Raw genomic sequence first — 144,179 nt, 5'->3', positions numbered from 1 at the left:
AGTTTCAACGTAGTGCCCTCAGTTATTCCTGATGCCGCCTATTGACAGTCAGCGTGTTTCAATTTTGTTCAACATTCATTGAAATGTAAAAGCAATCGTAAGAAGTTACAGTCACAGTTTGACGGTCACTTGACGACACCATGTTTTTGAGGCAATTTCTAAGAACAACGGCATGTGTCGTAATTGTGGTAGGTTTTTGAAACTGCTGCCGAAAGATGTCATTTACTGTCATTAGATGTCATTTACATCTAATGACATTTAATGTCATTTAGATGTCATCTTACTCTGACTCATGTTTTCCACCAAACCATCGACCTTCCTAACCATTTCGTGAACTTCAGATATCAAAATCGAAAATACTGCATCACCTATAGAGGGGGTTTGATATGGCTAAGAATAACAAATTTTGGTATAGGCTTAGCCTTTTTTGCAGCTGCGAATAAAATTTTTTATATATCGTCTAAGTAGTCCTCTATTTTGGTATGATTAATTATTCTTGAAGAAATTTCCAGCTCTTCGTACACAATTTCCTTTGCTTTTATAATACGATCTCATCGATAACCACCAGTTACATTGCATGTTATCAAGTCCAACTTAATACCATCCGTAACTGCTCGAGTAAGAAAGTTCAGCAACGGGTTAAGCACTAACTTCTCCGACATAACTAGTTCCAAACTAAAGTTAACTCCGAATTCTAAGTGCAAATCATCCAAACTGTGTCCGATGAAATTAACGTCTCAATGCAGCTGTCCAGATAACGAGCTACAAGGGTCTACAAACTTAAAAGAGTCAATGTCTGAATGGAATTCCAGACAGGAACTTATTGAACTGCCATGAAATAAATTTAACTAATGATCACAAAGGTAAGAAAATGACTTTCAAAGGAAAGACAAAAGACCCGAACGAATTAGAACTTTCACAAAATCAGCATATACAGCATTGTTTGCCATTACATCTCGAGCCGATATTATTTTTAATATTTAGTTTCTGAGTTTTTTAATTAATGCTGGGAAATCCAGGTCTTCCTTCCATGGAAAATTTCCTTCCCCCTCCCCCCGATAAACTCCTCCATGGAAAGTTCCTCCGACAAAAGCACCCCCACCAAAAAATTGCCCTCCTCCCCCCTCGAAAATATCTTTATACTTCCCAATAGCCAATACTATTTGTAGTCAATGGGCCAAGTTTATAACTTTCATCCCGTACCCCGGGGCTGTGGGGGTTCAGTTCATCCTCAAAGGACATACTAGATCTTTCGACCATACTGAAAAAAATGGCTATATTAAAATTTTGACCAGACAATTTTTGGTAAAAAAGGATGGGGGCAAGCTGCCCACTAATATTTTTCGTCACTCAAATAGGACACTAGAAACTTTAAGTTTTGATTAAATAAGCCCTCTCCTGATATTCTAGGATCGCTTGTACGATACGGACACCACTGAAAAAAAACCCAAATAAACAGGCATCCATATAAACCCCATGATTTGTAAACATTTTGAACAAACATCAAAATTTGATTCTTTTGATGTATCTATTATTATTAATATTATATTTATTACAATTTTGGCTACTATTGAGCAGTATTGCCCCTTACTTACAGTTCGTTACCTTAAACTGTTTGATATACAGACAAAACAGTACAACAAATATTGTTTTAGAATCTAGTTATTTAAAACAATTACCGATAATTTATTGTTAAATCAAAATTGAATGAGGCACTCTCAGCTTGAGAGACTGGTTATAAAATTCAGCTTTATTGAGCAAAGTAAGGATAATCACTGTCAGAGCTATCACGATTGTAATCGTAATAATCATCATAAGGTCCATCATCAGAATCATCAGATTCTGATTCAGATTCTTCATAAGGTCCATCATCAGAATCATCAGAAATGAAATATGTCCGTTTACAGGAGAATCTTAGCAAGGGTAAAGTGTCTGATAAGCTGAATTTATGTACCGGGAAGAATAATTTATCATTAACATATAAGTACCGCAGCTTTGGACAATAGTTGTTCACATTTTAGAGAGTCTTGTCAGTGACTCCTGAGCAATCCTGAAAAGAAAGCGAGAAAAAATTTCAAAAAAGAAGGCACGAACTTGGCACTTATAGACTGATGCTACATGCTGAATTAAAACAATGTCACGATAATTTTACAGCATCATCGTTAAACACAATCTAACAAAAATATTTAACATTTTTGAAGCGTCAAAAAAATATTTTAATCCAGCAAATAGCCTGTCTGAACACTGAACAAAAGAGAGCACTGACGTTACAAGTTGTTGTAGTTGGAAGTAATCACTGTTGTAGTTGCAAACAGTCGCATTTGCAGCCAAAATACTGGTAACAGTGGCCCTGAACGTCTCAAGTTAATACCCTTACCTGTTCCTAAAATATTGCAGGTATATTCTTTTGATAACTTGAATAAAGAAAATTTTTTTTAATTTAGTTCAACATAACCCTTTTTCCTAATGATAAATCTTACATATAGAATCCTAAAGGGGCCCCATAGGCCCCTTGTCCCAGGGCCTATGGGGCATGGGGTGAATAGACCTTACGACTATTTTGAAGAAAATCCCCTTTTAATATTCTATGATTTTAAAGAGGAGCATCTAAAAGGACAAGAGGAGGGGCTAGTCACTCCCCGTTGTTTTTTCAACTTCCCTCTAAACATGATTTTGAAGTTCTAACTTAATACTCTTAGCCATTCCTTACATATACCAAAGGATAATATACGCCATAAATCTTATTGTGACGAGGGGAAAAAAGAAAATGAATGATATATTTTTTTATAAAATAAATTTTAAAATAATCAGTCTTAAAAGCTAACCAAATTTATTATCGGTTTTAATCCAATTGATATGGAGTAATGTATGCACAACAAGTAGGTAATGTGTGACGATCTCTAAACGAAAGTATTTGTTTTATGAAAATGCAGTTGGGAAGAATGCCAGGCTGTCGCCAAGTAAGCCAGGTGCTGTTGTAACCTCGGTCTCCTAAGATTATAAACAAACTTCATTTAAATCAAGCGTGTGGTTTCTCAGTGTTTATATAGAAATCTACGCCCCTATTAGTTAATTAGTCGTCCATCGTTTTAAAACGGACATCTCAAAAAGAATCTCAAAAAGAATTATAGACTTCCTCAAAAAGAAATGGTAGGTTCATAGCAGACATTAATTGATTGATATAAATCTTAGTTGAAATAGGAAGCAATTTAAAATACTTAACGGAGAAAGTTTATCATGGAGCTTCATTTATGAGTGGCCAGTTTCAAGGCTGTGCTTCTATAGTCCGTGACACATTATCCCATGCAGTCTATGTTCACTGTGCAAGTCACCCCTTAAACTTAACCCTGTGTCATTTGTGCAACATACCTGTTATGAAACATTGTCAAGGAACTTTGAAAGAAGTAATTAATTTCTTTAGAATTTCACCTAAACGCTCTGCAACTTTCAAACAAATTATTAAAAAAAGTAATCCTATCACAGGGACAAAAAGAATAAGATTGAACACATGTTGCGAAACTAGATGGATCAAGCACTTAAAAGCAATCATTTTGTTTAAAGAGATGTTCATTATTATCTGTAAAGCTATGAGGGAAATTCAAGAATATCCTGATTCAGCTTCTGAATCTTCAAGCAAAGCTTATTCTTTGCTATCTGCTACTTAGAGATACAGTTTTGCTGCAGCTATGGGTACTGTCAGTAAAGTTTTTAGTCTGTCACACAATTTATCGACATTTTTGCAATCAGAAACTATAGATATCATATTTTTTCTAAAACACGCTGACGATCTTAAGACTGAAGTTAGAGACACAAGGGAGAGGAGTGAATCAATGTTTTTTCCTCTTTTTATTGAAGGGACTGAACTGTGACATGAAATCAGCATTGGAATGCACAGATCAGCTCCAATGCAAACATATAGGGATAATTATCCAACAGCGTAAAAGGATCCTGAAATGTATTACCGATTTTCTGTGTTTATCCCATTTATCAACAACTGTCTGCCACAGCTGCATCACCGAATACTTAGCCACAGAAAGTTGCTGGAGTCAATGCAATACCTACTCCCTCAGCACTGTATTTCGATAGACGAAGAAAAAACAAAGGATATATCAGATAATCTGACTAATTTTTGTATCTTGATGCAGAAAGCTATAGGGGAAGCTTGTAAGCTGAGTTACCTCTGTGGAGGAGAACCTGGATACATTCAGTAAATGTAGCACCAAAATGTTTCATAACGTGCTCAAAAGAATGTAATAAGTACATTTTCCGCACTCTACATCAATTTTTGAAGATTGGTGCAACGATTGTCGTCACTAAGGGTACGTACGAGCGTTCTTTTTCTACCGTTAGAAAAATGAATTCTTAAATCAGGAGTGCCTCAGGTCAGGAACAACTTAAGCGACTGGCCTTATTATTCATACATAGGTATGTTCTAGTAAAACCTGAAGATGTTCCGGAAAAACTAGCCTTTTGATCATAGATAAACTAAATTTTGATCAGTGTTCAAGGGAGGGGCATTTAAAAAGGACAGGAGGACTTGTAGTTCACAAATCCCTTTTCAACATACCCTGTAAATTTCAACTTAATTCCCTAGGCCGTCCCTTAGATATTGCTGATACGCCCTTTTGACATGTACGCCCTTTCCCCAAATGCATTATTATTTTACCATGAATATTTTGAACAAAAAGGCTATTTCAAAATTTTCATCAATTTGTTTTGGAGAGAGGGCAGCTAAAGAGGGCATTGGAGGGGTATCCGAGTCCTCCAACCCCTTTAAGTATTTACCTCAAAGTTTCCTGAGTTTTAACTTAACACCATCAGCTTTTCCTACGTTATTGCAGATCCGCTTTTTGATAAACTAGACGTATATAATGCCTTTTGATACCCCTCAACATTCTCCAAAGTTTCACCTCAATGCCCTTGGCTTTTTCAGATACACACAGAACCAAAACTTTCCCTTTTCTAATGATAAATTCTGCAGTTCAACAGTATATAAATTGCATAATTTACAATCCTTGCTACGACACTGTGGGGGGTATGGAATCCCTGGAGGCCTAGCTATTACATCTTTTGACCAATAGGAGCTAAATGATAGTTACAAAATTTCGACCATTGTTGGTGAGAGGAGGCACATAAAAAGGGCAAGGAGGGAGGGGTGGGTAGTAACTGAGAAATAAATCATTTTTTATCAGACGTTTTCCAATAATATTATTAAAAAAAAATGAAGGTCATGTCGTTTTAATCCCAGAATTTAATCCTTAGTGCCTGAGCGAATATTTTCAGGGAATAGAACATACAAGATAAGTATTATATTTTTAATTAGTTATAGCTAGCCCATATGCTTATACAGGTTAGCCCTTTAAATATTGTTCTTGGCTTCTAGAAAATCATTTAGCCTGTTTCTATGCATCTGCGGTTTAAATGCCTCGTGCTATCTTCTGAACTTCAACGGCTGCAGTGAATTGTTTCTGTGAGAACATTTTGCGATTTTCTGACATCCACTTTTCGTGAGCTGTTTTGCGCAAAAAAATTAACATCAATGAGAACCAAGGATTCCCATTGGTCCAAATTGATCCACCTGGTCGAAATGTGCTTAACTGGTTTTATTTTGAGCTGTGAGACAACTAGTTTCCCGATTATACTTACTTGAGATATAGTTTTTAACAGTATGATGCCGTTTGAGATATTGCATAGAATTTAGATTGAATAGAAGTTATTAAGTATATGAGATGTAATAACCCATCCTCAGAACCTTGTTCCTTATAGTACTTTAAAGAAAACTTCTCATTCTAATTAAACGGCCTTTATAAATCAGGAGTCGTTCGTAAAGAATTGAGACAAAAGTCAAAATTTAATGTAAAGAGCCAGGCATGTGAGGAGGAGGCATCCCCCTCATTTTCGGAATAATCTTTGATCGTTTTAAGTTTTAATGCTTTTCCTTACTTTCCGTTGAAAAACCTTGTTTTTAAAAAAACAGATTTTTTGTTTGTTTTTCAAACGGGAAGTCTTCCTCCCCTCCATGGAAAATTATATAAAAACAACAAATTCCTCCACATAAAGTTTCTATTGGGTAAAATTCCACCCTCGCTGAAAATTCTCGCCGGAAAATACTGTGTAATTTTTTTCCTGAATCCCTCCCTCTCCAAGTGAAAAGTTTCTTCTGCAAGAATACTCCCCCCCCCCTATGGAAAAATCTTCAGACATTTCCCACCCTGCTTAAAATTTCCTCTGAAAATCTTAACACTGAGTCACCAAAGAGAAAGTAAGAAAAAATGATCTTTCACAGGAATTTTGACGAATTCCCCTATGTAAAATTCAACCCATAAAATTTCCCTCCCAATTGAATGTCCCATACTTCTGAATAGCAAACATTATATGTACACAATGGACAAATGTCTTAACTTACAACCCTTTCCCCAGAGGCTGTGGGGAGAAGGCGTGTCATCCCGGAAAAAATGGTTAATGGACTTTTAGACTATGCTAAAAAAAATAAGGTTAACCCAAACATCGAAGATCCTTAGTGGCACTGTCCGTCAGTTAAGACAAGCCACAAGCCACCAATTACAGCAAGATTTTAGCTCTTAAAGAACTTTTATTCGCCTCTTTCACCGGCACCGAGTCGCTTAAGTGTTAAATGTATTTAATTTTATAAAAAAGTAGGCAAAGCTATGATTATCTTAGCTTTAACAGGGAACAATTCATGTTAGTTTCTGTAGCTTAAAGCTTACCACTTTCATTTCAAAACGGTTTCAACATGGAGTAGTAACAACATAAGTATGATTCATTGCATAAATGAGACCTTCAAGCAAAATTGGAGGGATAGACCAGAGGCTACTAAAAACGTGTATTCAGCTTAAAAAACGTCAGCGTATTATAGCTTAGATAATTTCAAATGTTGAATTAATTCTTCTTTCGGGAACATTTTCTTTGTAATTTGTTCTTTAGCTTGTCGAATGAAAGATCTTAAGCCGAACCGGCCAGCCATCAAAAAAAACCAACAAAGAGAAAAATATCTAAAAAAAAAAAAAAAAACAAGACTGTGGCCAGTGGAGAGAAAAGGAAAACAACAGAAAAAAAACAACGCGGATATTTCGACTGTATAAAAACAAGGCGTATTAAGCACTAAAGATACAAAAAAAAAAAAAAAAAAGATAAAACTAAAAACCAATAAAACCACCACCAAAAACAAAACAAAAATGTACAATCGGCGCAAACTGATCCACGTAGGGAAAAGATTCTAATATAGAGTTACTTCAGTGAGGACACCAGAGTAACTGAGGAAAAATAAAAAAATTGTAAATTACATTAATTATTCAGTTGCGAAATAATCCTTTTGTTAGCTATTACTGAAGCAAATCGTTTTGGTCTAACAGGTAAAATAGTCCCCTGGTGATTATTTAAAATCTTTACTCCCTTATTGACAATTGATTCACTCTTTAGAAGGTTATCATAAATTGGGTCAATATTTAAATTACCCGTGTCCCTATTTATGGAAAGGTTAGCAAACATATGTTTTTTAATTTCTATGGCTTCCCTGGCCCATTGGGTGTACCCCTTATCATTAGAAATAGCCAAGGCTTCATCAAATTTTACAAAATGGTCTGGTTGAAGCCAAATATGCTCTGCTAAAGCTGAAACGAAAGTTTCTGGAGGCTTGCTTAATTGTAGGGTTTTTTCTATTGAATTACGGTGTTCAATAAACCTTTCAACAAATTGTTGGTGAGTCCTACCAATATAGAACTTCCCACAAGAACACGGAATTTTATACACCCCACTTACTAAATTTCCCCGAGTTAAATCCTTACCAGAACTAAAAAAACTACTCATTGGCCTCAGCGATTGGAAACATGTATCAATACCAAATTTACGTAAAACCCGTGAAAGTTTCTCCCCCAAACCAGGTACATATGGTAGTGAAATGAAGCTTTTTGATACAACTAAATCTAAAGACTGAGAAACCTCAATAACCCTACTACTATGTTTGGCCCGTCTATTTTCAATTATTTTATCAATGAACTTAATTGGATAACTATTACAAAATAAAATATCCCTCAAGTATAACAATTCTGAATCCAGAAATTCCTGGGAACAGATTTTAAAGGCTCTATCCACTAGTGAAATTACAACCCCCTTTTCACCGACATAGGGTGGCAAGAATGAAAATTTAAATACCTATCATTGTGCGTAGGTTTTCTGTAAATCGAGAAAAGTAAATGGAAATCCCTTTTAATTAATAAAGTATCCAGAAAAGGTAATTTATTATTATCCTCAAATTCAACTGTAAATTTAATATTATTATCAAAACTATTTAAATGCTTACAAAAAAGGTCTAAGGAGTCCAACCCATGTTTCCAAACGCAGACCACATCATCCATGAACCTACCCCAGAAGCAAGGGGAGATTCTAAAACTGTTTATAGCGGAGGTTTCAATGGCATCTATGAATAGATTTGCCAATAAAGGAGAAGAGAAGCCCCCATAGGTAACCCAAAAATTTGTCTATAAAACTCCCCTCGAAAACCAAAATAAAAAGAAAATTCATTTACCAGCATAATTAGTTTCATAATGACATCAATATCCAAACTGGCTAACGTCACATCCTGTATTAAATCAAAGTGTTTTTCTAATTTACTTTTTAAAATATCCTCGCACCTTTTTAAATCACAATTTGAATACATGGACACAAACCAGTATTCAAATTGTGATTTAAAAAGGTGCGAGGATATTTTAAAAAGTAAATTAGAAAAACACTTTGATTTAATACAGGATGTGACGTTAGCCAGTTTGGATATTGATGTCATTATGAAACTAATTATGCTGGTAAATAATTTTCTTTATTTTGGTTTTCGAGGAGTTTTATAGACAAATTTTTGGGTTACCTATGGGGCTTCTCTTTCTCCTTTATTGGCAAATCTATTCATAGATGCCATTGAAACCTCCGCTATAAACAGTTTTAGAATCTCCCTGCTTCTGGGGTAGGTTCATGGATGATGTGGTCTGCGTTTGGAAACATGGGTTGGACTCCTTAGACCTTTTTTGTAAGCATTTAAATAGTTTTGATAATAATATTAAATTTACAGTTGAATTTGAGGATAATAATAAATTACCTTTTCTGGATATTTTATTAATTAAAAGGGATTTCCATTTACTTTTCTCGATTTACAGAAAACCTACGCACAATGATAGGTATTTAAATTTTCATTCTTGCCACCCTATGTCGGTGAAAAGGGGGTTGTAATTTCACTAGTGGATAGAGCCTTTAAAATCTGTTCCCAGGAATTTCTGGATTCAGAATTGTTATACTTGAGGGATATTTTATTTTGTAATAGTTATCCAATTAAGTTCATTGATAAAATAATTGAAAATAGACGGACCAAACATAGTAGTAGGGTTATTGAGGTTTCTCAGTCTTTAGATTTAGTTGTATCAAAAAGCTTCATTTCATTACCATATGTACCTGGTTTGGGGGAGAAACTTTCACGGGTTTTACGTAAGTTTGGTATTGATACATGTTTCCAATCGCTGAGGCCAATGGGTAGTTTTTTTATTTATTGTATGGATTTAACTATTGGAAATTTATTAAGTTTTTTGTATAAAATTAAGAGTTCTTGTGGTAAGTTATATATTTGTAGGACTCAACAACAATTTGTTGAAAGGTTTATTGAACACCGTAATTCAATAGAAAAAACCCTACAATTAAGCAAGCCTCCAGAAACTTTCGTTTCAGCTTTAGCAGAGCATATTTGGCTTCAACCAGACCATTTTGTAAAATTTGATGAAGCCTTGGCTATTTCTAATGATAAGGGGTACACCCAATGGGCCAGGGAAGCCATAGAAATTAAAAAACATATGTTTGCTAACCTTTCCATAAATAGGGACACGGGTAATTTAAATATTGACCCAATTTATGATAACCTTCTAAAGAGTGAATCAATTGTCAATAAGGGAGTAAAGATTTTAAATAATCACCAGGGGACTATTTTACCTGTTAGACCAAAACGATTTGCTTCAGTAATAGCTAACAAAAGGATTATTTCGCAACTGAATAATTAATGTGATTTACAGTTTTTTTTATTTTTCCTCATATAATAGGATTTCCTCAATTAATTAACTATATATTCGCCTTTTTTCACTACGGGTTTCTTTGTGTACAGATTTTGCATTTTTGTTTTTTTTTTTGGTGGTGGTTTTATTGGGGTTTTTTGGCTTTTGGTTTTTTTTTTGTGTCTTTCGTTATTTATAAGACGGGTTTTTATAAATGCGAAATCTACGCGGTTCTTTGTCTATTTTGTTTTCCTTTTAGATCAACTGGCCACAGTATCGTTGTTTTTTTGTTTTTTAATTGTTTCTTTTTTTTTGTTTTTTTTTTGAGATTTTTCTCTTTGTTGGTTTCTTTAGCTTGTTTTGTCATACTCCCAGGCGTGCCACCTCAGGTAATTACCCCCTCTCCCCTACATCTAACCCAGAAGATCATCCATTTTGTAATATTTAGTCCAGGACTGGCACTCCTTTAATAGTACAGGCAGCTTTAATATTTCTCCTTTATTAGTTCAGTGTCAGCACTCCTGAAGACAGCTAAAAAAAACAGAAAACCATGGTAACCCCTATTATTATTTTTAACTTTTACCAAAAAATTAGATAAAATCAAAGAAGAAACTAACTAATAAGAAATAAAAGATTAAAAGAAAAAAAATGCGATGAAAGTATTCCCCTTCTGTTCATAATCCTGAAATTTCATGGATGCAATCTAATTAAAAAAAAGAATAATGATGTACTTAAATTACATCCACACTGAGGAAACGTAATATTGTTAATTCCGGAAGAAGTTTAGATAAACCAAAGTCAGTAATGTTATCGCAACCCCTTAAATTCAGTTCTTCTATAAATTGTTGCAAAGGCTGTGCTGCAAGGTCCATAAGACCACAATCGGTAATCTGAAATAAAAACAAACACAAACTTCGAACAACATTAGATACGCCTTTACATTTAAATTATCAAAAACTAAACTGTAGACAATAAACAACAACTAAATGAATATATGAGAAAAAACTTCTTATCCTTTACATAGTAAGATAAAAGTAGATTCCTATTTAAAAAATTTCAAATATATTTCCATCTATGGTTTTGTTTTTTTCACAAGGTTGGAATTCCATCCCAAAGGACGTAAGACCAATAGAAAAGGATAACCTTTCCCTTCCGTGAAGTTAAATGTTTAATATGTAAGCTTGAAAGAATAGAAAATGTTAAACAGATATCGGGCCAATGATGATATTAAGTATTGCTTTCTTTGATAAATGTAGCTGATCAAAGAAGTACAACCAAGGTATTTATTAAAAAACTCCACGTCAAAATTGTGTCGAAAGGCACACGTCAAAAAGTCGAAAGGCCACGTCAAAAGGCAAAAATCACTTCCAATATCTAGGTTTATCTTGGATATACCGTGTCTAATTATATTTTATAAGCCAAACAAAATAGAAAATATAGTTATTTTGGTGATTCCTATGTGTAACACGGCAAAGGAATTGACTGTCACCATTAGTTTTACACCTTAGGATAACACAGCCTAGACCCAGTAGTATAGGGATTTCTCTTGACTAACACCAAGGTCATTTTTCTGGATTAAGTAGTGGAGGGTTCATCATTTTCTGTTTTTGATCCTCCCATTCATTACACAGCTTATGCTCTGTGATGAACGAGGGAATCTGTGTCTTGATTGAGAACTTTCATCATTGAGTTTTGACAACTTTCATCATTGCAGTATCTACCAGAGGAACCGTCCCCTCTAAGGAAATATTTATTAGAGGAAACACAGGACGTGGCACCTCAGGTCAAATAGTGTGACCCTTATAGCCCTCCACCCTCCACAGATTGCACACTTGTAAAGCCTGCTCTAGTTGTAATGTCAGCGCGGGAAGAACTTTCGGAATCCTTGGGACAATTCAATCAAGTTACAATTCTCTAGCGACACCGCCTATAGTGCCATATGATGGTGGTGGTAGAGCTAATAATGGTATCAAAGGGTCCAAAAAGAGATAAACGGTGATATTCTGTCTGTTTACATACACAGTTTTAACTAAGACTTAAAATTTATACTACCAGCGATGGCACAATTGCTGAGAAGTGAAGTTGTAGATAGAACATGGCTACACCTCACCTGGCGATGGACCTAAAACTTAAAATCGCGAAATAAAACAGGTCTTATAACCGAGGTTGATCAACACCTATTAGTACAAAGATTACAAAGATACAAAGATAATTAGAAAAAAAGATACAAAGATACAGAGATAATTAGAAAGTAAAAAGTAGAAAGATAATTAGAAAGATGAGTAAGGTTAAAGCCTCGTTCAAGTGCACATTTATCTCAATTGCTAGAGTAGGATGACAGTCCTTTTCTTTTTCTCTCTCTCTCTCTCCTTTTTTTTTTAGCCAAGTAATTACCTCTAAATCATTATATATACTATCTTTTAAAGGAGCAATAACATTTCATCCTCCACCCTAGAAGTGAACGTGTCATTTTTGTATCTATGACGCATGCAATATTACAAAAAGAACATAGCTAAGCATACAATACCAAGTGTACTTAGTCTATTTACCTAGGGCATTTTAGGTATTTTCATAATATCAAAAGGACAAATGAACAACCTGGACCATCCAACGTGACAAGACCAATCCAAAAAGTCAAGTTAAATGGCAATAGACTAATATCTAAAAAAATGATAGTCGCAAACGAATAAAGAAAACGTACAGCCATAATACTTCCAGCTATAATTACAGTAAATAAAAAAAAAAAGTGAAGAGAAAAGGAAAAGCTAGTTTTAATATAAGCGGCAGCAGTAACTAAAAATAATCAAAATCAAATATGAAGAAAAAACAAATATACGGAAAAAATATACGAAACAGCAAAAATTAAAAGTAATCTCAAGAAAGCGAGCATCAGAAAGTTTCAAAAATAAAGTGAAGAACAAAGAGTTATGCTGTTAGAAGACAAACCAGAACGCAAAAATCAGAACGAGTGAAAAATAAACGTGAAGAAGAAAGAAATACTACGTTAAAACCACAACAACATCGCAATCTTCGACGCCAACAAAATGTGGCGTAAGACTCAGTACAAACCGACAAAAAGACCATAAACCACGCAAATTTTGGACACAAGTCATTCGGACCTTTCTGTGTTCCTTGTGTCCCCTGGAGAGCACTCCATTTTCCGGAGGAAAAAGTAGCAAACACAGATAATTTATTGGACCTTGCTTCTTACAACGAAAATCAATATATACGAGTGTACTATATACCGAGGGGCCGGGTCCAGCTTCGAAATCAGCAATATTGTTTTTTTTTCTTAACTGGCATATTAACATTTCTGGCGACCAAGACGATCTAAAAAGGCCAGAACTTTAAAAAAGAATTTGGTTTTTCCTACAGTGGTTGTATCGAACCTATGGTGACGCCATGACATCAAGAAGTGGCTCACATTGTCTGCGGTTACAAGATAAATGACAATGAGAATAAATTTACAAGCCTGTCGCGTAGCTGTTCCGAGACCTGGCCTCAAAATCGGCAACATAGTTTTTTTTCTTCTTAAAGGTGTCAAGTTGACATTACTTGTCGCATACTTGTGATTAACAGTTTTTTGCTCTTTACGTAATTTAATTTCTTTTTATACTGAATCTTTTCAACAAATAAATTAAAAAAAAAGTTTTTTTATCTGAAAGTAAGAAACGACGTTAAAACTTAAAACGAATATAAATTATTCCGTATATGAAAGGTGTCCCCTCCTCAATGCCCCGCTCTTTACGCTAAAGTTTTTTATTGTTTTAAAAAAAACAGAGTTGTGAGAAAGTCAAACTTTTACGTAAAGAGCGAGGCGTTGAGGAGGGGACAGCCCCTTTTGCATACGGAATAATTTCTGTTCGTTTCAAGTTTTAACGTCGTTCCTTACTTTTAGTTAAAAAAACTTGTTTTTTTATTTAATTTTTGAACGTTTTATAATTAATGCGGGTTTTGATTTTGGCTCACCGTACATGAATAATTAAAACAAAATTTGCATATTAATTTTACTTTTATTTGGTTTAATGACTTTCTCGAAACTTGTTTAATTTTATTTACGAAGGTTTTATTAGTAATAAATATACGTAACTAACGAATTAACTTACGTAAGAACTTCTATATTCATATATTTTTAATACGTATATTAGGAGGTTCTTCCCCTAGTCAATACTTTGCTCTTAACGCTAAAGTTCCAATTTTGTTCTAATTCTTTAAAAATGACCTAATAATCACAAAGGTCTTTAATTAGAATAAATAGCTCTTATGAAAGTACTAAAAAATATTTGGCTTAAAGAGCGAGGTATTGACAAGGGGGTGAACCAAATTATATACGTAATATTTTCTGTTCGTTTTGAGTTTTGATGTTGCTCCTTACTTTCAGTTGAAAAACTTGTTAATTTCTGATCTTTTTTTAAAATAATGCTGCAAAATCTGGCGCCCCATTCTTAACAATGTCCCTTCCCCCATGAAAAGATCTTCCAAAATAACCCCCGATCCCCCCCACTACCAGAAAAAATCCCCCCTGAAAACGTCTGTATACTTCCCAATAACCAATACTATATGTTAACATTGGGTAAAGTTCATAACTTTCAGCCCTCCCCCTGGAGACTTCAGGGGATTAAGTCATCCCAAGAGACATAGTTATAATATTTTTGACCATGCTAAACAAAATGGCTATCTCAAAATTTTGATCAGGTGACTTTGGGAAAACAATGAGCGTGGGAGGGGGCCTAGTTGCCCTCCATTTTTTTGGTCAATTAAAAAGGGCAATAGAACTTTTAATTTCCATTCCAATGAGCCCTCCCACGATATTCTAGGACCACTGGATCGATACGATCACCCCTGAAAAAAAAAGCACGCATCGGTAATCTTTCTTCTGGCAAAAAAAAATACAAAATTCGACATTTTTGAAGATAGGAGCTTGAAACCTCTACAATGGGGTTCTCTGATACGCTGAATATGATGGTGTGATGTTCTATAACTTTAAGGTTCTATAACTTTTAGGAGGTCTTTCCCCCTTTTTTCAAAAATCAGCCAAATTTTCACAGGCACGTAACTTTTGATGGGCAGGACTAAAGTTGATGAAACTTGTTTGAAATAAGCATTAAAATCTGATTCTTTTGATGTATCTATTGGTATCAACATCCTGTTTTCTAGAGTTTCGTTTACCATTGGGCCGGGTCGCTCCTTACCTACAGTTCGTTACCACGAACTGTTTGATATTTGATTATTAAACCTAGTTCAATTTTTAACAACTTCAACTAAGATCTACTAGGCTTCAAAGTTTTGGTTTTCTTTTTTAAGGTTTTTGAGTTTTTGTAATCCCTTGTTATAAGTTATTATATATATATATATATATATATATATATATATATATATATATATATATATATATATATATATATATATATATATATATATATATATATATATATATATATATATATATATATATATATATATATATATATATATATATATATATATATATATATATATATATATATATATATAATAACATATATATAATATATATATATATATATATATATATATATATATATAATATATATATATATATATATAATATATATATATATATATATATATATATATATATATATATATATATATATATATATATATATATATATATATATATTTATCTATAAAAAATTATATATATATGATAAAAAAATATATAAATATATATATATATATATATATATATATATATATATATATATATATATATATATATAAAAAAATATATATATATATATATATATATATATATATATATATATATATACGCATTATATATAATGCATAAAGAACAAAAAACTGGTACTTGTAAAAATATTTTTACATTATGTAGTAAAGAATAGATACAATTCAAAAACAATAGAAAAGAAAACCAAAAGTCTAAAGCGTTAATGATATCATTGTTAGAAAAACATCGTTACTGAGTATCCTTTCTTGTAAGTATATATAATGTCTTTTTAAGACAGGAAAAAAAGCTGAACAAAATTTTAAGTTCAGTTGAGAATCGCTAAAGTTATTATGTAAACTGCAAAAAATATTTACGGTGCCTGAGCAATAATTTTAATGTTTTAATTGGAATTGCAAAAATGCAAGAAAGTTTTTAAATTTGTTCGTTTTTTTGTTAGATAAATCCACTCGCTACGTGATTAATTTTATATATATATATATATATATATATATATATATATATATATATATATATATATATATATATATATATATATATATATATATATATATATATATATATATATATATATATATATATATATATATATGTGAAAAGAAAGAGAAATACAAACTCCAAAACAGCCTTGTAAACTAAGCTTCTTTAAAGAACAGGATTTGAATGCAAACTTCAAAGACAAATCGGTCACTTCATTGAGACTGAGGTCCAACTCTGTCAACCCTGTAAAGAGAAAAAAAAATAAAACCACACCAACAAAGACATTCTTATACAGCATTAAGTCATACAATGTTCAAGATTCTGTCAATTATTTTTATAGCTCGAGAAAGTACGTAAATGAATTATTCAGAGCAAGTTGAAATTCCAAACAAGACAGGTTCTTACGATGATTCTTCATAGCAGATACAAAAACAGGGGGTTGTGGAAATTCATAAAAATATCCAACCCTCAAAATTGTGGAATATTTATCATTTTGACCATAGTGTCCTATATTCTTTGACAAATATTTTCTTGTAGAGTTAGCCTTTCCCACCAGATAAGGGTTATTTTGCAATATACAATAGTTGCTGAACAGAACAGAGCATGGTCTTTGCTGTAATCAGACCGAGTAAGTTTGGGACAGCCAGAGAAACGGTACCATAATGACCTCAACTCACCGGCCTACCGATTGTTCGAACGGTACTCGAAGATTTACCCGTCCTCCGAAGAGGGGTATATTTAAAACTATTCTACTAAAATACAGCTGAACAGAAATTCTAATTGGACACCCAAATTATGTAAAAAATCCTAATTGGACAGGGAAATTTTATTTCTTCAATAAAAAAGGGATGAAAAACCACTAAAGTATTCTAACATTAATGATCAGGAATATAATATTAAAACACATCGTAAAATTCATTAGAAAACATTGGAAAAAAACTACAAATATTCCAAGAATCACCAAAAAATAAAATTAAGACAGTTAAAATCCACTGAAGGTAAATTAAATATTTAAAAGATATTGCTTCCAGTAAATGGTAAATGGCATTAGCCTTTAGGGGAGTTAGGTTTATGTTTTGAGAGGGTTGAGTTGAGTCTTTAAGGGGTAGAGTTTATAATCCAATTTTATATTTATTTGAATTGCCACTTAATTTTACCGTATTTTCTATCCTTCTTTATGAATGGATTAAAAAAACTTTCAGAAAAAGTCTTTTAAAGAAAAGTAAAGAATAGGCCTATACAAAAACTAAGATCAGAAAAAATTGAAACATACAATAACAAAACTTCCAAACGACTAGAAATCACTATTAAAAAATAAATTAAACCCAAAATAGCTAGATATGAAATAAACAATCGTATCAAAAAAACATACATTAGGTACCAATATAAAAGACTAAATAAACTTGAAACAAGTATACCCGGAACTGAATATGCAAATCAAGCTTAAGACAAACAAAAATAGTTTGATATTGAAGCATAAATGAAACTCAAAACAAACAATCATAGCAAAAATAAAAATACAACAGGTACTAATATAAATGAATAAATAAATCTTAAAACGAGTTAAACTTAAATTGAATATGCAAATCAAGCTTGAAACGAACAAAAATCACTACAAAAGAGTTTGAGTTTTGCCTCCTTCTTTCAATGTAAAAGTCTAAAAACTACTGAGTAATTGCTACTTTACATTAAAGTTCTACCGGATACCAAGGGATCTGCTGGGGCAAAAACAGGGCATCAAAGGAAGCTTGCGATTAGGCAATGTATGAGACACTGGTTCGTCATCAAAGTTAGGAAGATAATTTGTAAATAAAGAGGAACAAAAACTTTAAAATTCAATAAATTTCTACGACTGGCCTTCTATAGGGCCAGAAAAAATTATCGAATTTTTTACTTTCAGTTAAAAAAACTTGTTTTTTTTTAAATTTAATTTCTGATCGTTTTTCAAATAATGCCGGTGAATCTGGCTCACACTCTATCAAATATAGCCCCCCCCCTTCAAAAAAAACTCACCCGTGGAAATTTATTCCAACGTAAAGTGTATCCCCCCCTCTCGTCAAATACCCTCCAGTCAGATCCATCATCGCTGAAAATTCTCCCCTCCCCGTGAAATAGCTTGCGGACGATTTAATGTCATCTCAAAAAACTTTTCATATCAATATCTTATTTGTCTAATCATTAAGGCTAAATAAATTCATATTTTTACAAAAAAAAAAACTGTTCGTCAATAACAATAGAAAATGCTTAAACATATCTTTTAATTATTTTTTTTGGCCATCCTAGAAAAATACAATTGTCAGCAGGGCCGTACCCAAATTTTTTTAGAGGGGGGGGGGGGTGTTTACAAATGGATTTTTTTTCGAAGGAGGGTTTTGCAAAAACAAAACTCCAAAAAACACATACAAAAAATTGTTTATATTAATTTTTGATACGTTTTTACGACCCGAACAAACATTATAGGGGGGGGGGGGACGTTTTTTTTTATTTTATTTCATTCTAAATGACCAATATATTAAAGTTACTTGATTTTTCAGATAAATACTTGATATTAAAATATGAAAGGCTCTGTCTTCTTAATTTGACGTAAAACTCGTACGCAGGGCAGATGCAAGTTAGATGCAGTAAATATAATTTTACTTACTTTTCAAATTACTAGGCGGAGGTCTGGCAACGTCGATTCCAACCTTTTGGAGTCCAGTGAATGCATCATCGGTTATATTACAGTCTTTCAGTTTAAGAGTAGTCAAATTGACTAAATTAGCAGCTATTTCTCTAAACAAGTTGTCTTCCAAAGGGCATGACTTTAAACTCAGAAATGTCAAATTTAGAAGCCGCGAGGTGATAAATTGGAGACACTCCTTGCCACAGCTATCTGTCAAACACCCAATCTAAAAGTGTATTTCTAAATGAGTCAATTGTATATCCAATGGTTCGTCAAACACTATCTGCATAGGACGATTACTTTGATAACTACCTTTCAAACCTATTTTAAGAGTTTTAAGTTGCTTTAGATACATTACAGACTCTAGCCCAAGAGAAAGATCGGTTACTAAATCATTGAAAGAGAATGTTATCAACTTTTCTAGGTGGCAACAGAGGAAATTGAGATCTTCACCAAAGATAAGATCGGAATGGATATTTAGGAGGGTTACCTCAGTTCGGTGAGAAGCAATGGCTTCAAAAAGCCTTTCTGCATCTCCTCCAAAATATTCTAGCTTCAACTATTTGAGCCTCAAATCTGGTGTTTTTAATAAACAAACTATAGACAAACTGTCTATATCCGCCACTAAGATTAAGTGAAATAATGTTGGAACAGTTTTGTTCAATTATGTGTCGCGCTAATAACATACTACCTTCGTAACAAGGTGACAGGCAAAGGTGAACTAGATTGGGCATGAGATTCGTCAATTTCATAAGTGTAGTTTCAGCATTTCGTTTAATTATTACTGATGACTGATTACCATCGAACCTTCGTACTGATGACATATCTTTCATTTCTAAATGACTGACACTTGCTAAATTTCTTAAATCACAAAATGAATCCGCTCCAGGCGGATGAAAATAACAACAGTCATCCAAACTGAGGGTTACTAAAGAAGTACAGCAGCAAAGGAAACTCTCATTTTGTCTTTCGTTTATATTACAAATTCGGAAACTTAAATGATTTACATGAGGAGAAAATAGCTTCCAACGCTCCAATATTTGTTCCCATTCGGTCTCTGAAGTCCTTCTACAAAAGGTCTAGAAACAGAAAACACACATTTGACATAATTAAAACATTTAAATTATATATAATTTCGATAAGTCAAATCTGAAGTTGTTTAGTATTCCTTCTATTTTATCACGTACCGTCACGATTTTCAGAGATGTGTCCATGAATTAATAGTAGTACAAAGGTTTAAACTAAATTATGAATTGAAAAGAATATAGCAAAACAGTAACTGTCCCCATATAAATAAAAAAAAGTTTATATATATCCTTATTATCTTGTACGTAAGCAATATAAATAGAGTACACCAAAGATGAAAAACCAAAAAACAGCGCAAGCACAATTCAAAACATCCACAGCAAAATCATAGTCAGCCATAGTAATGCTCAGGGTTGCCATCTGGACACATTATGTCAAAAGGACACCATGTGCCAGGACACAATGACATAAAAGGGCAAAAAAGTGACACGTTTTAGAAGTTGGGGACATAAAAGGGCGGAAAAGGACACATTTTTTAGATTATTAAAATGAAGTAGTACATTTATGAAGTGGATATATATTTTGATAAAAAAAAAAATCACTTATCACCAAAATAGTGCCTTTTCTGTTTGTTTTTTTCGAGGATCCAGGTTTTGCCAGAAATGTCGTAAGCAAAGGGTTTTATCCAAAGTAAGGGATTTACAAATTTATATGAGTTTCGTGCTTCACCACTAAGTCCTTTTGCATGAATGTATTTTTGTTTGCATTATATTTGATGTCAATTAGCCGCTTTGAAAGAATTTCACGAAGCACCTTTTGGTCAATAATACAACTGAAAAAAAACTTCTAATTTTCGAGATTTTAAGATGGACATATTTTAGCTAAAAATTATGTATTTTTGGATGTTTAGGGGTTACCTTCACGGACCAAAAAGTTGGCAACCCTGGTAAAGTTTACTAAAGATGCACAGTAACACTGGAAACTCAAATCCTTTTTCGTTTATTTTACACTTCTGGAACCTGAGATGTTTCTGAAATCCTACATACAAAAGAAGTTTTAGCTAAGTAACATTTTTAGACTATAGTCAGAAAAATCTGAACAATCTTAGTAAGAATCACATAGAACCACATGCCACAGCAATTTTCAAAAACACATTTCTAGCTATAATAATAACCTTAATAAAAGCTAAATTTTAAAGATATAATAATCAAAAAGAATTAATCTACATAATAAGCTGCATCCGTAGCTTCACAGAATACTTGTTCAAAGACAACTCTTTTTTTTCTTTTCTTTTTTATGTTACTGTATTTATACACATCAATGAATATCTACTTTATATCATGACACTCTACCATAGTTCTGCTCTAGGATGTATGGATGAACCTAACCAACATTATTTTAATTCAAAAATAAACGGAGCCCATTTTTCTTTTAATTAAAAATTTTAATCAATTGCTTATCAAAATCTTAAAGTTCCAAACACATCAAAGTAAAATAACCCCCCCCCATCCCGGCCCCTTTTACGTCTATTCATACCTAGAAATTACATCTCTACAAGATTTTAGGGTGGTGATATAATATCGTTAGCACCACCACCTCGAACCGTCAAGATAAACATAGAAAGCTAATTAGTTGAATTTGATAATGATATTCCTTAATAAAAATTCAAATCTGTACGATTACTTGATTTCCAAAGATAACTAAGCCTTCAAAGTTGAGCTATCTCCTTAAGCTATTTGGTATCGCAATTTTTGTTTTTTTTATTTATTATTTTTCCACTCACGTTTTATTTTTTATATTTGGTGCCTACTACCACCAAAATCTAAAGAATTGGATATAGAGATTCTTCATAAAAAATTGAATTAGTAATTTTTCCTAATTGTTTAAGACATACATGGCTGTGCAAGTTTGCACTTAAGTTCTTAACCAAATTCAAACAATAAGATTCATTTTTCACTTTCCTTGGTTCTTCAAAGGATATTTATGGCTCTATCACATATCAGGTTTTATAATTAAATACAGTCAAACCTACACCTGAGTAGAGATGGGGGTACCAGCGCGGACAGGAGTCCTTATATGGGCATAGAATACTGTCAGGAGTCCATATATGGGCATAGAGTCATTAGTGAGAATGATTGCGTAATCGGTCAATGACCTCTTTCTCCAGGTGTGTTTTTGGCACGCTCTTAGCGAATGTCAATGTTGTTATTGTTTCCGAGCCAAATGTCAAGGTCAATGTTGTTTTGAACAGAGTCATTAGGGAGAACACGTGGTTAATGGGGTCAATGTTATTGTTGTTATTCGAGGCAAAATGTCAAGGTCAATGTTGTTGTTGTTTTGAACAGAGTCATTAGAGAGAACACGTGGTTAATGGGGTCAATGTTGTTGTCGTTCGAAGCAAAGTTAATGACACTTCCTTCCTGTTCGAGGCAGATGTTATGATCCGGAAATAGTATTTGTTATTGTTATTCGAGCCAGATGTTACGAGTTCCCGGAAACAGTTAGATCACGTGTTTCCTTCTCAGCCAATCAGCGAGTCGGTTACATCCCCCTTCTCAACCAATCAGAGGGCTTGTTACATATGGTTTTCCCCATTACATAACAATTCGCCCTTGAGATTTCGTATATAACGGACATGCAATGTGACTAAATTATCAGAAAGTATTTTGACACAGTGCAAACAACCTGACAATGGATAAAACAATTAACATAATTGATGAGCTTGAGGTCTTGGCAGCCGCAATTAGCAATGTAAGTGCATTTTTATTTTCAAACAAATTTTCCTTGGGCCTCCTCCAATATATTCAGCTAAAACGTAAATATCTTCCTGTACCCCCCCTCCCTCCACCATTGTTTTACAATCCTATTCTCGCAAAAAGAAATACCATTTCAATAAATTCCTTCCCTCTATATTTCCAGCTAAATCCCCCCTCCCCCCACCATTGTTTTACAATCCCAAATTCTTGCAAAGGACATACCATTTCTATTACTTCCTTCCTTCTTTATTTCCATCTAAATCCCCCATCCCTCCACCCGTGTTTTACACTCCCAAATTCTCGCACAAAGAAATAGCATTTCGATACATTCCTTCCCTCTATTTTTCCAGCTAAATCCCCCCTCCCTCCACCATTGTTTTACAATCCCAAATTCTCGCAAAAGAAATAATTATCCTTCCCTCTATATTTCCACCTAAATCCCCCCCACCATTGTTTTACAATCCCAAATTCTCGCAAAAAGAAATACCATTTCGATAAATTCGTTCCCTCTATATTTCCAGCTAAATCACCCCCCCCCACCATTGTGTTATAAAAAAATTCTAAAAAAAAGAAAAATCAATTATTTAAATTTATTACTTCAATATTTAAAGCTAACATCAAACAATTACTTCCGTCAATTTTTAATGAAAATACCGCTCTGGTTTTGACATAGCGCGAGGCCTAAAATTAGCAGTCACCCTTTTTCCGGTTTACAAACGCGGCAGGCAAAGGGACTATTCTTCTGTCAAATTAAAACACTTTGAGGCAATTGTAATAATTTGGCGCAGACGCAATGCGCTATTTGGAGAAGAGAAACAGATTATTTTCAAATTAAGTTTAACAATATATTTAGGATATTATGTGAAAGGGGGCAATACATCGCTTCTAACAGCTTCATTGTATGTAAAAGTAAGGGGGATTCTGTATGTAGACATATACGCCCATTGACAAGAAAACTAATGTGTAAATTTATAATTTTTTCAAGCTTTCAATAAAGTTTCTTTTATATTCCCGGGCGTGAATCAAGGATTTTTGTTGTGGGTTAGCACTTTTATTGGAAATATAAAAGATAATTGCTTCGCTTTCGCTTTAATAAAAAGCATGATTAACTTTATGAGAGTGTAGACTTAATTTTCCTAAATTTAGGGGGAGTGAATATGGGTTTTGTGCTTCCTTAGTGATAAACTAAACAAAATAATGTTTAATAACTTTCTTTCTTTAAAAAGGGAGAAATTATTTTGATTTGATTTTTTCTTCTTTTCTTTTTAAGGCAAATTATGGAGAATTTGCGGACACTGCTTTGATGGGGCCTATGTCTGACGCAAATAGCGAAGAATGCGTGCCCCCTCCTGCTAAGAAGACGAGGGCCAATAATGCACCCCCTGCCATGCAATATGATCGCTGGCCAAAACCCCCCAGCTCCACACTGCCTGCCCAAGTGCAGCCTGCCAGAAAGTTAAAGAGAGAGTGGGTGAATAGCTTCAATGCCGAAGCCCCACCTACACAAGCTTTTTCAAGGGGCTCAAAAGCTACCCCGGCTGCACAAGTCACAGCTCCTGTACAAGAAATTAACGTCACCAGTCCCTTTGCCCTCCAAAATGCACTACCTGGACCTTCAAGAGCTGACCCAGCTGCATAAGAACATAGCGACGCCGCCCCGTCCACCCTCCAGCATGCACTACCTGGTCCTTCGGGCACCCAAGCCCAGACGGATTATGCAAATGTGAGTATTTTTCTTCAAACTATCTTATAGAAATTTATAAAAACAAAACTTTTATTTTCAACCCAATATAAACTTATCTCAGCGAGATATATCTAAATGTAATTTTTTGCAAAGAAACCACTCTTGCTATCGCTTCACATATAGTTTAGATACCACTGAAACTCAAAATGCTATTTTTTCTAATCTTTGCTATTTTCTCTGTTATTATCACATATATTTTAGATACCTTTGAAACTGAATGCTCTTTTTCACGTTATTTGATAGAGAGATTATCCCCTCTCTCACATATTGACGTTCTAATTTACACTGAATATTTCTATCGTGCCAATATTTTAGTGATGGGGAAAGCGAGTTAACGGTTCAATCCTGGAACTCTCGCGCGGTGGATTAAACTAATTGTGAGATAATTAAGAGTACACATACCCTTTATAACGTAATTAGATATAAACTTGTAATTTTGCATTATAAGCGAATTTTAAAAATTTTTTGGTAAATTATTTACACGGCTGGGAGCCGCAGAGCCGATGGGTCAGGGGAGTGCTGTGGGGGCACGGTTAAGAAAGTGTCGGAGGAGGCACCACGGGTCAGGGACGCGTTGGGGGAATGGCCACGGGTCTGGGAAGTGCCACGGGCTCGAGAAGCCGCGCGGGAAGTGCGTCGGACCTCGAGCCGTGCCACAGTGAGGCGTGGGGGAACTGTACAGTGCCCTGGGGCTGGTGCGTACCACAGGGGGGCACGGTTGTAACTTGCAGCGAAAAAAAAAAAAAAATTTGAACACTTTGAAAATAAACGAACAAAATTGTTGCCTTCTATGTCATATCATATATTTTATTCAGTTGTATTAACAAAATGTTATTAAGCAATAATAATCCAAATTTTAAAAACAGTAGGGCTGATTTGAACACTCTGAAAATAAGCTATTTTTCATTTATAGGTTGGTGCATTGGTCCCCTACTCACCATCGAGTGAAGAAGAGGAGGAAGGGGCAATGGACCTTCAGGACAATTCAGCCATCAGTGACTGGCACGGTATTATTAATTCCATTGATGTACCATCTAATATTGATGAGTTTTTTGATGATTTTTTTAAAGTAGATAATAGCGCAGTTGAACTGGTAGACTTGAGCCCGAATACTTTACAAATTTTAAATGATTTTACAGGGAACCCTCCAACCCCCGATACCCTAACGACTCCACTTCGAATAACTGAAGTGGAGCATTCGCCAGATATTATTGAACAGCTTGGGGGAGGGGATACAACTCTCCCAGACTTTCAGCTGTCCAATACAATATTGAATAATATAGTTGTTTTCACTGCAATGTTCGGTGACCCTTTTAATTCGCTTTTGTCTGGTAATTTTGTTTTTGACCCTGTAGAAATTGTGCATGCCTATGTAGAAAAAATTAGTGCCCTACTGAAGAACCAGATTCAATTGTGGGGAGGTAGGGATTCAATTAAGGTTTCCATTGTTTTAAAAGTTTTTTATTTGAATGAGGGAAAAAGTGATGTTTATTATCATTTTATACATTCCGAGATGCGCATAATTTATTCAAATTTGGAAAATTTTGAGGGTGCGTTCACAGATTGGGTAGATCAAATTATAACGCATCTCGAGAACTATAATGAAAATAGGAGTGGCTCAGTAGTTTTATTTATTGAAAATTTAAGTGTAAATATTTGTAAATTTAAGAAAGATTTTATTTTAAGAGGGGGGGCTAGGTCTGAGGGTATAATTTTAAATTATAATCCAGATCTAGAGGGTTGTAAAGGTGTCAAGAACATCTGTTTTGAAACAGATCAAAAGTTTTTCAGATATGCTTTCCTCATATCAGCATTCGAGCCTCTAGCTCGGCACGCTACTAAGAAGAATTTAGATCGCTGGGCTGTACAAGGGAAGGAGGGCTCCCATTTCCCAGTTGTAGATTTTTCTTGCTTAGAGGGGAAATACCCAGTAACGCTACGATCCATTGATATTTTTGAAAGGGTCAATGCCCATTTAAATATTGGCGTTACTGTGGTACAGTACGAAACAGAATTTAAAGATGGGACTCGTTCAAAAAAGAAGGGGGGGGGGGGTCTTCCCCGGACGGGGCCCGTCATTTGATTTGTTTAAAAACTGGGTTTGTTTGCTATACTCACCACCAAGTGAACCGAACACAATCGGTCATTTTAATCTGATCACTGACATTAGTAGAGGTCTGGGGGGTCGTAGGGATCTAGTGGTACGTTTCTAATGTCTAACATGCCTCTCACAAGTCCGTAGTAATATAAAACTACGGGGTCACATGAAGCACTGTAGCCGCCATGGCTATCATACAGTGGAAACGGTATCAGGGGATAGGGCAATTTTAAGATTTAAAAATTTCCAGAATACCCTTCTCCAATGCAACAAAATATCTTTGGATTGCGAAGCTAAGCTGGTGGAGGTGAGTGACCCCCAATATCCAAACCGTATCAAAGAACACCAGGCCATTGCAGTCTCCTATGCCCATGCGCAAAGAGATAATTCTAATACCATGCGGTTGTTAGAAGTAGTAGAAACATTGGATGAGCGGGAGTGCATGGACAAGGCATTGACTAAACTGATTGGCACGGCTAATGGTGCTATTTCTCGTTTGATAAATACTCATTATCCTATGGTGTTGTCTGCAGAGGCTCTTCTTGCGATTAAAAATCAAAAACTTGGTTGGGTTTGTAAGGGGGTGTTTGCAGCGGAGGGGGAGAACGGGAACAGTGGGGGGCGAGGCACAGTCAGAGACCATGACCACTTGTGGCAAGAAATATCATCTGGGGGTAGTAATTTTAGGGGAGTAGCACATCAATCGTGTAATTTAAACGTTAGCCAGCAGTTTTTTATTCCGGTTTTCATTCACAACACAAATTATGATTTAAAATTGATTTTACCGGCATTGGCACGTATCCACAGGGAGGGAGGGGGAGTAGATAGACCATGGGTAAATAATTCATTTACCTACAACATCATTCCCAAATCGGCCGAGAAGTTATTGCTTCTCGAACTGAAATGGCAGGTAGTGGATAATGAGCTTACGTGCTGGAATAAAATTAGGTTTTTAGGTTCTTTTAGTTTTTTCCCCAAATCCCTTAGTCAACTAATTCAAGTGCAGAAAAGCAACAATTTTGATAGCTTTCCCTTGCTTAAACAGCACTTTCCAGACAGTGAAATGTATGACTTATTAACCAGCAAAGGTGTATATGCAAATGATTATTACTGCTCTGGCGCTCGCTTAAGCGAGGAGAAACTACCTCCAATTGAAGCTTTTTACAATTCACTCACCAACAGTGAATGCACAGCCGAGGAGTACGAGTTTGCCAAGAAGGTGTGGTCCAAGGGGGATTGTAAAAATGGGTGGGATTATTGTAGACTGTACTTGGCCAGTGACGTTTTAACTCTGTTAGATATAGTCTGTAAGAATACAGACCAGATCTATTCAGAGTTTGGACTAAATATAGGCTATTATTTTTCTACACCCCATTTAGTGATGGATTTAATTTTAAAAATTAGCAGGGAGGAAATAGGCCTAATCACGTATGTAGATCAACACCTTTTTGTAGAGTGTTCAATGAGGGGAGGGTATGTTTTTCACAGGGACCGCGTCTTATCAACCGATCCGAGCGGAAAAAACACTGGTGTAAAGTGAAATGCAGTTTTCTTGGACATGAACTCGTTGTACTTCTTGGCAATATCCCACTACTCTTTGCCGTGTGGGAACTATCAATGGCTTGAGAATCCTTGTGAGTTCCCCGACATTAACACCGTCGAGGACAACGGACCACAAGGATGGTTCTTTGAAATTGACGGTCACATTCCGCTGGCCCTTCATGACTCAGTCAAAGATTTTGTTTTTCCCTGTATCAATCGGCCCGTGAGCAGGGACTCTCTGAGCCCCTACAATCGTTCATTGGTCGAGGATATGGGGATGCACTGGACTCCCTCTAAACAGAAACTGATTGCTTATTTGGACCCTAAGGAGAATATCGTTGTTCACCATGTGCTTTTGCACTGGATGGTGAGCAACGGTTTCAAGATCCCCAAAATACATAGGGTCCTGCAGTTCAATCAGCGACCCTACTTGAAAACGTTTATCGACACCTTTTCCGATAAACGCTCTAAGGCAAAATTCAAAGGTGGTGAAGGAAATGTATAAGCTCATTCTAAATTCAGCGTTTGGCAAAATGTGCGAAAGCGTACGTAATAGATCTCGCTGCGACGTTGTGACTGACCCTCTAGAGTGTGCAAGAATTATTGCCGACCCCAATTTTACATCATTCAGGAGCATAGATGCTGGCATGGTTCTGCTACACAGAAAAAAGTAAACCTTGGTACTTAATAAGAATATAGCAGGCGGCCTTTCAGCATTAGCAATTTCCAAACACTTCATGTTGTCCTTCTTTTACACTTTTTTCAAGTTGCCCTGGCCACGGGAGGGGGAGGTTCAATTATATTATGGGGATACCGAGTCTCTGCTGCTAAAAGTAAAAACTGAAGATTTATTGGGTGATTTGCAAAATGGGCTGCACATCAGCTCGCGGATGGATTTCACCAACTGGAATCCACCCCTCTTACCCCAAGCTGGTGAAACATCAATCCCCCAACCAACTATTAAAATTAAAATCTGAAACGGGAAGTGATTTGATATCCAGGGGGGTGTTCCCGGGTCCCAAAGCTTAGTGTGTGGAAACTCAGAGTGGGGAAGAAAAGAAGGCGTGTAAAGGGGTGCCTACACACTTTGTAAAGAGCAATTTCAACATGAACGTGTACAGAGACTATGTAGAAAGTAGCCTAGTGTCAAGAGCACAAGTGCTTGCAATTCTCTCTCTACAGTATAGAAATTATACTGTGAGAGTGGAGAAGAATGCAATGTCGTGTATATCTGACAAGGTCTATGTGCTCGAGAACGGTGTGAGTGTCCTGCCCCATGGTCACTACCGTATTTCAGATCGAGTTGAATGCGTAGACTATCGTAATCAACTTGGTCTGGATAAATTAATCTAACCAACTAACCACTCAACCTCATCTAACCCAAGCACTAACCACCACTACTAACCCGTAGCAGTGACGACAACTATTTTTCCATCGCGGCTCCCGGGGGGGTGGGGGACCCTTCCCACGGTCGGGTCCCTGGGGGGGGCCACCAATCACTCTACTGTTCAACTGTGCTAGTTCCAAATGTTGTTTTCAAGTGTTGTATAGAAAAGTGTTTTTTGTATAGAAAAGTGCTGTAGATGGACAAAGGTGTTGTACAGAAAAGTGCTGTAGATGGACAAAGATGTTGTACAAAAAGTGTTGTACAAAAAGTGTTATCATTGTTCATGTAGAACAAGTGTTTGTCGTAATAAATGTTACCATGAAATATTGTTTTTGTTGTTCTTGAATAGACGGGGAGATTATTGCTACTTATTCATTGGACACATATGATTTACAGTTAGTCATAGTCCGACTGTTGTCAACAGCATGTATCAATTTAAAACACCCTTCAGATCATTTCTGTGTGGTCCCTCAATGTCGGGGAAAACAACGCTTTTAGCTAAAATAATTCAAAATTGCGATAAAATGTTTTTGGAAAAACAGAAAAAAATCTACTATTGCTATAGTATTCGGCAAGAGTCCTATGATAAAATAAAAGCTAGTGCCACAACCATACCAATACAATTCATAAGAGGACTTGATGTTTTCAATAGTATTGAACCGAACTCGTGGTTGATTATTGATGATTTGGCTGAATCCATTGAACAGTTCTCACAGGAAATGCCGCAACTGTTCACTGTCCGATCCCACCATGAACAGATTTCCACAGCCCTAGTTCTACACAATCTTTTTCATTAAATCAAATATATGCGAACCCTTGCTTTGATATGTACTATCTATTTTATCTATCGGGTCGTGCGTGTTTATATCAAACTCCTAAAAAAAAAAAAGAAGAAATAACCCCGCACACCAAAAATTATGCTTTATTCGTACACACAGGCGACAAGCAAGCCATTCGGCTACAATTTATTGGATCTTAATCAGAGCACGCCCGAGGATCTACGTGTAGTCACCGACATTTTTGACAATGAAATTACAGTATATCTTCCGGTGAATAGTAGAAAAGGCTATTAGTCGCTATCATGACACTGAAGAAACTACACGAACAACGGCATTTATTTTCCGTTTTAAGCACTTCAAAACCCATGCTTAGGAAGGCTATACTTAAAACTGGGGTTGACAATGATTTCATTAATCTAATATCTAAACTTTGTTGAAATTTAACGTCGAGCTATTTTCAACTGCCAGATGTTTTTAGAAAACAGACAAACAAACCTCGTTCAACTTTAGTTGACTGGGCTTTTAAAAACAAGGTAAAAAAATTTAAAATAAAACGGCTCCTTCAAGCGGGCGGTAGCTTTTTCACACTTTTACTGCCAATAATTGCAGGACTTGTAAACAGTTTTCTCTAGATGGCAAAACCATATAAATTGACACCATTTGAACTTGTCCTCTCGCCCATCGAACATTTTGAAGACAATCTAAAAAAATTCATTAATGATGAGAACATTGCCGATGATAAAAAACTGCTTTTACTTCAAGATGCATTGCGACGTATGGACAAACATAGACCATATCGTGAGAGACCCACCGTCGCCGATCCCTCTAAACAAGAAGCATCTCAAGATTCTGCACGATCAAAGGAGAAGGAATTGAATTCGATTTTATTGAAAATTGGAAACCTATTGCCACTGTCGTATCGAGAACAGAGTAAAAGAGTATTATCTTATCTCATGTCGGAATCTGGTGATCAAGTTCAAGTCGAGAGCATAGGGAAACGAATTATAATTCGGGGAAAAAGTTATAATCTAGTTGATTTAATTTGTGATATGGTGACGAATCGTAAAGGACTCTTATCCTTTGACGATAATCTATACACCTTTCTAAGTGTATCAAACTTTCCCAAAAGTCTTATTGGCAATAAGCAAATTCTAAAGAAACTAAATGAACATCCAACAACAACATTTAAAGAAGAAGAAGAAGAAGAAGATACTAGCACCACTGATTTTTTTTACAACACCTGTGGTTGCTAGTCAAAAGCGAAGACGAATTGATTCACCCTCCAGTGTGCCAAAGGGGAGTGGACATTACACTACTTGTTTACGCTCAAAATGGATGAAGTTTTGAAAGGTGGCTATGAAAATATTGGCGAAGCGGGGAGTTTTTCCCCCAAAACGCATTCTAGAGCTGTGTCCGGCACCACAATGAAAAAAGCAAAAGAGTATCTAGAAAATGAACCAAGTTACACACTACATAGGGATCATAGACTTCACAGTAAACAACATCGTCAAACTAAAGCCTTTTTCCCTCTGCATATAATGCAAATGGATCTTTTAACTTTAGACACAGTTCAACAGCGTCATAATGCACCCTACAAATATATTCTAGTGGCAATCAGTATCTTTAGTCGTTATGCTTATGCCATTCCGCTGCGATCAAAGAGAGGTGTTGAAGTTGCTCGGGCCATTGAAAGTATTCTTGAACAGGATTCATATAAAAAAATTCAATCGGATCGCGGCAGTGAATTTGTTAACCCTCATGTGCAAAAGGTTCTTTTGAAATATAATAAAACACTCTATCACAGTCATAGTCCGATAAAGGCTGCATTGGCCGAACGTTTAATAAGAAAGATTTGTCTATTAATTTCAAGTTATTGTGCACTGAAAAATACATCTGCTTTTATTCACGATTTAGATAGAATCATGCAGATATACAACCATCGACCCCATCAATCTCTGTCCAACTCTCGCCCTCGGGATGTTCACTACAGTGAGAATACATTTGATGCTTTTCTAAAGCAATACTCCAATGACAATGAGAAGAAAAAGAAGAAGAAATTCAATGTTGGTGATACTGTTCGAATTAATAGAACCACCAATATTTTTGAAAAGGGAATTATTTATGGAGCACCGAACTTTTTAAAGTGTCCAAAATCCTAGACACCATACCCATAACTTATCGGCTGCGAGATAACAAAGTTGATGAAATTTTCGGTGGTTTTTATGAATATGAACTGCAAAAAGTTAGACACACTAGTGAAATTTATCTAATTGAAAAGATATTAAAGAGTCGTACTCGTAGAGGCAAGAAACACTTACTTGTTCGTTGGCTAGGATACAACTCGAATTTTGATTCTTGGGTCAGTGCTGAAGATATTAACAATGCCCAATGATTTCTATGTGACTTTCATGTCCAATGTTTCTGATCCTCTCTATAATGACTTGAATAAAACAAGTGATTTTTGGACAAAACTCTCACCCATCATTAAATTCGACGGAAAGTATGAAGTGGCTCTTGTCGACTGTATTCTCAGAAATACTTATGACATCCCTGAGAAAAGATCGTAAAAAATGAAATAAAAATCAGACCGTATGATTGGCCACCACCACCAGGTGATCAAGAACAAATTCAAAAAATCAATTGGTTGGATTATCCATATATTGAATTACCCTACGAGGAACTCACCTGTATGAATGATTTATGTCGTTCTATCAATAAAAGAATTTCCGCTCGTAAAAGGGAAGCTTTTCATTTCAACTATTCAAAAGAGGAGGGCAAGATCTATATTAGTTCACGTATTGCCAGTGAAAAGATTACTCTCAATGATAACCTAAAGGATGTTCTTGGCTTTAAGCTCAATATAATCAATGGTAAAAGTGCCGAAAACCCAAATGTCATTTTTACTGACTACCCATCTGCCTTCTCCACAGATACCTGTATATTTCTCTACGCCTCATTTGTGGAAACATCTCGGGTTGGTAATTCAAATGTCCCCCTCCTACGATTTCTTGAACGAAAAACCAATCAAGAACATATTCATCACTACAATATAAAGCATCTTCAGTATATTCCAGTAAACACTTCCTATTTGGAACTCTGTCAGTTAACATTAAGAACTGAGTTGGGTGATCCAATAGCAATTTCAAAGGGTTTGGCTGTGATTACATGTCGTTTTCGACCCATCGTTCAACAGCAAGATGTCTAATAGAAAAGTGGTATTCACTTGTCCTGATATTGACTGCTATGTTAATACTCTTGGCCCAAGACAACAGGGCAGTGGAATGGACTATTACAAGGGTCGCTCTTCAATGTCTGGCTACGGTCTTGGTAGCTGGTTTGCTTAGCTGTATCGCTCTTCACTACCACTGTCTAGAAAATATCTTGTACCGGCTGCGACATATTTTGCAGCGTCTGCACTATTCGAGTGGGGTTCTGTTTATAATTTAAAAAAAAGTGCTTCAGACGAACTGGGGTATGGTGTGTTAACCCTAGGTGAAAAATTGAAGCAAAACGTTGAATGCTTAAAAAGGCCGAGTAACAGCGTATCCTTGATCAGTCTCTCATCAGGTTAGACGCGTCGTACATACATTTTGTCAAAGAAAAGAAAGCCAATACATAGTGTAACAAGAAGCTCCAGGAAGAAAATTGTTAGATTGAAACTAGATTTCTTCTCCTAAAATGTCCTATCTACCACATAAGGATTCTCAACCTTCAATCACAGCCTCATTGAATCTATTCAATGCTGAAAATGTTGATGTCCGTGTCAAGCATGGATACTATGAACAATTCTATCCACAACAACCACTCTCCGATAATATCCACTTTCAAATTTATTCCAATGAAGACTACTTCATAGATTTATCGTCCACATTTATAGATTTACAAATGAAAGTTCGGAAATCCAATAATACAATGCCAGTTCGAGCCGATGGAATATCCTATGAAAATTGTATATTACATAATTTATTACGTCAAATTAGTGTCTACATCAATGGCACATTGGTGAGCACAAGCAACAATCTCTCAAACTATGCAAGCTATATCCAATTCATGCTGATGACACCCAAGTCATACAAGGAATTGAGAGGCGCCTCCAATGGATATGAATATATTACTAATACTGATAGTACAGATGCGCTTAAAAATGCTACAACTAGTGAATTACATCTAGTTGGAAAAATATATCATGAAATATTTAATATACCCCAATGGCTGCCGCCCAATGTTAAAGTAGATATAAAATTGACGCTTGCACCATCCAATTTCATATTGAGAAAGGAACTTGCCGCCAATCCCGATGTAAGTCTCTCCCTCACCTCGGCAATACTTCATGTACGCAAACAGCAGGTTATGAGTTCTGTTGCTTTGGCCGTGGAAAAACTGAGATCCAATGGAAATAATATTAAACTACTTGTTCCTCATACAATCACCAATCAACGTCATATTGCCATGGGGTCACGCACCTTCACCGATTCATCCTTTATCAATGGTGAAATCCCCTCGAAAATGGCTTTGGCATTTGTAAAAAGCGCCAGTGCAATAGGATCATGGACTGAATGCCCACATATATTCGAGATGTTTGGACTTTCATCTCTTTTGTGCAAAGTAAACGGTATTCCACTCTACAATCTATCTTTTGATAAATCCTATAGAATTTTGTACGAGTTGACCATGCAAACCCTAGATCATGACTCGCAACTATTTGAAAATGGTATAACCGAAGATATGTTTGCTAAAACACATGGTATCATTGTATTGGATTTGTCTGGCACACAGGATATGAGTATAGTACGTACGGGGACTGTACGTTTAGAGTGTACATTTACCGACCCATTGGCTGAGAGTATTGCCCTAATCTCACTAAATCAATATGAAACCTATTGGGAAATCACTCCCGAAGGCAGTGTTCTACTAGACTTGGCGCCATGAACACCAGTCAAATAATCAGTGTATTTAAAATGGACCCCTACTTGTCCCGGTACATATCCTATTGCCTACCCTCGGACTATCTTGAAAAAATTCAAAGTGCGAACAAAACCTTGATTATTGTTAATAGCAGTCCGTCGACTGTGCGGACGGGTCATTGGTTGTGCATCTTTCAAACAGTGATGAATATCGAATTTTTTGATCCTCTTGGTCTACCCTATACATTCTACACACCACACGTCAGCAACTATATTGAGAGTAGTAGGAAAACTATTATTCAAAATCGAAAGAGGGTGCAGGATCTAACGACTAAGAGCTGCGGCTTCCATGCGCTACTATATTTTGTGTTCCGATGTCGTGGTTATACTTAGATGCAGTTTCTCCACATTTATGGTGACAATCAACGTCTGAACGACTTTCTAGTAGAAAATATACTTACAAGTGTATTTAATATTAATTTGAGGGCCTTAAGAATAAAGTGCTTAAAAAATGTATGTGAATGTGTTTATTAATAAATTGTATATATATACAACAATCTTTTTAAGTCTTCACTTTTAGATTCCGTCATTGGTTTATAGGTAACTCTCGTGAAACACTAGTGCTGTTACATCGTTTTGCTTCTCTATCTATTGACCTTGATTGATTGCAAAGTCGGGATCATATTTGCTAAACTACAATGTAACCTCACTCTTGTCATATCTCTTTGTATAGTCAATGATACTATTTGCATTCATATTATGAAATTCACGAGTTTCAGTCTGTCTATTTGAAGTAAAATCACATAGAGTGTTTTCAAGTGGTGAATCACATTCGGTAACTGCCAAATAAAAATCGCTAGGTTTATAGTCATAGTAGGCAGTGTCTTCACAACGATGACGTAGAAGCCAAATTGTCTTGTTACCCCAACAGTTGAATCGTAGACCAGAATCCTCTTCCCAGAATAATTTAAATCCACGACGATACCTATCTCGTAGAAATAAACTAAAATCACGTTTAGGATTCTTTCCAATCAGAGCGGGGTAAGTATTCTCCCACTGATCACATTTATCAGTTTGTCTATTGGAGCATAGGTGCCCGCTAGGATGAGAATCACACACCTTCTCAAGACATGCATTACATCCTTTAATTTGTAGTGCATAACCTCTGTTCAATTTAAAGGAATTGCATAGTTTACACTTTTCATTATAGTCATCAATAATTGTACAATTCTCACATTAAGTCCAACTGCCAAGAGTGTACATGCACAATGGGCATATATAGAACATTTGGGTTTCCGATGTAAACTCTCTCACAGCTAAAACGAAACTGATCCTCTTCGCGCCATAAATTCAAAGCGTAGGAAAGGAGAGAGGAGTAGCTCTGTGACGTTGCCTCTTTCGAAGGTGGAGCCATCTACATTGGCAATGAATGTATATCCATGATATCATTCTGACGCGTTGTGATCAAGATATCAATAAATTGGGTATAAGCATTTGAATCGCATTTTAAAAGTTGAAGAGATAAGACGAGAAAATCATCATCCAAAATCAAATGTTTTTCCATAAACACTTATCTCAGTCTCTCTTTCTCAAATTTATTCATTTTTCAATCCTTTCACTCTGACTGCCAACTCTAGACTGAAAAGAAAGTTGGCTCGGGAACAACAACATTGACCTTGACATTTTGCCTCGAATAACAACAATAACATTGACCCCATTAACCACGTGTTCTCCCTAATGACTCTATTCAAAACAACATTGACCTTGGCATTTTGCCTCGGAAACAATAACAACAACATTGACATTCGCTAAGAGCGTGCCAAAAACACACCTGGAGAAAGAGGTCATTGACCGATTACGCAATCATTCTCACTAATGACTCTATGCCCATATTTGGACTCCTGTCAGTATTCTATGCCCATATAAGGAGTCCTGTCCGCGCTGGTACCCCCATCTCTACTCACCTGTTTCATTATACACATTAATAAAGTGACTCTGACAAAGTGTTGAGCGATATTTGATATCGATATATCGGACCAGATATCGAATGTCGCAAAATGATATTAAAGCTAAAATTTTTTTGAGGTCTATAGTCCCCTATTTTCCCCGCGGAAAATCCACCAGATAAGTATTATGCGAACTTTCAATATACACCTTTGATATTCTACGCAGGTTTGAATTCTTTCTTCTATAATTCATTTTATTTATCCTTATCTTGCATCTTACCATGGCTTCCATTTCGCAAGAATTCACCTTCGGCTCTCGAGTCAGATATGTATAAATGATTACTAGCTGACAAAGGAAAGTCCACGACAAACAATGTTACAATGAAAAGTTGAAATTTTGAATGTTGTCGAAGCTGAACTAGCCGATCAAACAGGGTGAATTTTCTCAGTCTGAAGAATTCTGTCTAGGAAAAGGAGCAGCTCCTTTTCCTTGACAGAATTTTCCTTGACATACAACATTTCATCCCCCTGTGACTTTTCCTTCATGGGGAAAATCCGGACGGAATTTTTGCCCCCCCCTCCACCACCTCCCCTTTCAGAGTAAAGCTATGAAGCATTGCCGAAATAATCGGGTATGAAGCATAGCTGAAATAATCACGAATAATTAATGCTAATTTTCTAGGAGTCACGTAAACGAACTTGGCTTCGCGGAAAGTGGAGCTGGTCTTGGCTGCTCATGTAGCCTGTCACTCGTTGGTGAGAACAATCGACCATCTTTCTATTATCATCAAAGACTTATTTCCTGGGCCTATTGGTGAATCGGTGAGACTAAAAAGAACTAAATGTTCCGCTCTCATTAAGAATGTGCTTGGACCTGAAACCCTGAAGGAGATAGTGGCTGACATTGGAGATCGTAAGTACTCTCTAATACTGGATGAGTCAACTGATATCTCTAGAGTCTCTAACCATCACATAGTTCATGTTTAGAGTATAAAATGTTTATTCATACATATAATACAGTGAATGTACATAAGGCGAGGACAGATACAGAATTCGAACTGACTCAAATAATCTAAATTTGTAACTTATATTCATCACAATATGCAGATACACATCCGAACATTTCACAGAACTGCTGTATTTTAATCTCTCAAGTTCCAGAAATCACAGCAAATATTCAGAATTAATTTGCTTATCAAGGAAATAGGATTTTAACTAAGAAATGAACCTTTCGACATATACTTAGAATTTTAGATATTGGTTTTAACCAAGAAAAACCTATTTCCATAGTTTACACCTTCTATAAAAACCTTATATACCCCCAGGTCATATCTTAAAACCCTCGCCCTGAAGGTTGTGGGGGAGTGTCCTCCTCAAAAACATAATTTATATCTGGAAATCAACTACGCTGAACAAAACAGCTATCTAAAAATTTTTATTGGATTTGTTTGGGGGAATGATGGGCGGGAGGTGGGGGGGGGCTATGTGCCCACCCAACACTTTAGAAAATTAAAAATGGCACAACCCCTTGAATTTAATAACGATTGAACATTTTTTTAAGTTTCGGCCACAAGACAAACATTAAAAACATTATATGCTCACAAGGCATAAATTAAAACTCGTGCCTTGAGGTTTGTGGGTGAGTGTTCTCCTCAAAAATATTTTTTCGATCTAGATATTAACAATGCGGAACAAAATGGCTATCTAAAAATTTTGATTGGCTGTGTTTGGGGAAAAGATGGGCGTGGGGGGAAGGGGGGGGATAGTTACACTCCAATCACTTCGACAATTAAAAAGGGCACTAGCTCTTTAATTTCCAAGTTACACTCCAACTAGTTACACTCCAATCACTTTTTGACTATTAAAAAGGGCACTAGCTCTTTAATTTCCAATCGAATGAGCCTGTTTTGAAGTTTCTACGACAACGCCTTCTATAAAAAAAACTTATATGCCCCAAGGGCAAAACTGAAAACCCTTGCCCTGGGGGTTGTGGGGGGTATCCTCCTCAAAAATATGTTTTCTATCTGGAAAACAACTACGCTGAACAAAATGGCTATCTCAAAATTTCGATTGGATGTGTTTGGGGGAATGGTGGGCGTGGGGGGGGGGGCTAGTTGCCTTCCAATCATTTTCGACTATTAAAAAGGGTCCTAGCACTTTAAATTTCCGATCAATTGAGCCTGTTTTGAAGTTTTTACGACAACGCCTATAAAAACCTTATGTGCCCCCAGGGCATAACTTAAAACCCTTGCCCTGAGGGTTGTGGGGGAGTGTCCTCCTCAAAAATATATTTTCTATCGGGAAATCCACTACGCTGAACAAAATGGATATCTCAAAATTTTGATTGAATGTGTTTGGGGAAATGATGGGCGTAGGGGAGGAGGGGGCGAGTTACACTCCAATCACTTTCGACTATTAAAAAGGACACTAGCTCTTTAATTTCCAATCAATTGAGCCTGTTTTGAAGTTTCTACTATAACGCCTTCTATAAAAACCTTATATGCCCCCAGGCCATAACTTACAACCCTTGCCCTGAGGGTTTTGGGGAAGTGTCCTCCTCAAAAATATATTTTCTATCTGGAAATCAACGACGCTGAACAAAATGACTATCTCAAAATTTTTATTGCATGTGTTTTGGGAAATGATGGTTGTGGGGGGGGGGGCGCTAGTTAAACTCCAATCACTTTCGACTATTAAAAAGGACACTAGCTGTTTAATTTCCAATCGAGTGAGCCTGTTTTGAAGTTTCTACGACAACGCCTTCTTTAAAAACCTTATATGCCCACAGAGCATAACATAAAACCCTTGCCCTAAAGGTTGTGGAGGAGTGTCCTCCTCAAAAATATATTTTCTATCGGGGAATCAACTACGCTGAAAAAATGGCTATCTAAAAATTTCTATTGGATGTGTTTGGGGGAATGATTGGCTTGAGGGGGGCTTGTTGCCCTCCAATCAATTTCGACTATTAAAAAGGGCACTAGCCCTTTAATTTCCAATCGAATGAGCCTTTTTTGAAGTTTCTATGACAACGCCTTCAATGAAAACCTTATATGCCTCCAGGGCATAACTTAAAACCCTTGCCCTGAGGGTTGTGGGGGAGTATCCTCCTCAAAAATATATTTTCTATCTAAAAATCAACTACGCTGAACAAAATGGCTATCTCAAAATTTTGATTGGATGGGTTTGGGGGAATGAGCGTGGGGGGGCGGGTAGTTGCCCTCCAATCATTTTCGACTATTAAAAAGGGCACTAAAACTCTCGATTTCCAATCGAATGAGCCCCCTTTGAAGCTTCTACGACGACCCGTTCCATATGAAGTGCCATTGGAGACGTATAAAACATTACTTACTTGCTTACTTTTGGCGGGAATCAGGCGTTTCCACCTCACCCGGCATCGATGATCTTGGAGACCTTCTTGGACCATGTTGAGCGATCTTCTGCCAGCTGCTCTGCAAAAGTAAGCCACTGAGTTGACCATCTGTGTCCGAACTTTCTGAATCCCCCGATAGGTTCAAGGTCTGATTTGGCTAGGTTCCACCAGTTTTTCCTCTGTCCTCCTTGGCGTCTCTTCCAGGAGCTAATAGGCTCGACTAGAAGTATTTGGTGAGGCAAGTATTCTGGCGGCTTCCGTAAAGCATGGCCCAACCATTTCAAACGGTGTTCTTTAATAGTGAGCGCAACATCTCTCTGAATATTGCACATTCGACGTAGATCCATGCTGGAGATACGGTCACGCAGCTGTATTCTGAGAATTCTTCGCAGACAAGTATACTCAAACACCTTCAGCGTATTCTCATGCTGTAGTTTTACCAACCATGTTTTGCATCCGTAAAGGAGAACGGTGCGGACTAGTGCCATGTAGATTCGAACTTTCGTTCGGACACTGACTTCGCGGGGATTCCACAAGGTTTTCTGAAGGGAGGCAAAGACTGTCTGCGCTTTCTGTATTCTCTGTTGGATATCAGCGTCGGAGGATCCGTCAATACATATTTGGGAGCCTAAGTATGTAAAACAGTTTACTTGTTCCAGCTGAGCTTGATTGACAGTTAGTGTGAATGGTCCTGTGTCGTGGTTAATAGCCATGAATTTCGTTTTCTCTGTGCTGACTTTCAAGCCAATCAGGTCTGCCCAGGCCACCACGTTGTCAAGCATGTTTTGAGCTTCTACGGGGTCTGACAGGAGGCCAACATCATCCGCATAATCGAGGTCAGTCAGTGAGAGATTCTGTCCGATCTGAACTCCTGGATAGGACGACAGTGCATTTTCAAGCACCCAATCGACGCAATAATTGAACAGAGTCGGAGAGAGGATACACCCTTGTTTTACTCCGAACTCAACCAGGAATTCTTCAGTTTTTTTACCATAGACTCGAACTCGGCTCACTGACGCGTCATAGTATGCCTTCATCAGTTCAACAAACTTCAGCGGCATTCCGTCGTTCTCAAGGATCTTCCAAAGTTTCTGGCGAGTGACAGAGTCGAAGGCGGCAATGAGGCCCAAGAACATCAAGATCAGGGGTAGATTGTACCTTTCAAACTGCTGGATAGTGAGGCGAAAAACGAAGATATTATCCATACAGCCTCTACCTGGCCGAAAGCCGGCTTGATTTTCTCGGGTTCTTTCCTCCCTTGCCCCTTTGAAGTGGTTCAAGAGTATAATCCCGAATATTTTGACCGCAATATCTATAAAACTTATTCCGCGGTAATTTTTGCATTCGGTTTTATCTCCATTCTTATAGAAGGGGAGAATGACTGATGTCTTCCAATCTTTTGGGAAAGAATTGGTCCTCCACACTTCTTCGAGAATTCCATGGAGCTGTTCAGAAGTGACCTCAGAGCATTTTTTGTACATTTCCGGGGGGAGGCCCTCTTCACCTGGGGCTGTGTGGTTCTTCAGGGTTTTTATCGCTTTTAGTATTTCGGCTCTGGTCGCTGTTTCAAGCTCGGGATCGTATTGTTCTCTAGAAACGGCAGGTGGGAAAGCATCAGGGGCGGATGATGGGGATGGGTTTAGGAGGATCTGAAAGTGATCCTTCCATCCTGCTAAGCGCTCCTTCTGACAACTGATGATTTTTCCTGATCTGTCTTTGACTATTTCTGAGGCAGCAGCTTTCTTACCAACGGACTCTTTCAGGATCTGGTAAAGCTTGCGGGTATCATGTGAGTGTGCTGCTTTCTCTAACGACACGGTAGCATCTTCCCACATTTGGCGGCGGTTCAGACGAACAGAGCGTTTTACCTGTCTGCGCAGCTCTTTTGTTTCTCCTTTAGGGCCGCTCATCTTTTGTCTTCGCTCACCGACTATTGACAGGGTCCTAGCGGTAATCCAGTGCTGTCGTGTGATTTTTGCTCGGCCTAGGATCTCATCAGCAGTCTCTGTCATCACTGTTTTAAAGGTCTCCCATCTCTTCTCGGGAGTTGGGTTTTCATCAGAACTGAGGGTGTCAAATCGGTTAGTCAGTTCCAAATTAAGGACCTGCCGAACTTCTTTATCTTGGAGCTTACCGATGTCGAATCCGGCCTTGGGTTTGTTTTTCCTCCGAGTTGCAAGACGTAGCAAAATTTTTGCAGTAACAAGCCTGTGGTCAGACCCAGACTGCGAGCCTGTGTCCGTGCCGTTGTAAGAGTGTGAGTCCTGTACAGAGTTTCTCCAGTGCTGCCGCACGAGAATGAAGTCAACTTGGGCCTTAGTTACACCATCATTTGAATGCCTAGTTAAAAAGGGGCTAGGCTTGTGCTGAAATATGGTATTGGTGACAACAAGGTGGTTCATCAAGGCGTAGTTTAACAACCTTTGCCCATTCTCGCATCTGTGACCTTGTCCAAATTTTCCCAGGACTTGTCTTGTGGTTTGGTCAGAGGGACCAACTCTTGCGTTGAAGTCTCCAGCGACAATCAAGTAATCACGTGCGGCAACAGAAGAAGACGGCTGCTGTAGCTCGCCGTAGAAATCATCCTTGGTCGTTTCAGCAGCGTCACGGGTGGGGGCATAGGTAGAAATTATCGACACATTTGCGGGGTTTCCTTTTAGTCTGATTCTGGCAAGTCTACAGGGGACTGGTTCCCATTCTAGGAGAGCATTTCTGGTTCTTTGGTTCATGATGAAACCAACTCCGTGGAGTCCCGAATTATCCTCTACTCCGGAGTAGAAAAAATAGAATTGACGTAGCGCTTCAGGAGCTGTAATAACTATGGAGCCAGAACCTGAAATTCTGGTCTCGGATATGCAAAGTATGTCTATGTTGTACTTCTCCATCTCATGGACAAGAAAAACTTGCTTGGCTTCTTGTTTGACGGATCTTACATTCCAGCATCCCACATTTATTCTAGATTTTGCCTGTTTAATGACTGTAGTGGGTTTTCCTAGATTTATGGCATGAAAAGGATTTTTCGACTTCGCCGTCATATTCGAGGTCGCGTCGCCTGCCGGGGACGCCGTAGTATGGTTGGCTTGTTTACTTCTCGACACCCGCGCCAATACAGGGGCCGCGTCGCTTGCCGGGGACGCCGTAGCCGTTACAACTTTTCTTCTAGGTCTCAGAACCATCGATGTTTCTTGGGAATAGAGTTGACCGCAAGGTCCCCAGTCTTGCGGGTCACCCGGAGCGCGTTGGCCACCAAATCACTCGGCGTGGAGCTCAGTGGTGTTTACACCCTTCCACCGCTTTGAGGTGCGCTGACGGATTTCCACTGCTGCCCAGGGACGGAAGATCGTTACCTTACTATAGGTAACGCTACAGCGTTGCCTCTGATACGGTGCTACGGATATTACTGAGTCATTTGAAAGTTTAATTTGATAATGCTTTTTCGCTAGGTCGTTTCCACCCGTCAATTAGATTGTTGTGCCGTTTTAGATTGATTGTGCATTATATTTGTGTATATTGTAGTTTCTTTATGTTTCTTTTTTCCTAGCACTCAGCTTGTGTTTTCTCGTTTTGTAGCGGGTTACAAATAAATTATTATTGTTATTATCTGGAACTGTTCACTAAAATAGAGCAATTTTAGGGGTTTCACCAAGTCACTTGAGACTTTGTCTATGAGATCTTTGGACTTAAAGCCCAAACCATACCTTTAAAAAAAGGTTTTTGCCTACAAAGTTTGTTTTTAAAATTTAATATGACTTGTTTCCGACAGAACTTAATACTGTTCTCGCCATCCTGTCTTGCTTTCCCAAATGCTTTCATTGTTTGTTTGTTTTTTGTCTTAGGCTAATAATTCAATATTTATTTGAAATTAAAGTTTTTAAAACATTTCTTCTAGATATCTAGTACGGGATGAGTGAAGAAAGCTTGTATTCCACAAGAAGGCTTTATCGTGCCCAACCAAAGTTTCATATTCAAGATAGAAGGCTTGAGAGTAATTTTAGTAATCTTAATATCTACCAATGGCTTGTTAACTTAGAACGGCATGGAAGTTACCGAACAGTGTTTCTTTGTGAAGAGATGCCCCTGTCTCTCTCACCTCAATGTCCCTACTGTGAATCCTCCACCAAGAATGGATTGCATAGCCTCCAAAGCATGTGTTTAAATGTCTTAGCCAACTCTGAAAGTTTTTCTGCCGCTGCAATGCCATTTTCTTTGTATAATCGTTTGATACAAGTGGCTCACCGTTTGAATCACCGTTTGAAGAGTTTGAATCTTTTTCTCTGGTGTATGCCCTGTCATATCATTATTCTCAATGTGCTGTCTCTGTGAAAAGAGAGGAATTTGCCCAAAGATTATTCTATTCTTTTATGGAGCTTATTTTGCAAAAGGAAGAATGTACTCTCCTGACATTAGATCTAAGAGGTGTAGTTATTTCTTGTCCCATTCAGCTTAAAAAAAATTTTGAGCTCTTGAATTTAGCACAAAAATTGGATAGTAAACCTTTGCGACAAATTTTCTTAGATATAGAAATAAATTATCCAGATAAATTTTCATCTTCCCTTTTGGATCAGCTGTCTAAAATTCTGATGGACAATCCAGGGATCAATCCCAAAAGTAAGAGTACACTCCAGGTGCATTTGAGTCACCTTTCATTCACCTTGCATTCAGCCTTATCTTACAGGAGTCAGCCTTATCTTACAGGGGATAACAGTGTACAAAAAAAGGTGATTAGTCTTTCTGCAAGCAAATTAGAAAGCTTGGCGACCATCTTGACATCAGCTCATTTCACAGAAATATTGAATGAGCTCAAAATTCCCAAATATCAAAATCTTGTAGCTCTTCAGTTTAGCAACGTTGGTTTACCTTTGAAAAACGGCACAATGCCTATTGACTTGTTAGCTCAGTGTGTTTGTGAACTACCAAAACTAAGATCTCTTAGTATTTTTGAAATTCCGCTCACAGGGTGTTTACAATCTTTGCTATCCAATTTAAAGTGCGGATTATTAGAACTACGTTTACCATGCTGTGTTCTCAACCCAGCCGATTTGGTTTACCTTATGGGATCAATCCATGCCAAATCTTTGATACTTCTTGACATTAGGGAGAGAATTGCCAAACAGTGCCTGGTCCAGCCCTGTACAGTGTCTATTGAAGATTGTCTATGTACATTGTCTGGAACTTATGCAAACTCCACGATGTGTCTGTTGCCTGTTATCCGTGAACTTTGTTTATGGCAATCGTTAAAGGTTCTTTGTTTATCGTTAAGAGTCGAAAATTTAGTTGAGCATTACAATGGCAGCTTTTCTACTTTTGAAATTTTTTTATGAATGTGTATTTGTTATTTTATGGCTTCTATATGAATAAATTACTCTTTGTACCATTTATGATCGTCTCCCGATGTAGAACCTAACAAAATACAAAACTCAAGACATAAATTAGCTTGGTCTATACCAGTGGTTTCTGACTGGTTATGCGCCTTGCCTCGCCACGGCATATTTTATACAAATGAAAACACCTTTCGTATAATTCATGACGTCATTGTAATACTGTCATGTACCTTTTTGCTCTTTAAATGCATATGGATTTGACGTCATTAACACAAAAAATGCTTTCTTCTCAAAATTAAGGTTCTACAGCATAGTCAGCTGAAGTTGGAAATTTTGGAATTCATTGAGAATAAAACATGCATTCGTATGTATGGAGATATTGACTCCATACTGAAATTTTCATCATGTATTGACAAATTTACTTGGATAAATTACGTGCTGTTTATTCAGCAAACTCGGGTAATTTTTATAAAAATCTATTTTATAAAAATATAGATTTTGTTTTATATCCAGTCAGTGACTCTAATTCAGGAAAATTTCAGGGTACGTTGCGAAATGTATTTTTATAAATTTAAAGAGGAAGGGGAATGTTTTTTTTATTTTTGTAATAAACATACTAAAAATGTTGATTTTCTAGTTATGGGGACAGGGTTAGTTTTTGTTTTTAGAATTCTTTTTCAATGAAAATATAAAATAATGTGCTTTTCAATGAAACACCAACAATATTATATCTTTTGAAATCCTGGGAGAGGAGGGATTTTCCAACCCCATAATTTTTGCCCCCTAAATCCTCTAATAAAATTTTAGTTGGCACTAATATTATGGTATTGACAGTTCTTTTAATGGGTTTTTCACCTCTGGATGAATTGAAATGTAATTTAATATTGTTTCTTTTTAGATAGGTTCAGAGGACCATAAAAGTTTTGTCTTGATGTCTTTGGTACTTAACAGTTAATAGTTGGTACTTAATTGGATATGTGCAGACAATTTCAAGTTGAAAATATCGTCGAAGTCCTATATGTTGGAACGTTTCAAATTTGAATTTGGAACGCAGGGAAATATCACTTTCGGCTTTATGTACTAGAAAAAGAGTAAAAGATACCTATCCAAAGTAGTAAAAGATGCGCTTTTTTTGGCTATTCGATTGTTTAGTGGTGTTTTCATGTATTTTTTGCTTTCAAAATGGGAAATATTTGTTCACAACATATGGTAACTATGGTGTTATGTTCCAACATGGGAGCGTTGGGTGTTAATGTTGTCATTGGAACCGGAAAACATGTAAAATACATATCTTTTGTTATATTTAATAAGATTTGGTATGAAGGATAAATAAAAAATTAGGCTTGGAATTTCTCGTAACATAGTTACAAGCGAGTTCTGATGCTCTCTGCTCTCTAGCCCCCACATATTTATTTTGTATACTTGGTATCAACAACATCCCCTCAAGCAATTTCATGTACAGTGACTGTGGCAAGAAATCTCGTGCGAGTGAAGCTGTGTGTGAAGATTGTGACTGGTGAAGAAATTATCAAAGAAGAATTAGTGGATTGCTGCTTTTTAATTACAGACAATAGATTTTTGACTACATATGTTCACACCAGCAACTACCTAGGGGTATTGTTGGCTGTTACTCACTCTTCTCACGGTATAGATGGATTATGTAAGGATATCCGTTAGAAAAAGCTAGCACCCATGCTCTGTTTTCAAATCGAATTTGTTTTCCTTGGATATAAATTTTGCAGTTGTGACGACCAAAGAAAGGTACCATTTGCTCCTACACGGAAAATTCTTTTGACAGAACGTCCCATTTTACCAAAGTTTAGTGTTCATTGCATCAACAATTGGCCTCACTTTTGCCATTTTGTCGCTGTCCTAGAGCTCATTATTATTTGCAAAGGTCAGTTTTCTTTATATCTTCAAAAATATGTTGCGACTCCTGGCTTGATTAACTATGAGATTAAATAGGTCGTTTGACCGGGACCAGTACATTCTTTTACTAGGAAGATAATGATATCCTGATATTAGCACAATTCTTGAAAAATTGTCATGTTCTTCAAAGCTCAATGTGAAGCTGATATAATAAATCTGAGAAGCGTATTGTATTTTTTCCCGTATGATCATAGCCGAATAGTTTTGCCCTAAAACTGACAACAACAAAAAACAACCTCTAATTTGGGGTAAGCATTGGGCATAATTTGGGCATTGACTTAGTCTCCCAGTCTTAGAATTGATTCCGACAAAAGCTTTAGGGACTTTGCTATCTTTTTATATTTCAGCATATTCCTTGAGTTTTGTTCAAAGGTTTGGATTTTTTAGATGTGAATCTTGAAGACTGTCCTTGCGATACTATTGAGGCAGTTTTTCTACAATGGCTTTTTAGAACGTCATCTAAATCTACCATCCAATTTAGAGGCGAAAAAAAGTCCGGATGGAACATCCCCAGCTACATCAACTGTTGCGAAAATATGGGTGATATCAAGCTCTGTCGTCCCTGCAACACCACTTGGAAGATCAATCAAAGAGTCTGTGTTCCCTCTTCCCCTTCTTCTTCTTCACTTAGTAGCCCCACATCTGGAGAAATTACGACCATATCAGCTTCTGCTTTGTCATCAGTTAGTTTTTATGGTATTACAACAGCTTCTTTAAGAAATTAAAAACTTTTTTCATAAAATAATTTTTTCAAAGAAAAGTAAAGAACTCCATTAAACAAAAAATGAGCAAAAATAAAATAAAATAATCTACCAAGCGTGAAACTACCACAAATCAGCATCGATGAATAAATGAAACCCAAAACGAACAGAAATTACAATAATTAACCGAGTCAAATTCAAAACGAGCAGAAATTAACATAAGTTGGGCACAAAACCCCTGTGTTTTCCCAAGGCCAGAACAAAATTTGCACTTTACTGAAAAAATATATATGTTTTTACTTTTATAACTTTAATAAATCAAATAATATTAACATTTTGATTACTAAGTATCAGTATATGTATATTAAACTGACAATGCACATTCATTTGTATTTTAAACCTGAGAAAATTTGGTTGATTTTCGAAAAAATTTTCAGTAATTTTTAACAACATATACCTTGTTAAAAATCTGAACACAAATAGTACTGTTTAACTTAGTTTCATACCTCCTCTAGTTGACCTGAAATGGAAAACTTGATACCATTCGCATAAAAATCTGTTTTCTTTCTTTGATAGTTTGGATTTACCTTCACCTATTTTGATTTGGTGAAATTTTAAGAGCAGAAGTAGCCCCGAAAGTTTGAACATAATACCCTCAGTCGATCTTGGGATACTGCTGAGATGCCTTATTGGGAATTAGCATTATCACAGTGCATTTTGATTTAATCTTAAGGAAACATTTAGTTTTTAAACATAATAAGCCAATGGGAGGTTGGGCGTGGGAGGGTGGGAGTGGAAGGGGGATTAGTTGCCCTCCAATCACTTTCGACCATTAAAAAGGGCATCAGTCGAATACCCTTTTCAATCGATTACTTTCATACGAATGAGCCCTTTTTGAAGTTCCCACGACAACTCCTTCGATACGAAGTGCCCTGGTCTAAACAACAACAAAAATAATACATTAAACCCACATCGATTTTTACTATAAAAATGTCAAGCCTTCCAATCAGTTTCGACTATTAAAAGGGGCACTAGGCCTTTCGATTTTCAATCGAATTAGCCCTTTTGGAAACGACAACGCTTTCTATAAAAACCTTATATGCCCCCAGGGCATAAATTACAACCCTTACCCTAAAGTCTGTTAGGGTGGTTGTCATCCTCTAAGACCGAATTTCCAGAACTTTCAACTACGTTAAACAAAATGGCTATCTTCAAATTTCTTATTGGATGTGTTTGGGGAAATGGTGCGCGTGAGAGGGGAGGTAGTCGGTCTCCAATCACTTTTAACTATTAAAAATGGCCCTAGCCCTTTCAATTTCCAATCAAATGAGCCCTTTTGAAGTTTCTACGACCAAACTTTCAATAAAAATCTTTCATGCCCCCAGGTCATTACTTACAACCTTTGCTCTGAGTGCTGGGGGGGGGGGTGTCATTCTCAAAGACCTAATTTCCAGAACTTTCTACTACGTTGAACAAAATGGCTATCCGAAAATTTTGATTTGATGTGTTTGGAGGAATGGTGGGCGTGAGAGGGGGGTTAGTTACTCTCCAATCACTTTCGACTATTACAAAGGGCACTAGCCCTCTCAATTTTGAATTGAATGAGCCCCTTTTGAAGTTTTACAACAACTCTATCTATAAAAACCTTATCTGCCCCCAGGGCAGAACTTACAACCTTTGCCCTTGAGGCTCTGGGGGGTTTGTCATCCTTAAATACATAATGAGCCCTTTTTTAAATTTTTATAACAACTTTCTATATAAACTTTATATGCCCCCAGGGCATAACTTACAACCCTTGCACTGAGGGCTCTGAGGGGGTTATCATCCTAAAAGACCTAATTTCAAGAACGTACAACTACGTTGAACAAAGTGGACATATCAAAATTTTCATTGGATGTGTTTAGGAAAATGGTGGGCGTGAGAGGGGCGTTAGTCGCTCTCCAATCACTTTCAACTAATAAAAAAGGCACTAACCCTTTCAATTTCCAATTGAATTAGCCCTTTTGAAGTTTGTACGCTTTCAATAAAAACCTTATATGCCCCCAGGGCATAACTTAAAACCCTTGCCCTGAGGGCTGTGGGGGGAGGGGTTTTCATCCTTAAAGACCTAATTTCAAAAACTTTCAACTACGTTGAATAAAATGGCTATCTAAAATACTGATTGGATGTGTTTGGAGAAAAGATGGGCGTGAGAAGGGGGTTAGTTGCCCTCAAATTACTTTTGACTGTTAAAAGGGCACTAATCCTTTGAATTTCCAATCGAATGAGCCCTTTTTCAAGTTTCTACGACAAAGATTTCAATATCAACCTTATATGCCCCCAGGGAATAACTTAAAACCCTTGCCCTGAAGACTTTTGAGAGAGTGTCCTGCTCAAAGGTATAATTTCCTGAACTTTGAACTGCGTAGAACAAAATGGCTATCTCAAAATTTTTATTGGATGTGTTTGGGGAAATGATGGGCGTGACAGGGGTGTTAGTTGTTTTCCAATCACTTTCGTCAGTTAAAAAGGGCACTAGCCATTTCAATTTCCAAGTGAATGGCCCCTTTTTGAAGTTTCTACGACGACGCGTTCTATAAGAACCTAATATACCCCCTGGGCATAATTTACAGGCCTTGCCCTGAGGGCTGTGGGGGGGGTCGTCATACTCAAAAACTTAATTTCCAGAACTTAAAACTACGTTGAATAAAATGGCTATCTCAATGTTTTGATTAGATGTGTTTGGGGAAAAGGTGGGTGTGATAGGCGGGGTAGTTGCCCTGCAATCACTTTCGACTATTAAAAAGGGCACTAGCCCTTTGAATTTCCAATTGAATGGGCCTTTTTTGAAGTTTCTACAACAATGCATTCTATAAAAAAAAATCTTATATGCCCCCAGGGCATAACTTACAACCCTTGCCCTAAGGGCTGTGGGGGACTGTCCTCAAAAACATAATTTCTATCTGGAAATCAACTACGCTGAACAAAATGGCTATCTCGAAATTTTAATGGGATTTGTTTTGGGAAATGGTGGGCGTGGAGGGGTTGTTAGTCGCCTTCCAATCACTTTCGACTATTAAAAAGGGCACAAGCCACTCGAATTTCCAATTGAATGAGCCCTTTTCGAAGTTTCTACGACAACTTCTTCGATACGAATTGCCCCGCTCTAAATGAAAAAACTAATAAATAATACATTGTGCCAACATTGTTCTTATATGCCCCCAGGGCATAAATTAAAACCCCTGCCCTGAGGGTTGTAGGGGATTGTCCTCCTCTTTACTTAGTCCCTGTTTCTTGTCTCGTTCTCGAGTGCCCTCGTTCTTTACTTACGTAGCGCTATCGAGCTGCCGATGATTTATACAACAAATTTCTATATAAACCTTATTTGTCCCCAGTGCATTACTTACAACCTTTGCACAGAGGGCTGTGAGGGTGTGATCTTCCTAAAATACCTAATTTCCAGACCGTTTAACTACGTTGAACAAAATAGATATCTCAAAATCTGGATTGGATATGTTGTGGAAAATGTTGGGCGTGAGAGGGGCGTTAGTCACTATCCAATAACTTTCAACCATTACAAAAGGCTCTAGCGCTTTCAATTTCTAATTGAATGAGTCCTTTTGAAGTTTCTACGACAACGCTTTTAATAAAAGCTTTATGTGCCCCCAGGGCCTAACTTGCAAACCTTGCACTGAGGGCTCTGAGGGGGCTTATCATCCTAAAAGACCTAATTTCCAGAACTTTCAACTACGTTGAACAAAATAGATATCTCAAAATTTTTATTGGATGTTTGGGAAAATGGTAGGCGTGAGAGGGGCGTTAGTCGTTATCCAATCACTTTCAGCTATTAAAAAAGGCACTAGCCCTTCAATTTCCAATTGAATGAGCCCCTTTGAAGTTTCTACGACAACGCTTTCAATAAAAACCATATATGACCCCAGGGCATAACTTACAACCCTTGCCCTGAGGGCTGTGAGGGACTGTCCTCAAAAACATAATTTCTATCTGGAAATCAACTACGCTGAACAAAATGGCTATCTCAAAATGTTGATCAGATGTGTTTGGGGTAATGGTGGGTGTGAAAGGGGTGCAAGTTGCTTTCCAATCACTCTCGAATATTAAAAAGGGCACAAGCCACTCGAATTTCCAATTGAATGAGCCCTTTTCGAAGTTTCTACGACAACTTCTTCGATACGAATTGCCCTGCTCTAAATGAAAAAACTAATAAATAATACATTGTGCCAACATTGTTCTTATATGCCCCCAGGGCATAAATTAAAACCCCTGCCCTGAGGGTTGTGGGGGAGTGTCCTACTCTTTACTTAGTCCCAGTTTCTTGTCTCGTACTCGAGTGTCCCCGTTCTTTACTTAGGCAGCGCGATCGTGCTGCCTATCATTTATGCAACAACCTCCTATTTTAACCGAATATGCCCCCAGGGTATAGCTAACAGCCCTTCTACTGAGGGTTTTGAGGGGGTTATCCTCTTAAAAGACCAAATTTCAAGGACGTTCAACTACTTTGAACACAATAGACTTCTCAAAATTTTGATTGGATGTGTTTTGGAAAATAAAGGGCTTGAGAGGCGCGTTAGTCGCTATCCAATCACTTTGAACTATTAAAAAAGGAACTAGCTCTTTTAATTTCCAATTGAAAGAGCCCTTTTGAAGTTTCTACGACAACGCTTTTAATAAAAACTTTATGTGCCCCCAGGGCCTAACTTGCAAACCTTGCACTGAGGGCTCTGAGGGGGTTATCATCCTTAAAGACCTAATTTCCAGAAAGTTCAACTACGTTGAACAAAATAGATATCTCAAAATTTTGATTGGATGTGTTTGGGAAAATGGTGGGCGTGAGAGGGCGTTATTCGCTATCCAATCACTTTCAACTATTAAAAAAGGCACTAGCCCTTCAATTTCCAATTAAGCCCTTTGAAGTTTCCAAGACAACGCTTTCAATAAAAACCTTATATGCCCTCAAGACATAAAATATGCCCCTTGCCCTGAGGGCTTTGGGAGGGATGGGCTTTCACACTGAAGCACCTAGTTTCAGAGACTTCCAACTACGTTGAATAAAATTCCTATCTAAAAATTTTGATTGGATGTGCTTGGGGAGAAGGTGGGCAAGAGCGGGGGGTTAGTTGCCCTCAAATCACTTTTGACTATTAAGAAGGGTACTAGCCCTTTAAATTTCAAATCAAATGAGCGCTTTTTCAAGTTTCTAAGACAAAGATTTCAATAAAAACCTTATATGCCCCCGGGCATAACTTATAATCCTTGCCCTGAGGGTTGTGGGGGAGTGTCCTCCTCAAAAATATATTTTCTATCTGGAAATCAACTACGCTGAACAAAATGGCTATCACAAAATTTTTTTGGGTTGTGTTTGGGGGAATTTTGGGCGTGGGGGGGGGGGGCTAGGTGCCCTCCAATCACTTCCGTCTATTAAAAAGGGCACTAGCCCTTTGAGTTTCCAATCGAATGAGCTTTTTTTGAAGTTTCTACGACAAAGCCATCTCTAAAAACCTTATATGCCCCCATGGCATAACTTAAAACCTTTGCCTTGAGGACTGTGGGGGAGTGTCATCCTCAAAAACATATTTTCTATCGGGAAATCAACTATGCCGAATAAAATGGCTATCTCAAAATTTGATTGGATGTGTTTGGGAGAATGATTGGCGTGGGGGGGGGGGAGCTAGTTGCCCCCCAATCACTTTCGTCTATTAAAAAGGGCACTAGCCCTTTGAGTTTCCAATCGAATGAGCCTTTTTTGAAGTTTCTACGACAACGCCTTCTATAAAAACCTTATATGCCCCCAGGGCATAACTTAAAATCCTTGCCTTGAGGGTTGTGGGGGAGTGTCCTCCTAAAAAACATATTTTCTATATGGAAATCAACTACGCTGAACAAAATGGCTATCTCAAAATTTTGATTGGATGTGTTTGGGGGAATTATGGGCGTGGGGGGGGGGGGCTATTTGCCCTCCAATCACTTTCGAGCATTAAAAAGGCCACTAGCCCTTTGAATTTAAAATCTAATGAGACTGTTTTGAAGTTTCTACAACAACGCCTTCTATAAAAACCTTATATGCCCCCAGGGCATAACTTAAAACCCTTGCCCTGAGGGTTGTGGGGGAGTGTCCTCCCCAAAAACTTATTTTCTATTTGGAAATGAACTACGTTGAACAAACCGGCTATCTCAAAATTTTGATTGGATGTGTTTGGGGGAATGATGGTCGTGGGGGAGGGCTAGTTGCCCTCCAATCAATTTCAAATATTAAAAAGGACCCTAGAACTCTCGATTTCCAATTGAAAGGTCCCCTTTTGAAGTTCCTACAACAAATCCTTCCACATGAAGTACACTGAACTAAAAGAAAAAATAATAAATAGTAGGCCTACATTGTGCCATCATCGTTCTTATATGTCCTCAGGGCATAACTTAAAACCCTTGCCCCGAGGGTTGTGGGAGAGTGTCCTCCTCAAAAACATATTTTCTATCAGGAAATCAACTACGCTGAACAAAATGGCTATCTCAAAATTTTGATTGGATGTGTTTGGGCGAATGATGGGGGGGGGGCTAGTTGCCCTCCAATCACTTTCGACTATAAAAAGGGTACTAGCAACTCCAATTTCCAATCGAATGAGCCCTTTTTGAAGTTTCTATGACAACTCCTTCGATACGAAGTGCCCGGATATGGAGAAAAAAATAAAAATAAATGATACATTTTGGCAACATCGTTCTTTACTTAGGCAGCGCTAGCGCGCTGCCTAAGATAAGAATTGTTTGGGAGCAATCTGAAAACCAAAATATACCATCAGTTCCAGATCCATAAGACATTTTGTGCTACCAAAACACTCAACGTATTGAGAACACTTTTAACTATCCGATACAATGTGGATATTTTACTAAAAGTGCATTATAGATTTTAAAGTTGGTGAGTAATGGAGTTTTAAAAAACCAAAGCAGGATGTTTCAAACACTCACATTTGGTGGTATTTCACCGTAAAATATTGGTAAAAAAAAAATGAAATTTTAGATTTAAGAAAATTCTGAAAACTCACCCAATCCTAATTCAGGGAACAGAAAATTCGACGATGTTGCTAGTTAGCCATAGATGTCTGTACGAAGCTTAAAAAGTAGGATTTGATTGTTTCTCCTATCCTATGATTATATATATATATGTGTATATATATTCATATATATATAATTATATAATATTATATAATTATGGAAGTTCACTAGTGATATATTGTGATCGCTATAAGGTAATGGCCGGAATACATTATAAATTCAGAGGAATAGTGTGCTATTTCTAGCTTATTAGGAAAACCAAATAATAAACGTATCTTGGGTCAAAAGTGTTATTCTGTATGTAATATAGTGATGAAATCCTCACTAATTATGAGACTAAAAGCAGCTTGTTAATTGTATTTTCATAAAAAAAAATAATAATAAATAGCTAATATTCACCCTTTTTCTTTTCCTAAACCTTTGGTGAATGGACCCCATTCACCTAAGGGGTACCTCTGCTAAGGGGTACATAAGACATCAAAAAACGTTTCAGGTCAACGTTTTCAAGTTTTCCATAAGGGTTTCTTACCATAAATTGAATTTAGTCTCCATGTGATTGCGGATGTAACCTCTGTTCTCCTTTCCCTTGAACCTGGAATTCAAAATAAAATTAATTGTATCCGTTTTAAAATAATACATTTTTGATTTTCAGATAAACATGCCTATGTGAGACATTGAGAAAGGAAGACGGAAGCAAAGAGAAAAATGACTAAAGGAAAATTCAACAAGTAATGAGAATTGATTGTTGTTGTACTTTTCGTTTCCTTTCTTAGACATAGGTTTTCGGTCTATCTCAAGGGTAGCTAACCCCATGACCTTTGACATTCTTTTTTTTTCAGTGCTTTCATTTATTTGTAAATTCAGATGTTCTACCACTTAATGAACATGTTTCATTAATCTAGATTTTAGTACGCTAATTATATTTTGGCACCGATCTTGCGAGTAAATTGTATAATAAAAGCGTGGCAGAGTTTTTGAGTGATTATTTCATGTCTTTATATATATATATATATATATATATATATATATATATATATATATATATATATATATATATATATATATATATATATATATATATATATATATATATATATATATATATATATATATATATATATATATATATATATATATATATATATATATATATATATATATATATATATATATATATATATATATATATATATATATATATATATATATATATATATATATATATATATATATAAGTAGAAAGACCTTATTGACTCGTGTCACTCATACCCCTGCTGCCATCTACAATTTAGTCTAACTCTGTCACCACACCAAATAAGGACATGTAATCCCTAGGGAGAACATGTGGTTAGTCAAAGTGGGTCAATGACCTAAATTTCCAAAGGTCGACTTATTTGCCGTTGTTGTTGTTTTGGCCATGTGCATGGTCGAGGCGAATGTCATGCCATCCAGGAATCCTGGAAACAGTTAGATCACATGTTTCCTTCTCAGCCAATCAGCGAGTACTAATTTTCCTTCTGTAAAAAAGGGAGAAATTATTTATCATACTAACTTTTTTCTCTTCTTTTTTTAAGGACAATTATGAAGAATGTGCGCCGCCTCCCACTAAGAAAGCGAGAGAGGATGAGGCAAGACCATCCATTATTAAGTATGCTGGCCCGACCCCAAAACAAGTGTTGACTGCCCAAGTGCAACCATCTGTGCAGGCTGCAATGCAGCCAGGTCAAAAACTAAAGAGCAAATGGACAGCTGCTTTCTATGGACTACCTGTATCGCCTACACAAGACCGGCCGATGGTACAGCATGCTTCGCCTGGGCCTTCAGGCATTCAAATACTGCCGGAATTCGCAAATGTGGTTTTTTTTCTCAGCCTATCTTATGAAAATATATAAAAACAAAACTTTTATTCTCAACCTAATATAAACATGTCTCACAGATATTAAAATATTAACCCCTCGCCCCCCAACCGTTGTTTTGAACTTCTCTGCCCCCTCCCTCAGAGATATCTAAATATAATGTAATTTTTTTTTGCTTGCTAGTCAAAAGAAACCGCCGCTCTTTTTTTCTAATCTTTGCTATTTTCTATTCATTCCCCCACACTGTTGCTATATATTCGCCGCTATCTCATAAGCCAATATTTTTGGGTAATTTCTAGTCAATTACTGCTCACCATTTGAAACTCTATGAATGCTATTTTTTTCACAAATGAATATTCACTAGTTTTAAGAGAAGGAACTGAGAGAGATTATCTCATTTATCTATCTGTCACATATGGATCCCGTAATTTGCGCAAGGATATTTTTAAAATAGCTTTCAATCTTACAAACCCTTGCCAAGATTTTAGCGAGGGGAAACATTCTGACAATATACTGAGTTAACGGTTTACAGCATTTAATTGTGTATTTTCCTCGGGCTGAAGTTCAGTCTTGGACTGCAGAACATACGCGCGGCTTACAATAATTGTGAGCTAATGAGGAGTTCACCGAACCTGTAGAACGGAATTAGAGAGAGAGAGAGAGAGAGAGAAATAGCGACTTATGCCGTCTAACGGAATATTTCAACTTTTGGGCATTATGTAAAGGGGCTGGGAGCCACGGTGGGGGGTCGGGAAGTGCCGCTGGGCCCGAGAAGCGCTGCAGAAAGCACCGCGGGCCCCAGAAGCGCCGCGGGAAGCGCCGCGATGGCCTCTAATCCAAAAAAAAAATATCAAATTACAACTTCTATGTAATGTGTTTTAGATTGTAAATATCTTATATTAAGTTGGAAATTGGAACTTTCAGACTATCGATAGTTGTGGGGAACAGTGAATTAACCAAATGCTACTATGTGCATACTACTACTACTACTACTACTAAGCGTTGACTTTAAATAATATGTAAATAATAATCTAAATTTTAAAAACAGTAGGGGTGATTTGAACACTTTGAAAATAAGCTATTTTTCATTTATAGGTTGGACCATTGGTACCATATTCAATGTCACCGTCCTCATCAGTTGGAGGAGAGGAGGCACACGTGGAGTCCCCCAACAATTCACCATGGAGTGGTATCGTTAATGAGCAAATACCTGATAATATTGATGATTTTTTAGTTGATTATTTTAATGTAGATTATAGCGCAGTTGAGCAGGGGGACTTACCTTTGCTAAGTCCAAACACACTACAGCTTTTGGACGATTTTACAAATGAATTAACTGGGAACCCTCCTCCTCCTCCTCCTCCTCCAGCCTCCGATAACCTAACGAATCCACTTCAAACAACTGAAGTGGAGCATTCCCATACCCCAAATATTGAGCAAAGTCGTGGAGGGGGTGTTGATAATATACAAGAGGAGAGGGGGTAATGTCCAATTTACAACATTTCCAGACTTTCAGCTGTCAAATTCGATATTAAATAATATAGTTGTCTACACTGTGACTTTTGGGGACCTTTTTAATTCACTTATGGGGGGAAATTTTGTGTTTGACCCCGTAGAAATTGTGCATGAATATGTAGATAAAATTCGTGCACTGCTGTAGAACCAAATTCAATTGTGGGGGAGGGATTCAATTAATGTTTCTATTGTTTTAAAGGTGTTCTATTTAAATGAGGGGAAAAGTGAAGTTTATCACCATTATATACATTCCGAGATGCGTTTGATCTATCCGAATTTAGAAAATTTCGAGGGAGTTTTTTGTGAGTGGGTAGGTCAAATTATTGCGCATCTTGAGAACTTTAATGAAAATGGGAGCGGCTTTCTAGTTCTCTATGTTGAAAATTTAAGTAAATATTTGTAAATTTAAGAAAGATTTTATTTTAAGAGGGGGGGCTGGGTATGATAGGGCAGTAGTTTTAAAATATAATCCAGATCTAGAAGGTTGTAAAGGTGTCCAGAAGATCTGTTTTGAAACAGGTCATAAATGCTTCAAATACGCTTTCCTCATATCAGCATTCGAGCCTCTTGCACGGACGCTACCAAGACGAATTTAGACGATTGGGCTGTACATGGGAAGGACGGGTCAAACTTTCCCATTGTAGATTTCACTTGTTTAGAGGGGAAATACCCAGTAACGCTAAGATCTATTTATATTTTTGAAAGGGCTAATGCCCATTTAAATATCGAGATTATTCTGGTTCAGTATGAAACTGAATCTGAAGATGGGGTCCATTTAAAAAAGAAGGGGGTGGTCTTCCCTGTAAGAGGCCCGTCAATTGAATTAGTCAAACACTGGGTTTGGTTGTTGTATACACCACCTAGTGACCTTGCCAATTCAATTGGCCATTTTAATTTTCTTACAAGCATCAGTAGAGTTCTGGGGGAGGGTAAGAAAAAGGGGGAATGTTTCTACTGTCCAACATGCCTGTCTCGATTCCGTAGTGATATAAAACTACAGGATCATATGAAGTATTGTAGATGACATGGCTATCAGACAGTGGAAACGGTTTCAGGGGATAGGTCCATTTTACGTTTTAAAAATTTCCAAAACACACTCCTCCAGCGCAACAAAATATCTTTAGACTGTGAAGCTAAGGTGGTGGAGGTGAACGATCCACGATTTCCAAACTGAATCAAAGAACACCAGGCTATTGCAGTGTCCTATGCTCATGCGCAAAGAGACAGTTCTAACACCATGCGGTTGTTAGAAATAGTAGAAACATTGGATGAGGAGGAGTGCATGGTCAAGGCACTGACAAAACTAATTGGCACGGCTAATGGTGCTATTTATCGTTTGATAAATACCCATTATCCTATGGTGCTGTCTGCAGAGGATCGTCTTGCGATTAAAGATCAAAAAATATGTTGCGTTTGTAATGGGGAGTTTGTAGAGGGGGATAAAGGGACTAAAGGGAAAAGAGGGGCCGGTGGGAGGGGGAAAGTCAGAGATCATAATCCCTTGTGGCAGGAGATATCATCTGTGGGTAGTAATTTTAGAGGGGTAGCGCATCAATCGTGTAACTTAAATGTTAGCCAACAGTTTTTTATCTCTTTTTTTATCCATAACTCAAATTATGACTTTAAATTTATTTTACCGGAACTGGCACGTACGTACAAGAAGGGAAGGGGAGTGGACAGTCTATGGGTAAACAGTTCATTTACCTATAACATTATTCCCAAATCGGCCAAGAAGTTGTTGCTTCTCGAGCTGAAATGGCAGGTAGTAAATAATGGGCATACGAGTTGGAATAAAATCAGGTTTTTAGATTCTTTTAGTTTTTTCCCAAGGCATTGAGTCAATCGATTCAAGTGCAGAAAAGCGACAATTTTGAAAGCTTTCCCTTGCTTAAACAGCACTTTCCAGACAGTGAAATGTATGACCTATTGACTTGCAAAGGTGTATATGCATACGACTATTACTGGTCAAGCGCACGGTTAAGCGAGGTAAAACTACATCCAATTGATGCTTTTTACAGTTCACTGACCAGTAGTGAATGCAGAGCCGAGGAGTATGAGTTTGCCAAGAAGGTGTGGCTAGGCGGACTTTTAAAATCGGGTTGGATTATTTTAGACTGTACATGGCCAGTGACGTTTTAACTCTGTTGGATATAGTCTGTAAGAAAACAGACCAAATCTATTCAGAGTTCGGGTTAGATATATGCTACTATTTTTCCACACCCATTTGGTGATGGATTTGATTTTAAAAATTAGCAGGGAGGAAATAGGCCTAATCACAGATGTAGATCAGCACCTTTTTGTAGAGCGTTCAATGAGGGGGGGGGGGCTATGTTTTTCATGGGGACCGCGTCTTGTCAACCGATCCGAGCGGACAAAGCACCGGTGCAAAGTCAAATGCAGTGTTCTTGGACATGAACTCATTGTACCCCTCGGCAATGTCTCACTACTCTTTGCCGTGTGGGAACTATCAATGGCTTGAGAATCCTTGTGAGTACCCCGACATTACTACCGTCGAGGACAATGGGCCACAACGATGGTTCTTTGAAATATACGGGCACATTCCGCTGGCGCTTCACGATTCAGTCAAAGATTTTGTTTTTCCCTGTATCAATCGACCCGTCATCAGGGACTCACTGAGCCCCTACAATCGATCATTGGTTAGGGATATGGGGATGCACTGGCCTCCCTATAAGAAAAATCTGATGGCTGATTTGTACCCTAAGGAGAATATCGTTGTTCACCATGTGCTTTTGCATTGGATGGTGAGCAATGGTATCAAGATCACCAAAATACATAGGGTCCTGCAGTTCAATCAGCGACCATACTTGAAAACGTTTATCGATACTTTTGTCGATAAACGCTCTAGGGCAAACTCCAAGGTAGAGAAGGAAATGTACAAACTGATTCTAAATTCAGCGTTTGGCAAAATGTGTGAAAGCGTACGTAACAGATCTCGCTGCGACGTCGTGACTGACCCTCTAAAGTATGCACGAATTATTGCCGATCCCAATTTTACATGATTCACAAGCATAGAGGCTAGCATGGTTCTTCTAAACAGGCGAGAGCGAACTGTGATGCTGAACAAGAAATTAGTGGGCTGCAGTTCCGTCAAAAAAATGCCAAAATAACTCATTGTGCTACTCTTTTACATTCTTTGCAAGCTGCAAATGCCAAGGAAGGGGGATGCTCAGGTTTATTCTGGGGATAAAGATTCTCGGCTGTTAAAGGTAAATGGAACCGAAGATTTATTGGGTGATCTAGAAAAGGGGGAACACATCAGCTCGCGGATGGATTTCACCAACTGGAATCCATCCCTCTTTCCCCCGAGTTGGTGAAACGTCAAGCCCCCAACCAACTATTAATGTTAAAAACAGAGACGGGGAGTGATTTGATATCCAGGGGGGTGTTCCCGGGTCCCAAAGTTTATTGCGTTGAAACTCATAGTGGGGATGAAAAGCAGGCGTGTAAAGGGGTGCCTACACACTTTTTAAAGAGCAATTTCAACATGAGCGTGCACAGAGACTGTTTAGAAAGTAGCCTAGTGCCGAGAGCACAAGTGCTTGCAATTCGCTCTCTACAGTATAGAAATTATGCTGTAAGAGTGGAAAAAAAAATGCAATTTCGTGTATAATCGACAAAGTCTATGTGCTCGAGATTGATGTAATTTTCCTGCCTCATGTCCACTACCGTATTTCAGACCGAGTTGAATGCATAGACTATCAAAATCAACTTGGTCTGGATAAATTAACCTAACCCAAGCACTAACCACCCAAACCATTCATAAATTAACCACTGACCCAACCAACCCGTTCATAAATTGACCACCACCACCACTGACCCAACTAACTAACCAGGACACTCACACCATTCTCGAGCACACAGACTTTGTCGGATATACACGACATTGCATTTTTTTCCACTCTTACAGTATAATTTCTGTACTGTAGAGAGTGAATTGCAAGCACTTGTGCTCTCGGCACTAGGCTACTTTCTACACAGTCTCTGTACACGCTCATGTTGAAATTGCTCATTACAAAGTGTGTAGGCACCCCTTTACACGCCTGCTTTTCATCCCCACTATGAGTTTCAACACAATAAACTTTGGGACCCGGGAACACCCCCCTGGATATCAAATCACTACCCGTCTCTGATTTTAACATTAATAGTTGGTTGGGGGCTTGACGTTTCACCAGCTCTGGGTAGAGGGATGGATTCCAGTTGGTGAAATCCATCCGCGAGCTGATGTGTTCCCTCTTTTCTAGATCACCCAATAAATCTTCGGTCCCATTTACCTTTAACAGCAGAGAATCTTTATCCCCATATAAAACTTGAACATCCCCCTTCCGTGGCCTGTGCACCTTGAGCACATTGTAAAAAAACGACGACATGAGCTTTTTGGGAATTTCTAGTTCCGAACTGCCACTCGCAATATTCTTGTTCAGTACCACTTTTCGCTTTTTCCTGTGTAGAAGAACCATGCCAGCCTCTATGCTCGTGAACGATGTAAAATTGGGATCGGCAATAATTCGTGCACAGTCTAGAGGGTCAGTCAAGACGTCGCAGCGAGATCTATTACATACGCTTTTACACATTTCGCCAAACGCTGAATTTAGAATGAGTTTGTACATTTCCTTCTCTACCTTGGAGTTTGCCCTAGAGCGTTTATCGACAAAAGTATCGATAAACGTTTTCAAGTATGGTCGATGATTGAATTGCAGGACCCTATGCATTTTGGTGATTTTGAAACCATTGCTCACCATCCAATGCAAAAGTACATGGTGAACAACGATATTCTCCTTAGGGTCCAAATCAGCAATCAGTTTTTTCTTAGAAGGAGTCCATTGCATCCCCATATCCACGACCAACGATCGATTGCAGGGTCTCAATGAGTCCCTTCTGACGGGCCGATTGATACAGGGGAAAACCAAATTTTTCGCGGAGTCGTGAAGCACCAGCGGAATGTGCCCGTCAATTTCAAAGACCATCCTTGTGGCCCATTGTCCTCGACGGTGGTAATGTCGGGGAACTCACAAGGATTCTCAAGCTATTGATAGTTGCCACACGGCAAAGAGTAGTGAGACATTGCCGAGGGGTACAATGAGCTCATGTCCAAGAACACTGCATTTGATTTTGCACCGGTGCTTTGTCCGCTTGGATCAGTTGACAAGACACGGTCCCCATGAAAAACATACCCTCCCCTCATTGAAAGCTCTACAAGAAGGTCGTGATCTACATCGGTGATTAGGCATACTTCCTCCCTACTAATTATTGAAATCAAACCCATCACAAACTGTGGTGTGGATAATAATAGCCTATATCTTACCCACACTGTGATTAGATTTGGTGTGTTTTCTTGCAGACTTAGTCCAATAGAGCTAAAACGTCACTTGTAAAGTACAGTCTACAATAATCCCACCCATTTTTACATTTCCCCTTAGCCCAGACCTTCTTGGCAAACTCATACTCCTCGGCTGTGCATTCACTGCTGGTCAGTGAATTGTAAAAAGCTTCAATTGGAGGTAGTTTCACCTCCCTTAAGCGAGCGCCAGAACAGTAATAGTCGTATGCATATACACCTTTGCAGGTCAACAGGTCATACATTTCACTGTCTGGGAAGTGCTGTTTAAGCAAGGGAAAGCTATCAAAATTGTAGCTTTTCTGCACTTGAATCAATTGACTCAATGCCTTGGGAAAAAAACTAAAATCTAAAAACCTGATTTTATTCCAACACGTATGCCCATTATCCACTGCCTGCCATTTCAGGTCGAGAAGCAACAACTTCTAGGCAGATTTTGGAATAATGTTATAGGTAAATGAACTGTTTACCCATGGAATATCTCCTCTTCTTTCCCCTCTATGAATACTTGCCAGTGCCGCTAAAATAAATTTAAAGTCATAATTTGAGTTGTGGATAAAAACAGGGATAAAAAACTGTTGGCTAGCATTTAAGCTAGATGATTGATGTGCTACCCCTTTAAAATTACTACCCCCAGGTGATATTTTCTTCCAAAATTGATTATAATCCCTAACTTTCCCCTTCCCACCGGTCCCTTTTTTGCCGTTAGTCTCCAGTTCCTCCTCTACACACACCCCCTTACAAAACCAACAAAATGTTTTTTCTTTAATAGCGAGATGATCCTCTGCAGACAACACCATTGGATAATGGGTATTTCTCAAACGAGAAATTGCACCTTTAGCCATGCCAATTAGTTTGGTTAGTGCATTGACCATGAACTCCTCATTCAATGTTTCTACTATTTTAAACAACCGTATGGTGTTTGAACTGTCTCTTTGCGCAGGAGCATAGGACACTGCAATAGCCTGGTGTTCCTTGATTCGATTTGGAAATCGGGGATCGTTCACCTCCACCAGCTTAGCTTCACAGTCTAAAGATATTTTGTTGCACTGGAGGAGGGTGTTCTGAAAATTTTTGAAAAGTAAAATGGACCTATCCCCTGAAACCGTTTCCACTGTCTGGTAGCCATGCCCTCTACAGTGCCTCATGTGATTTTGCAGCTTTAATTCAGTACAAAATCGAGAGAGGCATGTCGGACAGTAGAAACGGGCACTCTGTTTCTTACCCTCCCCCAGAACTCGACTGATGTCTGTAATAGGATTAAAATGGACAATTGAATTGGCAAAGTCACTAGATGGTGGTGTATACAACAACCAAACCCAGTGTTTGACCAAATCAATTTACGGGCCCCTTACAGGGAAAACCAACCCTTCTTTTTAGAACGAACCCCATCTTCAAATTCAGTTTCATACTGAACCACAGTAACGTCGATATTTAAATGGGCATTAGCCCTTTCAAAAATATCAATGGATCTTAGCGTTACTGGGTATTTTCCCTCGAAACAAGTGAAATCTACAATGGGAAAATTGGACCCTTCCTTCCGATGTACAGACCAATTGTCTAAATTCGTCTTTGTAGCGTCACAATCTAGAGGCTCAAATGCTGATATGAGGAAAGCATACTTGAAACATTTTTGACCTGTTTCAAAACAAATCTTCTGGACACCTTTACAACCTTCTAGATCTGGATTATAATTTAAAACTACTGCCCTTGGCCCACCCCCTCTTAAAATAAAATCTTTCTTAAATTTACAAATATTTATACTTAAATTTTCAACATAAAGAACTACAGAGCCGCTCCCATTTTCATTAAAGTTCTAAAGCTGCGCAAAAATTTGACCTATCCACTCGCAAAAAACTCCCTCAAAAATTTATAAATTCGGATAGATCAAACGCATCTCGGAATGTATATAATGGTGATAAACCTCGCTTTTCCCCTCATTTAAATTGAATACCTTTAAAACAATAGAAACCTTAATTGAATCCCTACCCCACAGTTGAATTTGGTTCTCCAGCAGTGCACGAATTTTATCTACATAGTCATGCACAATTTCTATGGGATCAAACACAAATTTTTCTCCCATTAGTGAATTAAATGGGTCCCCAAAAGTCGCAGTGTAGACAACTATTGCATTTAATATTGTTTTGGACAGCTGAAAGTCTGGAAAAGTTGTACCCCCCTCCCCTTCTTGTATATTATCAAAACCCCCTCCCCCATTTTGTTCAATCATATTTGGGGTATGCGAATGCTCCACTTCCGTTGTTTGAAGTGGATTCGTTAGGGTATCGGGGGCTAGAGGAGGAGGAGGGTTCCCAGTTAATTCATTTGTGAAATCGTCCAAAAGATGTAGTGTGTTTGGACTTAGCAAAGGTAAGTCCCCCTGCTCAACTGCGCTATAATCTACATTAAAATAATCAACTAAAAATCATCAATATTATGAGGTGGTTGCTCATTAACGAAACCACTCCATGGTGAATTGTTGGGGGACTCCACGTGTGTGTCCTCTCCTCCAACTGATGATGATGGTGACATTTAATATGGGACCAGTGGTCGTCCAACCTATAAATGAAAAATAGCTTATTTTCAAAGTGTTCAAATCACCCCTACTGTTTTTAAAATTTGGATTATTATTTACATATTATTATTTAAAGTCAGCGCTTAGTAGTAGTAGTAGTAGTAGTATGCACATAGTAGCATTTGGTTAATTCGCCGTTCCCCACAACTATCGATATTCTGAAAGTTCCAATTTCCAACTTAATATAAGATATTTACAATCTAAAACACATTACATAGAAGTTGTAATTTTTTTTTTTATTATAGACCATCGCGGCGCTTCCAGCGGCGCTTCTAGCAGCGCTTCCCGCAGCGCGTCTTGGGCCCAGCGGCGCTTCCCGGCCTGCGCCGTGGCTCCCAGCCCCTTTACATAATGTCCAAAAGTTGAAATATTCCGTTAGACTGCATAAGTCGTTTCTCTCTCTCTCTCTCTAATTCCGTTCCACAGGTTCGGTGAACTCCTCATTAGCTCACAATTATTGTAAGCCGCGCGTATGTTCCGATTTCCAAGACTGAGCTTCAGACGAGGAAAATACGCAATTAAATGCCGGGAACCGTTAACTCAGACATTGTCAGAATGTTTCCCCTCGCTATAATCTTGGCAAGGGTTTGTAAGATTGAAAGCTATTTTAAAAAAATTCAGTGCAAATTACGGGATCCATATGTGCAATAGATAAATGGGAATAATTTCTGTTCTTCTTCTCTTAAAACTAGACAATATTCAATTGTGAAAAAAATAGCATTCACAGAGTTACAAATGGTGAACAGTAATTGACTAGAAATTACCTAAAAATATGCGCTTATGAGATAGCGGCGAAGAGAACTTGCTACAGTAGAGGGAATGCATAGAAAATAGCTAAGATTAGAAAAAGAGCGGCGGTTTCTTTTGACTAGCAAGCAAAAAAAATCACATTATATTTAGATATTTCTGAGGGAGGGGGCAGAGAAATTTAAAACAATGGTTGGTGGTGAGGGGTTAATATTTTAATATCTCTGAGATAAGTTTATATTAGGTTGAAAATAAAAGTTTTGTTTTTATATATTTCTATAAGATAGGCTGAGAAAAAATACTCACATTTGCAAATTCCGGCTGTATTTGAATGCCCGAAGGCCCAGGCGAAACATGTTGTACCATCGGCGGACCTTGTGTAGACGAGGCAGGTATTCCATAGAAAGCAGCTGTCCATTTACTCTTTAGTTTTTGACCTGGTTGCATTGTTGCCTGCACAGATGGTTGCACTTGGGCAGTCAACACTTGTTTTGGGGTCGGGCCAGCATACTTAATAATGGATGGTCTTGCCTCATCCTCTCTCGCTTTCTTAGTGGAAGGCGGCGCACATTCTTCATAATTGTCCTTAAAAAAAAGAAGAGAAAAAAGTTAGTATGGTAAATAATTTCTCCCTTTTTTACAGAAGGAAAATTAGTACCCCCATCCCCCCACTAACCATAATTTTGTCTAGAAAAGCATTGATCTCATTTCAGTAAAGCAAAACTTAAAAAAATTTCGTGAAATATACTAGTCGCATCCTTTTGAATCTGAGAAAGATGAATTACGGCTCACTGAGCCGTACAAAATTCAGCCTATAAAAGTCGGCCTAGTTTGTTTCTAAGCTGTTTGAAGAAAATCTCTTTAATACTAAACGTTGAAAATGTGAATATTTAGTCTACACTTATTTAGCCAAACATCGAAGCATTGATCTAAGCTTTGGTTCTGTTTCAGTTATCTAATAAATAAAAAAAAGGTTTTCTCTTACTGACAGTAAGGAGTGTTAATAAAATTTAAAACGAACAGAAATTAATCCGTATATGATTGGGGCTAAATAAAATTTCAAATAATGGATAATTCCCCTTTTTTTTACAAAAGGAAAATTAGTACCCCCATCCCTCCACTAACCCGAGTTTTGTCTTAAACTGTAGTTGTCATATTTCAGTAAAGGACGACGTAAAAAAATTTCGCGAAATATAATAGTCGCATCCTTTTAAATCCGAGAAAAATGAAGTATGGTTCACTGAGCCGTTTAAAATTCAGCCAATAAAAGTCAGTCTAGTTTTATTCTAATCTGTTTAAAGAAAATCTCCTTAATATTAAACGTTTAAAATGTGAATATTTAGTCTATAATTATTTAGCCAAAAATCGAAACATTGATTTAAGCTATGGTTCTTTTTCAGTTATCCAATAAATAGAAAAAAGTTTTCTCTTACTGACAGTAACGACTGCTAATAAAATTTAAACTGGACAGAAATTAATCCGTATATGATTGGGGGATAAATAAAAGTTCAAATAAGGGATAATTTTCCCTTTTTTTACAGAAGGAAAATTAGTACCCCCATCCCCCCACTAACCATAATTTTGTCTAGAAAAGCATTTATCTCATTTCAGTAAAGCAAAAAGTAAAAAATTTCATGAAATATACTAGTCGCATCCTTTTGAATCTGTGAAACCTTTGGAATCTAAACTGCTAACGCTAACGAACAGGAAGTGCTTTAAAAAAGGGTCAGAGCTAACTATAGGCCTCGCGCTGGAGCCTTGTGTCAAACCACAGTGGCATATTGCATTAAGAATTGGCATAAGTCAGTGTATGCTTTAAATCATAATAGAGAGAAACTATAATTTATCATAAAGATAATTATTTTTATTTGCGAGAATTTTGGTTGTAAAAAACAATGGGGGATGGGTTAGGTTTTGAGGGTAAAAAACATATTTTACGTTTTCTATCGAGTATATGCATAGTGATGTTTGTATTAGAGTGGGAGGGGATTTATCTGAATATACTGGAGGGTGACCAAGGAAAATAATTTTATTTTGAAAATAAAAAATGAAAATGTATTAAATCAGAACTTACAGTGTAAATTGAAGTTGCCAAGGCTTGTAACTCATCAATACTATCAATTTTAGTTGTTTGAACTGTGTCAAAATACTTTCTGATAATTTAATCATAATGCATACCCGTTTTATGTGAAATCTCAAGAGTGAATTCTTATATAACGGGGAAAATCATATGCAACCGGTACTCTGATTCACTGAGAAGGGATATGTATCTGACTCGCTAATTGGTTGAGAAGAAGACATTTAATATAAGTGTTTCCAGGATTTCTGGATGGCATAACATTCGTCTTGACCATGCACATGCCCAAAACAACAACAACAGCAAATAAATCGACCTGTGGAAATTTAGCTCAATTGACATACATCGACTAACCACGTGCTCTCCCTTGAGAGGCTATGTCCTTATTTGGTGTACTGACACGATCAATTGAGGCCTTTCTACTTATATATATATATATATATATATATATATATATATATATATATATATATATATATATATATATATATATATATATATATATATATATATATATATATATATATATATATATATATATATATATATATATATATATTAGTTATTAGAAAATCTATTAGAAAACAAAGCGACGAGTTCCAAATGTTATTTGTGTGTCTAGGGGAATAATTATTTAATATTTATGTGAAAATTTTAATCTAGAAACTACCTGCTAGGTCGGTCCCATACTTGTTTTGAAGTAGTGTCGGTTTTGTTATAAATTAAATAAAAAAAACAAGACTTTTTAAATGAAAGTAAGGAGCAACATTAAAACTTAAAACGAACAAAAATTAGTCCGTATATGAAAGGGGTTGTCCCCACCTCAACACCTGACTCTTTACGCTAAAGTTCTTTATTTTTTTAAAAATAGCGATGTGAGAAAAAGTCTGACTTAAGCGTAAAGAGCGAGGCGTTGAGGAGGGGACAGCCCCTTTCATATACGGAATAATTTCTGTTCGTTTTAAGTTTTAATGTTGCTCCTTACTTTCAGTTCTCCTGTACTTCTCCTACCCTTTTTATTAAAATTTACTTTGAAAAATTATTAGCTGGTCTAGTTTTATAAAGTACTAATATGCTAGTCTTCCTTTTTTATTTGCTTAAATTTTTTAATTAATCAAAGAAAAGAAAGCCAAGTTTAAATTTTTAACAGCAGATATAAGACTAACCAAAATGTCAAAAACTTACATGAACAAAGCTGCTAGTCTTCGTAGGCCTAAGAAGATGAAACCAATTAAAAAGGGGATAATGAATCAGCCCATTATAATCAAAATCCCTAATTTTAATAATACGCTCTTAAATCTCAAACTTATTATTGTCAAAATAACAAGGTAGTGGTATGGCAATTGTTACAAAATCAAAGATTGTAAAATTAGATAGTCAAGCACAAATTTTAAAACAAAACCTACTAAAAGCCGAAACCTACTTTCCTAGAAATCTCGGAAAAACTATTTCACTTCTCCCGTTTTATACCAGAGAACAGAGATATTCAGTTTTATTAAAGCTTACATCATTAGATATTGTGAATTTTCTTTTATCGATTAACGGGGCAGAATTTTATTTTAAAGTTCAGTAAAGGGCCTTCATAAGAAATGGTTAAAAAGGTTTTTGCCTACAAAGCTTGTTTTTAAATTTCAATATGATTTATTTCCGACAGAACTTAATACTGTTAAATCTCGCCATCCTGTCTCGCCTTCCCAAATGCTTTGATTGTTTTTTTTTTACTTAGGCTAATAATTTGATATTTATTTATCATTAAAGTTTTTAAAACATTTCTTCTAGATATCTAGTACAGGATGAGTGAAGAAAGCTTATATTCCACAAGAAGGCTTTATCGTGCCCAAGAAAACTTTCATATTCAAGATAGAAGGCTTGAGAGTAATCTTAGGCGAGATATCTACCAATGGCTTGTTAACTTAGAACGGCATGGAAGTTACCGAACAGTGTTTCTTTGTAAGGAGATGCCCATGTCTTCCTCACCTCAATGTCCCTCCTCTGAATCCTCCACCAAGAATGGATTGCATAGCCTCCAAAGCATGTGTTTAAATGTCTTAGCCAACTCCGAAAGTTTTTCTGCCGTTGCAATGTCATTTTCATTGTATAATCGTTTGATACAAGTGGCTTATGCCGAATTCCATCCATCTGTTGTTAAGAACCTTTTGAAGAGTTCACCGTTTGAATCTTTTTCTCTGGTGAATGGCCTGTCATATCATTATTCTACATCTGTTGTCTCTGTTTTTAGAGAGGAATTTGCCCAAAGATTATTCTATTCTTTTATGGAGCTTATTTTACAAAAGGAAGAATGTACTCTCCTGAAATTAGATCTAAGAGGTGTAATTATTTCATATCCCAGTCAACTTGAAAGATTTTTTGAGCTCTTAAATTTAGCATAAAAATTGGTTATTAAACCTTTGCGACAAATTTTCTTAGATGTAGAAATAAAGTTTGAACGTCTCATGGATCCGCTCTCTAAAATTCTGATGGAGAATCCAGAAATCAATCCCAAAAGTAAGAGTACGCTCCTGGTGCATTTGACTCACCTTGATATTGAAAATTATTACAGGGAAGAAAGAAAAGTGGTTAGTCTTTCTAAAAGCAAATTAGAAATCTTGGCAACCCACTTGACCTCAGCTCATTTCATAGAAATATTGAATGAGCTCAAAATTCCCAAATATCAAAATCTTGTAGCTCTCAAATTTTACAACGTTGATTCAAAACAGCACAATTTTCAAAACGGCACAAAGCCTATTGACGTTTTTATTCAGTGTATTTGTGAACTATCAAAACTAAGATCTCTTAGTGTTCTCAAAATTCCACTCATAGGGTGTTTACAATCTTTGCTATCCAATTTAAAGTGCGGATTATTAGAACTATGTTTACCATACTGTGATCTCAACCCAGCCGATTTGATTTACCTTATGGGATCAATCCATGCCAAATCTTTGATATTTCTTGATATTAGAGAGACAAGTGCCAAACAGTGCCTGGTCCAGCCCTATACAACGTCTATTGAATTCAGAGTAATAGTTTACTATTTCTACCTCATTAGGAAAACCAAATAATAAACGTATCTTTTGGTAAAAGTATTATTCTGTATGTAATATAGTAATGAAATCCTCACTAATTTTGAGACTAAAGCAGCTTGTTAATTCAAGCACTCAAGAAAAATCAATGCTTGGATGATTTAATTATTTTACACAGATTTGATAAATAATTAGAGAATTTTTAAATTGAATTTTCCAACTTAAAGCATCTTGTTAATTCAGGTACACAAAAATAAAAATTGCAGATATTTTGATTGTTTCTCCTCGCCCATAAGGTAGTGGCTGGAAACAATGTTTTTATTACATTTAAATGTATCCAAACTGAAAAAAAAGGTAAGATACCGTAAGGAAAAAATTAGATGAAATGGAATTTTGTGATAGTACCTCCTTGCATAATAGGTAGTCGTTGTGTTATTGATTCGAAAGTTTTGTAAGCAAGGATCAAATCAAATAATACTTTGATCATCTTCCTTTGTTAAAGTTAAGTTTTACTTTGTCTTATCGACTTATTTAGTCTCAATTCATTCAATTACTATCTTATCTGACCTTGGAGATATGCACAGAGAAATTATGAACTAAAGGTCTGTATCTGAAGTTTATACGTCAAGTCTTTTTTCTTGTCTTAGAAAATAAAAACCAGAATAAAACGCATTCCCCACACTTGGAAAGTTATGGAGTGGGTTTAGATGAATTTTGATGGGTTTGGGTTTAGATGTCACTAGATTTGGGTGAGATTGGTTTGGTGAAATACTTTCCTGTTTGTCTTTTTCTCTCCGTTATAATTGAAGAAGCATAAATTTACCTACCCTATCAATCGATGACAGCTACAAAATTTGTGCCTGTTATGTATCAAGGCGCAGATATTACAACGGATGATATTCATTCTTGAAATTCATTGGGTCCCACAATTAGCGAAATGCTGTCCTGATTTTTATGTAACAAAGCTCCAACACAAATACCGAAAGTAGGATTTTTTTGAGAACCAATGCTTTTGATTATTTAATTTTTTACCTTGACATTTTCAGCATTTAAAAATGCAGCTGTTGATTTTTGGGAACAAATATGTAAGTACTGGTTTTTACCAACGTATGGAAACATGCGATTAAGTGACAGGTGACTCCTGAGCAGTCAAGACTTTTAAAAAAGAATTTTGATACTTTATTTACAAACAATAAGCTATAAGAAACTGTTCGACACGTAGCCTTCAAAGAGCTTGTGGCACGGAAGTATCACGTCTTGCGCCAATAGCCAAAAAAAGAAGAAGACAAACAGAACGTACTAAAACTACCAAGCATCCAGGATTATTTGCCACATTAATCAGAAATCTAAGAGGCATTTCAATAACATTCGGATGGATTGAAGACAAAAAATTACCTCCCCCTCCTAAACGAAATCTGAAAGTGTCACCCGGATCCCCCAAACCATTCCCGAAATATATCATGTTGCTTTGCAATTTGTTTTTTTGAAAAGCGGAGGGCTGACATTCAAGCAACGACTTATCCAGGATTCTTGTTCTAGGGGAGGGGTACAAAAAACTTCAAATAACGAATAGAAAATCTGTCTATATACATTTTCGTTATGTTTTTACGAGTAGGAAAAAACTTTTGCATGGGGGGTCAAACCCCCTAGCCCCCCTAAAATTCAGTCTATGGGCGCCCATGTTAAGAACTTATTTTTTTTTTATTAAGAAATTGCTGGCATTGTAGTTCATCTGACTCTTTGTATTTGCTGCTAAGAAAACTTGTGTTGAAAGTTGAGTCTTTGTGTGTGCTGCTGCAAAAATATAATGTCTCTCATGTTTCACACAAACACACACACAAGACCAGTCTTGGCTAAACTCTGTATTTTGGCCTGTAAAACAGTCATTGTTTTGCGAACAGTCCCAAATACTTTTGAGCAAAAAAAATGCGTGAACTGTTGAGGTGCTTATTAAGCTTCTCACTAATGCTCCCCAACTAAAGAGTTGGGTTTGGGTATGATACGGCACTTATTTAGCCACCTAATGCTCCCCGAATAAATAGTTGGGTTTGAGGGGGGGCTGGTCTCCTCACATTTAGGGTAACCCCGGTGCGGTATTGAAATGAACAGAAATTAAATATAACATTTTTTCTCAAAAGAAAGTAAAGAGCAACACTAAAAGCTGAAACGAAAGAAAATCATTCTGTATAGAAAGGGGGTAGCCCTCTGCTTAAAAAACAAATTCGGAGGAGGGGTTTATATGGGAGGAGCTTTCCATGGGGGAAGGGACATTTCTATGAGGGGCGTGCTGGATTTCCCAGCATTATTTAAAAAACGATCAGAAATTAAGTAAAAAAAAAGCAAGTTTTTCAGCTGAAAGTAAGGAACGACATTAAAACTTAAGACGAACAGAAATTATTCTGTATATGAAAGGAACTGTCCCCTCCTCAATCCCTCGCTCTTTACGCTAAGTTTATTATTGTTTTAAAAAATAAAATTGTGAGACAGAGTCAAACTTCAGCATAAAGAGCGAGGCGTTGAGGAGGGGACGGTCCCTTTCATATACGGAATAATTTCTGTTCATTTTAGGTTTTAATGTCAGTCCTTACTTTCAGTTAAAAAAAACGGTTTCGTTTTAATTTAATTTTATAAGTGTAGAACTGCCTCTAAGTACAGTTCCATGCTGACTTCTCTCCCTATTTTCGCTATTATAAATATTTTTTGTAACCAGCACCAAAAAAAGAACTGGCATAAATGTACTAGAGATAATTACTGTTATTGATAATACGTTATTCAACGTATGGATACATGCACGAAAATTATCTTTTGGAATATATTTAAAATGACATGAATTCTTTTTTCTTTCGGATTTTTTTTTCAATTGTGATATCCACTTTCTTTAATCTAGTTTTTTGTGTTTTTAATCTAGTTTTTTTGCTATTTAATTTAAACTGAAAATTTTTTCAAGTTTTATGGGTATAAATCAGAGATTTGTTGATACACTTTTTGCCTTTAAGGGTTGTTTTATATTTGACAATTGTTATGTTTGTAAATGGACAAAAAAGGAAACTAATTAAAAAGAAAAACAAAAAAATAGGGAAAAAATATAATAGAAACACAAAAAACGCACGGAAGTAGATTCATAATAATAAAAAATGAAGGAAATATAACTAAAGCAAGGTTTGGACTAGCTTCTGAGTTGACAGGATAAGGAATTGCGCTATTTTGTTTCACCTTTCGTCAAGACTGTGAGTCTCTTGATTTTGTAAAAGGCTAAAATAGTACCAACAACAGAAAAAACATTTGACAACAGAAAAAAAGTCTTTTGTTTTCCATGTTGACAAGAAATTGTAAGTTCTAGAATCAAAATCGAAATGCAAGGAAAATTGGTGACTAATTGTTTTCTTTTAATTGTGGATTGTGTTTAAAAAGAGTAGCATTATAATTATTAGAATTAAGAATTGGAAGCATTAGACTTAATTAATTAACTGAAAAAGCTAACGACTGGTTAAGTTAATGTTAAAAGCTATTGCACTGGCGGAATCAGGGGGACCCCCAATGTTTTTTCTTGTGCCCTCATTCATTTATTTTGTTTTTTTCTTTTTTTTAAAATTAATTTGACAGTTATTGGCGCCCTTATCACATTGGCCCCCCCACCCCTCCCTCAAGGGTTTGCTCTAGATCCAATCCTGGGCTATTGATGTATTACATTTAAAATTACCACCAAAAACGCGTATGATTTGCTATTTCAAATCGAACTGAAAAGACACAAATTTAATACTGAAGATAAAAAGATCCACATTTTGACGCGGCTTAAGTCAGCTATTAAATAAAAAAAAAACTAGTTTATTTTAACTGAAAGTAAGGAGCGACGTTAAAACTTAAAACGAACAGAAATTATACCGTATATGAAAGGAGCTGTCCCCTCTTCAATGCTTCGCTCTTTACGCTAAAGTTTTTTATTTAAAAAAAAATAGAGTTGTGACAAAATCAAACTTTAGCGTAAAGAGTGAGGCGTTGAGAAGGGAACAGCCCCATTCATATATGGAATAATTTCTTTTCGTTTTAAGTTTTAACGTCGCTCCTTACTTTCAGTTAAAAAAAACTAGTTTTTTTAATTTAATTTTTGAACGTTTTGAATTAATGCAGGTTTTGATTTTGGCTCACCGTACATGAATAATTAAAACAAACTGCATATTAATTTTACTTTTATTTGATTAAATGGCTTTCTACAAAGTTGTTTAATTTTATTTACGAACGTTTTTATTAGTAATAAATATACGTAACTTACGAATTAACTTACGTAACGAACTTCTATATTAATATATATTTTTAATATGTATATTTTGGGGTTTGCCCCCTAGTCAATACCTCATTCTTTACGCTAAAGTTTGAATTTTGTTCAAATCCTGTAAAAATGACCCGTTAATCACAAAGGTCCTTAATTTGAACAAATAGATCTTTTGAAAGTACTAAAAAATCTTCGATGAGTGAGGTATTGACTAGGGGGCGAACCCAATCATATACTTAATAACTTCTGTTCATTTTAAGTTTTGATGCTATTCCTTATTTTCAGTTGAAAAACTTTTTTTTATTTAATTTTTGGTCTTTTTTTAAAATAATGTTGGGAAATCCGGCGCCCCCTTCACAGCAATGTCCCTTCCCCATGAAAACTTCCTTCATGGAAAGATCCTCCCACATAACTCCTGACCCTCCCCCCCCCCACTACCAGAAAAAATCTCCCCTGAAAACGTCTGTATACCTCCCAATAACCAATACTATATGCTAACATTGGGTAAAGTTCATTAGGTAAACTTTTAGCCCTCCCCCCGGGGCCCTTGCGGGATTAAGTCATCCAAAAATACATTGTTGTCATATTTTCGACCATGTTGAACAAAATGACTATCTCAAAATTTTGATTGGGTGACTTTAGGAAAAAATGAGCGTGGGTGGGGGCCTAGTTGCCCTCCATTTTTTCGTTCACTGAAAAAGAGCACTAGAACTTTTAATTTCCGTTCCAATGAGCCCTCCCACGATATTTTCCGACCACGGGGTCGATAGGATCACCCCTTGGAAAAAAAAATAAAAATAAACACGCATCCGTGATCTTTCTTCTGGCAAAAAATACAAAATTCCACATTTTGCAGATAGTAGCTTGAAACCTCTACTGTAGGGTTCTCTGATACGCTGAATCTGATGGTGTGATTTTCTTTAAGGTTCTATAGATTTTAGGGGGTCTTCCCTCTTTTTTCGAAAATCAACCAAATTTTCTCAGGCGTGTAACTTTTGATGGTAGGACTAAACTTGATGAAACTTATATATTTAAAATCAGTATTAAAATCTGATTCTTTTGATGTATCTATTGGTATCAAAATCCCGTTTTTAGAGTTTCGGTTACTATTTAGCCGGGTCAGTCCTTACTTACAGTTCGTTACCACGAACTGTATGATTATGCCCTTTCGCTTATTCTGTGAATTTGTTCTAGATGGGGTTAAGAAACCAAAACTATTTAAATTTGGTAACATGGCTTTTGATGCTCTGGCATAATAGCAAAGTTTTATTTCCACAATTTTTGGTGTACAAAAACATATTTTTAGAGCTATTGGTTTCGAAATTGGGTAAAATTCTACTTTAGTTACTTTTACCTATCTTGGAAAGGGGTGAGGTTAGGAAAATGAAACTTTCAGGGATGGGTCTACAGGCTAAAATATGTCCTGGGAAGGTATTTTGAAGTACTTATCTCCTTCTCCCTCTAGAGGATCCTGAAATTTGCCTACATGAAAGGTCGGTAAAATTCTACTTTAGCTACTTTTGGCTATCTTGGAATGGGGTTAGGTTAGAAAAATGAAATTTTCAGGGATGTGTGTACATGCTAAGGTATGTCCCGGGAAGGTATTTTGAAGTACCTACCTCCACTCCTTCTCCCTCTAGAGGTTCCTGAAATTTTGCCTACATGACAGGTATACCCATTGAAATTTTGACAAAACAACATTTTACATTAATTTTCAGTTATCAGTTTCTTTTTCTCTGGCTTTAGCTCTGAAAATACAATTTCAGTTATTTGAGCAGAATTTTAAGCCATATAAATAGTTTATTTCAAAAATTTAGGAAATGTATTTGCATATCTTTAAAACCATATAAATTGGGATTGAGCAAAGTTGTGAAGCTGAAAAAAATTTTGTTGTACTTCATTTAAGCAGAAGATCTATCTTGCAAGGTTTCACTTCTATAACTCACATATTTTTAAAGGTCATCAAAGGTCAGGACCCTCTAGAGGGAGAAGGAGTGGAGGTGGGTACTTCAAAATATCTTCCCGGGACATACTTTAGCCTGTAGAACCATCCCTGAAAGTTTCATTTTCTTAACCTAACCCCTTTCCAAGATAGCCAAAAGTAGCTAAAGTAGAATTTTACCGAAAGGTCTACATGACCTATTGAAATTTTGACAAAACAATGTTTTTCCTTCATTTTCAGTTATAAGATTCTTTTTCTCTGTCCTTAGTTCTGAAAATGCAATTCCTGTTATTTGAGTAGTATTTTAAGCCATATCAATGTTAATTTTTAAAACTTAGGAAATGTATTTGAATATCTTTAAAACTCTATAAATCAGGGTTGAGCAAAGTTATGAGGCTGAAAACAATTTTGTTGGACAATTTTGTCATTTTAAGCAGAAGATTTATTGGTAAAATTCTACTTTACCTACTTTTGACTATCTCAGAAAGGGGTTAGGTTAGGAAAAGAAACTTTCAGGGATGGGTCTACAGGCTAAAGTATGTCCCGGGAAGGTATTTTGAAGTACCTACCTCCACTCCTTCTCCCTCTAGAGGGCCCTGACCTTTGATGACCTTTAAAAATCTGTGAGTTATAGAAGTGAAACCTTGTAAAATAGATCTTCTGCTTAAATTAAGTATAACAAAATTGTTTTCAGCTTCACAACTTTGCTCAATCCCAATTTATAAGGTTTCAAAGATATGCAAATACATTTCTTAAATTCTGGAAATAAAACATTGATATGGCTTAAAATTCTGCTCAAATAACTGAAATTGCATTTTCAGAGCAAAAGCCAGAGAAAAAGAAACTGATAACAGAAAATCAAGGTAAAATGTTGTTTTGTTAAAATTTCAATAGGTATATATAGACCTGTCACGTAGGCAATTTTCCGGACTCTCTTGAGGGAGAAGGAGTGGAGATGTGTACTTCGACAAACCGTCCCATGACATTCTTTGGCCTGTAGACCTATGCCTGATAGTTTCTTTTCCCTAGCCTAAACCTAATCCTAGATAGCCAAAAGTAGCTTAAGTAGAAATTTACCGATTTATTTTACAAGTTTTCACTTTTATAACACACAGATTTTTAAAGGTCATCAAAGGTCAGGGCCCTCTAGAGGGAGAAGGAGTGGAGGTAGGTACTTCAAAATACCTTCCCGGGACATACTTTAGCCTGTAGATCTATCCCTGAAAGTTTCATTTTCCTAACCAAACTGCTTTCCAGGATAGCCAAAAGTAGCTAAAGTAGAATTTTACCCAAAATTGTATTTTAGGTAAAAACTACAGATTTGAGATTTTGTGCATTGAGAAGCTATTGGGCTAAGCTTCCAGGAATAAATCTAGGTCTTGGAATGATAGGCTATTTGAAGGTTCTAATGATGGAGGTATGATCTTTGTGTAAGATTTTGGTAAATTTTTTACCAAATCATATTATTGACTTACAAATAAAGTAAACATACCACTCAATACTTTTTTTTATGCTCTTCCCAAATATAATAATCATTTTTGTCTGAAATGAATTTTACCCCCACCCCTATATAGCCTATACAAATTCATGGTATATATTTGCACATTAGGGGGGTGGGGGTAAATTTTAAACTTACCTCCCATTTACATAAGAAATAAAATATACCCCCACCCCCCTAATGTGCAAATATATTCCCTGAATTATATAGTGGTGGGGGTCAAATTCATTTCCAACAAAAATGATTATTAGCAGATATTTGGAAAGAGTGTAAAAAAGGCATCAATTGGTATGTTTACTTTCTTAGTAACTCAATAATATGATTTGGTAAAAATTTACCAAGATTTCTTTTCTGTAGTGAATACTGGGTCTATAGCCTAATAACAAAATGAACTAGTAGGTTTACCCAATAGGTTTCCACTTGACTCCCCATTTGGGTAATGCTCATTTCTAATAGATTATTCAGATAGCTAAGAAACAAAACTTGCCTCTATTATCAGAATTGCATCCTGAATCAAAAAGTAACATTAATTTTTGCTGGAAATATACTTCACCCCTATGCCTATATATGACCATTCAGGGTATATATTTGGACATTGTAGGGGGGGGTAAAGACAAAGTTCATTTCTGATGCAAATGAATATAAAACTTTGATAAAGGATACAATTTGGACTAGAGGTATGTTTGTTTCTTAGCTATCTGATTAATCTGTTAATATAAACATTAAACCCTTCCCCTCCCCCATTTTGCTCTCTCTCCAAGTATACTGCTGAAATAATTTCATTTTATCCCCCTGTTGTCTGGTTATAGCCTAGCCAAAAGTTTTGTATTCTTTTGTTAGCAATGGTTTGTTCTTAATGTCAATTTAAAAAATATGAAGGTAAATATTTAGTAGGCTAATAAATAAATAAATAAATAAATAGGGTCTTCTCTGAGTGAATATGTTTAGCAAGTTATATAGAACTATTGGATGTGTTATTTCAACATGTTTCCAAGTATCATGCTCAATTTATCAAAAATACACACCCCCCTCTCCCCCTGTGATGATCCTGCATATAGCTCTAATGGTAAATTTGTAGCTTATAATATAATTTGACAGTAGATTAATTTTTTTTAATTAACTCATTAAAAAGACAACTAAGAAAAAAATAAACTTTTAGAATCAGAATTTCATCCTGAATCCAAACATAAAATTTATTTGTGTCAGAAGTAAGCTTTACCACCACCAACCCTCTTTCCCTACCCCTTAATGTACAACATATACCCTGAGTTGCACATATAGCTGACCCTTAATTTTCTTGGTAAATATTTATATTAACAGAGTATTCAGATATCTCTGAAACAAACTTACCTCAAGAATCAGAAATTCATCCTGAATCCAAATAGGCCTATGACATTTTTTTTTTCAAATTCAATTTTAATCTAAAGAATCCTTTCCAACTTTACCCAAGTAGGCTATGTAGCCTATATTATATATTTCCAATGCATTGACTGATTCTTGATTTTGTCACCGTTGATCCAATTTAGGGGTAAACTAGTTTTAACAAGATTGACTCTTATCACAAGTATACAAGCAATATCTAAAATAAAAGAAAAATGTAACATCTTTGAGGGTCTACAAAGGGCTTAAAATTGAATTTGCAACAGAAAATGTCATTTTCAGATTCTGGATGAAATTCTAATTCTAGAGGTAAGTTTGTTTCTTAGATATCTGAATACTCCAGTAATATAAATATTTACCATTATCTGTAGGTCAATTTTCTTAAAATTGATTTTCAATTTGTCAAAATAAGGGAAAGATTGCTTGCATATATATATATATATATATATATATATATATATATATATATATATATATATATATATATATATATATATATATATATATATATATATATATATATATATATATATATATATATATATATATATATATATATATATATATATATATATATATATATATATATATATATATATATATATATATATATATATATATATATATATATATATATATATATATATATATATACTCTTTTTTTAATCTCTGCAATTTTGTTCTCAAAATAACATTTTACTATCAAGACTAAGTAAAATAATAATTACCATTGGCAATTCAGCTACCAATGGCAATTTTTATCACCAGACAGTTTTATTTTTAAACATGTTTTTAAGTTTTTGGTTACTATGGATTATTTTCCTTTTTGGGCCCAATTGAGGGCTCAACATGTAATCTTGTCAGAAGCAATTATTGAATGATGAAATAGAATAAAAGGTGATGTATTTACTTTCATCCTAGCTAAATTTTGTTCTAACCTTCAAATTTACTGCCCTAAACTCAGCTAGATTCATGGAACAAAGTGTATTGTATTTGTTGGATACTCAAACTCCTTGAGGATACTCATAGGGTCACTTATTAAATTTCTGAAGCAAGTTTCAACAACCGTTAGGTTATCAACAAATTTCCATTGGTCAGGCAATTCCTTTGCAAGGCTGTTGATCATGACTGAAAAAAAGGGGACCTAGGAGAGTACCTTGGGGTATGCCATTGTGGACAGGGAGAGGATCGGAATAATGGTTTTGGTATTTGACAATTTGCAATCTATTTTTTAAGAAGGAGGCAACCAATTTCACTAGTAAGGGATCAATATTGAAGTTGCTGACAAGTTTCTCAATTAAAATATTGTGGTTAACAAGGTCAAATGCTTTTTGAAGGTTGATGGAAATTAAATTTAGCCAGGAATTAGGCTTTTCAAGAATTTTCCCAATGTGGTCAATAAGAGAAACGAGGTAATAGGAAGTAGAGGTTGATTTTAGGTTCCCCAATTGCTTCAAGTCAGTAAGAGGTAGGGTTTTTTCCTTTAGCCAATCTGCAAGAAATCCTTCATAAAGTTTTGAGAAAATAGGAGTAAGAGTAATAGGACGAACACCTTCAAAACCAGGCTTTCTGTTTTTCTTTTTCAAAGGGGCTATGAAACCCTGTATCCAAATTGTTGGAATTTGCCCAGACTTGGTAATCTCGTTAAACAGGGAAGACAAGGGCTTAGAAAGGAAATCACTGAAGGCACTAATAAGAGGAAAGGGGGATATCCAAAGGACAAATACTTGTCTTTCTTAGTTTTTGAATTCTTCTTTCTATCTCAAGTTATTGAGCAGTCTCAAGCTGAGGATGTTACTTGATAAAGATGCACTTCTGAAATGTAGAAATGAGCTAGCCAATTAGGATTGGAATACAGAGTTTTCAGTCTCTGCAGATATTGACTCTAAGTTTAGAGTCTTTTACCAAATAATTAAGCAATTCCTGGAAAAATGCTCTAAGAATATTAACAACAATAGAAGAAAACCTTCAAAGAAGCCTTGGATTACTCCAAGTTTATTGAGATCGATAAATAAGAAGAATAATTTGTGTGAGAAAAAGGCACGTCATCCCTGTGATATAAATAAGCGAATTTATAAGAGTTATTGTAATGCCCTAAACAGACTCCTGCAAAGAGCTAGACAAGATTATTATAAAATAGAATTTGAAAAAGCATCTGGAAATCTGTCGAAAACATGGAATGTGATAAGAAGCACTTTAGGACAATCATCTGGAGGAATCTCTCAGGAAATATTCCGTAAATATGGAACCAGTCTTGCAAATCCAGACGAAATTTGTGAAGAATTTTCTAATCATTTTTCAACAGTTGGATGGAGAGTGAAAGAGTCAATTATAATCAAACCAGCCGACCAGGCCTTTCAAAATTACCTACCTAAGAAGATGGAAATCTCTTTAAATCTACTCACAGTTCAAGAATCTGAAGTTCAAAACATTGTTTATGGTATGAAAGGTACCGCTTCTGGCTCTGATATTGTTTCAATTAGAGTAATGAAAACATTTTGGGAAGTGATTGCTCAAACTTTTGTTTCATTAATTAATCAGTGTCTAAAAGAGGGAGTGTTTCCGAGTTGTTTTAAATAAGCAAAAGTAATACCAATACATAAAGGAGGGAATACTGGTGATGTTGAAAATTATAGACCGATTTCGATGTTACCCACTATGTCTAGGATACTAGAAAAATACTTTTTGGTCAGAATTTATCAGTACCTGGAAGACCAGAAAATATTTACTCCAGCACAATTTGGATTCCGTCAAGATCGCACTACTGAGCAAGCAAACATATATTTGACTAGCATTATTAAGATGGCGTTAGATAATGGATATAAAGTGGCAACTGTATTTTTAGATATTGTAAAAGCTTTTGATACAGTCAGTCATGATATTCTGTTAATGAAGTGTGAAATCTATGGGATTAGGGGTCCAGCTCTTTCGTTTTCATGTTCTTTTTTGTCTTGTAGAAAACAATATGTTCAAATTGGTAATATGGGTTCTCATGAAAATTGTATTGAGTGTGGAGTTCCACAGGGCTTGGTACTTGGACCCTTATTATTTAAATTTTTTTTTAATGATCTTCCATAGTCTGTAAGTAAACTGGAAACAAGAATGAGTGAGATCGTCAAAAAGGATAGCGCGGCTACAGTGCCTATGTTTGCTGATGATGCCATACTTCTTTAGTGGTGATTGCAAAGTCCTGCACAATTTGGATTCCGTCAAGATCGCACTACTGAGCAAGCAAACATATATTTGACTAGCATTATTAAGATGGTGTTAGATAATGGATATAAGGTGGCAACTGTATTTTTAGATATTGTAAAAGCTTTTGATACAGTCAGTCATGATATTCTGTTAATGAAGTGTGAAATCTATGGGATTAGGGGTCCAGCTCTTTCATTTTCACGTTCTTTTTTGTCTTGTAGAAAACAATATGTTCAAATTGGTAATATGGGTTCTCATGAAAATTGTATTGAGTGTGGAGTTCCACAGGGCTTGGTACTTGGACCCTTATTAGTTTAATTTTTTTTGAATGATCTTCCATAGTCTGTAAGAATACTGGAAACAAGAATGAGTGAGATCGTCAAAAAGGATAGCGCGGCTACAGTGCCTATGTTTGCTGATGATACCGTACTTCTTTAGTGGTGATTGCAAAGTCAGAGAGATTGCTCCTAGAGAGTGTACGAGAATCGCTAAATGAGGTTTCAAGATGGCTAATTGTTAATCCTGTGCGAATTATCCAAAACAAGTCTATTAGAATATTATCAGGAAAATCAGAAAGAGAATCAGTTCAAGAAGTCTTATGGGATTTTAGGATATTGCCAGCAGCAGGTCTTCATCATTTTATATATTAGTGTTTATGTATAGATACAATATGAAGCAGCTGCCGGAGTGTTTTAATGGTTGGTTTTACAGCCAATGGATTATACAGAACCAAAATATTAGGGGTAAAAATGATTATTATACTCCAACTATAGTGTCTGCCAGGTCCACGTTTTCTTTTTTTTATAAAGGGTATAAATTTATGGAATAATTTGGATAATGATATGAAGAAACTAGACAATTTTTGTGGCAATTAAAGCAAAATTGAAAGAGAAATTTTTAAGTAAGTATGAATTCTAGTTTGGTTTGTTTTGGGGAAGATTTGATTTAATTTAAATTAAGTTGTAATTGCTTGTTGGTTTGTGAGTGCGACCCCACAGCATGAATATGGTATGTAGTTGCTGTCCCTGTAGTATTATTATTATTCTTATTCTGTATTTTTTTCTTTTCTTTTCTCTCTTTTTTTCTTTCTTTTCTTTTCTCTCTTTTTTTTCTTTCTTATTATAGTGAATTTAAATGACATTATATGTATGTATTTTTTTTTACCTGTTTCATCCCACGTCAGGCGTTTGGTTTTGGGTGAATCATATTGATTTTTGTATTTAAACTTTTTGTTAAAGTTAATTAAATAAATATAGCATAGATGGGGAAACAGTGGGTAAAGAAGGGGAAAGGCTCCTGATGGTAATTGGTTGGACAATGGTGGAAGGCTCTGGTCAATGAGAGCAAAGAATTTATTTAGATTATTGACAGTAATATCAGGGGACTCAAGTAGATTGAAGTTAAGCTCCTCAAACCTCCTGCCACACAGCCTTTTATTCTTCTGGAGAAAATACCAATTTTCTGGTTTATTAGTGAACAATTCTTCAACCTTGTTTTTGTGCCAATTTACGAATTTCTCTTTTAATTGATTTTCTTAATTTGTTTACTTCACCCATTGAAAAGCATCAATTTGGTTCTAATTAGTGTTTTTATAGTTTGGTCAATAAAGAGTTTATCACTGGACAGGCACGTACGCAGGAATTTGTTTCGGAGGGGGGGACAATTTGTATCGGGGGGGGGGGCAAATCCTTCAAACCCATTATTCTGTGAGAAAAATCAGAAAATTATGGGAAAATGAAAAAAATCGTGAGATTTCGGGGGGGGGGCCGGGCCCAGAGGCCCCCCCCCTGCGTACGTCCCTGTCACTGGAGCACTTTTTAAAGCATTTTTCTGGGAAACAAATCCGATATTTATCAATTAGGTTTTTGTGGAACATAGCCATTTTCTCATCAAGATTTTTTAAGCTATAAATATTGGACCAATCTTCAGTATTCAGCCACATACCAAAAGAAAGAAGACCAGAATTTTGAAGAGGGCGATAAGTGCCATAAGTTATTGAGAAAGAATTCTTAAAATTAAAGGAGGGAGATAAAAGAATCGAAAGATGATAACTTCCACCTAATGGAGGCAAAGCTGATGGAGGGCTATAAAAATTATACATATTAGTTAAAATAACATTAAGAGAGGTATTTCCCCGAGTCGTTAGTATTTTTATAATTTTATTTACTGTAAGTGAGGAGCAAAAAGAAAACATTTTAAGGTAGTTTTCATCGCCCACTAAAAAAAGGCCAGCAATGGGGTACTTAGAAATAACGAAATCAGCACTTGTCTGCAATTGGTGGATGAATTTACGTTTTGACTCGATATGTTTATTTGGGGAGTAATAGAAAACAGCTATTGCTATAATATTAAATGGACGAGGTCTAATACTTAACCAGAGGATTTCATCGTACTCGGATAAACTAGGGACTCAAATAACCTTTGGGTAAAGCTTACTCTTAGTAAAGAACAAAACACCGCCACCTTTTTTCCGAGTGGGTGGTCTAAAGGACAGAGTTTAATAAACTCTGAATAATTTATCATGTGCAGGAACCCTGGGTCATGGGACTGTACTTCAGTAATAGCTGTAATATCAATTAGATTTGATTCTGAAAGCTCCTCGAGTTTGGTAAGCTTTTCAAAATTAATAATTTCAGCATTAGTTACTAAAAGTTTAGGAAAAAGAAACCAATTGGGGAATCTTGACAGGGAGACTTGATGAGTTTGAGAATTTCCTGGGTGGGGTTTTAATTTAATATTATGATGTTGTGGAGAAGAAGGGTAAGAGAAGGATTTACCTTGGGGATTTGGAGGTGGAGGGACGGGCACAGATACAGACAAAGCATGATGAGGAAGGTGCAACCTGTTTCCAGTTGACGGGAAGTGAGAACAATTAGGATTAAATACCAGACAATTATTAAATGCAAAAGGTCTCAGACCTGAGTCACACTGACAGGGTGGGCACGAGGGATAAAACGAATTGTTCGGAGGTGGGGTTTCGTGGAGATAGGGTAAGAAGTAGTTCAATTGGGAGGATTTTTGGTAGGGAGGAAAGGGGGAGATGGGAAGGTAAGAAAGTGCTGAGAAATGGAAATGGGCTGGGAACTTTCTGGGAAGAGGGAGGTTGGATTTGCTTGGGCAAATGATGGATGGAGGCCAGAACCAGACAACAGTATCTTGGGCGCAAGGAGCGGATAGGGTATGCAAGCCGGTCTGTGACTGGGAGTTCCTTTGTTAATATTCATTGAGTTTGGGGACAATGCACTGTTTTGATGATGAGAATTTAAGGTGTTATTACCTCTTTTGGGATGGAATTATTTGTAGGTTGACTTCTTGAATCATTTTCATAAATTGACAAAAAACCTGTAATTAGCATTAACACATCCGTTAACTTTTTTTAAAAGTCAAAATTTTTGTAAAATCTAGTTGTAATGAGGGGGCTGCCGTGACACTGTCCGTTTGAACATATTTATTCATGCTGCATTTAGTAGTTTCGCATGATGCTTGCGTTGAACCTTTGGGAAGAACTTCAATAACTTGGCACTGGGATGGGACAAGGAAAATCGTAGGACCAACTGAACTAGGCCCAGCCTCCTGAGACTTGTTTGATTTTTTTCTTAAAAAAGAAAGCTGGTTGTGTGGAGGGTCAGGATAAGGAATAGGACTGCTTAGGTCACTTAGGATGCTAAGAATTCTTTTTCTTTCAACTGGGGAACGAGGCGTTCGAGGGAAGCCAGAGCGGGGTACGGAAAGACCCGGAGAAGAAGTAAGGTTTACCTTGGATTTAATGGAGCAGTCAAGGCACATCCAGGAGTTACTCCAATTAGTAATGTCTACCCTGGCACACTTTCGGGCCCCTGTGTGGAACCAAGAGTCACAATTGGCACATTTAATAGAGTTAGATGTAACCCATAGTCTGCATTCTGGACAATATTGTTTTTGTTTTGCCATTTGGTTCTGCAAAGGTCAACAATCACAGTAGCTTTTGAGCTTAGAGAGATATTGATAGGTTGAACTCTGACAAAGAACTGATTTCCAAACTGTATCTTCAAAGGTTGTAGTTAGATTGAATACTGCTGAAGAACTTCAGCTAAGAATATTAGCGAAAAAGCTTTATATTTAATAGAAAGGAGAAAGGACTTGTACAAGAATTATCTGAGTGATAGATCATATGGAAACAAAAGGAATGCAAAAACAGTGGAGATAGCATTAAAATATGAACTAAGGAGGTGTGAAGTGGAGGCCATGGATAAAATGGATAAAAATCTGGAAGATGTAGCTAGACGGCATAATAGTAAAATATTGTACTGACATGTTAACAAATTGAAAGGGAGTTGTCAATCCGGACTTGGCCAAGTTAAAGAGAGGGATGAGGCCACAATTAGCGATAAGGAAAATACTAAAGAGAGATGGGCCAAACATTTTCAGAATTTGCTTAAACGAGATAGAGTTGCAGGAAAAGAAATAGAGGAAAATGAAAAGTTTGTGATACCTTGGATATGAAGGAAGATTTATTTTGTGAGGAAGAATTACCGACAGCGCAAAAAGGATTAAAACATAATAAGGCTCCAGGTGGTGATAGCGTGGTAAATGAGTTTCTTAAATATGGTGACTCTGAGGTTACAAATAAGTTACTGATGATTATGAATATGATTCTCGAAAAAGGGGAAGTCCCTAAGGATTTTAGGAAAACCTTAATTAAGCCACTTTATAAGAAAGCTGATAAGAATGAGTGTGGTAATTATTGAGGCATTAGTCTGGTCTCTGTGGGTAGTAAATTACTTAGTAATATGATACTTTTTATACTGAGAGATGCTGTAGACAAAGTTTTAAGAGAAGAACAGTGTGGTTTTAGAAAAGGTAGAGGATGTGTCGACCAAATTTTCACTCTTAGGCTAATAATTGAGAAGTGTATGAGTTTTCAGACACCTTTGGTCCTTAATTTTATAGATTATGAGCAAGCATTCGATTCTGTTGATAGAGGAGCTTTAGTAAAGGTTTTATCCTTGTATGGTATACAAGACAAATATATTAAAGTGATTAGTGCTATGTACATGAATAACACTGCTGCGGTTAAGGTAGGAAGTCAGGTTAGCAGCTGGTTTTGTATTAAATCAGGAGTTAAGCAGGGTTGTGTTCTATCCCCCTTTATATGGATTATTTTGATGGACTTTGTATTAAGGAGCACAGGAAAGGCAATGGGAGACCGTGAAATCAAATGGGGAGGTAAAACTATCCTGGACTTAGATTATGCTGATGATTTAAGCATCCTAGATGAAAGTGTGAGCAAAATGAATGAAGTTTTAAAGGTATTGCGAGTTCAGGGTGCTAGAATTGGTTTGAAAATTAATTTTAAGAAGACTAAGTCACTAAGGCTAGGAATAAGTGAAGATGAAAAGGTGACGTTGGGTAATGAAAAGATTGATCAGGTGGGCAGCTTCACTTGCCTTGTTAGTATTATTAGTAAAGATGGTGGGGGCAGTGAAGATGTTAAAAGCAGAATAGCAAAGGCTCAGGGTGTTTTTTCACAGTTAAAAACAGTTTGGAAGAATAGGAAGATAAGTCTGCAAACCAAGATTAGAATATTAGAAGCTACAGTGATGACAGTAGTCCAATATGGCTCTGAAGCATGGACGCTCTGAAAAGTGGATGAAGATTTGCTAGATGTTTTCCAGAGAAATTGCTTAAGGATTGTTCTGGGTACCCGGCTGACTGACCGTATTTCAAATAATAGGCTATACGAAAAATGTGGTTCAATACCGCTCTCTAGGGCTATAATGAAAGAAAGGTTAAGGTGGCTAGGGCACGTTGTCCAGATGAAGGATGATAGATTGCTGAAGATTGTCCTTTTTGTCCAACTGTCTAGGGCAAAACAGAAAGCAGGTCGTCCTCATCTGGCGTCGGAATCGTAATAAAGAAAGATTTAAAGGAAATGGGAACTTCGTGGGAGGGTGTAAAAAGGGAGGCTTTGAATAGGTTGGGATGGAGGAGGAGTGTGCGTAGCTGTGTTGGCCCTTGGCGGCTTGGTGATGCGATGAGTTGTTAGTAGTAGTAGTAGTAATAAAGTATAAAAACTAAAAGAAAACAATGCAATTTTACTTTATATCATGAAGTAGGTTTTTATTAATCTGCTTATAATTAGGGGTATAATTTGCTATGGAGCAAGGGAGGGGGTAGTTGCCCTCCAGCTGAAACTTGGTATCTTCAAAAATCTCCTCAAAACTAAGATAGGCCTACATACCTCAAGCATTTACATGCATAAGTAGCTCACATACAAATTCACTGTCCTTATAAAATATAAAAACTAAAAGTAAACAGTGCAATTTTTGATTTATAATATGCAGTATGTTTCTACTAATCTACTTATCGTCATGGGTGTAATTTGCTATGGGGCAGGGGGAGGGCTGTCGCCTCCCCTCCCCCCAGCTAAAATTTAGTACCTTCAAAAAATCATCAGAACTGAGATAGGCCTACGTATTTCAAGCATCTGTATGAACAGATCAGTTTTCTCTATTATACCTTAGCCTTTATGCTACTACATAGCTCATTTCTCAATTGGTCATTTTTACTTGAATTAAGAAATTACCTCCAACTTTGCCGCCCCCCCCCCATCATTTTGATGGAATTACACACCTGATTATCGTGTTCCCTTCCATTGCTATTGAATTTCAAATCACTTCAACTATCATTTTAGTAAATATTAGATAGGGATTTAAGTAGTATATTGAAGAGGCCTATAAAGATAACAGATACTATAGATGTATAATTAGATTCTAAAACAGATAGAAATTATAATGAGGTTTTCAGTATGTAGTTGTGACTGCTGAGAAGGAAACACTATTATGTTCTGAAAACAATGATGTTCTGAAAGGAATGATGTACTGACACCAGCTTTTGAAACTTTTTTAAAGAACTTTGTAGCAGTCTGGATTTAGGCAACAACTTTTCTGAAGTTGCTTGAAGTTTTGCTGAAGTTGCTGAAGTTTTCTGATAGTAAAAAAAATAAAATTAGTACCTATAAATTTCTTATTTAATGCTACTCCCAAACATCATATTGCTTTTCTGACAGTGCAACTCTCTCCCCTTAATCTTCTGTGGAATTCTTGATTCACTGAAACAGACATATCCTTAGAATCAGAGTTTCATCTTGAATCCGAACATTATTTTCATATCTGTTGCAAATTTGCTTTTTCCACCTCTCTTCCTCTACTGGTCAAATATATGCACTGAACTCCTAAAATGATCCTAATGAACTCCAAAAAATCCTAAAATGCTTATTTTACTCTTTACTTTACCCCCAACCCCCTTAATATGCAAATAGGATATAGCCCAAATTATACATATCCCATGCATGATTACTTCAATTCTTAATTACATCATTCTATTGTTTAAACAGATTTAATGGCAATAATCCGAGAAACAGAAAACACCTGGGAATTATATAATTTGTACTATATGTGTATAAATTAGGGGGATTTGGGGGTAAATTCATTCACAAAATTTGCCTCTTTAGGCCCCATTTCCAGACATTTAATTTTTTGTAGTTCTTTGTGTACTGGGGTCCTCTTGACCCAAGGACAGCATATTTCTTAATACAGTAAAAAAAAAGTTTCTTGGTTCTTTTTGTACTTCGTTTTTGGATTGATCAGTTTTGTGTCTAATTTTATCTAATGTATTAATTTTTTTTAGTCATTTGGGGTCTTTTGGCTCAAGGACTTGCTGTGTCAAAGGACATGATTGTGTAATCAATTTTCTGAGATATTTTTTTAGTCTCTTTCAGGTGCTTATAACTCAAAATCACTATTACTTTCCTCAAAATCACAATTACTTTCGTCAAAATCAAGGAGTATAAACAATAAATAAACAAAATTGCAAAACACTCCAACACATCAATCAACTTACACAAAAAAACAGAACAGGGCTAGAAAAATAAGTAAATACAATGCGTGAAATAAAAATAGCAAGAAGTAAAGGAAATCTCAATATTTTATTGCATAAATATTATGGACATAAAGAATATTTTTTAAATCCATTTTAATCTTATGATCAACTTTATTGTTTGACTAGGTAGTGGTAGATTATATTTATTGTCGTTTTTTTCTCTCAGAGATTTATTTTAGTACCATTTTTAAAAATGTTGTCATACTCTTTGCTATACCCAGTATAAGTCTTTTTTCTTTTCAGACTTATTTGAGATGTTAAGATTTTTTCTTTCAAAGAAAAGATTTGATGGAGATGGTGGGAATATACTTCTGCTTCTTCTTTTGTATATTCTCCAAGGTATCCCCCTAGGGCTATCAGCTAGTATCCCCATGCTTCTTCAAAACAGACATATCAGCTATAAGGAACAAGCAAAATTCAGTTTTGTTTATTGGCCTTTCAGTTTAAAATTACTATGGGCACCATTAGTTGATTCATTGTTTTTCAAATCAGTTGGAAGAAGAAAAACATGGCTCATTCCAGCTCAGTATGTTCTTGGATTAGGGATGATGTTGTTGTCTGGCCATATTGAAAATTTGATGAATGACAGCCATGTTCATGTTGATATGCTGACCTTTGTATTTTTTGTACTTAATTTTCTGGCTGCAACCCAGGATATTGCAGTTGATGGTTGGGCAATCACTATGCTAAAAAGGTAACCATTTTCTTTATTATTGTTACCTTTATTGTTTTTGATCAACCCGAAATAAATTATAGGCCATCTGGCAACCAAAGTCCTTTTGTTAAATTTTTGGATGTTTTGATTGACATTTGCTGGCTAAGATATGAAGGCATTAACAGTCAATTTTTTCTTTAAAGCTGGTTCCAAATATACTAATTGCTACCCCTGGAAAATACTCCATCTCATTTGGGCCAAATGTAGCCCAAGGTGCATAAACAAATCCTGATTTTGTTGGTTTCTTTCATATTGACTTTATTTGGCATTATTAATTAACCAGTTGATGAGGAAAAATTGCAAGAAATATTGAAAAACCCCCATAAAATCAACAAAGTTTTGCAAATACCCAGCAAAATTGACTTTTCATTGATATTTGTGACAAGCTGAAATAATTCCTGATTAATACTTATAAGTTAGCAAGAATTAGCCCGACTTAGAGGGCAAGCCCAGGTAGACAGTAGAAAGTCTTTCTGGTCAGGGGCTTTCTGGTCCCCCCAAATTAAAATTATTGCCATCATGGTTTTAAGGTAACCTTCAATTTTGTTTTATTTATTTAGGTCTTAATTCATGTTTTCACTTTTTTATATATTTTTTATGAAGTCCCATCCCAAAGCAAGAAAACCTTGAACAATAAAGAAAACAAGGTGAGCACATATAGTGAAAAAAGAAAACACAAATATATTGATCTCCACTCATCCATCCTCAATGGAGGAAAAAGAGTAAAAATGGAGATAAAACTACACATGACAATGTTGCCTTTCTTGCTGTTATGTCAGAATGGGCCTCTTCAATTTTAGTTTTGCTTTTATTTGTCTGTATGGGTATAATATATTTTTTGTTTTATTTTTTTTGGTTACATATATATTATATGTGTGTATTTTATGATTACATGTATTTTAATGGTTATAATGTAATCTGATGGTAAAAATGTATATATCTTGCAATAATCATTACTTCTGATTTATTAATATTTTAATTTTAACTTATTAAACTTAGATCAAGAATGTATAAATTGCAGGAATTTATCTTGCATTTTCTCTTGTAAGGTTATATGCTATGACCAAACTTGTAATTAGTTTTGAACAGCCAATAAATTTCTTATTGTTTTTATAACTCTTTTACTATTCAGTTTTAACAACACAAAAAGAAACACCAAGAATTGAGTGCTTTATGTCATTTGTAACCACAAAAATAAATTGAAGGACCTAAAGTGTTTTTGAATAATGGATAATCTACTTGGCTCAGCATTTTAGTAAAATGTGGTTGAAGTACTGAGGATATTATTCTTCACCCTTTGGAACCTTAGTGCTATTCATACCTGAAAACTGGTATTTTTAGACTTCTTTTTTTCGAAAACATGAAGCATTTTGGGCATTGCCTTTTGTCACAAGAAAATTGACTAAGTGCCACAATTGAATTTGTGCCACAAGAAAATTGAATAAGTGCCACAATTGAATATGTGCCACAAGAAAATTGAATAAGTGCCACAATTGAATTTTTGATACAAAAAAATTGAATAAGTGCCATAATTGAATTTGTGCCACAAGAAAATTGAATAAGTGCCACAATTGAATTTGTGCCACAAGAAAATTTAATAACTGCCACAATTGAATTTGTGCCACAAGAAAATTTAATAAGTGCCATAATTGAATTGTTGCCACAGGAAAATTGGATAAGTGCCACAATTGAATTTGTGCCACAAGAAAATTGAATAAGTGCTACAATTGAATTTGTGCCACAAGAAAATTGAATTTGTGCCACAAGAAAATTGGATAAGTGCCACAATTGAATTTGTGCCACAAGAAAATTTAATAACTGCCACAATTGAATTTGTGCCCAAGAAAATTGAATAAGTGCCATAATTGAATTTGTGCCACAAGAAAATTTAATAATTGCCACAATTGAATTTGTGCCACAAGAAAATTGATAAAACTACACATGACAATGTTGGCTTTCTTGCTGTTATGTCAGAATGGGCCTCTTCAATTTTAGTTTTGCTTTTATTTGTCTGTATGGGTATAATATATTTTTTGTTTTATTTTTTTGGTTACATATATATTATATGTGTGTATTTTATGATTACATGTATTTTAATGGTTATAATGTAATCTGATGGTAAAAATGTATATATCTTGCAATAATCATTACTTCTGATTTATTAATATTTTAATTTTAACTTATTAAACTTAGATCAAGAATGTATAAATTGCAGGAATTTATCTTGCATTTTCTGTTGTAAGGTTATATGCTATGACCAAACTTTGTAATTAGTTTTGACCAGCCAGTAAATTTCTTATTGTTTTTATAACTCTTTTACTATTCAGTTTTAACAACACAAAAGGAAACACCAAGAATTGAGTGCTTTATGTCATTTGTAACCACCAAAATAAATTGAAGGACCCAAAGTGTTTTTGAATAATGGATAATCTACTTGGCTCAGCATTTTAGTAAAATGTGGTTGAAGTACTGAGGATATTATTCTTCACCCTTTGGAATTTTAGTGCTATTCATACCTGAAAACTGGTACTTTTAGACTTCTTTTTTTCGAAAACATGAAGTATTTTGGTCATTGCCGTTTGTCACAAGAAAATTGACTAAGTGCCACAATTGAATTTGTGCCACAAGAAAATTGAATATTTGCCACAATTGAATTTGCGCCCAAGAAAATTGAATAAGTGCCACAATTGAATTTGTGCCACAAGAAAATTGAATAAGTGCCACAATTGAATTTGTGCCACAAGAAAATTGAATAAGTGCCACAATGGAATATGTGCCACAAGAAAATTGAATAAGTGCCACAATTGAATTTTTGATACAAAAAAATTGAATAAGTGCCATAATTGAATTTGTGCCACAAGAAAATTGAATTAGTGCCACGGAAAATTGAATGTAAATTGTGCTCACAAGAAAATTGAATAAGTGCCACAATTGAATTTGCGCCACAAGAAAATTGAATAAGTGCCAAAATTGAATTTGCGCCACAAGAAAATTTAATAACTGCCACAATTGAATTTATGCCACAAGAAAATTGAATAAGTGCCATAATTGAATTTGTGCCACAAGAAAATTGAATAAGTGCCACAATTGAATTTGTGCCACAAGAAAATGAATAAGTTAAACTGATTAGTTAAATCTGACAATGTTTCTGTAAAAATGCAAACATTAGCTATCTGTTGATTTCCAAAAACAACCACACCTTTAAAGGAAAGTTTGGTGCCAAATGATTTTAGTTTTTTTTTGCTGATTCTTTGCTGGGATCTTTTTTGTTTTAATTCAGTAGTTTTAGTCTACTACAAAAAGGTTCAGAACTACATATTGATGGTTTCATTTAAGCTTAAAGCACATTTAGTAAGCATAACTAAGAATATAATATAGTGTACATATAAATAGCTTTTATAGGTAGCACACATAAAAACAAAAACTACTGCATGGGTTTTTTAGACTCTGGTTGTATATTCAGTTTAGATTTTTTGTAGTATCTAGATTTTTTTATCTTATTTTTTTGTATTTGTATTTTTTTTTTCGTGTTTGGCCTACTACAAGATACTTTTCGGAATATGAGTTTATTTACTGTACTAGAATCACCCAAATTCTGTAAAAAATACTTATTGAATCTTAAGCTACCAACCCCTAAGCCTTCTAAACGGTGAAGTGTCATGAGCGCTTTGCTTAAGACAAAATATATTTTGGACATTTGCTCATTTATAATTAAAAATAATAGTTATTAAAAAAAATTATAATTAAAAAAAAATAATATAATAGTATTACTGAAAAGCCCGCCTGCTGTTAAATAGAAGAAGAAGAATAATTATATTATCAAAAATAAAAATTTCTTGCTTAAACTAGCCTACTAGTAAATATTATCATTGCATGTTAAGCCGTCTAATTAAGACCTTGTTTTTCTTTTTTCAATTAATTTTCCTTTTTCTTGATCTAGAAAATGAACAGGTGTCAATTATACGCCAACCCTTAAAGGCAAAAGAGGGCACTAAGAAATATATGATTTACATGAAGGGAAATTGATTAGATTTTCATTGATGATCCATAAGAAAATAGAATTCACGTCATTTTAAATACATTCCAAAAGATAATTCTTTTATGAGTTTTTTCCAGTAATCTTATTTAATTAGCTTATATCCTTTTTTCTTTATAGACCTATATATCCAACCATATCCATTCAAAGAGAAGATTGGGGAAGGGAGTTGCAACACCACCACAGCCATGTTTTCTTTTTTATGTTATTTACGTTTTTTTTTTTTTTTGCAGAAATAATGTTGGATATGCATCCACTTGTAACAGTGTTGGGCAAACTGCTGGATACTTTTTTGGATATGTTCTGTTTATTGCATTAGAATCACCTGAATTCTGTAATAAATACTTAAGGAGTGAACCTCAAACTACTGGCCTGCTGACGCTCTCTTGTGAGTCTTTTTGTATAGTTCATATTTAATCACAAGACTGCCTGTCAAGTCATATGGCATTGTTTAAAATAAGATTTTTATTAATGAGAACTATGCCAAGGCGAATTTTTGAATGCCATTTGAATTACATGTAATCTTTAAGAAGAATTATTATTTGTTTTGGTCTGAAATTTGATAATGATATTAGGCTAGCAGCATGCCTTCTAATTCAATAATACCACAACTTTCAAGTAAATGTTTTTTTAAAATACTCGAAAAATGAGTAAATTTTTTTACTTATTATAATGATATTAGGCTAGCAGCATGCCTTCTAATTCAATAATACCACAACTTTCAAGTAAATGTTTTTTAAAATACTCGAAAAATGAGTAATTTTCTTTAATAATGTATATTATCAGCTGTTACTCTGTCTATGATTAAATTTATAAAAATAGGTCTTTTTGAACTGAAAGTAAGGAGTAACATTTAAAAACTTAAAACGAACAGAAATTATTCCTTATATGAACGGCCTCCCCCTCCTCAATACCTTTCTCTTTAAGCTGAAGCTTTTAGTACTTTAAACAATCTTCCTATTTTAATTAAACCGTGTGTTTCGGAACTGTTCTAACAATTTTAGATAAACAGTAAAACTTTCGCATAAAGAGCAAGGTATTGAGAAGGGGGCAGCCCCTCCATATTAGGAATAATTTCTGTACGTTCTGAGTTTTAATGTTGCTCCTTGCTTTCAGTTAAAAGAGCTTGTTTTATTTTAATTTAATTTCTGATAATTTTTCAGATAATGCCTGTAAATCTAGCTCACCTCCCCTTCCCTCATAGAAAATTCTTCCGTCGAAATTTCCTCCCACGTAATATACATTCCCCCGTAAAATTCCCTCCGGGCAATTCCATCCTCACTGAAAATCCCTTCCCCCGGGTGAAATTTCTTGCAGGTGATTCACCCTGAAAAATTCTTCTTAGCACACTTTTATTTGAAAAAGAATAAATCCAAATATGCTGATCTAGAAAAATCTGAAAAAATCAAAAAAAAAATCTTTAAAAATCAAATATACTGATCTAGAAAAATAGATGGAAAAATCTCCCCAGTGTAAAATTCCCCCTGGAAAGTTCACCCCTGGAAATTTCCATCCCCATGGAAGATTCTCCCAGTGGAAACCCACCCCAAACACAAAATCTCCCCCCTCCCCCCTGAATGTCTGTATAAATGTTTTTATACTTCCCAATAACAAATACTGTGTACAAAATTAGTAATTGATAGATTTTTAATTTAGTTTGTTTTATTTATTTATTAATGAACAAAATATTTTATTTGTTTAAAATGGTTGGATTTCGTAATATCCACCGTAATATATAGCACATGGTGGCTGGCGTTTACCCCCCCCCCCCGAAAAATGCACCCCCGCGGAAAATATCCCCCTGGGGAATACCCCCCCCCCTCCGGGTATATACCCCATTGGAAAATATGGCTTTCCAAATTTGAGAAGTTTATTTGTTTTTTTTTTATTTCCGTAGGGGAAAGGAATTTTGGTACTTGCGTGTAAATAAAAGTTCAAATAGGGATAAAATCCTTTTAACAGACAGTGATGATGATAACAGTGATAGAAATTCACAAAAATACCAGATATTTCGGTCACATATACAGTGACCGTCATCAGTAGTAAAACTTAAGATAATGTCTTCCACGGGGACTTAATCCGGTTTAAAACAAAATTTCGGACCCTTTTCAAGCACTGATTGTTCTTGTATCTTTAAAGTTCTTGATGAAAAATTAACCACACCTGGTCCTAGAATTGAGGAAGGTATTACCGCATTATTTGTTGATAGTTTCGAAAACTTTTTTAGCAGTCTTTCTCTGGAAAGGCGAAAGTCATGATTGAAGTGATTTTTTCCTGTTTGTTGAATAAAACAAAAGTCACTTACACTAACCTTTTTTTATATTAGATTTTCCAGGGAAAGTTTATCTCTGACTATTAAAGCTTTTTTTTGACTTTTATCCTTGATAATGCGATTTAAAGTCTTTAAATGTAAGCTTCGTTCAAACTTTTCTTCCTTGAAAGTGCCTAAATGTAGATTGAATTTTAGTGAAGGTGGCACAATTCTCATCTTCTTACATCGTAGAAGAAAATCCTGTTGGTTGATAACATTTGCATGTTTTTTCTGAGTGTTTAAATATTTATGCACAATTTTGGTCAAATCATCCCCATAAATATGACGTAGATAATTTCGGAGACCACACTGCCTTTCCATGACGATAAATAAAAGTTCAAATAGGGATAAAATCCTTTTAATAGACAGTGATGATGATAACAGTGATATCATCATGTGATCAGTGATGATGACATCAGTTTTACTACTGATGACGGTCACTATATATGTGACCGAAATATCTGGTATTTTTGTGAATTTTTATCACTGTTATCATCATCACTGTCTATTAAAAGGATTTTATCCCTATTTGAACTTTTATTTATCGTCATGGAAAGGCAGTGTGGTCTCCGAAATTATCTACTTGTGTATTAGTACTTGTATTATGCGCCACTCACTCAAGTTTACGCTGTGTAAAATTCGAGAACTCGCCAGTTTTTTCGTTAATCTCTTCGTTACCTTAGAAATAACTTTGGGCTATAGATTTGGATATTGGGGGGGGGGGTGGTAAAGAATAGCGGGTCTGCATGCAAAATGTGTTTGGTACAAGTATTTTGCATATTAGATAGATAGATAGAGAAGTGTATTTTAAAGCCAAATATACGGCCATGAATATAGTAAAATAACATAAATGAAAAACACAAATAACATCAACTGTGATTTAGCGATCATCATAAAACACTTAAATGAAACACTACACCATTAACCTAATAATAGTACTTAATTCTTGGAAAACGGCCATTGAAAAAAAAGAACTCTTATCACTTGCAAAAAACACTTAAATGAAACATTACCCCCCCCCCCCCTTATATGCAATTACCCCCCCCCCCCCTATATGCAAATCTATAGCCCACATTTGTTCCTAAAGTAACGAAGAAACTAACAAAAAAACTGGTGAGTTCTCGAATTTTACACAGCGTAAACTTGAGTGAGTGGCGCATAATACACAAGTACCAAAATTCCTCCCCCCTATGGAAATAAATAAATAAAACTCAAATAAAATTCTCAAATTTGAAAAGCCACATTTTCCATTGGGAAGGGTGTATTTTCCGCGGGGGGCTATTTTCCGGGGGTGTTTTCCGGGGGGGGGGGGGTAAACGCCGGCCACCATGTGTAATATAAAGTTTGTTTGTAAAAAATAACAGTATTCCTAAAATACTATCTTAATAGAAGTTAAAATATTACAATTAAGAATTAAATTGTTCAAGACAGCAAGAAGCCTAGGTTTGCTTTGATGTTTTCGTAATTTGTTCCCAGTTTGTGCGTTAAAGATTGCTTACAGTAAAATCAGGGTCGTATTCAGTTTTTTTTGCGGGGGGGGGGAATACGAAAAAAAAACTATAAGAAAACGCATAAAAAATTTGTTTATATTCATTTTTGTTACGTTTTTAAGAGTCAGAAAAACATTTTGGTGGGAGGAGGGGGGACTCAAACCCCCTAACCTGCCTGGATATGGCCTCGAGTACAATTATCTATCCTTATATTGTTAATGGGTACGCCATCTGGACAAGTAACTTATGTGCTAATTATTGAAGAATCCGGACTATTCAGAATAAAACATTTTTTTCGGGTATAGAATACAATATGATTTATTGGCTAAAATAGCACAAAAGCTATCATAAGCACGTCAGAACAATTACAATAATAAAACAGATGTTAAGGGATAAACATCAAATAAAAAATTCAATCAATTGTTAAAATGGGAATCAAAATGTGCTAAAAAAGCACAAAAACTACCATAAGCATGTCAAAACAAATACAATAATAAAACAGATGTTAGGGGATAAACGTAAAACGAAAAGTTAAATCAATTTTTAAAATGAGAAACAAAATAGGGGACAAAAGAGTTTTTGTACCCCATGGTCAACATTTGGGGACACAGGTCCAGTTGGGTATTTGGAGCCTTACGAGCATTGAGTCTTGTATTAGAAAGGATTGGGGGATTTTCTTTAAAGGGAGGGAGAAAACGTCGATGATAGGCAGAACTAATTGTGACAAAAATTCATGGTAAGGATATCACGTCTTGACTCCAATGGGGTACCTTCAAGTCTAGCTACACCATCATCGTATCTAATATAGAATGTCCCCAGTATAATTTTTACTGCTCTTTTTTGACTACCTTCAATTTTAGAACATTGGTCTTTAATCAACCCATGATGCGAGATAGGGCAAGCATATTCCAGATGTGGTCTTATATAAGAACAATACGTAATTTTAAGGTTCTGGACTGACGTAGAGAACTTTCTGAGAAGGGGGACAGGTTTAAGGAGAAAACTACCAGATTTAAATAAGTGGGAAATGTGGGAGTTCTATTTAAGGTCGTTGTCCAACTGCACACCAAGCAAATTAACCGTATTTAAATTTGGTATGCAAAGGTAATTATTGATAGGGGGTATATTTTTAAAAAAAGAGAGTAGCATGAAACTGCTTTTGAGTATGCTTAAGTTGAGTTTAACATTGTCAAGATCATTCTTCAAATTGTTAATGAGTGAGTCGAATGTAACATTCAAAGTTTGACAAAGATGTTTGACAAAGGTTCAGTAATGTCAAATCATCCGCAAATTTAAAGTCCACCTTGCTTTCTGTAAGGCAAGCAATATCAATCTGGTTTTTGTCAAGACTAATTTTTAGTTCATCTATTTTATTTGCTAGTGACCTTACATTCGCAAGAAGGATTCTGGGAAATGAGTAGGAAGGGGAGCGATGTATCATACCAGGGTTTCTTGATTTGCTATTGGATACTTGTTGTAGATTCTTGGGTTCTTTTGATGCAAATAACGGGACTGAGGAGATGGACTGATTCGGCAATTGAAATGAGAGGGACCTGGAACGTAACATGGAGTTCTTCTGAATGTGTTTGTTCTCAGGGGGTGCTGGTATGATGGAGGAGGGATGTACATTGGCTGATTTAAGACAAGCGGCATGAGATTCAAACTCATAACAGGGACTGGCTGTCTTTGCCAGCCCTGCATCAACAGATGTGTATTTTTTCGCTCCCCATTTTTTGGACTTCGCAATCCAGTCTTTGCACGTAGCTTTCTTCATCTACAGAAAGTGAGATGCAAATTAGTGCAACAATTCATGAAACAAAAGCCATGAGCAAACTTTTTACACAGAAATTCGTGAGGCAGAAGACAACACTCATCATGGCAGCTGCCTTTAAAAAAATCCACGCAAACATGAATAAACGTGCAATTCTCCGCTTTTCTGCAGCCTCCACTTATGTGAAATCTGCAAACACGTTGCTCGGAGGTATGATCCGTTGTATGAGTCTCTTCATCTGTAAAAAGGGATTGAGGATACTTTAGTTCAGTCTGAGTGGCTTGACTGGTAACAAAGCTACTGCATTGAACAGATACATCAGTACTGGGACATTTTGAGCCGGTCTTATTATCCTGGTTTACGCATTTTTCACAGATAAAAAGAAAGAATCGTCCCGAGGGCTTTCGCAGGGTAAGAACTATGTCCGCGTCAATTGCAGCGCAGGTCGCATGCATGCGGTGTAAGCATTGATGACAATCGAATGACGGGCTGTCTTTTGTCGTTCCGCCGCATATGAGACAACTCAGGTCAGAACTTGAGTGTTATTTTCTTTCCACCGTTATATTTACTACAGCATCCATAAGTCTCGGTGCTAACGTCAGGAGAAGCTGGTGATTTAGTCAACTCGTTTTTACTCGGGAAAATAGTATTCGTTTTACATTGATCGTGGTTTTTCTCGTTTTTATTTGGCTGTTTTGGACTGTTATTTTTCGACTTCAATTTCGTTAGGACACTGTTTTTTGGAGAACCTTTTTGCGCAAAATTTACGTACACAAAGGTCTTCTTCAAGTCATTTGAGTACTTAGTTTTTCCACTAAAATGAGACCATTTATTGCATGCTGCCTCTTTTGCTGGTTATTCTTTTTGAGCAGATGCCGCAATGTTCAGGATCCATATCACAAAGAAAGAACTATCTGCTATGCACAAAGAGCTCAATCCTCTAAGTTAATTAAATCTCTTAGTCCAAGTCTCTGTAGTTATTAAATCCCTGAATCCCCAGGGAATTTAAGTAGCAAAAATGTAAATACCAGGGAAATAAAATAATCCGCTTATAAATGTCTCTAGAAAAATCATGCAGGTTGAAACCTTATTTTATTAAAATGTTAATATCCAAGAATAGGGTGTTCACACAACGAACTGAAGACTTTCACCTTGTTTTGTAAATTTTAAGTAGTGATCAGTTTCATGATCACCAGTTGTTAACAATAGTATATCAATGTTTGAATTATGTTGTACCAGCATATTTCATGGATATATTTTTTACTAAATTCTCACTGTTATTTGCATCATGCTAGGAATGCCGACAAGCTAGTATATGAGAAAAGAAGTACAGCGAGGTCCTGTAATAGATGGACTGCATAAAACACCTCATTTGTTTTGCCACGTGAATGTAGCGCCTCTGGAATAGCCTCCCGGACAGAATTAGGGAATCTGAATTGATTTTTCCATTTAAGTCCTAGGTCAAAAACTTTCTCTCTAGTTGTGCTGCAGGTTGAGAGCAGGTTACTGATCAATTTCACTATTTTTGTTGCTGTTTTGATTATGTGATTTAATGAATCTATTGAGCCACGGTGCTTAGATCATTTGACCCTCCAGTAGTTACTATATGTGTTTCGGTTGTAGTAGTCCAAAAAGTGGTATGTTACATATTATAGATTTTTGCTGTTGAATGGAAAATTCAAAACATGTTTTGGATTTTTCAATCTTTATTGACGAACAATTACTTGTACAAAAAATACCTTTTATCTACTTTTATCTACTTTTCAAGTTAAGACACAGAATTTTTGTATAAAGAAAGTTCTGTAGAAAATTCCAATTTCTACATTTTAGAAAAGGAGATATAAAACGCTCATGTGGGGACTTGCCTCTCCCCTCTTCCTTAAATTTGACAAATACTTTTTAGTTAATTTTCATTTAAATATATCGTTTCCAATATTTATTGAAAAAAGAATTGAAAAAAAAAACAAAATTGCCGTGTCTAGATTTTGAAAAACAGATTTTGACCCACACACATCCCCTATTTCGGGAATTGACGCAGTGACACGTAACTTATTTTGTGCTAAAGAAGGAAGAGGATGGGATTCACCTACCTGGGGCTTGAATGCCTGCACATTTAAGTCCAATTTATGAGTCACATAATTTTTTTTATAGGGGGAGGGCTTTTAAACCAGATAACCCTTCCCCCACCCCCTGGAAACAGCCCTGCTGCAAACAACACCAAATTCTTAACATCAACAAATACAGAAGAGGTTTTTACTACAAAAAAAAGAAATAACCAACCCCACTCCTAGCTTACCAATTTAAACTCTTTTTTTTTATAGAAAGTAAAATCCTCTTATAGGCACAGGTTTTTTTTTTTTTTTTTGGAGGGGACAATAATACAAAAATATTTAATTCAGTAATTTGAACAAGGAGTAGCCAACCTAGAAATGTGAGGAAAATTAGGATTTTGGGGTAGGGATCTAGGTGCCCATTCTCCTCTCCCGTACCTCCGTGTTTTTGTTACTTACCAACGGAAATATAAACCACTTTCTAAGATGACTATTAATTTGTGTTGTTCCTGACTTTAAATTGCAGATTTCTGTTTCAAAACTACTAACCGCTTAAACTGTGTTGAACCAAACATATCTAGCCACAACTTTCTTTTTACAAAAAGTGGTAATTTTCTTACATTTGCAGCATATGAATTTGCAGTAACAATTAATAATTAATTAATATGTTTATATTAATTGTAATAATTAATAATAATAATAATAATGATTATTAAAATATCAAAAATTATTATTTAAAATATTAAAATATTAATAATAAATAATAATAGTAATAATTTGCTGTAATTTGCAGAAATAATTTGCAGTAATTAATTAATTTGCAGTAATTGCAATAATTTGTCCTTTTCCAGCTGACTAGTGGCACTTTTCTAAATAGCATAAAATGGCTTATATCTACTTCTAAGCGAAGCCCCCTGAAAAGCAAGCAAAACTCCCCCAACTGTTTAGCTGAATTTTTGATCTTTTTTCGTTGCTTATTTTTTTGAAATTATAGGAAAGCAAGGAATAGTCATGCAGGAAATTACAGAAAATCATGCAACTTGTCTAGTCGTAGAATTCGATATTGAAGCTTAATATTGGTGTTCAGAGAACTGTTTTTGGAACTGGCAATTAGCAATGTGTATATTTTTTATAGATTTGAATGACCTTGTGTCGTGAGCATGCATTTTTGAATTTTCCTACATCTCATTAACTTTTTTTTTTATTAAAATTTTTTCTTATAGATTTGAATGACCTTGTGTCATGACTATGTATTTCGAAATTTCCCTCCATCCAACCAAAATTCCCAACAAAGTTTTTTTGAATTGTAATTGACCAACGTGCATATTTTTGGTTGATTTGAACGACTGTGTGTCATGAGTTTGTATTTGGGAATTTCTATACACCCCAACATCCCAATAAAGCATCTTTGGAACTGGAAATTTCCAACGTGTATTGATCTGAATGACCTTGTGTCATGAGTGTTTTTCGAAATTCCCCAACATCCAAGCAGAATTCCCAATAAAGAATTTTTGGAACTGCAATTTTCCAACGTGTAAATTTTTTATAGATTTCAATGGCCTTGTGTCATGAACATGTGTTTCGGAATTTTCCTACATCCCAACATCCAATTAAAACTAAAAAAATTATTTTTTTTTAAATTGGAATTGTTCAACAAGTAAATTTTTTATAGATTTGAATGACCTTGTTTCATGAGTATTTCCCTACATCCAACCAAAATTCCCAACAAACTATTTTTTGAATTGGAATTGTCCAACGTGCATAATTTCGCTTGATGTGAATGATTGTTTGTCTTGAGTATATATTTTTGAATTTCCCTACATCTTTGTCTTGTAGCATAAAAACATGTTTTTAACTTAAAAAAATATTCAGAAAAATAATATGATCAGATTGCCTACAAAAGGAGATATCCCGCACTGGTTATTTGCGAAATAGCTTTGTGAGACGCTATACCTACATTTGGTCCTGAGAGATTTTGGTCTAATTGTCTCCCGAGGGAAGTTTTCCCTGAAAGCCTCCCTCATTTAAAAGAAAGTTCTACAGACACAACTCTAGGAAGAAACCTTAATTGGTTGATTGAGCTTTTGTTCGTTGTATGACTCCTCTCCAAATTCACCTAAAGAAGGATATAGCAGTTTTTGGATTGTGCGCAAACATGCACACATGTGCTTTTTATCTTTCTCTATTCTTTTTTAAAGCTTAAGGTGATTGTTGGTTTTCTCATATTTGGCTGTTTATGGAAAATTAGGTCTTATCTATACTTTCTACGGTTCTCAATAATGAATTGGCAAATTTTAAACAATTTTTAATACAAATTATTTTTGAGATTTCTTTTTGTCATAGTGTTTCTGTTCTTTAGATATATTCACTTTTCTTCACTTACTATTTCCTTTTCATTAGTGATAGGCAAGTCAAAGCAAAAAAAAAAAAATTAGAAAAATTAAATATAAAAATTGACCATCGCTCTACAAAATCATATCAAAATCAGCTCATTGATTTTAAGCTAAGGAAAATTAGTCCACAGAGCCTATTTTTCATAAAATAATTCTTCAATAACATGAGGAGGAGGAGGGATATCCGCAAGAGGAGGGATTCCATTTACTCCTCCTCTCCTGGAAGACATAAATTCATCTCTAGTAAAGAGCCCTGTAATGGGCAAAATAGTGACACTTTTTTGGAATAAGAATTCAAGATTTCCTCAACCTTCCCTTCTTAGAGTTTAGATCAAAATCCCCTTTTGAGGCATTGGACTCTCTATCCTTTCAAATTCAGCTTATCTGGTTGAAAAGGCTTGGTTTGTCTTTATAATTATGTGACTGTAATTAAGTTTTCCAAAACTCTTTTTATTTTAATTTTTTGGCCTTTGTATCTTATATTTGTAATCTTCATATTCTTCTTGTTTTTAGCGTTCTTGTTCTTTTGGGGAGTTGTATTTCTGATCACAACAACATTAGTGTGGTTATTCAAGACGGAAAATGAATCCAATGAAGAGTTAATTGAAAACGAAAAGGACCATGAAGAAGTTGAACAAGAGAGAGGTGTGAAAGAGACCTACAAACTTTTATGGCACATCATCAAACTACCCAGCGTTAAAATCTTAGCTGTTTTCCTTTTAACCTGCAAGGTAAGAGGAACTCTTTTGAAATGACTCCCTTCATGACTAAAACCTTCGGTGAATACAGTGTGAAGGGAACCTACAAACAAGAAGTATCTGATTTAGTTAGGGTAAGACATTTAGTTAGTCTGCTTTCCATTCTGTTTCAACTACGTATAGATGCCATCACCTGAGAGAATTAAAAGTTGGTCCTCAAGAAGTACATTTCTGTGAAAAGTTTTCTAAATCTCAGCAACCAACTTCTACTACTACTAATAACTTACTACAGCATCAAACCGCCTGAGAGAACCATAGTTGCGCACGCTCCTCTTCCAACCCTATCCAGTAAGAGCTTTAAATAAACGTCACAAATAGGGATAAGTCCATTTATTAAACAGTGAAAACAGACAAAAATCTGGATATTTCAACAACATATACAGCGATCGTCATCTGCAGAAATACTAATACATTAAAATTAAAACTAATATATGCTTATATATATTAGCTTATATATATGTTTATATATGCTTATCGCCTTATGCTTATATATGCTTATATAAGCATATAATATATGCTTATGTGGTCCAAATATTCAAACTTTTGTATCTGTTTTCATTGTCTAATAATCGGACTTATCCGCATTTGAATGTTTATTTGTTCCTTATAGAAAGGAAGTGTGGTCTTGGGAAAAATACATAATATTTGGTATTACGTTGAAAATAAGTAAGAGGTTTCCTTTTTACCCCCTTCCAGGTTGCTTCAAATCCTTGTTCACATCTTCTTCTTAGCCTTTCGGAGAGGATCCAGGCTTTGTTGTTGTCAGATGGATAGTTATCTTTGGCAACCCGTCATCCCTCGTTTGTAAGACAAGGCCTAGCCAGGTTCAACTACTACTACTTACAACTCATTGCAGCACCAAGCCGCCTGAGGCAAAAACGGATTCGCGCGCTCCGCCTCCACTCCATTCTGTTGAAAGCCTCCTTCTTTACACTCTCGCAGAAAGTTCCCATTTCCCTTAAATCTTTCTATACGACATTCTTCCACCCCAGCAGTGGACGACCTGCTTTCTGTTTAGCCCTAAACAGTTGGCCGAAAAAAACAATCTTTGGAAGTCTGTCACCCTTGCTATGTCATTATTGACCTAGAAGGTAGCATTGAGCCAAACATTTCGCGTAGCTTAATGTGTGATGCATGATCAGTCAAACAAGTAGCTCAAACTACCTCAGAGCTGTTCCTAGAGTTGATCGCGGTGCTTGGGCAAAAAGTAATGACGGTGGCCCCTCCTGACTGAAATATAAGCAGAAAAAGCCAAATAAAAGTAGAAATTTGGATCAAAGGGGCAAACCCAGAGTTGCGGCGTCTCCCTTCCAGTCACAGTGCCTGTGGTGGTCGTCCTGGTTGCCCCCTGTCCCTTAGAATGGCTCTGAACTACCCTTGCACGATCCCTCTGGTAACATTTAACAAGTTTTTTTGCCTTTTCAAACCGCCCTTCAAACTGTTTTTTTGTTTCATGAAACTGTAATTTAAATTGTTGAAATAGCGCTGCCTAAGTAAAGAGCAATGTGAGCACAATGTTTTTTTTTGGGGGGGGGTCTAGACCAGGGTATTTCGTATCGAAGGAATTGTCGTAAAAACTTCGAAAAGGGCTCATTCCATTGGACATTGAAAGGGCTAGTGCCCTTTTTATATGTCGAACAGGATTGGAGGGCTAGTAACCCCCCTACCACGCCCACCATTTTCCCAAACACATCCAATCAAAATTTTGAGATAGTCATTTTGTTCAAAGTAGTTGAAAGGTCCGGGAAGTATGTATTTGAGGATGACAACCCCCCCTACAACCCTCAGGGCAAGGGTTGTAAGTTATGCCACGTATGAGGTTTATATAGAAAGGGTGATCGTATAAACTTCGGAGGGGGCTTATTGGATTTCTAATGAGAAGTTGTAGGGCGCCTTTTCGAAATTCAGAGCGATGATACCCCCCCCCCCTCCCACACACCTCGTTTTTTCCCTAAATGCATCGAATTTTTTAGATAGCCATTTTGTTCAACGTAAATGAAAGGTCCAGAAATTATGCCTTTGAGGATTACAACCCCCCAGAGCCCTCAGGGCAAGGGTGCTAAGTTATGCCCTGGAGGCATATAATGTATATATAGAAAGGATGATTGTATAAACTTTGGAGGGGGTGCTCATGGGATTGACAGTCAGAGGTTCTGGTGCCCATTTTAAGATTCAGAGTGATCGAAGGGTGGATACACCCCCCCCCCCCTCCACACCTAGTATTTTCCTGAAATGCATCTGATAGAAATTTTGAGATGGCTGTTTTTTGTCGTAGAAACTTCGAAAAGAGCTCATTAGATTGGAAATTGGTAGGACTAGTGCCCTTTAAATGGTCGAAAGTGGTTGGAAGGCCACTAACCCCCTCCCACGCCCACCTTTTCCCAAACACATCCAATCATAATTTTGAGATAGCCATTTTATTCAACGTTGTTTTAACTTCTGTAAATTAGGTCTTTGAGGATGACAACCCCTTTGTTTTTCACGTTTATTTAGGTTTTTGTTCTTTGTTTTTTTTAGTTTTTTTTTTAATTAGGTCTTTGTTTTTTCACGTAATTGAAAGGGCTGTAAGTTATGCCCTGGATGCATGTGAGATTTATATAGAAAGAGTGATCGTATAAACGGATAATATTACATATAGATAAGACTACTACAGTGACTACTATTAGAAGTACGCCTAAGTGCTTGAAGGTGAAACTTTCAAGAAATTTTTACGGGGGAAGATTAACTGAATCAGAACACGTCCTCTGTCTTCAGGTTGTCATAAGGGGGTGACAGCAATGTCTTAGGATCAGTGTTGTGTGTGAAGTTGAAACTAAGTGGGGTTGTTGCGAGGGATTTTGAACTAACCAACATAAAATATTTGTGTCCTAATGCTAGTGCTTTCACTCATACTATGGCTACTGTTACTATTATTACTACTTCTATTACTATTACTGGCACTAAAGCTTAGGCTACTACAATTAATACTAGCTGCTACTACTACTACTACTGCTATTAAAAGTATGGATATTAAGGCGAAAAATTTGGCATAAATAGAAACAGTATGGAACTAAATCGAAACACACTATGCCCACACAGGTTGTCAAGCGGACGCATCAGAAATGCTTCAAACATGGTTGATGGTATTCATTCAGCTGAAACTTTCACCCATTGTTGAAGGGGATGTTGAAGAAACAAAAGGGTCTATTCACATACTGCTACTAGTGCTGCTACAGCTATCGCTACTGCGAAAGCTAAGGGTATTAAGGTGAAGCTTTTAAGGAATATTTAGGCCGATACTAAAATAAATCAAAACAAGCTATGAGTGTGTGGAATTTCAGAAAGGTGACTAAGCAATATCTGAAGAACAACTTCTATTATTAATTTAGACCTTTAAGGGTAAGATGTGGGGATTTTGATCTAGCAAGAATGCACTATATTTATAATTTTAATGCTACCACTACAGTCAATGTAACTAATGACATTAAAGATATTAAGATGAAACTTTTAGGGAACGTTTAGGAGTTTCAATTAAAGGAAAAAACTCTATGTATGCAGGTTTTCAAAATGGTATATAAGCAATATCATAGGTAGCACTACTCTATACTAGCTAGAAATATCATTGGAACTTTCAAAGGAGCTAATTCAGTTCAAAATTAAAAGTTCTGGTGCCCATTTTAAGAGTAAGAGGAGATTGGTGGGCAAGCAGCCCTTTTCTCAAGCCCATTCATTTTCCAAACGCATCCATTCAAAATTTTGAGACAGCCATTTTGTTCTGCATAGTAGAACGGTCCAGCAGCCATGTCCTTAGGGATATTAGGCATATCAACCCCCCACAATTATGTAATTAGCCCATTATTCTTTAAAGCCAAATGTTGCTTCAAAATAAATCAAAAGGCATTGTATTTATGGTTGCCAATAAGACACCTCAGCAATATATCGAGAACGGCTGGGGGTATGAAGTTGAAACCTTAGGGGATACTACTATTACTACTTCTGCTCTTACAGTTTGAATAAATAAAAAGAGTGTAAGTGTATCCAGATTGTTAAAGAGCATAGATATAATCTTTTGGGAAGGATATTAAGTTTTATTTCTCAGGTCAACTTCAGAAGCTATAAAATTAGATTAAAAGTACTATTTGTGTCAGGATTAGAAATTATTGAAAAATATTCTCCAGCATACAAACAGCAACCCATACTACGGATTCTTATAGAAAAAAAAACTGAAAAGATATAAAATATTATTTTCTCTATGAAAAAGACTATGTCAATAAAGAACAAGCAGAAATTAATTTTTTTAAAACTTTCCACAAAAAAAGTTTTTCAAAGCAAATTAAAGAGGTCCATTAAGCCAAGAGTGAGCAAAAATAAAGTCAAATAATCTTCCAGGCGCAAAACTAGCACAAATCACTCTCAATAAATAAATGAAACTCAAAACTTACAGAAATTACAAAAAATGCCGAATCAAGCTCAAAACGAGCAAAATTTTACATGATTAGAGCTGATAACCCCCATACCTTCTCAAGACCAGAACACAATTTGCGCTTTACTGAAAACGAAATGCGTTTGAAATGTTTTCCCTTTTTTACTTTCATAAATAAAAAGATATCACAACTTTATGGAATAAATATCAGTATATGTCAATTAAACAGACAATCCAGGGTCGTTTTTTTATTGCAGCAAAACCCAAACTATGTTTTCCTGTTTTTTTAAGTTTATTCCAGGTTATTACTGTTATTCCGAGTTTTTCCTGGATTAAAAATCGTTTTTTTGTGATTGTTTTTGTGGTAGTTTTGTGATAGTTATGGAAAGATTAATCAGTTAATCTTTTAAGCGTTAATAATCCCAGGTTTTTCCATCGTGATTATGGATAGTTTTTTTGTGTGGGAGAGAGAAGGATTTTTTGAAAAAACACATAATAACCAAAAAATTATCGCTATCTCCTCTAAAAAGGAAAGCTTGTCCGTAAGGGAGGTAGAGAAAACGAAATCCTTAAAACAAAAAGAACACGTTTAAATATAAAAAAAAAATTATTACTTTACTTTTCCTCCGGGAACGTCATATCAACCCCCAATAAGTAAATAAATCATTAAAAACTCATATTCTACAAAAAGCAGTTCCTTAATAATTTTTCTAAATATATGGGGGTCTCCAATCTCGCTAGTTAAACTATTCTATTCCCGTTTACCTCTAAAATGAATATAGAAAACATGAAGGGGAGAAAATGCCTCTAGGTACATAGAAGTCAACACCATGAACAGTAGATCTAATGCACAAGACATCACTGAAACAACAAGGAATATTTTCTGTTGAATATTTTTGTTTTTGCTTATTTAATTATTATTATTATTTATTTTTGATTCACACTATACAGAGATATAATACGTAAAGTAACTGAAAAATATAAATGTTTTTACTTTTATATCTTTAATAAATCAAATATTATTAACATATTGATTACTAAATATTTTTTTTTACTAAATATTAAACTGACAATGCACATTCATTTGTATTTTTTTCAGTAAAGTGCAAATATGTTTCATGCCCTTGGGAAGGCATAGGGGTTTTGAGCCCTAATCGTGTTAATTTCTGCTCGTTTTGAGTTTGACTCGGTTATTTATTGTAATACCAGTTCGTTTTGGGTTTCATTTATTTATCGATGCTGGTTTGTGATAGTCTCATGCTTGGTAGATTATTTTATTTTTGCTCATTTTTGATTTAGTGGAGTTCTTTTCTTTTTTTTGAAAAACTTATTTTGTGGAAAAAGTTTTTTTAATTAATTTCTGTTCGTTTTATATTGGCATAGTCTTTTCAGGGAAAAAGAAAATAATACTTTAAATGTTTTCGTTTTTTTTAAGACTTTATAGTTTGGCCTGATATTTGTATGCTGGAGAAAAACCTTCAGCAATTTTTTAACAACATACACCCTTTTAAAAATCTGGACACAAATAGTAGTGTTTAATTTAGTTTCATACCTTCTCTAGTTGACTTGAAATAGAAAACTTGATTCCATTCGCAAACAAATCTGTTTACTTTCTTTGAGAGCTTGGATACACTTACGCTATTTTGGTTTGATTAAATTTCTTTGAGAGCTTGGATACACTTACGCTATTTTGGTTTAATTAAATTTTAAGAGCAGAAGTAGCCCCGAAAGCTTGAACATAATACCCTCAGTCGTTCTTGGGATACTGCTGAGATGCCTTATTGGGAATTAGTATTAACACAGTGCATTTTGATTTAATCTTAGGTAACATTCAGTTTTTAAACATAATGGGCAAATGGGAGGGTGGGCGTGGGAGGGGGATTAGTTGCCCCCAATCCCTTTCGACTATTATAAAGGGCTTTAGCCCTTTCTATTTTTAATCGAATGAGCCCTTTTTGAAGTTCTTACGACAACTCCTTCAATACGAAGTGCCCTGGTCTAAAAAAATAAATAAATAATAATAATAATACATTGTACCCGCATCGATCTTTACTATAAAAATGTCAAGCCTTCCAATCACTTTCGACTGTTAAAAACAGCACTAGTCCTTTCAATTTCCAATCGAATGAGCCCTTTTGAAGTTTCTACGAGAACGCTTTGACTAAAAACCTTATATGCCCCCAGGGCATAACTTACAACCCTTGCCCTGAGGGCTGTGAGGAAGTTGTCATCCTCAAACACATAATTTCCGGACCTTTCAACTACGTTGAACAAAATGGCTATCTCAAAATTTTGATTGGATGTGTTTTGGGAAATGGTGGGCGTGAGAGGAGGGATAGTTACCCTCCAATCAATTTCTACTATTAAGAAGGGCACAAGCGCTTCTAATTTCAAATCAAACGAATTCTTTTGGAACTTTCTAAAATATCGCTATCTATAAAAACCCTATCTGTTCCAGGGGCATAACTTACAACCCTTGCCCCGAGGGCTCTGAGGGGGCTATCATCCTCAAAGATCTAATTTCTAAAACGTTTAACTATGTTGAAGACAATGGCTATCTAAAAAATTTTGATTGGATATGTTTGGGGAAAAGGTGGGCGTGAGAGAGGTGTTAGTTGCCCTCCATTCACTTTCGACTATTAAAAAGGGCACTAGCCCTTTGAATTTCCAATTGAATGAGCCCTTTTTCAAGTTTCTACAATAAAGCTTTCAATGAAAACTGTATATGCCCCAAGGGCATAACCTACAACCCTTTCTCTGACGGCAGTGGGGGGAGTGTCATCCTCAAAGATATAATTGCCAGTCCTTTCAACTACTTTGAAGAAAATGGCTATCTGAAAATTTTGATTGGATGTGTTTGAATAATTGGTGGGCGTGAAAGGGGTGTTAGTTGCCTTCCAATCACTTGTGACTATTAAAAAGGGCACTAGCCATTTCAATTTCCAATCCAATGATCCCTTTTTGAAGTTTCTACAACAACGCTTTCTATAAAAACCTTATATGACCCCAGGGCATAACTTGCAACCCTTGCCCTGATGAATGTGGGGGGGGGGGCTGTCATCCTCAAAGACCTAATTTCCATAACTTGCAACTACGTTGAACAAAATGGGTATCTCAAAATTCTGATTAGATTTGCTTGGGGAAAATGTTGGCGTTAGAGGGGGGTGAGTTTCCCTCCAATCACTTTCGACTATTAAAAAGGGGACTAGCCCTTGGAATTTCCAATCAAGTGAGCCCTTTTCAAGTTTTTACAACGAAGCTTTCTATAAAAACCTTATATTACCCCCATGGCATTACTTACAACCCTTGTCCTGAGGGCTGTGGGGGAGTTTTGTCCTCAAAAACATAATTTCCATCTGGAAATTAACTACGCTGAACAAAATGGCTATCTTAAAATTTTCATTGGACGTGTTTGGGGAAATGGTGGGCGTGGAAGGGGTGTTAGTTGCCTTGCAATCACTTTCGACTATTATAAAGGGCACTAGCCATTCCAATTTCCAATCGAATGAGCCCTTTTCCATGTTTCTACGAAAACTCCTTTGATACGAAGTGCCATGGTCTAAAGGAAAAAAAAAATACATTGTGCTAACATCGTTCTTTACTTAGGCAGCGCAATTGCGCTGCCTATGATTCAGTACGTTTTATCTTTAATTTAAGCTTTCTCTACGAAACTTTCCTGCTGAAGCTTTGATTTTATTTTCTTTTGTATGTTTCCAAAAATATGTAATGTTAAATTGGAGGGAGGGGGTGACTTTTTAAGAATTTGAAGCTAACCTTGGTGCTCTCGCAAGGAAGAGAGTAGGTGCGCTACATGAACGTATCGAGACTATCTCCCTTACACTCCCCTTACACTCTCTTACACTGCTTCCTTACCTAGAATTTATTTTTTCATATTGAAGAGTTAAATTCTTATGTTTGTTACACCCGAATTATAAATGTAATGAAACCCTGTTTTAACACAAATGGCAAATGCACAACATGTTAAATAATGGACCCAAAAAGCAGGGCTTGTCCAAGGGGTTGTAAAAACTTAAGTAGCACAGCTCAAAATATGAAGAGACAAAAAGAGGGTGGTGGGGAGGGATAGTTCCTTACTATAGACAAGGCTCGAAGTTAATAAAGTGCTTTACTATATTGAGACGAGTCAATAAATTCATTAAGGGGATTCGAGAATTTAAAGAATCACGTTGGCACGTCGGGCGGATGAAGGATGACAGATTGCCGAAGATTGTTCTTTTCGGCCAACCATCTAAGGCTAAACGGAAAGCAGGTCGTCCCCGTCTGGGGTGGGAGGACGTCATAAATATAGATTTAAAGGAAATGGGAACTTCGTGAGTGGGTGTAAAAAGGGAGGCTTTGAATAGATTGGGGTGGAGGAGGAGCGTATGTAGCTGTGTTGGCCTCAGGCGGCTTGGTGCTGCGGTTAGTTGTTAGTAGTAGTAGTAGTAGATTAGGATTGATTAGGCGGTTTCGCCATAATTTATAGAACTTGGGTAAGAGCTGCAATTAAACAACACGAAGCTAATAGAACACCTATTTTACCGGAAATCTTCGAAAAATAATCTAATTTCTTTCAGTTTGTGCTGAATATTGAGAAATTCAATTGTAATGAAACTTACATCATAAGAAAGTTGGATTTTTTTCGATGAAACAGAGTAGAATTTTCTTTTTAAGTTCAAAAAAGGCAGTTCGTAAAAATGTTCTCGAATACCAGCTTGAAAAACGCTGAAATGCCATTTCAGCGAATGTCATTGAAATGGCATTTTGTTAAAAGAAATGTCATTTGATTAACCCTGCCCCTTCTTAAGTTGCCATCCCCTTTGATTGACAGACTTACCGACACATTTTTACTATCTTTTCAGTCAAAATTCATAGAGAAATCATAAATTATCAATACCTCTTAATGATAACTAGTCCACTGGGAGAATTCACTAACAGATCCTTTGTCTTTGAGACGGGCAGCTGACGTTGAGACCCTTAAAATGACTTTTTAGGTATCATATTCTAACTTCTTCATTCATACATTTGTGTGAAATATGAGTTTCAGCGTGCAAAAAAAATTTTCAGCGTGCCTTTACCCAGCGTACTGGGTAAAGGCAAGATTGATCAGGCGGATAGCTTCTCTTGCCTAAGTTATATCATATGTAAAGATAGTGGTTGCACTGAAGATGTTAAAAGTAGAATAGCGAAAGCCCAGGGTTTTTTCCCGCTGTTGATTAAGTGTGGAAGAATAGGAAGATAAGTCTTCGAATCAAGGTTAGAATATTGAATGCAACAGCGATGACTGTGGTCAAGTTTGGTTCTGAAATGAAGGTGCTTGTTTCTAGAGGAATTGTCGAGAGGAATTGAAACATTCTAGAGGAATGTTTTCTATAGGAATTGTCTATGGGTAGTTCCGGGTACCCGCTAGACAGATTGTTTTGAAACAGTAATCTGTACGAAAAATATGGTTCCATTCCGCGTTCTAGGGCGATAATGATAAAAAGGTTGTGGTTGCTTAGAGGCGTTTTACGAATAGAAGATTATGGGCTGCCAAAGATCGTCCCTCTCACGCCATCTATCTAGGACCAAACAAAAAGAAGGATGCCCTCGAATGGGGTCAAAGGGCTTAAAGGAATTGGAAGTTTTTGGGAGGGGGCAAAGAGGAAATCTGAATAGTTTGGGGTGGAGGAAGAGGCGTAGCTGTGTTAATCTCTGGTGGTTTGGTGTTGCGATTTGTTGTTGTTATTAGTCATAGTAATAACGAAGTAATAACTAATTATAATAATTTGGCTTAATCACCTAATAAATAGATTCTTCATTGGTGGGAACATTCATAATGTCACTAACTCACTTTTTTATCATTTACTAGTACCCGTCAACACAAAAAAACATATACTCACTTTGTCCACAGAAAAGATTATATCAAAAATCTTTATCCAATGTTGAGGGTTTGGAATGCACTTCCGTTGGAAATATTGTGACTATCACGGTTCAAAAGTAGATTAGACTGCGATTTCCACACTAGATCTTGTTAGGATCCGTTTTGAGAATAATTGTTATTATATTATCTGTTTTTGTAAGGTTTAGTGCGACAAACTTTGTAAAGCTTACCGCGTTTGGTAGTAACAAATCAATAAATTTTGAATATCTACCTTTGTAAAGTTTGAATTAATTGTATTAAATAATTGAATAATTAATTGTGAATTTTATGATTAGATTGGATTTGCAGCAGCCGATGCCATTACTGGTTTGAAGCTGGTTGAAGAAGGTGTTCCGAAAGCACATCTAGCTTTGCTAGCCATTCCACTTATCCCACTGCAAATTATACTGCCTTTTGTTATTAGCAGATACACCAGTGGTCCGATGCCTATGAAGATTTTCATGAAAGCCTTTCCATATAGGTAAGTAATTCTATGGAACTTCAAATAATTATAATGATAGTTTAGAACCACTGTATAAAGATAATTAACAGTAACTTCACCGCAGACGATTTCTGGCTCTTCATTCTCGGTGCGTACAAACAGCTCCTCCCACATACTCTTTCATTAGTGGGTTATTAATGTTAGTATGTGTCAGCGGTCCAATTACCCTCGAACACGTATTTTGGCAGAAACTTTCTCAAAATGCCTTATAAACTAACTCGAGACTTCGAAACCTACTTGTAATTCCTAAAAACATCTAATAACAACATTGCACTTCTAATTACCGATTTTCATATATGTATTGAAATATATTAATTTAAAACTAGTTTCTTTAAAATTTAGTCTTCCAACGTTGAAGCCAAGTTTAGCGTTCAAGAGAAATCTGACTTGTCTACCCGTGAAATGATCTAATGTCGCTTAGGTTTTTACGTTCTCCGGAGCACTCGCACCTCGGTCCGGGTTTTTATAATGGGTGAGATAGGGGACGATCATACTGTCTATTATTTATATACTGTGTTTAGAAGTAGCCAAATTACGTCATACAAAAACAATATTTATGAATAAACAACACAAAATTAATAACATAAATGAAAAAAATCCTCCCTCCAAAAAAAATAAATGTGAAAGCTAATGTTGGAAATTTTAGAGGCAAAAAGTATTGTTAAAGCTTAACTGTCTAATAATAACTCATTTATTTAATTAATAAAGCTTAACTAATTAATTCTGCTTATTTATTTTCAAGGTTCAATGTGACAAAATTATGATGCTTCCCTAATTATAATTTCGAAACAAATATTTTCTTAAATCTGAGAAAATTATTGTTTTAGGGATGAATAGACCTGAGACGGGTTTCTGGGGGAAAAAGGTTTTATTTTGACGTCCTTGATACTTTAAATTTCTATTCCTCTTTCACCTCTTCATCAACAAATTTACAAAACTGAACGACTGTCCTTTTGAAGCCTTCTGCAAGATTCATACTAGCTCATTGGCATAATAATTAATAATAATAACTCACTGCAGCACCAAGCCGCCTGAGACCGACACATCCTCCTCCGTTCCAATTTATTCAAAGCCTCCTCTTTACACTCTCCCACGAAGTTCCTATTTACCAAAAATATATCCTTACATCGTCCTCTCGCTCAATCCGAGGACGTCCTTCTTGTTGCTTTGCCCTAGACGCTTTGGCCCAACCATGTTTATCTCCATAAAAAAAATGATAAGAATCATTTAATTGTAATGACTGTGAACACACGAGCTTAAACCTGTATAGTAAATAATTACGCAAGTTCTGTGTTCAAAAAATATTCCATTATACTAAGATAATTTCTCAAAACTAAATGAATCAATGTAAAAAGTGATCAAACTGAACGTTAATTTAGAATCCTAATTCAAAAGACGACGTAAAACAAACCTGTCTTGAATAAAAACAGCCGTTTTAAGCTTTAAAAAAATCACATTGTATCTATCATCGCCATCTATTTCCCTTAAAGCCATAGGAAATTATAAGTGCCGCTGAAAGCAGTTTTGTAGAAACATTTTTAAGTAAGGTTCTAGCTTACTTTTTTTTTTTTTTTTTTTTTTTTTTGGTCACGTCTGGTGTTGGGTAATAATGTTATTTTATTCATTTTCATGACGAAAATCTTATATTGAAAATCAATGTCTCATATGGATAAATTTTGCTAGGTGCTAGTTTTATTTACAGTACAAAGGACAGTGAAAAGAGGTTCTGCTTTTTGAACTGGTTCAAGCGGAAACTTACTCAACCATATATATAACCATATATCTTTAAAAATGGAGAATTCACTTTTTAAAGAGACGAACCTCCATATACAGCTATCGGGTTTTTGATAGTATTTAAAATAAAATTGCGAAATTTAAATTGTAGTATTTAAATTGCCAAATATAAAAGAAATAAATGGCGCAAAAAGTAAGCTAAAATATATGGCCTTAAACGGCCTATTAAATATCAGCCTAATTTTTGAAGTTCTAGCTGTTTTTGGGAATGAAAAGATTTTTAAGGTTTGAAGATTGAAGTTCCAATTTACCTTAAATCCTTCCTTACGACCTCCTCTCACCCCATTATGGGACAACCTGCTTTTCTTTTGGCCCTAGATGGTTGGCCAACAAGGACAATCTATGACAATCTGTCATCTTTCACCTGCAGAAAGTGCCCTAGCCATCTCAGCCTTTGCTAACCTCATCTCAACCTCAACTCTCGCTATAGGCCTAGAAACTGGAATAGACCCACATTTTTCGTACAGCTTACCATTGAAAATACTGTCAGTCAGACCCGCATAAAGCAATACGTAGACAACAATAAAACAATGTTGACAACAATAAACGTGACAAACAATGTTGACAACAATAATAAGACAACAATAATAGACAACAATAAAACCGGCATAAAACAATGCGTAGACAATTTTTCTGGATAATATCTAACAAATCCTCTTCAGTCTTTTGAACTGTTCACGTTTGAGAACTATACTTGACCACCCTCATCATTGTAGCTTCCAATATTCTAATCTTGCTTAGGAGACTTGGTTTGCTGTCTTGTTTATTTGTTATAACGATTCAGCGTGGCAACACTGACGAAAATGTTGCACCACCCTAAAAATTTCATAGTTATAAGACAGCTAAATGAACCATCTTATAAATTTGCGGTTTTCTAGGTATGGAAAGGACTAAGATTTGTCCAGGGGGGGGGGTTTTGTGTTAATGTCCTTCGGACTTCAAGGGAGATAATTGGTTTAATTACTGAAAGTTTTCAGTGAATGCATCAGTAAATGAAAAAAAAAAATAGCTTTCCTTTTCTATATCAACGTATAGCCAAGCTCTACTAGGTTATATACCCAAGCTAGCTAGGTTATAGCCAAATTTATAGCCTAGCTCTACTAGGTTATATGGCCAAGCCAGCTAGGATATAGCCAAGGTTATAGGTTATAGCCCAGCTCTACTAGGTTATACAACCAAGCTAGCTAGGTTATAGCCAAGGTTATAGGTTATAGCCTAGCTCTACTAGGCTACAGCCAAGCTAGAAAAGCGTTTGCTAGAAAAGCTTTACTCACAAAGGGCAGAAGGGTTTCGTTTTACGCTCAAGAAACTTTAAGAGCAAGCCAGTAGAGCTTGGTAATGTATTGATACAGTGACAAATAAATTTCAGTTTTTCCTATCCCTGGCCCTCTTTCATTTATCGACGTATTATCATGCTTATTCGACGTCGTCATTGACATATTCTTCTCTTATTTTGGATTTTGTCACACGTGAAGAGCAGCTTTTTCCATAAAATATGTTGGAGCGAAATTATCGAACACCATTCCGCTGGAAATAAAAGATTCTGTTTAGTTCCAACTACTACTAATACTAACAACTCACCGTAGTACCAAGCCGCCTGAGGCGAATACAGCTACGCACGATCCTCCATCCTAATCTGTTCAAAGCCTCCCTCTTTACACCCTCCCAAGAAGTTTCCATTTTCCTTAAATCTTTCTTTGTGATTTCCTCCCACCTCAACCGCGGACGACCTGCTTTCCGTTTAGCCCTTGATGGTTGGCCGAAAATCAAAGTGAATATAATTACTTGACAAATCAAGAGAAAAACTTTTTGGGAAACGAGTGTAACTCTTAATGCCTACACCGAGTCTTCACCCCAAAATTAAAGTAGCCCCTAGCCGAACTAAACACATATGGGATAGTAAAAGAAGACTTCTCTTTTCTTAGAATCTAGTGACTCCTCACCCTGTCCCTATCCTCCCCCTCCCGAAAGAATTAACATAAATCTTTTTATTTTTGCAGACTTGTGATGGGACTTGAGTATGCTATGTTAGTATTGATGACACCTTGGTTTAAGAATAGTGATGGTAGTTTCCCATCATATTATTATATGATAATTGTTTTCAGCTATGCACTCCATCAGGTATGAAATGTTATAATATATTGTACGTTATTTTAATCATAATGGTTATTAGCCATGCTTTCTGCTAGGCATGAAATAATCCTGTCAAATTTATAAAGAAAAAATGAATAAAAATGATGCTAGAAAGAAGGTTGAAATGAAAAAAATATAAACACTGACTAAGAGTGTTGACAACACTCAACACTGGCATTTTTCTAAAAATCTGAGTAACACTACGCATAATTCCAAAAATGATTGTGGTAGAATAGAGCTCAGAGTTTAGGATTAGTTTCATATTGGTGGATAAGTCTCGTTTTTGGGAGGAGGGGAAATATTCTAGGACAGGGGGGGGGGGGGGGTTTGCAGTATTATTAAAAAAAGATAAAGTGAATTAAATTGAATGTTGGGGGTAAAAAAATAGACTTCGATAAAGTCTAAATAAAACAGGATACAATTCACATACAGTAAATCTGTTAAGGAAGAGCATGCTCCTAAAGTAATAAAGGGGGTCGAAATGTATTTTTTTTTATTCCCAGGAGGTGTTATTTAAGGAAACGGGAGGCTAGAGGTGTAACCCCACTCTTATATTTTGGATATACATTTTCCTCAATTAAAAAAAAAAATTGAGACCTAATAGGTAAAAAAAAAGAAGACGAAGGAAGAAAAATGAATAAATAAAACAAGTTTGCCTTTCAAGTCCTCTCTGTTATAGGTCAGGTTATTATCGATTTGTGCTTCACAGATAGCCTATAATGAATTTTAGACTTATTTGTTTTATTTTTTATATGTTTTATATAAAATTTATATGTTACGAACATTTAGTTTGTAAACATTAACATAACATATTTTATATAACAAATATAAAAACATTTATAAAATGTTTATTAATGTTTATAAAATGTAGTAAAAATTTTGTATATGTTTATTTTTTATATGTTTTAGCTTTCATATGTTTTGTAATTGATCCCATGAATATAGGATTACATTTTGATAAATTATGCAGTATGAATATGGAGATTTACATTAAAATTTGTAGTTAAATTATTTTGCCTGAATATTACGCTTGACATCGTTCAGTATGACAGTATTTTATGTAGCTATTGACTGTGTTTTTTTTTAAATCTTAAATTTATTTTAAGGGAACTTAATCTTAAATTTTGGAGAACAACAATTCTTTCATTTGAGCTTCTGAGTAGTCATTTTGAAATAAACCATTTATTCGTCCATCCTTAGAAATACCACCTTTTATTTCAACGCATTTGATCGTTAATGAAATAGATGCAACTAATTCGCAACTGGATGCAGCGTTAGTGATCTAGATTCAACTAATTTGCAACTGGATGCAACATTACTGATCTAAATACAGTTAATTCGCAACTGGATGAATCAATCTGCAATGTTAACGATCTGGATACAACTAATCCGCAGCTGGATGAAACTGGCTACGACGTCAATGAACTCCATGCAACTAATTCGCAACTGGGTGCAACGTTAATGATCTTGATGCAGCTAATTCGCAACAGGATGAAACTTGCTACAACGGTAATCATTTGAATGCAACTAATTTGCAACTGGGTGCAACATTAGTGATCTGGATGTAACGTTAATGATCTGGATGCAACTAGTTCGTAATTGGGTGCAATGTTAATGATCTGAATGTGACGTTAATGATCTGGATGTAACTAGTTCGCCACTGGATGCAATGTTGCCGATCTTAATGCAATTAATTCGATATTACACATTTTCGAAGCAGCGTTAGATCCCCGTTAACGTTATTAATGTCACTGAATTCTAGCTTGTTAAATTTGTTTGTTTCCTGTGCAGTTTTGCTATGTTATTTTTCTGGTGTCCAGAGTTTCAAAGCCGTTGGAAATTGGTTGAAATTTTTTCAAAACGTAGAAACCAATTGAAAACGTTTTTCAATTGGTTGAAAACGTGAAAATTTCTTCTTTTACTCGAAGTGCCCAGGACTGAGGATGAAGTTTGAATTGGTTATGTAAATTTACGTAACAATTTATATCTTTAGAAATTAGAAAAATTGATAATTTAATTTAATTGATAATTTAATTTTAAATTGATTAAAATTAATTTAATTTTAAGACCTCCACATGCAGTTGTGCAGTTTTTGGTAGTAATTGGTGCCAAATTTAAAAGAAAAGAAACGTGAATGAAAAGTCTTTAAAAAAGGTCTAAAAAAAAGGATAAAATGGATCAAACAGCTTAAGAAGATGCAACCTTTACTTTGAAGGTGTAGTTGTATTAGGGAATCCAAAGACTGTTAATGTTTAGATTTTTGCGCACGTAACGTATCGTCAAATTTTACTAGTTTTGCTCTAGTTTCTCTTGTTCTCGGTGCTAGGCGCCCCCTCCCCCTCCCCCACCCAGAACCCCCTCCCTGGCAAATTCCCTCTCGCGGAAAATCCCCCCTCAGGGGAATTCCCCACCGCGGAATTCCCCCCATAATCTTTTCGATAATATCGGATGTTCATTAAAAAGGAAATTGAAAGTTCTACTCACCTCTGTTGGTCAGGGGCAGAAGCCTATAGTAAAGAGCCATAAAACTTCAACGTGATATTATTATCTTTTTTCCAGAGGCACTTCATATGGAAACTTCTGAGGGGGCTCTTTTGATGGTTAATTAAAAGTTCTAGTGCTGTTTTTAAGGGTAAAAAGTGATTGGGGGCAACCATCCCCCCCCCCCATAAAACGCCCTCCCCTCCTGCATTGATAAAAATATGCAACGATAAAAATTCTGAGATAGCCATTTGTTCTAAATAGTCCGAAGGACAAATAAGCATGTCTCCAGTGTTGACAATCCTCTTCCAGTCCCCGAGGGATGGGCTGGAATTAATGTAATTTGCCAATTTTTAAGATGTAAGGTTTTTATGGAAAGTGTGGTCGCATGAATTTTTGACGGGGCTTACTCTATTGTAAATTCCAAGTTCCAGTGCTCTTTTTAAGATTCAAAAGGGATCAGAGTCTGGCAGGTACGCAGGGGGGGGGGCTTCGGGTCCGACCCCTTCTCTCCCGAAATCTCATAATTATTTTTATTTCCCATAATTTTCTGAGGCTTCTCACAGAATAAGGGATTTGAAGGGTTCCCCCCCTCCCGAAACAAATTCCTGCATACGTGCCTGATCAGAGTGCATCCACCCCTACATCGTTCCCCCCCCCCCAAATGCATCCGGTCAAAATTTTGAGATAGCCATCTTATTCGAAGAAGTCGAAAAGTCAAACAACTATCCTTCCAGGGATGACAAAACTCCCCATGGCACCTGGGGCAAGTAATGTACATTGTATAAGTTGTCCATTGTTTATATTTAAGGTTAATTATTGGAAAAGGGGGGCAAGTTTGATCCTGAATCTGCAAAAAGGCTAAGGGTGTAAAGGTAAACCCTTTAAAAAATGTTGAGGGGGTGTCAAACTAAATCAAAACACACTGTGCAGGAGGGTTGTCAAAAGGGTACAATGTCAAAAGGGTCAAAAAGGACCTACTGGAATTAAAATTTTTAGATGGATTGGGACCTTACAAGGAAATCGACTCACTATAACTCCCTCTATGTTATGAGCCCTTGGGTTTGTCTTTTTGTTCACTGTCGGGGACTTTACCGGAGTTGTCCTTTTGAACTCTAGAATTGATATTGTCCTCCATGACACTTACTATGTTGTCACAGGGATGGCCTTACTATCTTAGGAATGGCTGAGGACATTTAAAGTTGAAACTTTAAATATTGTTGAGAGTGAAGTAGAAAAAGGAAGGGACAGTTCCCGGGGGAGGATTGTAAACTATCCAATTTTTAAAATATAGGATTTATCATTGGGAAACACAACATGAGTCAACTTGGTTAATAGACGCTAGGACAGTACTAGTCCTAGTACTAGGACTACTAGTACTAGTACTAGACAGTACTAGTACTAGTGCCCTATTATTAATAGGGCACTAGGACAGTACTAGTACTGTCCTAAATATACGTGGGAGCCAAGAAGGATTAGACAACAAGTCCCAAAAACCCATTCAATTTTCATTTGATGGCTCAATGTGGCATCGAAAATTAGACCATTGAAATATACTCCCTTAGGCATTTTACCCCCCTCCCCTTACACAAAGACCTACCGCTCCGCCTTAATAATAGTCATTATATTATGAAGAAAATCACCAGTTCAATAAAGCATCGAAATAAACGCCAGAAACATTTTGGTGCTATAAGAAGAAAGGTGTCACCCTGCAGCACCCTTGTGGACATTACCCACATTTTTCCACTGGGAAAATCATGCCAGACAATTTGATCCCCGCTGAAACTTTCCGCCGGATAATTTCACCGTATTATTCACTCAATATGTAAAGCTGTGCATCCAAACAGAAAGTAAGGCAAATGAAAAAAATTCTGTTGATGAATTCAGGGAAATTCTTCACAGAAAATTTCCTCCCCGCCGATAGATTTCTCCCAGGAATCCCCCCCCCCCTACAGAGAACCCCTTGAAGAATGACCGTATGTTTTCTAATAACAAATACTATCTGTAAACGATAGACAAATAGAAAAAACTACAGGCCTTTCTCTAGGGGCCTTGAGGATCATGTTATCCCCGGAAACAGACCTATTGGGTCTTTAAATTATGATGAACCAAATTGCTATTTCGAAATTTCATTTTGATGGCTTGGGAGGGAAAGGGGGCAAATTGCCCTTCAATTTGTTTAATCACTTAAAAAGGCGCTTCAACTTTAATTTTTGTTCGAATGAGCCCTCTCCCGGTCCTGTAGACCGTTTGTTTGATACGATTATCCCCCCCCCCAAAACAAAAAAGCAGCATATTCATGATCTTTTAATAACAGCGAAGACCATACTGCCTTTCCATCATAAAAACAACAAACTTGGGACTGTTTAAATTTTTCAATTTTAGTTTCAAATATCCCATTTTATTGTACTTTTTTTTTTTTTATGTATCTAGTTTGCTGAGGACGCCTCTTGGATATAGAGCCGAAATATTCTTGAAGTTAGAAAAATTTCACTGTCTTAGTTAAATACCCTGTTTGTTTTGTTTGTTGTTGTTTTCACCCATGTTCATACTTTGGCAAAAGAAAATATACAATTCTAAATATTTGTAGATAAAAGCTTGAAACCTCTATAGTAGGGTTCTATGATTTTTTGTTTGTAGTTAGGGAGGGGGAAGATGTCTCAAAGGGTACATTTTAATGCCAGAACATCCTAATTTTCATTTATCCTTCAGATAAATACGTAATTAGATTTAATGAAGGTTGGGGGTGGTGGAGGTGGAAATTGATAAATGATCTCTCTTGATTTGCAAGAATATTTTTGGTCTACGTTGTTATTATAAAAATAAAGAGTAACATCAAACCCCAAAATGAACAGAATTTATGGCGTATAGAAGGGGGGCTGCCACTTTTTCATTTCCAACCTCTCCGTCATGTTCGTTTAAATTTCGGAGGAGGCTCATTCGATTAAAATTAAGAATTGTGATACTTTTTTTTTTTATTGGAAACCAACTAGCCCCTGTCCTAGAATTCTTTTATATCGGGTCTTTTTGTTACCCCTTAGGACATCTGATAGAGATTTTAAGGTACCTGTTTTGTATTTTCTCTATAACTGCTCAATTTTGTGTGTTGGGAAATTATTCACGAGGGGGGAATTTTCCCAGGGGGGGGGGGGTAACACTAGCTCCTCTTATTTTCACTATTCAATGTAACAACAGGGATAAAAATATAATACTACTATAGGAACTAGAATAATTCCGAAAGAGCCACAAACAAATTTGAGAAAATTACAGATTTCAGTTGTAATTAGACCTATGAGGGCCCCAGGTGGCACAAAATATGTTTATTTGGTGCCTCCGGCGCTTTAAGTAACGTTAGATGAAGGCTGATGTGTTAGCCTCAGGTGGCTTGGTACTGCAGTGAAATATTAGTAGTAGTAGCATTAAAACTACCAAAAGACACACAATTATTTTCATCAATACCTTGTGTAAGCTCAGAGGGATTTTCGATTGTTCTAGAGTAAATGTATAAGTATATCTTCGATCGATGCAAAGATTTATTTTTTTTAATGGGAAATATGCTTTAAAAATGAGCGGAGGCAATTCAAAAAAAAAAAAGGGTTCGGGATAAATTAATGGTTAAAATGGGTTTACCTGCTTTATCAGGCATTTTGATTATACATATTACTTAGCATAAAAAAGACCTTTCAAATGAGGCGGTTTCACCAAAACACAAAACAGGCATGTGAAGTAAGAATTTGGTTGTTTTATTAAGTTTGTGTTGTTATTTTGTTTTGTTGTTTTTCGCTATGGTTGTTTTATCATTTTTAGGACAGGATTCATTTTCCAGCCTTGTCAGGTTTCCAGCCTTTTGCATCTACATGTTCCCAGGGGCGGACGCCAATGGCCTTACTGTAAAAAATACGCCTGATTACTCTTCCCTCCATATCAGTTATTTCAGCCTCATATCCTAGCTGGGTAGACAACTTTTATTGTTATATAAGAAATATTTTAATCCCTGTCTTAGTTCGAGACAGTAAATATTTATTTCTCTCATGAATTTTTTGTGCTAGAATAGAGCTGATAAAGAAAAAAGAACCTCAGAGCAAATGGTAATTATTAAATGGATTGATTAGCCCCATCTGATAGTATGATCATACACTTGACTTCGTCAATATTTTGAAGACCACACTGCCTTTCCGTGACTTATAAATAAAAGTTCAGTAGGGTCAAGTTCTTTTATTTGACAATGAAACATCAAATACATCTCTGGATTTTTGGTCACATATACAGTGGCTGTCATTATCAGATAAAAAACACCTTTTTGCTCCAGAACCACCTTTTGAAATAGTTAATTAAGGTTTGTTTTCTTTTGTTACAGGTGGCTGTCTATTCCATGTTTGTATCCGTAATGGCATATTTTGCTCGTATTAGCGACCCATCGGTTGGTGGCACTTATATGACATTGCTGAATACGATTTGTAATCTTGGAGGAAACTGGCCTACCACTCTTGCGCTGTGGCTCGTTGATTACTTTACGAGAAAAACGTGTTCTATAGATGGAGTTGGAAGCTGCATAAACACTTCAGAAATAGAGGTAATGTTCTTTTGGATGGTGTCAAAATTGTGTTATTTTATTTCAGTAATCTTAAATAAATTTTTAGTTAGTTACGGCTTCCCTATACTGGAACACAGAATAAGGGCAATTGACTCCTTGTCATATGTAAAATGTAAAAAAAAACGACAATTGAAAATTTTATATAGACTTAATGATAGGGTTGACCTTATCTAGACGTATAGATTTTTATTATATGGGGGAAAAAAAGACTGGAAAATTGTCTAATTTATATAGACTCTATGACCAGAGAGACATAATATTTGTAAAAAAAAAGACCCGAAAATTGACAAGTTTACATAGACTATATGACTTGATTCACTTTATATAGACTTGCATATATTTTTATGATATGCGGGAAAAATGACCCAAAAACTAACAAGTTTATATAGACTTTGTAACGAGATCGTTTTCATATAGACTGTTATAGTGTGAAAAAAAATTCTGAAAATTGATAAGTTTATATAAACTGTATGACTAGATAGACTTGTATATATTTTTATGATATGCGGGAATAAAAAACCCAAAAATTGACAAGTTTATAAAGACTTTGTAAAGAGATGGACTTCATATAGATCTATCTATTATAGTGTGGAACAAATCTTAAAATTGACAATTTGATATATATACTGTATGACTAGATAGACTTTATATAGACTTGTCTGTATTTTTATGATATGTGGGAAAAAGGCCCGAAAATTTACAAGTTTGTATGGACTTTGTAAGGAGATGGACTTCATATAGACTATTTCAGTGTGGAAAACATCTTAAAATTGACAAGTTGATATATACTGTATGACTAGATAGACTTTATATAGACTTGTCTGTATTTTTATGATATGTGAGAAAAGAAGCCCGAAAATTGACAAGTTTGTATGGACTTTGTAAGGAGATGGACTTCATATAGGCTATTTCAGTGGGGAAAAAATCTTAAAATTGACAAGTTGATATATACTGTATGACTAGATAGACTTTATATAGACTTGTATGTATTTTTATGATATGTGGGGGAAAAGGCCCGAAAATTGACAAGTTTTTATAGACTTTGTAAGGACATGAACTTCATAATGACTATTATAGTGTGGAAAAAATTTGAAAATTGACAATTTAATATAAACTGTATGAATAGATGAAGTTTATATAGACTTGTATATATTTTATTATTTGCGGAAAAAAGACCTGAAAATTGCCAACTTTATACAGACTTTCTTAGGAGACGGACTTCATAGAGATTATTATTGTGTGGAAAAAAACTTCAAAATTGACAAGTTTATATAGACTTTGTAAAGAGATGGCCTTCATATAGACTATTATAGCTTGGAAAAAACCTGGAAACTGACAAGTTTATATAGACTATATGACTAGATTGACTTTATATAGACTATATACTAGATTAGCACTGTGTTCATTAACATTCCTTAAAAAAATAGTAATGAGAGGGTGAAGAATTACTTCCAGTAATTCCACGATAATTTAGTATAATAGTAAATATGATTATATAAAGGTAATATGTATAAATGCTATAAACGTATGTAATAAATATAATGTAACAAATGTAAACAAAATAAATGTAATAACTTTAAATACATAAACCTAAATATAATAAATGCAAACATAAATTTGACTATAATAAAAGTAATATATGTAAGACATTTTCTTAAGCCAATTGTATTATTCTTAAATTACCAAGGACATCGAAGTAAAAGTTTTCTTTTTCCCCTCTCCCATCTTAGAAATTTTTATTTCTGGAAAATTTGATTTCCTAAATAGCGACAAAGACCACACTGCCATAACAAACAATCACACTTAAAAACAAAAGGGAAATTTTCTCAAGACAGTGAAATTTAATTCAGCGTTTAGTTTTTTCACAGACCACATTGCCTTTCTTTGACGAAACGAAAAAGAGTTTCAAATAGGGTTAAGTCCTTCATCAGTATTTCTGCTGATGGTGGAGACCGAGTATTTCTTCGGTATATTCAGAATTTTTTTTTTTTCAAAACTTATCCCTATTTGAAACTCTGTTTCGTTTAATTTAATCAGTGGATATTTCGCCCCTATGTCCAAGGGCTGTTTTCAGCATAACACCAACAACAAAAAATATATATAAAAACTTACATTAAAATGCGAACTTTGAAACTAAAAATGTTTTTTAAAAACTTTTAGAACAGCCCTAGCATCCTTACTTCAACGAAGTAACCAGAGTCCTGGTTGAACTAAGAGGATTTTTGTCATAAGGCAGTAAGAGAAAGAAAACGTTTTTAAGTTACGAGATTTATGCAAATTGTCCCTCTTTTTCTGCTCTGAAATTTCAGTAGTATTTGAATTAAAAGCTTCGTGTCGAGTTACTACATTTGTATTTATTATTAATTATCATTTAATTAATTCTAATAATAAGTAATTAATCATTTATTTTTAATTTATTCATTTATTATTAATTTATTATTATTATTAATTATTTTTAATTGATTATTTTAATTATTATTAATAAGTTAATTTATTATTAATTATAATTGTTATTAATTATTATTATTTAATATTAATTAATATTGTTAATTATATAAATATTCTAAAAACTTTTATGTTCTAAAACTTTTAGAGCAGCCCTAGCATCCTTACTTCAACGAAGTAACCAGAGTCCTGGTTGAACTAAGAGGATTTTTTGTCATAAGGCAGTAAGAGAAAGAAAACGTTTTTAAGTTACGAGATTTATGCAAATTGTGCCTCTTTTTCTGCTCTGAAATTTCAGTAGTATTTGAATTAAAAGCTTCGTGTCGAGTTACTAAACTTGTATTTATTATTAATTATCATTTAATTAGTTCTAATAATAAGTAATTAATCATTTATTTTTAATTTATTTATTTATTATTAATTTATTATTATTAATTATTTTTAATTGATTATTTTAATTATTATTAATAAGTTAATTTATTATTAATTATAATTGTTATTAATTATTATTATTTAATATTAATTAATATTGTTAATTATATAAATATACTAATTATATTTATTAATCCGATACACTTTATAGGAATGCGCCAGGCTTGGAGGAGAATGTGTCACGTTAATAGATGGATATTACATAGAAATGTTGATATGTACAATCATTGGTTTTATTTGGTTATCATGGGGAAAGAAAGTTATGAACCAGCTCCAGCATGGGACAGACAAGCAGTGGCGAGTGAAGAATAGCTAGTATTATTAGAACTTAAATACAGGGCTGCTACTCATTCGAATTTCGTTTTAAATTTCAGCTCCGAGTTTCAGATCTTGGGGGTGCTACTACCCTCGAAAATCAAGCCCATATTTTGTTATTATTCAACATCTATAGATTTGTTTTTCAGTTTTTTTTCAAAATTTTTTAAGCCTTAATTCCCAGTGGCAGCCCTGATTAAATTCAAGTCTATAGTAGCAATTACACAGTTGACATGTAGAATAATATTGAACGACTGAGTGAAAAGCCAAAAAGTAATAAAAGAAAAAAAAAACTTTTTCGCATGCTAACCGATGGTCTGCGTTGCGCAGGTACCGATCTCCTGATTCGATGCCTTCGGCCGGGAGTGCAATACGTGGTTGGGGGAATTCATCTGACGCTTCCCTTGTTTTTTTCCCATATTTCTTAAGATATCCATTTAGCGCTGGGTTGACTCTAGCTGAGCTTACCGTCATACCATTAACCCCCGTTCCAAACTAAAAAACAAGCGACACCAGGGCTCGAACCCGTGATCTCAGGATTCCAAGTCTGGAGCTCTAACCACTCGGCTAGGATGCATCAAATAAAACTAACCTTATTAAAAAAAAACAAGCGACACCAGGGCTCGAACCCGTGATCTCAGGATTCCAAGTCTGGAGCTCTAACCACTCGGCTAGGATGGATCAAATAAAACTAACCTTATTAAAAAAAAAAAAACTTAAAGGAAAAAAGTAAAAAAAAAATGTGCACGAAAAATATAGTTCTGTTCCTCTTTTTAGGGTTGTTATAAAAGAAAGGGTTTTGTGGCCGGGCCATTTTTTAAATATGAAGGGTGATAAGCTGCAGAAATTATGCTTTCTAGCAGTTCTGCTGGTTCCAAATTAAAAAAACAATTCATGATTGGAGTCGAAAGAGGTCACCAGAGAGGGTTCAAAAGAGTTATAAATTTGATGGGAGTGAGTAAAGAATAAAATTTAGGGAAAACAGTTCGAGGATTATGAACTGTGTTGGCCTCATACGCCTTTAGAGTGAAGTGATTCAAGTTCAGAAGTGATTCAAGCATTAGACTTTTCTTAAAGTTTTACTGTGATATTTCTAAATATAGGTGACAAAAAGGAAAAGCCCTTATTACGCGAGTCTTAGATTCAAAGAAAAGCGGTATCATTGTTTTACTTGAAAAACAATTTTTTATTTATTCTCTTTTTAATTAATTATAGGTTTATGGTCTGTTTTTGAACACTATTTTTCATTTCTTTTTATTATCTTGCGTTTATACCTCAAGTCTAAGAACTAAAAAAACAAAAAAAGGCCAAAAAGAATGTACAGATGAAATTATAAATGAGAGGCCATACTATATTTTTTTTTTTTTTTACCTTTCTCTTTTCTTTTTTTTGTAGCAATAGTTGCAAAACCAAATTCAAAGATAAAACATCTTTATGGTGCACGAAAACCATGGTGCAAGAGTGCTCCAAATATGTTGCACCATGGTGCAAAACACTTTTTATTTTTGCTTTGGTCATTTTGAAGTTATCAAGTGTTAGGGCAGTGCTACATTTTCACTGTGTTGCAACGTTTATGTGCAAAAATTAATCATCAAAAGTGATTGTTTAAATTTTAAAAAAGCTTTCTGTTCTCCAAAATTCAAAAAATTAGTAATTTATTAATTCCCAAAAAAGACCACATCTTTTTAAACTGTTGACACCCTGTACTATCAAAAACTGTCCAACTCTATAAACAGTACTTTTTAATAGAAATTAAATTCATAATTTTTCCTAAAGTTTTTGCGATGCATTGCGCAATTCTTCGCTTAATCAATGCACAGGAACAGATTTAATTTGCAATGCCGTTGGTACATTAAGTGTAACCAGTATATGAAAATAAACATAATTACAGCTTTTCTTTTTCCCTACCCAGGGCTATTCCGCACTATTCGACCTTGATTAGACTGGCATTGAATGGAAAAACTATAACGTAATCGCTCTTACACCTAAAGATCGTATCTGACATTTCCGCACGCTTGAAGTTATTGCTGAAAACCGTTTAGGTCAAGAGAATTTAAACGCGATTGAACATAATATCTTCTCCTAATCCTTCCCTTGAATCGACCATAATATCTTCTCCTAATCCTTCCTTTGAATTGAACATAATATCTTCTCCTAATCCTTCCTTTGAATCGAACATAATATCTTCTCCTAATCCTTCCTTTGAATCGAACATAATATCTTCTCCTAATCCTTCCTTTGAATCGAGACCATTAAATGGTATTTGGCGAGAATTTCAAAAGCTTAAAAATGTGGAATACGACCTTTTGCTCTAACATGGACGACATTTTGTCCTTGTAAGCATTCTCTACTAAGTGTTTCACACTTGAGGTACTGGAAACGGGATGGGGCAAATCTTTTTCGTTTTCCTTGTCATCTATTGTAAGGGTTAAAAACATCCGACAAAGTGATTATATTGATCAATTATTATATTAGTTTAATATGCCAAATCAGTAATAAAAATAAATAAGACAATATAGTTAACGCCGCAGAAAATTAACCTGTCGGGAGAGGCCTTTTACTCTTGGTTTATATTTATTTCATCATCTTTCCACTCAGTCATTGAATTATTTTTGTTATGAATATTTTTAGTATATTTATTTAATTATTTGACGAGTAGATAATTTGATGGGTATTAGAGTGTTTAGTAATTTAAATCTAGGCCGTCCTCGGAAGTTATTTTTTGAGAAGAGTGTAATTATTTACGGTGGTATCAATAAATGTATTTTTCTGTATGATAGACTCTTATATGGGAGGAGGGGGGGGGGGGTGGGGGTGGGGGTGTTCGTTCTTAAAATTTCGTCCAGTGCTGGAAAAAAGTCCCTGTGTAAGCAAGATTACAGTTTGAAATATTTGCTTTAGAAATTTTTGGTTCTATTTTTATCAAATTTTCCTGTTTTTAAAATTTTTTTTATCCCTATTAGCACAGTCTTCGTTCTAGCCCATTTTTAGCTTTCCCCTCCCCTTTCCTTCTTCCTTTCTTTTCCCCTTTTCCTTTCCTTTACTTTTATTCTTTTCCTTTCTTATTTTAGACTCCCCTCTTTACTGGGTTTATAAATCACACTCTTCTTTTTTTTCTGTAAGGCAAGGTGATTTATTCTTTCCATCGATTTTATGTTTTCTAAAAGTCTATTCATCTATTTTTTTAATTTTATTTTTTAATTTCATCTATTTTTTTATTTATTCCGTTTTATTTATTCTTACGTTTAATTTTATTCCGTTATAAAAACCGTTTTATTTATTCTTACCATCGACTTTATGTTTTCTAAAAGTCTATTCATCTATTTTTTAATTTAATTAACATAGTAATGGAAATCATTAAGACGTGAAGTTTACAACCGTGAAATTGAAACTGCCAAAGGACAATATATATATTTCTTCTATATTATAATTTTTCCACCAAATCTTGAAAAATTTTTTTTTTATGAAATTTTTTAGCAATTATTGGACAAGCAGATAATTCTTTGAGTACTATAAATTTGATCATATCTATTATTGTCCTTAGTAATTTGAATCTAGCTCTTTCTTTGAAGTTTCTTTTTAATTAGGGGGAAAATGTATCTATATCTGAAAGCACCGAATGTATGTTTTTTATCTTAGCCTAGAATTTTACGCTTTGGGACGTAATGTTTTGGAGTTGCAATCCTAAAATAAGCGCACACACGTTTCTTCTATAAATAATTAAATTTTAATTTTCCACATTAGTATTAAAAATATGGTACTTAATACACCTGTGTACAATTAACTTGAAACAAACTGGGAAATCAAGCCTGTGCAAGAAGTTACAAATAAAAACAAGTGCCGGTGAGTCAAATTAATACTCGGCAATTCAGTTTTAATTTTGACTCATGTTCTGGGAAAGTACCCGGGTAAGTTTCAGACGGTAGACATTATAACGGTAGATGGTGACGGTAAACTGTATCATCAGGTCATCTCTTCTACCTTTAAGGGGCTTAAAACTTTCATTAGAATATTAAATAATTACAACTTTTATGTTTTTGGTTATACCTATTACGTTTTTGTAGGTTATACCTACGTTTTTGGTTATACCTATTAAGCTCGTTGAGTAAATTACACTCATTGTTGAATCAATGACATTCATTGTTCAAGCCCTTTACCCATTACATTCATTGATTTGGACAATCTCATCTTTTTAGTCCTTCTTTCCTTATAGTTGTCAAGTCTAATTATCTTTACTTACTCTGCTCTGAGCAAAGAAATCAACTGCTGCCCTTTTAAGCATAACTCATGCTAGGAGATATTTAGCCCTCTTAAGCATAACAACTGCTAGGAGGTATTTAGCCCTCTTACAATTTGCCTTCTTAAATATAACAATTGTTAGGAGATGTTTTATAAAAGTATTTTTTTCTAATAGATCTCTTTATACGATTAAATTATTATTGATCAAATTATTGTCAAAGAGGGGGGGGGGGCAGAGAAGAATTGATTTGCTAGACTTCTATGTTTCGTTCTTGTCGCTTAAAATTTCACACAGGTGAATTGTAAACCAATCAGGTCTTAAGATATTAAAGTTACTATTCAATCTAGAAATCACATTTCTTTCGGAAATAATATGATTTTTTATAAAAAAAAAATTCACCCAATGAAAGTAAAGCACATTTATTGCCCAGGAATTCTAGGAAAGTAATCTCTCTTTTTCTCTTGGTACTGTATTTACAAACCAAAACAGTTTATTGCTTAGGTTTAAAATCTTGTGACAAGAAAGCATTCTGTTTCATTTTACTGGCCCAAAATTACATACAGAACAACCAATCAGGTAAACCTCAACCTCTTGATCTTTTTACTGGCTTGTGCCTTAAAATTTAAAGAAATGAATATAAAGACGACAAACGAGTCTATGGCCAGTAAATGATAACGACAAACGGGTTTTTCTGGCTTTTTGTGTACAATTTTTGGCTTTTTCTCTACAATCTGTTCGTTGGATATCCTGTTTAAAGCTATTATCTTCTACAAACATAAACTTACAAATTAGTTGGTGTAACTTTTTTTCATTTTTTTTTTTAAATTATTAAGTTCCAGTTTCCAGTAGTGGAGAACGGTTACTATAGGAAACTGTATGTCTCTCCTTAACTTAGAACAATTGTCTAAGACAAGCATTTGTTCTTTATTGATAAGTTAGAGGAAAACGTACTTTATCATCAAAAAAATGAAAACGAAGGTAAACAACAAAAATCGAACGAATATTTTGCCCATATTTAACAAGGCGTCTTAAGCCTAGAAAAAAAAAACTAAAACTAAAAAATGTATATAAAACTAAAATAGACTCATCTAAAATATATGATATACAATTGCTCAACATTTACAATTTGTAGCTACCTTCATCAAACCACAAAAGTAACTGGATTAAAAATTTTAGAATAACAAATGAAATAGCAATATATTATTACGACATCATTTTATTCAAAGCTTATGATGCTGCTATTCGCTTAGGTTTGTTACTTGAAGTAACCCCGGAACATTTCGCAATACTTTATCTTTGAATATGGGTTCACTTTTTAAAATAACATCATAAATAGGATCAGTATTTAATTGGCAGTATCTCTATCAATTGATAAACCTGCAAAAATGTGTTGTCTTTTTTGTTTTTAATGCCTCCATAGCCCATTGAGTGAAACCTTTATCATTTGAAATGGGTGTTGCTTCCTTGAACTGTACAAAATGGTCCGGATTATAAAAGATGGGTTCTCTTAAAGCTGAAGTAAAACTTTCTGGAGATTTTGTAAATTTTAGAGCATTATCTATTGACTTACGATGCTCAATAAAACGTTCCACGAATCGTTGGTAAGTTCGACCGACGTAAAATTTTCCGCAAGAGCAAGCAATACTGTGCACTCCACTTGCCAAACTGTTACGTGTTATATCTTTCCCAGAGTTTAGAAAATTACTCAATGGTCTTATTTATTTAAAACAAGTTGATATATTATGTTTCAATAAAGTCCGTTTAGTTTTCTAACCAAGAATTGGTATGTAAGGTAATGAAATGTATCTATTGGAAATTGTTGGGTCCAAAAGTAGGGTCCATAGACCCGTTTGTCGTCTTTATATTACTTTCTTTGTGTTTTTTGTCATGGCTGGCCAGTTTGGCTTTAGATCTTTTATTTAGCCTTAAAATTTTATATAGGAGAGCCAATCAGGTGAACCTCAACCTCTTGTTTTTTTTACTGTCTTGTGCCTTAAAATTATGAGAGCCAAACAGATCTTTTAAAAAGGGAATTCCTTAAGAAATTCCATCTAAAATTACACACAGAACCAATCAGGTGAACCTCAACCTCTTGTTCTTTTTACTGGCTTGTGCCTTAAAATTAGGAGAGCTAGTCAGATCTTTTAAAAAGGGAATTCCTTAAGAAATTCCATCTAAAATTACACACAGAACCAATCAGGTGAACCTCAACCTCTTGTTCTTTTTACTGGCTTGTGCCTTAAAATTAGGAGAGCCAATCAGATATTTTAAAATTGCAATTCTTTAAGAAATTCCATCTAAAATTACACACAGAACCAATCAGGTGAACCTCAACCGCTTGTTCTCTTTACTGGCTTGTGCCTTAAAATTAGGAGAGCCAGTCAGATCTTTTAAAAAGGGAATTCCTTAAGAAATTCCATCTAAAATTACACACAGAACCAATCAGGTGAACCTCATCCTCTTGTTCTTTTTACTGGCTTGTGCCTTAAAATTAGGAGAGCCAATCAGATATTTTAAAATTGCAATTCTTTAAGAAATTCCATCTAAAATTACACACAGAACCAATCAGGTGAACCTCAACCGCTTGTTCTTTTTACTGGCTTGTGCCTTAAAATTAGGAGAGCTAGTCAGATCTTTTAAAAAGGGAATTCCTTAAGAAATTCCATCTAAAATTACACACAGAACCAATCAGGTGAACCTCAACCTCTTGTTCTTTTTACTGGCTTGTGCCTTAAAATTAGGAGAGCCAATCAGATCTTATAAAAAGGGAATTCCTTAAGAAATTCAATCTAAAATTACACACAGAACCAATCAGGTGAACCTCAACCTCTTGTTCTTTTTACTGGCTTGTGCCTTAACATTAGGAGAGCCAATCAGATCTTTTAAGAAGTGAAGTTGCTGTCCATCTAGAAAGAGCATTTCCTTAAGAAATAGTATGATTAAACTCTTATTCTCAGAAACGAAATTTGAATGGATGCTGACAAATTGCAACAGGGGTAGCAATTAATTTTGATTTCTAGCTGTACTTTCCAGTCTACTTTTATTTGTATTTTTTTCTTGTTTTTTCACTGTTCTAACTATGGTTTTTCACTGTTCTAACTATGGTTGGTGTTTTGACATGTATTACGGAGTAACAGTGAATTTGTCTTTTGTTCAATAAAAAATTTCTACTCTTTTTTTTTTTTTTTTTTTTAGAAAAGTAATGATTTTATTGAAACTTATATTTTAGGTGCACGACAATGTATGTAAATGACCAAAGCTTCACTTCAAATATAGTAATAGTAATAGTAATTTATTAACACACACAAGGACAATACATTTTACTCACTACCGACCCAAGAACCTGGGGTCAGGTTGTCCTAAGGGTAAATTGCCTAAAGGTAAATCTTGACGAAATAAGTAAATTGCCAGCTAGTTTTCAGGAAATAAGTGTATGTAAATTAGATTAAACACAAATAATGAAATAGAAAAACATTTCAAGGGTAAAGTCGAAGGAACAAGTATACGTTTAATGAGCATCTATAACAGATATGTGGAAACCACAGTAGAGGGAATACTGCTTTTCTATTGAATGTAGAGAACAGTAGAGAGAATATAATGCAGTATCGACAAAGGCTATACTCTCCGTTAAAAAACAAAGGCTATACTCTCCGAGAATATAATGCAGTATCGACAAAGGCTATACTCTCCGAGAATATAATGCAGTATCGACAAAGGCTATACTCTCCGAGAATATAATGCAGTATCGACAAAGGCTATACTCTCCGATAAAAAACAAAGGCTATACTCTCCGAGAATATAATGCAGTATCGACAAAGGCTATACTCTCCGAGAATATAATGCAGTATCGACAAAGGCTATACTCTCCGAGAATATAATGCAGTATCGACAAAGGCTATACTATCCGTTAAAAAACAAAGGCTATACTCTCCGAGAATATAATGCAGTATCGACAAAGGCTATACTCTCCGAGAATATAATGCAGTATCGACAAAGGCTATACTCTCCGCTAAAAAAAAGTGACATACATTTAAAACCACACAAGATTCATACTCCGCCTTCGCGCATGCGCGATTTGATATACTTATCAGGATGAACCTATGAATGCCGAGTAGCAACTGAACTAGGCTGTGACGACATGGCTCAGAGCTTTGTGATGCGGTATCAAATGTGGTTCATGTTTGGAAAAAGAAGACGCTACAATTCTAGAGTGGTAGAAACCTATCGCAGCAGATTTCTTGCCTGTCTATATGTTTGTTTTCTTGCTCGTCCTTTTGTTTCCACATTTTGACGATTTTTCTAATTTGTTTCATCCAATGCACCATTTTTATGATTATGTTTTTTTTGGGGGGGGGGGGATTATGTTGATGACCAGGATCTCCTTAATCCTGGGACATGAATTGCGTGTATCACTCACTATTTTCAAACATGTTTGGCTGTGATGAATGAAGGTGTTGTGTGCCACTCTTATGTCGATATTATGATAATACACTCCGCACCGGATAAATTCTGGCACTAACTTGGCACCGGCTTTACATCCGCAACTGCTGGTTCCTAGTGCATGTTGAGGAAGGTTGACGGTAAAGGGGCCTGTCTCTTAGATAAATTTCCATTAAATATTGTTGAACACCAGTGCTCCCAGAGATGTTTTGCATGCTGCGACGTCCTCGGTTTCAAGTGATGTGATCCTCTTTCCTGGAATAGTGGTGGTGAGATCAAGAAGTGGGAAAGCTATTCCCTGTAAAATAAATCTACAGAAGAATGAAATCTGAGCTCAAAGCTGGAATGTGTAATCAGTGAATCAACAAGACTTGTATTGGCTATGGAAACGTATCTTAACAAGCTGAAGTTCTTTATCTGTCAGAGACAAGATTACACGAAGTGTCTGAAGAAATTATAACAATCGGGAACTCTGACAAATCACACTTGTTCTTCGACTCTGGTACGTGTGGTGGATTTGGTGAACATGGAGTCGTCTTCATGATTAACCACCGTGCGGAAAAAGCTCTGTTTGCATGGGATCAAGTCAACTCCAAACTAGCCAGACTGTGTCTGAAAGTAAGAGATTGATCCATCAGCGTTGGCACTCCTCTGTCTCCTTTTCACAAACTTATTGAGGGGCATGTACACGGCAAAATTCTGGAAGTGACTTTACTCTTGTAGGCGCAAAGATACTTCTAATGTTGAGTGAGCAAGATATAGCCTCCGAAAAGAAGGTTTGAAATGGTGAGAAATTGAACATACAAGTAGTAAAATAAGATTTCTTTCTGAAGTTGCAAAACCACTTTGTTAGCCTAAGAGACTGTAACGAAGACCCGACCACCTTGTGGAAACAGAGAATGAAATCTGAGAATGTAAGAATCTGGAATGTGAGATCGGTGAAGCAAGAATCAGCAAGACTTGTATTGGCTATGGAAAAGAATCTTAGCAAGTAGGCGTTCTTTGTCTGTCAGAGACAAGATTGCACTAAGTGTCTGAAGAAATTATACCAATCTGGAACTCTAACAAATTGTTCTTGCTCCTCGACTCTGGTACGTGTGGTGGATCAGGTGAACATGGAGTCGTCTTCATGATTAGCCACCGTGCGCAAAAAGCTCTTTTTGCATGGGATCAAGTCAACTCCAAACTAGCCAGACTGTGTCTGAAAGTAAGAGATTGATCCATCAGCGTTTCCTCTTTTTCCTTTTCTGGAAGTGACTTTACTCTTGTAGGCGCATCTAATGTTGCGTGAGCAAGATATAGCCTCCGAAAAGAAGGTTTGAAATGGTGAGAAATTGAACATACAAGTAGTAAAATAAGATATCTTTCTGAAGTTGCAAAACCACTTTGTTAGCCTAAGAGACTGTAATGAAGACCCGACCACCCTGTGAAACAATGCTAGGAGGTAATTGAAATGGTGCCCGCAGGCGTTATTGGCTATGCCCGTCAGACCAAAACAATGTTTTAGCGAAGACTCAAGCTAAATGAGGCTGGACGAAAGACATCAAATGTATCAATCACAGTAATCTACTGGAGATGATAAACGTTCCTCGGTTAGAGCAAGGTATGCTGAACTACATATTGTTCCATATTTCGGATTGATTAAGTTTTATAATGCTCTTTTTATGTTTAAAAATCAGAATAAAATGCTACCAATTTGCTTTCAAGATTTTTTATGCCTGTTTCTAGTATACATTCTTATAGTTTAAAACGTTTGAATGAATTAAGACCACCTAAGCCTGTGTCAACTAGATCAATGTTTTGTCTGCCCTCGTTCTCGAAATAGTATGCCAGATGAGATCAAGAAGGTGACGGATGTTTCTGAATTTAGAAGTCTGTTAAAAGAATATTGTTATAGGGTATACAAGGGTGAGTGAGTCAGTTCTTTTGCCTTTAATTTGTAATTTTTTTTTTTGATTTTTATGTTTGGTTGATGGATTGAGAAGGACAAGGCTAAATATGTTGAATGCTGAGAACTGATAAGTTGAAAACGAGCAGGGGTGGTATAGTCGCCTATTAGTGATTTTTATATGATAGGTTTTTTGCTGTTTTTAGTCCTAGTTGGGGTTGTGATCTCCTTTACAAGCTTAGCTTCTAGAATTTGTTATTTTTGATTGATGA

At 35.7% G+C, this 144,179-nt stretch overlaps 1 protein-coding gene and 1 pseudogene across 3 annotated transcripts; one reads left to right on the top strand and one right to left on the bottom strand.

Annotated features, from left to right (window-relative positions):
* Positions 1-1,750: 1,750 nt before the first annotated feature.
* On the bottom strand, positions 1,751-44,761 carry LOC148940349 (uncharacterized; annotated as a pseudogene).
* Positions 44,762-78,122: 33,361 nt separating this feature from the next.
* LOC148940348 (acetyl-coenzyme A transporter 1) lies at positions 78,123-140,754 on the top strand. 3 transcript variants are annotated; one of them, XM_089106256.1, is made up of 8 exons: positions 78,123-78,165; positions 93,058-93,508; positions 97,799-97,953; positions 108,095-108,312; positions 118,940-119,124; positions 122,940-123,060; positions 129,911-130,126; positions 133,176-140,754. In XM_089106256.1, exons 2-8 carry the CDS (start codon positions 93,069-93,071, stop codon positions 133,338-133,340), a joined length of 1,500 nt encoding a protein of 499 aa, XP_088962382.1. In that variant the 5' UTR covers positions 78,123-78,165; positions 93,058-93,068; the 3' UTR covers positions 133,341-140,754. The 3 variants fall into 3 exon arrangements, with proteins under 3 accessions (XP_088962382.1, XP_088962383.1, XP_088962381.1); XM_089106257.1 differs by lacking the exon at positions 78,123-78,165 and adding an exon at positions 80,206-80,238; XM_089106255.1 differs by lacking the exon at positions 78,123-78,165 and adding an exon at positions 81,862-82,008.
* Positions 140,755-144,179: the final 3,425 nt, after the last annotated feature.

This window comes from Artemia sp. Qi Xiang Cuo, chromosome 20 (genome assembly GCF_049724085.1).
Source record: "Artemia sp. Qi Xiang Cuo chromosome 20, ASM4972408v1, whole genome shotgun sequence".
Taxonomy (NCBI): domain Eukaryota; kingdom Metazoa; phylum Arthropoda; class Branchiopoda; order Anostraca; family Artemiidae; genus Artemia; species Artemia sp. Qi Xiang Cuo.
This window is presented reverse-complemented; position numbering and strand designations above follow the sequence as displayed.

Excerpts from the sequence above, each read along its gene's own strand:
- LOC148940348 (XM_089106256.1), top strand. The coding sequence starts at position 93,069 with ATGTTAAGATTTTTTCTTTCAAAGAAAAGATTTGATGGAGATGGTGGG. Across the intron at positions 93,509-97,798 it reads GCAATCACTATGCTAAAAAG|AAATAATGTTGGATATGCAT; the intron begins GTAACCATTTTC and ends TTTTTTTTGCAG. Across the intron at positions 123,061-129,910 it reads TCAGCTATGCACTCCATCAG|GTGGCTGTCTATTCCATGTT; the intron begins GTATGAAATGTT and ends CTTTTGTTACAG.